Source organism: Limanda limanda, chromosome 17 (genome assembly GCF_963576545.1).
Source record: "Limanda limanda chromosome 17, fLimLim1.1, whole genome shotgun sequence".
NCBI lineage: Eukaryota > Metazoa > Chordata > Actinopteri > Pleuronectiformes > Pleuronectidae > Limanda > Limanda limanda.
The window spans coordinates 4,092,929-4,237,107 of NC_083652.1; the positions used below are offsets into that span (position 1 = coordinate 4,092,929).

The following is a 144,179-nucleotide window of genomic DNA, read 5'->3' on the forward strand; positions in this document are numbered from 1 at the left end:
CAACAGGTTAATCCTGTTGTGGGACGACCACAGATCAACCAACGAATATGTCAATAGTGATATGAACCCCAGAGTGTCAAAACTCAACTTAGTAAATAGCTGCATCTGGACTTGTGGTGTGTTTTTTTAATACATGAAAACCCGCAGCATTGGGTAAATGAGGAAGAGAAGACACAGCACAACGAACTGAACAGACAGGCAGAGAGGCGGACAATGAGTCGGCAGCTTGCCAAACAGTGAAGCAGAGTTTTCCTTGGTGTCAGCATCCATGTTTCAGTGAAGTTGTGACAGCAGTGCCAAAAGCAGAGAGACCCTAGAATATATCTGTTGGAAATATAAGGAGACGGGTACATGGGAAGAATCACTCTGCTTGAAATCCCAAACAGGCAACGAAGCCTCGACACTTATGTTGGTGAGCTTCTGGAGAGCCGGGATTGGACTCATTAAACTGAGCCTGTTTTGCCGCCAGACAGTGATCATGTCTGTAGCCAACCAGTGAAAAATGAACATGCCTATGTTACATGAAATGTAAACATGAAAATAAGCCCAATAAATAAAAACAGTGAATTAAAGGGGCGAAATGTGTGTGTCCCACAATGTGTCTTCTAACCTGTCAGAGAAAAGAAGAAGGGAAGGCAAGCACCTTTGCGTTTTTTTGTTCTTCCATGAAGGAGGGGAGAGGCTTCCCTCCACATGGCCATTCGCAATTGAAGTTAAAGTCATTTTAAAGTTTCCCACACATGCATTTAGAATTCATCTTGAAAAAATAGGATAGAAAAACACAAGAACAAGGGATGCAAAAAAAGCTTCTTCCTCAAAGTAAGTGGAGGAGGACATGGAAAAGATAGAGAGAGAGAGAGAGAGAGAGAGAGAGAGAGAGAGAGAGAGAGAGAGAGGAGGATGGGATAGAGGGGGAATGCAGACTGGAGATTAAGAGCCCAATTTACAAACCAATGAAAACATTATCGAGACTGAGCATGACAGAAGTCACCTTGACAAAGAGAACTGCTGCTCTCCATAGGACTAGAGACTTTTGACCACACCCAAATCGGTGATGTCACACCTCGTATTTAACTGTTTCGGGGAAAGCATCCACTGTGACATCACTGAGTGGTGTGAGTGTGTCTTAACCCAGTGAGAACTGCCCAGCAACTGTGTCTGCCCACGTGCCGTTCGTGTAGACCTTACAAACTCCACTCAGCTTTACAGAATGGCGGGGGTGGTTGACAATTGAGGGTTGGGGTGGTGGGGTTGACGTGACAGTGGGCGGAGCCGCTCATCTGCATATTGTCCTGATATGTTTGCTCGTCAGTTGGGTTTCAAGTAAAGTTGCACTATTGGTTAGTTCAGGTCTTCTTTTTATTCACAAGGGGGCGGGGGGGGGGCGGCTTAGCTTGGACTGTACAACATGCTTCCTCGCTTACAGTGTAATTTATACAGACAAACACACACACACACAGTCCCTTACACACCCTTACACACGTGTAACCAAAACCAGAGACCCTAAAAAAGATCTTATTTCATTATTGCTCTATCCCAGCTACGCTGCAGTAGAATAATCAAGATTTCTATGTTTTTCTACAACTGTGCAACAATAACTTCTTCTTCTCCTACTGTCTGACATGTCTCTATTACATCTTAATCAAGCTTGTTAATGGAGCAACTTAACTTGATGAATGACTGTAGCCACTGCCCATGAACTCGACCTTTGCTCTGACATCTTAGTGTTCCCAAATGAGGATGTTACTAAATGCATTTCTGCAGGACACGAGGGGATTGAAGCCGTTCGATGTCAATAATCAGGTTCAGTAATTTTTTTACCTGGGTGCTTATATGTTTTGAAGCAATACGAATAACAAACACCAACAAGTTGACGTATGGTTATTGCAGGAACAGGCATTTTTGTTACTTGGCATGTGCTAGCAGCTATGAGACAGGTTATCTGAATATGCTACTACAATTCAAATCACTTTGAAAAAAAAAAAAAACAGTTTCACACAAGTCTCCCAACATTATGAATGACCAATTATCTACTACTGTAATTCAGTGGAGCTTTGTTAGCCATATTGGTAATATTGATGATATGATCACCACCCGTTAAATCATATTGTCACTGCTATAATAAATAAATAGACTTTTGTAGGTACCCCTCTGTATGCACTGACTCTGCAGTGACCAATGTATATCCAGGTTAAGTTTAACATAAAGCCCAACTGAGACACAGAACAAAGTTTTTACCAACAGTGACATTAAGCCTGTAGCCCAACTGGTGCATGCTCTTTATGTTAACTGCATGCTTGTATACAAAAGCATTTACAGATGCAATTTTAGAGTATTCATGATCATAGTTCATCACACTTGCTTGAGTTAAGAAATATAAACTTCATATGCAAAATAAAAGTTATGTTCACCTTGACATTGGTACATTACTATTTTTGACATTTTAAAAGAAAAATGACAAAAACTAAAATAAATAGAATACCTGATGCAGTGTGGAAGGGCATCTGGACACAGTTTTGGCCAAAAGGTCAGAAAAGATCTACTTCCAGGTTAAAAGCAGCATTTTCACAAAAATGCTTCTTTTGAAAGACTGATTTGAAGCTGACATTTTTCTTCTAATTACACACTGCAGCATCTTAAAAATCTTGATGCTCTACCTCTCAGATTTTTGATTCCGTGTATTCCTGAGATGGGCCCTATTTTCTGTTTGATTTGTTGGCTCTTTATGATTCCCCCAGCACAATACAGAATATTTGAAACAAATCACAGTTAAAAAAAAAAAAAAAAAAAAGGAAAACACAGAAGACATAGCATTTCTTTTTTGTGACAATACAATAATTTGGAACAGAATACCAGTAGCAATTAGAAACCTTGTTGGTCCCTGCAATGTGCAAAGTGAATTTCACATGGGCTGAGGGAGGATCTATTATTTCTTTCAGCCATTGTTCTCTTAAGTTTCAGTTAGCATTAAGTGTACTGCATGGCCATATACACAATAAATTAACGAATTAATACTTAACGGACTGAGACTTGGAAGCACGAAGAAGGTGAGCTTGTCTCCCTCTCTAGATACAGAGGAGTTTTCTGGTGAGCTACCACACTTAAGCTAAATCCAAATTTGCAAAAGTGCATCAAGCCATTGTCTATTAGCTCCGTTGGTACACTTGCAAACCAAACGGGATTGCACTCAAAAAGTCAGTAAGTGCCTCACACTGTCCAAACCTGCAATTCATCAAGTGCACAGTTGACCTCAAGGGCATTTTCTGGATTAGAGTGCTCAATAATTATGCAAAGACAAATCAAAGTGAAAGTTTTGACGTGTTTATCAATACAAATCAATATCAATAAAACTATTTGAAGCAGCATGATGTGACGGGTTCAAGAATTTGGTGTGACAAATTGTTGAAAATGTCAAAGCTCATATAGGGCCATATTTTTGGGGTTGGAGTTCACAGATCTGGAGATTCGACATTTGGACTTAGACATTTTGAGCAAGCAAGTCTGTCTATCTATCACTGCGGGAGAACAGATCTGGCTGCATGGTAACATTTTGCCAGTAGCAACTCTATTAGCTTTTATAGCCCTTTTTGGAAAAGTGTGCAATGCAGAAAAGTACAGCTGAGACACCCAGAATGAAACAGACATAACACAATTATGCAGATGTGGCTTTTTCTTCTCTCTGTGGTTATGTTTTGTTCTCTTTGTAGTTATTTTGTTTCTTTTTGCAGTTGTTTTAAGTCTTGTTTTTGTCATTTTTAGCCTTTTTAATTGTTAATTCTCCCACAAGAAGTGTTCACATCCATTTCAAACACTGGCCTCACTCCCCCTGGTGCCTCTGCCCAGCAGGCCTGTACACTCATCCATCCATGCTTTCACAGTTTCCAACTATTTTGCCCAGGTCATGGGCCCACATGGTCTCACAAACCAATTAAAAATGAATAGAGAACAATTAAAATACGATTAAATACACATGAGAAAACGTTTCAAACACAGTGAGGTGTATAAAGAAGACATGAGAGGATCAGAAATGAGAAGAACCAGCACATTCCAAATCCAGGTATTCAAACAGTTTTTGGTAATAACTCATCTGTCCAGTAATAGTCAGCTTTCACTGAAAATTTTAAAGGCATTTCCACCTGTCTGCGTATTTAACTCTGTTTCTCTAGTTTATTAAAATCTGTGCACAGATGTGAGTGAAAATGGTTTTCCCACAGCCGAGCAGAGTGTCCTTCCCTCTGCTTTTCCTATAACCGTAGGGGTACTTGGCCAACCCTGTTTAAAAACATAGAACCAAGATGGCTGCCTCTCACCGGGAGAACCACCACGAGGAGCTACTGTCCATCTATTAATGCTGGTCTGACTGACACTGCACAACTATCCTCTTCTCTTGTCTCACCATGGGAAATGCTACTCTGTTCCTGTGTTATATGAGCCAATGACTGACCAAACCTAATAGCTGCACAGTTACTTCATGTTGTAAGTAGTTATACAATTTTTTTGTGTGTTCACAAGTTAGGCTGCAAAAAATATCAGTTTTCGTGCTACCATGACTATACATGTGCTGAGTTTGTTATGTAGAAAAAAGAAGTTGGTTAGTTTGGTGTTATGCTACTCGGCCAGGCCTTCAGTTACAGCAACCATTAGAGGCAGTTTGCAGGACACTAATACATCCAGTAACATCAGCCAACAAGCTTGTAAAAGCTGCTTTCAGACAAGCTCTATCCCAGAAAGTCTGGACCCAATTGTGCAGACATTCTCTAGAGTTCATGTCAACAAATTGTTTAATATTGTGATGCTCTGATTCAAAAGCCTTGCTCAGAAAATAAATACTCTTTCAATGAAGCTACACTTTTACGCAACAAAAGGAAGATGGTGAAGAAAGCGACTGTTTTCCTGAGCCATTTTGAAAAGAAAAGCATGAAAACTAACCAACAGCTGCTGTGGCTACATTACAGCTAACTCAAATAGGGTTAATTAATTATCACTCCTCTTCACCACATAAATAACAAGATGAAATCTGACAGGGACTGTTAGTCATTATGGAATTCTTTGGCAAAGCTACACTGAAAAAGCTAGTTGACCAAACATTTGCAGATGACATCATACTGTTTCTGTCTGAGTCTGCTGAACCATATACAGAGTTATGTCAGGGACATACCTATATTGAGCTGTGGATCAGGAGGCAAGCGAATAGACAAGCGCTATACGAACGTGTTACTTTACATTAAGCTATAATATAAGGAGTCTACATTCAGGGTTGAGGTTGTCAACATTGCTTGCGATATTTTCTGACTAAACTTGACTGTTTTTAAGCATAAAAAACTACAAATTCAGGGATTCTGTGTTAAATACACTTGAAAAAATAACATAATTTTTGGGGGATAACATTTAATGTTAACCGAAAAGGTAAATGAAGAAATAAAATCTCAGGATTCTTCAGTAGGTGAGGTTGAGCTTGGTGAATTTTGACTTTGGTATTTGTGAAAATTTGTCTTTGGCCTTCCTTCAATTGAGTCCAAACTGCTCCCATACAACATGAAATAATGTTAGTCTGAACCTTGACTCTTGAAAATGCTAATAAAATTATTTGATTAAATATGTTTTATAGAGGTGTTGATTCAACTGTATGATCGTTTTGGATGATGTAGTTTGTGATGCTGTAGAACTGTATTATACACAGAAGAGTCTCTGTCATTAAATACATCTTCACTGATAAAAATGGGATGTTTAAAATAATAGAAACATGTCAGTTCAGTTATCAGTTCAACAGCATCACAAACTGCAGCCTCCAAAATGACTGTAAAGTTCAATCAACACGTTAAAAACACTTTATAACATTATAACCCTCATGAAGGAAGATTTATTACAGGATTGTTGTATTTGGTTATTAACTTTAGATAGTGTACCTAATAAACTGACAGCTGTTTATTAATCTAAAATAGTGGCGTGACAACCCTGGATGATGAGACAGCCATCTTGTGTCTTTTCACCTGAGGAAGTAAAAAGGCCTGCCTGGATGTGGGGGTGCAAAAAATAGTTTAGTACCTTTTCCTGTCATATTCTGGACCCCAGACTTCCGATGACCTGTTTAACCTTGAAGATGTGGCGATGCCTTAGATGTCAGGGTCAAGCAACAAGTTCCAGGGGAAAGGGACAAGAGACATTTTCAGTTCAAATTCACGTGATCAGTGACACCTTGGAGGGCACAGCAAAGTTCAGTTCAACATCAGTGTGATAGTCCTGGGTCCAGATGGTGGCACAGAAACACGCATGCAGCTGCCATTTGAGAGAGTCACATATAGCAGTTCTGGTAAAAGGCTACAAGAAGAAGAGGAAGAAAGAGAAGAGGAAGAGGAGGAGGAAGAAGAAGCTGGGTCGCAGTCAAGTGAGAGGTTGAAGAAATAGCAGTAGTAGACGAACTTGTAGTAGCATAATAAACACTTGCAGAAGTTGGGAGGAGTCTTCTTGGATTTTTGGGAGCTGGGTTGGGAGTCCCCTAATATTTCTCAAGGAAAACAAAACAGGGGTGATGTTGCAACTTCCCCTTTCCCCCTTAATTGTACATGTTTTATCATTAAAAAATAAGAGAAAATCTTTTTTAAACATTATCCTAGAATTCTTTTTTAACTCTTTTGCATATAACATAACTCTGTTCAATTTTCACATTTAAATGATCAATTTCTAGCCCTGTTAATCTTCGGGGGGAGGGGGGGGGTCGGAATGGCTTGCAGAGGTCATGCAGAATATTCATGCTGGTAAACAATGTCATAAAAATGCATTTCTAATTTGCAATCGTCACCATCTTTTTTTTCTTTTTTTTGGTCCATAGAATAGTTTCTCAAAGATGTTCTCCCGCTGCTGCTGAATATCTGCTTTTCTTTAAAAAGCCTGTATCTCCTCGCCCCATTCCCAGAGGTATTGAGTGTATGGTCTGCAGAATCTCCTCCCCCACTCCCTGTTTCTCTCAGAGGAGGAGGCAGCTCCTCCTCATCCATCATGCCGTCAGAGAGCGGTTTGCTGCAGGAGATGCTGTTTTGCCCACATTTTAGCATCCCGATTTGGGGTTTAATAGTATTTCATGGTGATGATAACGATAATGACGTTGCATTGGCATTGCTAGGTTGGGGGAAAAAAAGAAATCGACAGTCTCGCTCCCTTTTTTCTCACTGACCCCTGCTCCACTTATATAATCCATCCATTGTGTCTTTGACTGTCTTTCTTCTGGTTTTAATTGGTTTCATTCATGCCATGCAGATTTGCTAAAGAAGGGCAGCAGCAGCAGCGATGTAGGAGGAGGAGGTCAAGATACCTTAAAGTCTTGAGAGGGAAAGAGAGAGTGAGAAAGAGGCTCAATCACATCACATCTTCATTTCCAGTGACACCTGCTTCTTTAAAAGCAGATGTTATGGCCAGTTTCATGTCTTTGAGGGTTGCTGTTCACACCAATAGTTTGTCCATCCACGTGTCTGTCTTTGGGTTAAATTCCATCTCAAGGTGGACTAAAAGTGATTCCTCGAGGGTCTACGGAGATCCCAGTGAACTTGTTTTAGTCCGAAGCTGCCAACAGTCTCTCAGATGATTCAGATGCTGTCAAATAGATAGGATTCACGTCAAATATACATATGATATGGCTGATGTTTTCTGATATGTATGAGCAGATTCCCACCGGCTGGTAGAGGTCCTGTGGTTCAGCAGAGATTAGCAGGGCAGCCCGACCTCTGCAGCCGAGCGGCAACACTGGATCAGACTCTGCTTGAGCCGTTCGACATCATGATGGACCGCCCCTCACCTTGCATAGTGCTTTGAGCGCCAAAATTAAGGAGCATTCGCTGGAAATCAATAGCTGTGCATGCAGCTTCTCGAAATAAAGGGGAGTCAGTCAAAGGAATAACACAACTGTGGAAATGGACGGTGTCCTTGTCACATGGTTTCCAAATCCTCTTGCTGCTGAGCTGGGAGCATCCAGACCATGGTTCGCCATGATTACCAGTCACTTCCATTTTAAAATGTCTCCAGGTTGCATATGAATGTGTCACACGGATGAAAAAAGTTCAGTCAGCGACTAGGATGATTTCAACCTCTCGTGTTCTTTTTTTTTTTTTTCTCTTTCTCTCTGTCTCTCTCCCATTTTCAACAGTGAGTTCCATCAGGGGAGATGGAGGAGCAGTGGCATTAAACTCATTGTTTTCCTCTTCTCATGTGGAGGGGAGGAGGGAGTGTTAGAAACTCAGCACTGAAAGGAAAAAGAAAAAGAGAATTTTATTGAGGATTTAAAGTGGACAAGCAACGATCATGACTTGTTCACTTCTGATTGATCATGCCCTGATGAAGGGGGATCGAGAAGTGTTCAAGTCATAAACAGTTAATAAATTCCTTTAGGTGCTAACACTTCGTATGAGCTGATAAAGACTGTAGGTATTTCAGATGCAGCATTAGGTTACAGTTTGTTTTGACTACAGGCCAATGTGTTATTTTCTTTCAGACTTGATGTGAACTCAAGTAGCAGATCTGCTGTACATTTATACTGTCATTTAGCGCAGCGATGCTGGTGGATAAAATAACTTCTTCTTTGCTTTTAAAAGAATGTCTGCACTGATACAAAGCAGGGTTTATTTTTATGAATAAAATAAAACAGGTAGCATTTTACAAGCTAGTTCTTACTCAGAGATTAGTTAGTAGTAAGCAATTTCACTCAGTAGCCTAATTTTCGTGTAGCAACTGAAACAACGGACACAAATAAAGTCAGGGTTAAGAGTTAAAAAGGGAAGACGTGGAAATGTCTGAACATACACTTATATAATAATAATAATAATAATGTAAATCTTGACGATTTTAAGAATAATACTGGTTGTTTTTCTCTGGGACGGGAGTCATGTGAGAGATCACTGACGAATCAGCGAAGGCTTTTTGCTGGATTCTGATTTTACGTTGTGACCTATAAACCACATCAGTATGCAGTCAAGAGCGTCTACGTTATCATTTCCAAACGTCTCCGTGTCTGCCCGTCCAGACAACAGAAAAGTCCTGGAGTCTTCAAACTAAAGCTGGGCTAGCAACTTCTCTTTTTTAGCAGGTCTAAAACTCTGGAGTAGTGTGGACACCAGGCCTATCAGTAGCAGAGTTGACCTGTTTTTGAATGAAAATAGTGTGGGTGTAACCAAAGCTTTTACCCGAATAGTTAATACAAATGTTGACTAATGATGCAACCTGATTTTAGTTGGCAAATACTTATCAAGGATGGAATGACTCAAATCTGGAGTTGGATTAATGGAATCCAAAAAATCCATAATCCCCCAAAAAATTATTTGGGCACAATAAACTGAAAATAATGTGTGACAATTATTTTACCCACCAGCATAAAAAATTTACTTGTATTTCCTCTGCTTAAAAAGTATTGGTATCTTTCTGAGGTGGATCATGGAGCCACATTAAACACATTATGGGCCTGTTTCCCAAAAGCATCAAGATGGGGTCAGATTATGTTTGACAGAAATACATAATCTTCTTCACTATGTTTTTTGTGACCCAAACGTTTCCGGATCCTATTTGTTATCTCGCTCCATCTTAGTCTCTGTTGTTTGAAGAAGCCTGAATACACAACTCACATCTTTTTTTCAGGTTCCAATTTTTTTATTTTTTTATTCACAGATAATTTTGTGAATAAGAGGTCAAACAATATGGATAACAAATATTTATCAAAACGTGCAGTTCTTAAAAGGAAATTTCAGGTGATTCCTTTTTTTCCCTTTTTGAGTATAATAAACTATTAATACACAGAAGGTTTAGCACTGGTTTGTCTATTACTATGACAATGGCCCATTTAAAATCAAAGATGCTGTTGGCAAACAGGTTGTGAGATTCCTTGGATATACGGTAAATCAGATGTGTCGCATTAGCCATTATAGAAAGCCTTCTTTCTTTAATAATTCAAAGTCATCTGAGGCTGGAGGTATTAAAAGACTTTCACAATGGCATACTGAGTGTTACAGATCTAATTTGTAGTTTCCAGTGTTGTGGAAACTGCAGCAACAACATACTGTACACCAAGGCAAGGGAATGGTAAACCAACTACACCACTAAAAGAAAGGAAAAAGACATCACTAAAAGGCTCTCCCAGCTCAGTCAACATGCAAACACACCAAGAAGACACAGAGCCTGAATGTGACACACACTAACTCATTTCTCTCTGTCGACACAATCACACACTCACAGACAGCAGAAGTCCTCGGGGGGCTGCTCAGTCCTCTGATATGATTAATGGTTTTGAATGGTTTTGGATGGTAATTGAAAAGCTGATGAGACCAAGAGACATCGAGGTCAAAGGCAGGGAAATCGAAGAGATGTCGGAGGTCAAAGTTCAAACCAGAGGACTGAAGCCAACCAGAACTGGGCTCAAATCCAGACCAAGAGCTGAGACTTAGATATCTCAGTTGGTGTGTCCTGCTAATGTACAGACCAGACCTTGGCCAAATAACAACCATTTTTAGCTCTTTGTTTCATCCCACTTTGACCGTCAGACAGGCAAGGTTTGCTGTGTAAGGCCAGCTGTTTTTCTACTTAATTTCATTCTGGTGCAGTGTGACAAACTTCAGTTGCCCTGCACCTGTGTGGGATAAAACAAGCCCGAGAAAGTGTTTGTGGAGGCTGTTTGACCCAGGTGTGGTATACACAAAGGCTACATGAAAGAAAAAAAAGGTAAGGAAATATAGTGCAGCACACGACACGAAAAACACAAAACATAAAACAAAATGTCACGAGAACACAGGAACCACACACAGGTGAGGGAAGACAACACAAGAAGCAAACACAGGTGCACAGGAACAACAGTGAGGTACACATTCTTACATGGAGAAGTGATTTTTGCTTCTTTCTTTCTTCCTCCTCCTCATCATCATCATCACCATCACCAAACTTTTCTGTCTTCCCCAAACTTTTCCTCCTCCATCTCCTCCCTCTGACGCTGCTTGGCTGACAGTCCACTCAGAACACATCACGTTTATAGCACATTCTTTTTTCCCCTCCTCCCAATCTACAACAATCTTTTAAAGTCCATTCCTATCTCTCTTCCTGGTGAAATCCAGTTATGCCAGTATATTTTTTTAATCAGGGGCAAAGGTGTTTCAATTCCTCTCTGTGTGTTGGAGGGATACAGTTTCACAGAAAGAGGGACACAGATATTGAGAAAAGGTGAAAAGACGACTGGATGACACAAGGGGGAGACAGGAAGCACATTTGGACAAGGAAAGCAATTTACAGTAGTATAGTTGAAGGGGAGTGGGCACAAAACAGAGCACATGGTAGGCACAGAGAAGAGAGGGAAGATCTACGTACAGTACAACTCTGAGGAAACGTGGCTGAACATGAACACTGGGGCACAGAGGGAGAGATTGAGAAAGCGATACCTGAGTTGTGAATGGATGGAAGGGAGACAAACTTTGGCAACAAGGGGCAACATGTGAGAACCAGCAGTATTTTGAATTTTAAAAGAAAATCCCCAGAATTTCACTTGTGTAGGGTACCTCTGCAGTGTGGAACTTTGGGAATTCAGTGCAACCTCATCAAAGGCCTTGTGTTGGCAATCCATTTCGTGCATCCTATATTTTTGAAGTGTCTAACTGGTCTGAGACATTTTGGGAGGTGAGAGATTTAAATCCTGACCCTCTGAACTTTGTACAAAGCTTGCTGTGGAATAGTGTACGTTCTCAACCATTTTAAAGAGAGAAGTCATCATGGCTAAACTGGGGTCATATTGATGCATACTGTATTCCCAGCATAGCTGGACCATCAGCTCTCCTCATGAAGGTTGGATCACCAGCCTCACAAAAATGGTGCAGCCACCTAATTTTAATATCATCTAATACAAGTAGACATAGCCCAGAAAACCTGATCAATCAGGCCTTCAGAAAGCTTTATGCCTTTTTTAACAACCAATTAAATGAATGTGTCTTTCAATATAAAATTTCCATTGGTATGCTCACTTTTTATTCATACCTCATCTTTTTCATTATAGGAAGACATTTAAAAAATGGAAACCATTGGGAGTCATTGTTTACTAGAACAACACGTTTACATAGCCACAACATCTGATGTTGTTTTTTGTATGGAGCGTACTGGTGTAACATGTGTTCCCAGTGTTGCACTATAGGTGGTTGTAGTCTAATTGGGAGGGCCAGGTCAATCTTAGTGTCATTATGGGGATGAGATCTGAGAATATACGTGACTGATAGAGAAGCCTGAAGCAAAATGTTTTCATGGAGGGGTTCCATGCTTAGTACAGAAAAGTATTCAGCGGTAAGGACTCTCTCTTCCTGTGACTCACTTTAACATGGGGAGACATTCCAAACAGGATTATAATGACAAAAAAGTGTTGGGTATCTTCAAAAAGTTGTTTACAGGGAAAATATTACACAACCAAGTTTTCCGATTTTCAAAGTAATAGGGTTTTGTGCTCCCGTGGGAGTACTACTAGGGTCAGGTTAAACTGGGTTTGACTCTCATCCCTCGGGGGAGGTTGCATTGAATTGTTGGATTCTCGTACAGCAGAGATATCCTTTTAAGCTCCTTGCAGTTCATTTGACAGGACCGATGGAAATGTGTCATGGGCAGAGAATGAAGTGGAAGGTGAATGAAAGTAATGGAGGGGGATCTCTTGGGTGGAGAAGAGTCTTTCTTCTCAAAGAAAAAAAGGAAGAAGAAGAAGAATAAGAAGGAGAAGGAGAAGTAGAGGAGTTGAGACAGTGATGGAAGAAGCTGGATTTGTTTTGTTTTTTTCATCTGTTAGCATTAGTTCACAGTTACTGTTTCTTTTTGCATATATCTGACAAGCGCAGGGCTTTCAGAACAGTTCTCTGTGAATAGAGAAGCAAAAAAAGAAAATAAATTAAATCAAAAGCTACGATTGTTAATATGTTTCTCTATAAGTCTCTCAAGATCGATAAGAAAGCAGCTATACAAGACCTATCAGAAATATAACCCCTTCCCATCCTGCAAAAATAAACTTTCCCACCCCACCCGGCCTTGTTACAGTACCTAACTTGGTCTGCTCCGACCAATAGCATCATAGCATTTTGGCATGCATAATGTCGGCCCATCCCACCTCTTCTTGCATCCAAAGAGATGATTTTTTTGTCCTGCATGCTTTGTTAGTGCATATGTATGCTTCAAAACACATACATCCACACACACCCTTAGTAATCTAAATGTTATATACACATTCATTAAACTTGAGACTTAAGTTCTATCAAACCTCCTCACATTACTAGCCATATCAGTATCCTTATTGCTTGCGTTGGAAACCCATGCATATTCATCTACAACGCAAACTTTACATATGAACATCATCATCACAAAAGCAACCAATCAGCAAGGAAAGTGACTCACAACAAGACCACATTGGGAAGGAAAGGGGGATACAGAGAGGGTGAGATGGTGAGAAATGATTTAGATCAAAAGGCTGGGGGGTGGTGGGGGGTGTTTTTAGCTATGTATGAATGCGTGCAAGTGTTTGTGTCTGTGTGTGCCTGGTGTGCATGTCTAATATGATGAGGGGTTAAAATTATTTATTTTTACGAAGAAACTGATGTGGAACTTCCAGTATATTTAAACCTCAAAATCACTCATTGCACTTTGCACTTCTGAAGCAAAATGGAAAGTGATGCCCTGCTCGAGCACAAGGCTAAACAGTAAACAGGAAGCCCTGCATGGCCCCAAATCAGGGACTCTTGCGGTTCACAGTATAGCCTGGGAAAACTCTCTCTCACTGACAGTGAGAGTAGGAATCGGAAGAATTAAGAGCTATAGCCAGGTGGTGATCAATTAAATTAGGTTAGCATTAAACTCAAAGCAGTATTTTCAAAGGGGTCACCTAACGTAAGCCCAAGATGAAGCATCTATATTCCAACACTGCTGACAATGTATCTTAATAATCTGTACACTAATAAAAACTGTCCAACCGACTCGTGGTTGAACAGCAACAGGTGCTGTGACTCCCCCGTGTCAGTTTAGTAGTTTTGCTTTGGGACAAAGCCAGGTAGCTATTTCCCCTGCTTTGAGTCCTAAATTTAAGCTAGGCTAATCACTTTCAGGCTACAGCTCCAAATTTCTCGTGACATAAAACTGATATTGACTTTTTTCCCACCCACTCTTGGCAAGAAACTAAATAAATGTACTTCTGAAAATGCCAAACTTAATCTTCAAATATACAATTATCTCCACATTTGTTGCTCTCACCTTCCGGCATTCCCAGCTTTGAGAGTAAAAAAGAAACAGCAAGAATATTAATAAGAGCACAAAAACATTCCTCTGAAAAGGAATCCATAGCTAAATTTCAAAACTTATTTTTTTTGGGGGTCGGATCCAAGAGACAAACTTTCTCTGCAACTTGAAGTGGTTCCTCTCCAAGGATATTCTCATGCAAATCACTTCCAAGATGCTCTGCCGGCTGAAGGCCCTCTGTTAGTTTTACGTGGGAGAGAAAGAAGGTGAGAGCGACAAGGGATTTAAACAAACATGAAACTTAACCAGCAGACATGAAATCACTGTCTACACAACAATGACAAAGTTTGACATTGTTCTGAAGTCATATACATTTCAGTAACATCAGAAAACTCTAGTTTGAAACAAAATGGTCCACATTCAAAATCAGATCAACAAAAACTAATTGGCAGAACTGTTCATAATCAATATCAAAACTAAACTGAAACAATGATTTCTTTTTGGAGAAGCAAAGAAAAGGATGCATTTTTTCGAGTTGACATTTGTGCATCTTAGTACAGAGGTAGATGGAGGTCTGGGCACACAGACACACACACACATAACACAAATATCCGTTTCACACTCTTCACATATGCCACAGATACATTATATCCGAGCACAGAACCGACCGCTGCTGTCCAACTTATCTACATTGCATATTTCTATGTTTGAATGCTGTGTCTGATGTCATGTTCTCGCTCTTCTTCCCATGTGGCGTTTGTCATCCGCTCCTCTTTTACCACGGGCTGTCGCTCCAGTAGCCGTTCACGGTGCCTCCTACTGACCACCGAAAACAAAGAAGAGATGGACGGACAGAGGAGGGAGGGGGAGGGGGGCGGAGGATTCAGGACGGGGCAAAAAGAGGGAAAGAAAGAGAAGCCAAAAAGGGATAAAACTAAAAATATTGCCACTGGCTGCTGAGTCACACTGGTGTCATTGCAAATAGTAACGCTGTTGGTGGCGGCGGTGGTGGTGATGGTGGCGGGATGAACTCAGACCTGAGGAAAACCTCGCTCCTCACACTCAGGCTGAGCTGCAATGTCTGGAACCTTTCCACATAATCACTTGCCACGCCACCTGAATTGAATAGCTTTTATGCTAACATGCTGTCTTTCTAAGAATGGTGTGAAAAGATGAACATTGACCTTGTTTCTGTCTGTCAAGTACAGAGCTGGATTCAGGCTGTGATTAGCCAAGCTTACAATTGAGACTGGTAGCAGGGAGAAACAGCAAACCAGGTCCCTGTAATTTAAGTTTTGTTTGATCTATACACAAAAAGAAAAAAAAAAGACACTTTGTGGTTTAAAGTGAGTTACACAGTTACATCTTGACCTATTTTTGCTCAAGGGTGCGATGGTACCTTCAGTCCAGGAAGTGCACACACTTTAGCTACTACATCCCCCTTAAGTCTCAAAAAGTAATTTTTCTTTAGAGAAACATCATATACCCAATGATAATTAGCCAGCTTCAGGTATTTTGGACAGATATCTGTTTCCTCCTTTTTCCAGGTTCATCGTTAAGTGAGCAAAACCACATCCTGAGACCAGCTCCTAGTTTAACACAGAGCTGTGAGAGTTTGCTTAATCTTCCCCGCTGACTCTCAGAAGGAGAGCAGGTACGCCGTCTTTGTATAGTTCCTTTGAACATGTAGCTCAAGACGAAACGAAAACACCGCTAAGGAAACGAGAAGTGGTCGTCCCTTTCCTCGAGCTTTGCAGCTCAGCCTTTAGCTGAGAGCTCAGGCGAGAGTGTGTAGACAGAAGGTGCGTAGTGACGTGGTGGATCAGATCAGATCAGGTCCTACAGCTCCAGTTTCCATGACAACAACTAAACTGGAGGTCTTGGTGAGGCTAAAGGTCAAAGTTCAATATGTGTATTCACCTTAAGTTTTTTTACATGTTCCTACAGCTACTTTTGGCTTCCTTTTTCATAGCATAAACTTCACATGCACACTCTGCTGTGTTAGTGATTCCCAACCTTTTTTTGGCTAGTGGACCCTTAAAGTTTTATCGATTAATCACATCGCAGCAATGGATGGAAACACGATGCATCCAGTCACATTTTCCATAGCAGATTTTCTGCAAATAATGTAATATTTACTAAAAATGTAAGCATGTATGTTACGAGGTGGTCTGACATATGAGCTACCAGCTACATTGATAATAGCCTGATTCACATGCCACTGCCATCTTCCCTTCCCCAAAGAGGAACTTTTACCTCTCAGATTTATTTTCTGAAGTTAAGAAGGAGATTTTTCAATGAATCTGAAAATAAAAAGCAAAGATAAAAAATGATTCAAAAAAACATATAAGCGATATGTTTGACCTAATTTTGATAATGTGACACTTGCATTATGTTTACTCGAGGGACCAGATTGGGAATCACTTTTACATGACCTGCATCCCACCCTGATAACCCCCCCACCCATCTTAACATTCGTTCCCCTGCTGTCCATTCTATAAAAGTCTTCAAACAGTACATCCTGTGAGTGTTGTGACGGTGTGTGAATAGTGGGAAGCCTGAGGAGGAAGGAGGAGAAGGAGGAGGAGGCGGAGGGGACATCCCTAATTTCATAAGCTGGTTGTGGAGGTGATGTTAAAATGTCACAGAGGTCCCTCTCCCCTCTTTTCTTGTACCGAGGAGACAGTCTGATAATAAAGTATGCATCTGTGTGCGCTGATGTAGGTATGTGTAGGAGAGTTGTATTTCATCTATAGGTAGCACAGAAAACTGAACATATTTAGCCTACATGGATTTTTTTCAAAGGTGCACAGGTGCTACAGTTTGGGGTATACCCTTGTCATGGGTATGCTTTAGATTTTTAAGAGTACAAAAATTGTTCAATTCCATAATTTTCTAGGCGTAGTGATTTTCTTATTCTGGAGCCTCTCATGAGTTAAAACGTGCATGCTTTGTCTTATTCATAGCTACTCCTAAGTATCAGTGTTAAAGCATTTAAGTGCGAGTGCAGTCGAGATACAGGCAAGAAATAGCACAGGGAAAGCCAGAGATAAACTAACTCAACTATCACATTAGTCTAAACAAACCTAGACTCTATCCCTGTTAGTAAGGCAGGTGTGTTAGTGTGTGTGTGTGTATTTTATATTACATCTGCTTAAGCATCTATCTCAGCTTTTAGCTTTTTTAGTGTTTAGCTTTTTTGTGATTTTAGAATAGGACCATCTGACTAATAAAGTCTAATTCAGTGTTCTATCAAGAGGTAAAGATGAGTAATGGAAATGAATGAACAGCTGGGATGAATCAAATGTCCATGAGACATTTCTTCCATGTTGATTTTGTTTCTTTCATGTTACGCAGAAAAAAAAGTACTGTTGCTGTTGTTGTTGTTGTTGACATTTTGCTGATTGTGTTTCTCTGTTGGTTCTGCTACAAGATGGAGGGTATGGGGGAATGGCATCGCCTGAGGCCAGGCTGCTCGAAGGGCTCAAAGGTGGAGTTGGTAATTGGGGTGAGGCGCAGTGGGGCGCCCGTCATCCCAGATATGTTATTGAGGCTGCGTGACTTCTCATAACCCGTAGCTACATGGAGAGGACATGCACATGTCAAAGGGCAAAGGTCAGAGCGGGGTTATGAAAGGTCATTCACAGCATTAAAGAGCAAAGAAAAAGTTTTCATGATTTGGTAAGAAGTTGTGTGTCATGGGATGGCAATACAAATGTTCATGACAGATAATAGAGTCATGACATATTAGTATATGTTATATTATGACAGCATTGCACATCATAAATAGCAATTATAAACCATTTGTTACAGTTACAAGCATTTGTAAATGAAACAAAGTTGAAAAAAGTTAAATCATTCAAAAGAAAACCAGCCCAAACCAAGTAAAATGTATCAGACCGAAGGAGGAAGTTGGAAAAAGACAGACAGGTAGATGGAAAGAGGGACAAACAGATGGACAGACAGACAGAGACAGGACAAAACAGGAATATGGGTTACAAAAAAATCAGCTATCAGTTGCCACAATATCCCATAGACATCTAGATGTGGTGCTCTGGAGCACCAACATGAACTGTGTAAGGGAGGGAGGGTGACCTCGTCCAGTGTATGTACACAAACTCCTTCATCTGAAGACATCCCATTAAATGTTTTTAAATGTACATCCACTGGACTACCTGCTCTGGGATTCCCAAAATTACATTAGCTGTGCCAGAATTTGATCAGGAACGACAGACACAGACAGACTTGATATTTCTATGAATTTTTGGGAAACTCAGAGTAACTCAGGTGGGTAAATCAACTGGAGCTGAGCAGTAGAAAATTAACACAATCCTACATGTTAACACCCAAATCTTAAAAAATGTCAATGTTTAGTTCTCAGAGCCCAGGGGCTAGTTTCACCAACTGGTCTTCACTAAGACTGACTGTACTTAACTGCTAAGTCAGTCTTTGTTAACACCAGTCTTCAGAACTTAGCATTGGTTGTACCAAAACAAAAAGGCTAGTCTCAACTATGCCTGGTCTGAGTGATGTGTGTTCATGTGAACACTGTTTTTAGCTGACAGATAAGGATCCATGTGACTGACAATAGTAGAGTAATGGCTGACAGTCCGATGTCATGAGAACGTCTTTCTTCATTTTAAAACAGCTGCTTCTGTTATTTTTTGTGAAAGTAGCTCATTAATCAATATTAGATTTATTTTGCCCCGCCTTATATGCAAATTTGCGTATAGCCGACACTTATACATCCACATATACACAAACACACAAATACGCATCCACACACTCACACACACAAACTCTGACTGCACTGTATGTTGTGTGTACATGTCCACAAATACAGAAACGAGAGCAAAGGAGATGTAGTATAGACAGAAGATATAGAAGTCGGTTTCTTAGCCTGCTAGCTTTAGAAATTATAATAAAGCTTTTTGGCTGAAAAAGGGAAAGTCAAGAAGTGAGGGGGGGGGGGGTGTTGCTGAAAGCCATAAACAGCTGTTTGCAGAGGATTTTCGTACTTCACAACTTTGTCTATGTATATGGCCCTAACTTTTGACTTAATGCCTGTACCTGACCAGACGTAATGTCTATGTTTTTATAAGAAGAAGGTTTAAGTTTGATGGTGCAACTGGTGTAACTATGAGGTTGGACTTGCACGAGTAAGACCAGTTGGTGAAACCAGCCCCAGGTGTTTTAGCCAATCTTCCAATAGGAACAGTTGGCTGCTGTTCCCAAGAAAACAGGCAGTTAGACAGGCAGTTAGACAGGCAGACAGATAGACAGACAGACTGAACCCTCTCCGAGGTCTGGGTCAAGTATGTGTTTGTCTTCATGTAGGTCAAACTTAAGTTTCAAGGTCGACAGCCATTCCAGCTGCTGCTGTATTTAGCCACACCTAAGCTTAGCATGCTAATAAATGTAAAGCGAGAATGCTAGCATGCAGAGTATAATTTGTATGAATTTAGATGTATAAATGGGGTAGAGTTTTATTTTGATAAAATTATTGCTCTTCATTATTACATAATTTGGTGTAACAGTGCTTGGAATAAATATTCCATTTTGGTCCGTAAAAGAAATTACTCTTCTGCTTTCTGTAATGAAACCAAATAATGTAAGCATTTTATTTCTGAGGGCAGCCATGTGCATCCCCAGAGCCTCTTCTCTAGCTCACTGGAGGATTCAAAATGGAAGAGCTAATCATCCCTTGGACAATCAGTGACAAAAACACATTTTAAAGTGGATTTAAGTTATGTAATCATTCTTTTCAGTGGGCTACAAAACTTCCAGGCGAATTTCCATTACTGACATTTCTTCCCAGAGCCCCTGATCCAAGCGAAGTATGGATGTAAAAAAATACAACTTACCCTAAGAAAACCATTAATCATTCTTTACAACAGGAATATTTTCAGGGAAATTTTTAGCACTTGCCAGTACCTCATTCAAGTGAATGGTAACATGGTCTGAGACTTTTGACACCACTGTGTGTATATGTTGTGCTGGTCTGTGGTGCTAGATTAAGCTGACTCGGCCATTAAGAATAGGCCAATGAGACGCTGCTTAAACCTCAAGACGCATTCTGGGTATTGGATACCACAGTGACAGATCTGGGTCACAATGTTCTCAGGACCTATTGAAAACACTAAGTGTGTGTGTGTGTGTGTGTGTGTGTGTGTGTGTGTGTGTGTGTGTGAGAGTGTGTGTGTGTGTGTGTGTGTGTGTGTGTGGCTTGTATTACTATTTTCATGGGGGTCTGAAAACCAGGGACTATGATGTCAATGGTTGGTCCCCATCAATGCAGTAATACAAGGATCTGTGTATATATGTGTGTGTGTGTGTGTGTGTGTGTGTGTGTGTGTGTGTGTGTGTGTGTGTGTGTGTGTGTGTGTGTGTCCCTGTCCCAATCAGCTAAGAGCCGCAGTGCTGCTGATTTATTCTTGTGGTTACAGGACTTGACATTGCAAACACAGCTACTTAAACAGAGCAGAATATGTGCTGGTACACAGTAAACACAGACACATACACACACAAACATACAAAGACACAAACACACACACTCACACACATATGAAGCTGTAGTTTACAGAAAGACACTGGCCATTAATTTTAGAGTGACATAATCATAGCACATGCAAATACACGCTTGCACAAACGCACGCTTGCACAAACGCACGCACGCACGCACACACACACACACACACACACACACACACACACACACACACACACACACACACACACACACACACACACACACACACACACACACACAGTAGTGGTAGATGATGGATTAGAATCAATAACATACAGTGTCTAACATACAGCAGCACTTTATAGCGACGGGTAATCCCTGGACAGGAATGCTATAATCAGAGATCTTGTGAATATGATTCTATTTATGAGCCTCAGGAACATAAACAAAAAGATCCTTTAAGTACGTGTCTCAGTTCTTTGAAGATTTAAATGCTGTGACTTCTACTGGTGCGGCTCTCACAATACAAAGTCGAGCTGAAAGGTGCGCAGCATCCATAATGAGTGGCTCTCTGCAGTTTGCTCTGCGGCAGGTGCAGCATGAGGCAGCTTCCACTAGGATCTGCTACTTTACGTGCCTGTTGCCATGCTCACAGCCTCTGAAGCCATTTCATGTTGTACTGTAGTGTGTTGCTTCAACTGATGAAATCTCCTCATTAACCAGTGGCCTCAAACATTTTCTGTGCTAGGCATTAACACACTCTCCCGAGAAATGTATTAGCTGGTGCCACCCAATCCAGACCCTTTATTTTTGTAAAGGTTGTCAGCTATGTAGCTACAATAAAGTAGCATACAATGAAAGATCAAGTAAAGTGCATTTTCCTCATTAGTGACTTTGGTAAAATGTTTCAAAACTGCTGAATGGATGGTTATAGATACACATGTTGCTAAATTGTACCACAAAACTATTTTGTTACAGACACAATCAGTTTGTTTGCTGTTCCAACAGGAATTGGACTTGCAAGGGTAATAGAAATCTCTTGAGGATGTGTTTGCTTGGCACGGGGGAGGAATACACCTGCCAGGAGCTGCTGGTAAACCTTCATGCAGGAATTACCTGGGATTTCTTCAGTGCAATCAAACCGTAATCCCACTTAGCTAGGTTTAGAGAGCTGTTTGACACATTTTCAAACTAGGCCTGCAAGCTGTAGCTATTAAGGTAAGCTAAATTGATAGCTCATGGCTGCCATGGGCCTTAACGACTGTCATACAGTCATAGCTCACTTCTACTCTGCCTATTCTAGTTTAACTCAAACAATCAGATTATTTCAAGGCCAAGAAAAGTTAAATATTTTAAAAGTTAAAAGACTGATTTCTGATTTTCTAATTTCAGATTTTTTAAGCCAAAGCGAGAAGCTTAGCGGGTGCTCACAGTGTAGCAGCATGGGGCTTTGATTGTCACTTGATGTACATACCTCCAGTCAGTCAGACTTTAGTAACACAACGTAGGGGGAGAGACTGAGGAGGATACCCTGAGGATGGGATGGATACACCAGTGTTAGAATGGGATGCAGAGACATTAAGGCAGGGGTAAAGGGAAAGGTGAGAGGAACAAGGGAAGAAGAAAATGAGAAAAGCAAGAAGAAACAAAGCAGTAGGGGACTAATTAAAATGAAATGATGTAATTGTGTGCCACAACACAAGCACGTCTGCACAGGGAGGAAGTATATTACTGTGTATAATACTAGCTAAATTGGTATGGGCCTTTTATGTACAAAATTACTAGAATAAGTTTGTTTGCTGTATGGCAGAGGTTGATAATAGGTGGGCCTCTGACCAAGTCTGGAACCAGATACTATCCTATCCTATATTGTCACATTTTTACAGAGGATTCCTATTTTAACCGGTGCAAGTTTCTAGCCTTTACGGCATCGGTTTTGCGGCCCAGGAAACTGGCCAATAGCATATGTTATAAATCATCTCATGTGATGCCAAAAGACAAAAGCTTTCTGTTATGTAAATATTTTTTACTTGATATGAGGAAGCAGCATTTTATTCTGACATTAAATATTATGAATTCTTTGATTTGACTCTCAGTTGTTGATGACACACAGATGTTGATACAACTGATATTTATAATGAGTTATTGTTAGAGTTTTATTCATAATTAAACTGAGATCATTATCATGTCTGCAGGGAAAGGGGGAAGAGAGAAATATAAATAATAACAGGGCAGATGTGGAACGAGGAGTAAAGGGAGGCAGAGGTAGGAGTTGGGAAAAGGGAGGTTCGTGGGGAGAGAGGGCAAGGGTCTGGGGGTGAGGAGAAAACACAAAGGCAACAAAAGGGGCAAATATCATCCAAACAACAATCTGCATGCGAACACTATAACAACATGTGTTTCTGTTCATAGCAAGCCAGTTTTCAGCTATGTGAAAAGCTTTTTATAAACACAAGCCTGTCTCATTATATTTTTGAAACCACATGTGGATTTGAGATTGTGAAGTAGTAATATTTACATACAATGTAAACATATAGAAATGGAATATGACTGTATGGCATTATCAACACATTAAACTGCTGGTTAAAAAGTACATACAACATTTATTTAACATGTATGTATGTTTTAATATGGCACAGCTCATTCCGAGCTGAGCTACCCTGACAGAAATACAGAAAAGACACACATGCACACAGGAGTAGGATGTAGAAAAGAAAAGGAAAATATTATCACAGATATGTTACATGAGCACAGACATATTTTAAAGTTTTAACACCACAGATGAATACAAACAAAATGAGACACTCTAAGGTCCTGCAGAGAAAGATGCTCATGCAGAACATCTAGAATGATGGCTGAGGCTGTAACTGAGACATATATGAAGTGTAGGGGGGGACAACAAGTGAAAGAGAAGAAGTGATGTGAAACAGATTAAAGTATAAAATGACATCATTCAATTTTATATACTGGCGTGTGCTCTGTCATTGGCCACATATTTCACGAATTTGAATATATACACTTGTGGTCCTTTCTCTGTCACAAGGCCTTATTGAAGATAGGATTGCTTTACACTCAACTCTTTGACCATTTGGAATGCACCATCCAGGAATTGAGACAATTGCAATTGTTAGCATGTCCGGCTTTTTACCCACATTTTGAATCAAGTGATTCTTCGAAGAACTAGATTGAGCAAAATATTATCCAACTCCATGAGTAACTTAAAACAAGTTACAGCTTCCACACTTTGGTAAATATCCTTTGTATGGAAGCTGATTTGGAAGACTGTATGCTAACAGCGTGACAAACTGAGCACTGTTCCTTTTACATGGATCAGCTGGTGAGGATGCTGATGTTTTGCCTTGGAAAAGTCAGCTGGAGACCACGATTTAGCTCCACAACATGGTGTCAGTGTAAGTTTCATTGAACTGTTAGGCACAGATGATAAAAGTGGCAGTAATCATTTCGGTTAACAAAACTCATACATATGTCAAGAGCAATAGAAGGATTTGTTTGTTAATCATTAAAACAAGTGCAGCGGCCTTTCTAATCCTGCATGTTTGGAATGGGCTGTTTTCTTTTTAATGCTCTGGAGCTACTTCAGAACGATTCTTTGTCCTCCTCAAACAGTTCTACAATATATTGTTACTTATTATTGCTTGTGTGCTGGACGTTGTGTGCAGAGCATTTTAAAAACGGTCTATGGTGCAGAGTGAAGTTTAAAAAAACTGTGTCATCCTACCAGGTTTATCTGGCATGAAGACATTTTGCATATGATCATCCGGATTCTGTTTTTAATTTTTAATATTTTACAGTCAATATTCCTTAAAATAAAACCCAATTAGCTTTATGACTGTTTACATAAGTGAGTTAAATATAAGTTTAAATGATTTACCCACTCAAATTAAAAGTTCTAGAATTCAGCTTGATGTAAAGCATTGCAGCAACATAACAAATGCAGTGCTATTAGACAAATTGCAAGAGGAAATAAATCTATGAACGTGTCTGCCATGAGTCCGCAACGCCCATGAATGTTCAGCTAGGTTGTAGACTAAACACAAATTCCCCTGTTTATTTAAATATTATTAATGTTGAACATGTCCAAATCACACCAAATTCGAAACAGCACTTCCTGAGGCCCATAACTTTACACACAAGTCACTCCAAGTGTTGTGTGGATGAATGGTTATCGAGATATGTAGGCTATTCCACATACAGATCTACAGAGTAGTAAGTAAATAGACGGTGTTTGTTCGGTACTGCAAAATTAATAACTGATCATTTTGTTTAAGTGCTCTCTTTTGGTGAAGATACAGATTGCAACAGTGTACCCCTCCCCTCACCCACCCTTGTTCTGGTGAACATAAAAACATATAAAATCCTTTCTAGAGGCAGTATTTGTTTTGTTTGCTCTGAGTTACTGTAGAAACATGGTTGACTCTGTTGCAGAGCAGATTCTCCCTATGTAGATAAGTGCTCATTCTAATTAACAAAAACACAATGATTTGTAGTTTAAGGGGATTATATACAAATTAAAACTCCATCATATAGATTACAATGAGATTGTTGATAATTCTCCAGTATAACTGATGACTGGTTGACCACCAGAGCATGTTTATATAATATATATATATAAAATATATAAACTATCATCGTGGTTTCTTGTCCAGCAGTATATGTTTGCTTGTTTGTTTGTGTTTTTTTATTTGCAGTATTTTTCAGTTTGAAATAATATATTACTCCCCATGTGTGTGTTTTATTAAGCTACAGAGGGCTGAGCTCTATTGGTCACAATACTAATGACTGCAGCCAAGGAGTTTATGTCTGTTTGTTTGTCTGTCCATCTAACTGTTAGCAGGATTATGCAAACACTACTGAACAGATTAACGTTATACTAGATGGACCGGACCCATTGAATTTTTTACTTTAACATTTTTCCACGTTCTATAACATTGCGAGGTGTAAGGGCGTTTTTTCTTTGATAATTCTGAGAATTATGTGTAAATCTCAATCAAAAAAACTGAAATATTTAGGAGGTTGGTATTACTAGTTTTTATAATTTGGTGGACCTGTGGAGGATTTTTTTCGAACCAAATAAAGATTCTTTACCTAGTGGATTCAAATTATGATTTATTTTTTCTTTATCAATGTCCCCCTAATGTGAAGAAAATGTGAGAAACATAATGTGTCCTCATGTGACAAATTGTGTGGAGTATCCTGCATTACTGATGTGTTGGCATCATATATAATACTAATGCATAGTTTGTGAGCCTTTACAAAACCTTATAGTAATTTACCCTGAACATTAACATTGTGTATTTGATGCAAGAATTTCAAATATGATATTCTTGTTTACATTCTTCAGTTACCCTTGTCATTGGTAGATTCTTACTGACTTCCATGGTTTGAAAATAATAGTTTCAGCTCCACGACCATAATCCACATAATTGATCGGTTTGCACTTTCCTTGGTTAACATGATTCTCCTCCTGATACCATTGTGGCTCAACTATTGTAGTGGCACTCAGGAAATAAAGTAATGTGAGTGCAATTCAATAGGCCTCAAGGGATTCTTACCACCAATAGTGATTAAACACAAGCGTAAAGGCCATCGATCATTGACTGGAGTAAATCAAAATTAGGTGAAGGAAAAACAGACAGTGTGCATGGGAGAGAAAGAGAATGTCATCTAGTGAAGAGAGAGTATACTCAACATGAAACTGCATGCTCGTGGTAGAAATCAAGGGACAGGGAGTGAAAGAGAGAGAAAGAGAGAGAAAGAGAGAGCATATTTGCTCCCATCAATGAGCCTGTAAGTACTGACTCAGGAGTCAGCTCAGGCCAATGGAATCTGTCTGTCAATGAGGACAATCAATACTATTCCTACCGAGAACAAGTAGGAGGAGGACAGAGGGGAAAAGACAGGGAGAATGAGAATTATGGGAGGAAAAAAACAAGGGGAGACTGGACAGCAGTCAGAGACGGCATGAACTACAAAGCCAGGGAGTGATTAATGCAACATTTCATTCCCTTATTCAGCCTCCACCCACTCACTGATTAGGTTCCCCAATGAAAAGGGAGACGGACGTGTACAGTATCATAATGCAGAGTGTCTGCTGCCTTTGAAACTGAAGCAGTCAGGACAAAGGTGTAATGTGCAGTCTTGGCCTTTGGAGGCACTAGCGGCACTGCACCAACACTGCTGTTACTTTTCTGCAGGTTTTTCTTTTCTTTTTTTTTGAAGGAGAGAAGGCAGCGTTTTCCCCTCTTCATTTTAGCAGGGAGGACAATGTTGTGAAGGGGTTCTTCAGCAGGACGGTACTGTGATTAAATGCCTCAGTCTGACCATGTGTAAAGACAAAAGGGCTCATACCTGTTCTAGGCTGAACTGAAGGGCCAGCCCTACTCGGTTAGGGAAATATTGTATCTAAAACTAGTGTTGATTACAATATCTTATACATATTTAGTTGCAGCTTATCTCGGTGGTTGCAGGTGTTGTTCTCTATTGCAAAGAAAAGTGTGTGCTTCCTTGTTCTCACACATTGTGACCATGTAACTCAGCTTTGCACCAGTATGACGGACTCTCCTCAATAAATCCAATGATTAGCATTTCCAAACGATGGCTGTTTGAATAGAACTGCACTCTGTCAGTTGTTCTGCATTGCTGCAGCTACCTGTGCTCTCCACTGCAGAGCAGGGAATGATTCAGGAGGCAGCCTAACTCACTGGTTCACTGAGCCACACTTCACTGTCTGAAAGGAGAAGCTTAAATGTCATCTAATCTTATTACAGTTTTATTTCTTTAGCAATAAGAGGAATTAATTCCTTGTGAGCAACACGACAGAGAACCACCTGAGAGTAATGTTAACGTGACATTCCCATTCTCAGCTCTTGGTAACGTTAATTCTATTGGGCTAGTTTGTCTCAGACTTTGTTGCTGTTTATTGTCAAATTTGAAGTGATGCAATTCACATTACTGAAATAAAAAACCGTCTGGTTTTCTTAATTAAAAAAGGGTATTCAATTTTCTGTGCTGCTGCAAAAGCTACACTGAACATAACCCATGAATAGCAAAAAAGAATTGCCATATTGACTGTATATTTGGGTAAAAGCTTGCTGCCAGAGCCTACCCCCAGCTGTCTTCCATTTATTCCCTAAACTTTGACTTGATCAATCTTAAAACCTATTGGTTAATCTCTCCTGGGAAGTTTTGGTGTTGTGCACACAAATTGAAGGAACTAGTTTTGTGTAGAGTGAACTCCAGCTGATCTCATACCTCTGGGCACAGAATTGATTGTCCAAGAAATGTCAGGCCTGTCACCTCTCTTACACAGCTCAGTGTTTAAAAACTACCAACAATCAATATTGCTGCTTTTATTTACTCAAGCTTATTTTTTCCTTAATAATTTTAGTTGCCTTAAATTAACCAATGATGGATCAGAAAATGCTGCTCATTTTAAAAAGCAAGGACCTGGTTTGTTGTTTCTGTAGGATGATGACAGGAGTCCCTCTTAAATAACCAGTGATTGTGATTGAGGAGGGTCTTTTGGCAGAAATGGAATATAGGATTGTGTCTGATCATTGGAAACTAAGAGTCATTGTGTTTTCGTTACCTTGGAATCAGCATTGTGCCCTCCTCCACAGAGTCCACCATGTTACATGCTTCTATAGTGGCCCAGAATGGACAAATCAAACTATGTCTCTACAGCCTTGTGGTTCGTGTTTTTATGTTACCTGAAGGCCATCATAGATTCTCCTACATTAAGGGATAGAGCCGGGATAGGGGTATTCAGTTTCTTCTAAAATACAACATCTCTGCTAGATGCCCCAAAACCAGACTGGTCCTTTAAATATTTAGTGAGAAAGTTACTTGATATTTGTGCTACATTGGCTTATTTAAATTCACTATGTCCAATTAAGGGGGCAAATACAATTTGCTGCTCCTTATTAATGATTTCATATTGATATGAATGAATATGAGAATCAGCCCAGATTGCTGGTTTACTGATTTTGTAGACAAGTGGTTTATCTACAGCTGTTATGGTTTGTTTTGGCTTTCCAAGAGTCAGTATTCACATCTTTGTCCTTATCGCCACTGACTGTTGGTTGGTACTGTCTTGTGTGTTCTGGAGTGGATTATGACCCTGAACTTCGCACATTGGCATAATTTACATCACAAAAGGTTTAATTTGTATCACTGTTTGTTTCCCCTTGGCTTCACTGGATGGTTGGTGAAATGCAGCCCACTGTATCGATATGAATCAATAATGCAATCAAACACCCAGCCTTGACCCAAAATGCTTTGCTGCACCAAGTCCCAGAATTCCCCTGTCCACTGTTTCCGTAGCAACAGCAGAGATAAGGAGAAAATGAGGAGAGCAAGAGCGAAAAGAGAGAGAGAGAGAGAGAGAGAGAGAGAGAGAGAGAGAGAGAGAGAGAGAGAGAGAGAGAGGAGAGAGAGAGAGGAGGGATGGTGGGGAAATGATCAAAGGATGAGAACGTAAGACAGAATGATTAGGACTGATAAAATAGGCATAAAGAATCTAAAATAACACACTAAACCAAAAGAATAACAATTCCAACGATGAACAACTATTTAAAAGATGAGCACATTTTGAACACAAGGATGGTAAGAAGACAGATATATAGATGGATAGATGGATGGATGGATGGATAGATGGATAGAAGATAGATAGATAGATAGATAGATAGATAGATAGATAGATAGATAGATAGATAGATAGATAGATAGATAGATAGATAGATAGATAGATAGATAGATAGATAGATAGATAGATAGATAGATAGATAGATAGATAGATAGATAGATAGATAGATAGATAGATAGATAGATAGATAGATAGATAGATAGATAGATAGATAGATAGATAGATAGATAGATAGATAGATAGATAGATAGATAGATAGATAGATAGATAGATAGATAGATAGATAGATAGATAGATAGATTTGACCTCCTGTGACTTGGGCCCTCGAGCTATCGGGTCAAAATAGGGTCACTAATGTTTTGATTATGTAGTGTATAGTTAAATATAGTTGCTGATGTCAGCTAAAATCTGTAGCTAAAGCTGATTGGACATGGCAATCCATCACAAAGCAGAGTCCAATCAGAAGGCTCCAATCAGGTTCTTTTGACTGAAAGGTGCAGTACATCAAGGTGGATTGTGTTTAATTATTTGTGTCTAATTATTTTTGATCACTTTACAAGCTCAAAATGTTTTGACCCCAATTTGAGCCCATATTGAGCCGGGATCATCAAAAGGTCAAACAATACATTTTCGAAAATAAAATCATAACCAGGCTACAACAATCCCTCTGGCAGGGGCGAAGAAGTAAAGACAGTTTCTATGACATCCCTGTCAAATTTTTCTCTGTCTTAATTCAGGCTCTACGAACCAGAAGAAGCAGTTTGCGCCCATGCCCTATTGCCCGCTCATCAACTAGGCAGGAGAAGAGTCAGAAAGTTACACAGCAGGGAAAAGGAGTGTTCCAGTTCCATTTCAAAATGCCTCCAAAATGCTCAAGTCTTCCGTTCTTCCCGCCCTTCACAGCCACAGAGCTGAAAGTGTTGCATTGTAATGACAGCAGTGACATTATGATCTGTTACTCATCCCATATGAGTAGAGAGAGTTCTGTAATAATGTCAGCAAGCGAGGGGCAGGGAGGAAGGAAAGAGGGGTTCCACAGATGGATTGAAAGAAAGTACCAGCGGCAGTTTTAAAGCAAAAGCCCAGCGACTATTTGTGACTGCATTTTTGAGGTGTGCATTATTTATCTCGCTAAGAGACTTAACAACTGCAAATATAAGAACATTACTAGCATAAGATAAATAAAGCACAGATTTTTTTTTACCTCAAAAAAGTTATCAGCTAATTGTTTTGTTTTTTACTGTTTTTAAAGTTGCAGAGTACAGAAAGATAGAAAGCTACGAGGCCATCACAGCACAGCCAACACTGCCACCACTACACTCGTCACCATAGCCCTTCGAAGTTGTTCTTACACTTACCTGAGGTTGTGTGCGTGTATGAGTGTGTGTCTTTTTGGGGTGAGAGTTTAGTCTGTCTTTGCCTGCCTGCTATCAGCTGGTCTGTCAAAGAAACCAGTTTTTTGCGGGTCTCTTTGTATTTGAAATAAAGCCGTTGGGTGTCTCTATAGCTAACGTAGCTCTTCGAAGCCCTTCTACAGCCGTCAGTGTTCCAGCCCAGCCTGACAGAGAGGCCCACACAGCTCAGCTCATTTCAAAGTACAATGGGAACTTTTTCTTTAAAACTTTTTGCGAAATTATAGTTGAACATAAAGCTGTTTCTTTCCAATCGTCTTGAGCCCATTATGTAATCCATGGAGCCGAGTCTGTTGTGAGACAAAACAGTGCTCTCTGCGTGCTGCGCTGTAAGAACTGACCTGAGCTCAGCTCCAGAGGAGAAGACAAAGGTAAAGTGACCAACCAACCAACCAGCTCTCACTCTCCTGGTGCGGCAAAGAGCCAACCAGTGTGTAGCAGTCACTTTCACTCTGGCACCCATCCCGAAACAAAAACATTGAAATACATCCCCTTTTATTCTTTGCCTCTTATTCCCTATCCTTAATGTTCCAGTGCATATACTGTTTGGTTTTTTTGGATCTCAATAGTTCCATGAGAACTGACTAGACTTTAGATCTGCAAATCTGCAAAACAGGAACCAGCACCATCATGTTGAAAGCAGAAGGGAATTAGCCCTCGCTGGCCCATTTGGACCAAAACTGCTTTCAAAGAGGTAAATGTGACAGTGAAGGTTTGGCAAACCTCCACCCCCCCTCCTCCTTGCCCTGACCCCCCAAACCCCTATCTGTAAGTACCAGAGTGAGAGGAGACCGGGTGAGAGGAGGAGAAGGAGGAGGAAGAGGAGGAGCAAGAGGAGGGGAAGACAGCTACACACAAAATACAGACACACACGGAGAGCGACAGACGAACAGACAAGAAAAAAACACAGAAAGAAGAAAATAATGGAGAAAACAAACAGACAGACAGATGGACAGTGTACCACAGACCAACAGAGCCAACGTACAAACGCATGACCTGACATAACCTGGGGAAGGAGACACAACAACAAAACAACAATAACAACAACAACAGCACGCATCAGACATGGATCCACACTGTGAACTTTAACCTTCAGACCAACTCTGTTCTCCCTGCTGGATACAACATATTGTAGGTGTGAAAGAGGCATATCTCTGTCACATGTGAATAGGCTAATGAACAGTACACAGGCATGCATTGAGTCACACAACCAAGCTCGCAGTCACACATTGTGTTGAGTTATGTGTGAGTCTGTGTCTGTGTGTGTGTGTGATTCCTTTTGCAGGAAGTGGCTTTGTCGTTTAGATTTGGTCCACTAGCAATGTTTTGACCGTGTGTTACTCTATTTTTGTAGATTATTATTTCATTATATAATATAACATTTAAACATTATTTTTTCTACAAGCACACAAGTAATTGAATTGGATCAAACCAAACCTCTAAAGAGCTAATTGAAGCTAAGGTATGTATGTCTGGAAGAGCTATTAAGAGCAGGGCACACTTTGCAATGTATATGCAACCCATACATCTCCCTCCCTCCCGTCAGCCCTCTTGTTAAAGCTACACCCCAAAAACACATGGACACACACTGCCTGACAACTGCTCTGAGTTTTCTGTGACTCGTTCACTAACCTCGTACTCTGCTTCATCTGTGTATGTCTCCCCACCTGAATACTCTGGTCTTGAGCAGTGAGAGCTCAGGCAGACAAATAGGAAATAAAGTATGTGCTTGTACTCAGCGTGCACATCTGGGAAGTATTTTAATGTGCCGCAATTTTACAGGTAAGTCAGCTATAGGTGATGAGCAGTTTTGTGTCCAGTTGCTGGTATGGAGAGAACTACAAAGTGGCGCAGAGAGATGCATCTGTGTGAAATCAGTGTGTTTGTGTGTGTGTGCAAAACTGTACTATAAAGAGTTTTGAGTGGTCAACAAGACTAGAATATTGCCATAAATACTCCAAAATACAGACTATTTAAAATGTACTTACATAGACAATACAGAGTGAGGACATTTTGGGAAAGTGAAGACATTTTGACCAGTCCTCACTTTTTCAATGGACTGTTAGAGTGTTAATACTAAGGTTTTAGGGTAGGTTAGAATAAGGTTTAGGTTTAAGTTAGGTTTAGGCATTTAGTTTTGTTGGTTAGGGTTAGGGTAATGGGCAAGGGAATGCCTTATGGCAATGAGTGTCTTCAATAAAATATAAGTACAAGAATATATGTGTGTGTGTGTGTGTGTGTGTGTGTGTAATATTTGTTTACAATATTATTTGTACAAGAGAGATTGTAGGATATAGGGAAGAAAGTGTTACTGAGCTTTATTCTACGTACAGATGAGCAGTGATGAGATGACGCAGTGTAGCAAGTAGGCTAATGACGTTTATTAGTAACTAATCAACGCAATACAAAATATTGTATATATAGTATAGTATAGTTTATATAATATAAGGATTTTGTACTGTATGGGGAAAACACACACACACACACCATGCATAAGCTACTCCCACTTCCACGCACAACTGCTATTCACAGTATGATGCTGAACCACACTTAAAATTACTACAACAAGCAACCTGGATGTACCTTTACACATTTTACCACACGCCTGTGTGTGTTTGTGTAAGATGCAACAATGTATAGATGTGTGTGTGTGTGGTTGTGAGTTATGAGGCATTGTGATGTATTTCCTGATCTTCATGTTATTACAGGGGGTGGAGCGTTTGTCAGCTTCATGGTGTTTTTTTTCCTATGGTGTAGAAAAACTATACATGTATCTATCTACTCTAATAAACTGATTTCCTCCTGTCAGATTCAACTTTCTTGTCTTCTGTTTCCTAGTTTTTTCTCATCTGATAATTGGAACGTATTGAATGAATCCAACTGATTCTAAGAGTAAAGCAACAATGCAATAATCAAATGTAATCTAGTCTAATCTAGTCTGATGTACTCTGGTTAAATCTACTCCAAATACTGTTAATCTAGTTAAGTCTAATCTAGTCAAGCTTTGTCTAACTGAATCTAACTGTAGTCCAATGGAATCTTCTCTAATTCACTCTTATCAAATAAAGTCTGAATTATTCTAATCTGATAAAAAGTTTTGTGAAGTCTAGTCCAGTTTCCTCTAATAATTTGTGTTTGTTCTTGTTCTTGAAAGTGTTACCTCTGGGTTTCTATGGTTTGATCCATGAGGCGGTGGGATGCTATAGCAGAGGCCCCTCCGGCTTGAACCACTCCTCTCCCAGGAAGGATGTCACACTGCTGGACTCTGAGACGTCAGTGTGTGTATGGGTGTGTGCTTTGGAGTGTGTTTGTGTGTGTAGATCAGGGAAAATATAGTAGCATAGAGGAGTGTTACAGGTGAAAGGCCGGGGGTCATGAACGAAAACGAAGATAATTATTTTGGTATCAGCATTTGGGGATGGCAGGAGACAATATGGAAAATAAATAATGGGAAATTTAGAGGAAAAAATACGGCGAGCACAGAGGCGCGGATGAAGCAGGAGGGACAGAGATTCAGGAGAAAGGAAAAATGTAAGGAGCAAGAGGACGAGGTGTGTACAGTAAACATGGGGGCAGAGATTAGAGTGTAGTGCAGGGAGGAGAGAGAGAGAGAAACAGAAGAAACTGTTAAAGAATCATGTCAGAAGAATTAGCTGCAGCGAAATAAACAGAGTGACAGAGTGAGGAAGAGACAGCAGACAATGGCGATGAAGAAGCCTGAGGTGATGCCTGAGAACACAGAGACATTCATCTGATCCATCTGTTCTACCAGACTATATTCAAACAACTCGAGATTTACACATGAAGGGTTTCATTCCAGAAACGGATTGAAATATTTATGTGTATAATGTGTTATTAAATATTGCATGATGAATGCATGATGTAAGCATTTTAAACAAAGAGGCTGGAGACATTTTCTTATTTTTCTTACTGTCAACTAATCAAATCCCATTAAAAGAGCATAATTATTATTGTTATTAAAAAGATATAAAGATCAACTTTTGGAGCAGGTTGGTCAGGGTGGGGGCCGTCGGGATGCCACACACAAACAGTACCTTCTCTTTACTATTTCACTAATGTATGTTAAAAAGTACAGTGTCCCACAATAGATGAGAAAAGAAGACAACTTCACTAACATGTTTTCCGAGGTCAACTTGTTTTCACCTCTAGATTTAAGGATGAATAGAAAAAGAAGAGACTTCATTGACTCCATGCTGGTCACCTGTTTATTCAAACTTTATTGATATTGAACATATCACAGGTCCAAACCGCATCAGATTTCACACTGCACTTCCTTTGGCCCATAAAAAAATACAGCGGGCTCTCGAGATATGCGTTCCATGTTTATCATAAAATAAAACAGTTCTACAATAAACTATCACTTTCTTATTGTTTGTGCGCTGGACGTTGTGTGCAGAGCTTTTTATAAACAGTCTTGTGGTGCAGAGCGAGGTAAAAAAAAACGTCATGTTTATCCTACTTGTTTTTTTTGCAATAAAGTCGTACTGTGTCAACATAAACTGGATTCTATTTTGTGCACCATTTCTAATCTAAATTTGCTTTATTACCGTTTACATATGTGACCTCTATATAATTTGAATGATTTACATAGGTGGTATTAATATTTCATATATTGCATGTTGGCTATTTCATGGTCTGTGAAGTCATAAAGACAATCTTCAGATATTTGTTCCACATTCAGACACACGGACCAGCTACCAAAAAGGATCTTTGAGGCTGATGCATGTCTTCTTTTGTCTTTTTTGGGGGGGATTTGTAGACAGTTAAAAAATTGAAAAACTCCTGATGCCTCTCTGTGTGTAAAAATACAGGTAACATAATAATCCCATTAAAGGGCAGAGTTTTGAAATGAAACCGATTCAGCTGTATGAGGTTTAACACAAAGAACTGTATCAGCTGTGGTGAACACAGAATACAGCGTACACGGGAGACCGGTGTTATCTTGCATGTGACTGTTGATTCACCTCAGTGCAAAATCCCAATACTACTTGATTTGACGACCGTTCACAAAATCAAAGAGAGACATCTGTCATTAATACGTTTGTGTTGCACTACAGCGAATCCAGTCACTTGCATATCAGTGCGGATGGTAGTGCTGCAGCAACCTCTGCAGTACCTCTGCAGTACCGATGCAGGATAAATACATGAAGGGGAATTATTCTACTACAGCTGTAGATGGAAGGTATGACTGAGCCTTAAATATCAATGTCACTCTGTGCACTTTGACATGGTGTTAGTGTGACAGCAGAGAGCTACTGGGGGAATGTGATTATTTTGTCATTACTGCTTTTTGAGTACTTTATTTTGAAATACATTTATACGTTATATATTTTACGTAGTCTGTATGGTACAGTATGTGTGTTTGTGCTTTTGCATCAGCTTTTTTTCTGCATCAGTTTGTGTGTGTGTGTGTGACAGATAGGTGCTGAGGGGTAGTGACATCGTTGACTCCAGAGAAATGCATTTTTTATATTGTGGGGCTTCAGTTATTATTGTCCAGCCTTTGTATTTGTGCATGTATGTAATTGCATATTTATGTTTGGTCATATGTTTGTACAATATGTATATAATTTTACTCGCTACACAAACTATGAATTTAAATCAATCAAGACCACGCATCGAGAGACAGCACACTGCTGTCACTAAAGTACTGCCCTCCCTCCACCCCTCCTCCTCCTCTCCCTTCTCTTCCTCTTCCTCCTCCTGCTCCTTCTCCATCTCCTCCTCCTCCTCCTCCACCCTCAATCCTTCGCCTCCCCCCATCCGCCCTCCTACCTTTCCGAACGTTCCCATCCGTTGTGCGCTGGAATTCCCCCGCGCTCAGCAGGAAGCAGGCCCGGTCATGTGGGTAACGCTCACGACTAGTGGTGGAGCCAAGGCCCCCGGTGGCTGGGCTGCGGTCATCTCCAAGCACCTGGTCAATGGTGGGGCAGTCCTCATTGGCCAAAGCTGCTGTGTTGGCCGCTGTCTCGCCATTTTGCTTGGAATCTGTGTGAAAAACAGAAATGAAAAGAGAAATATCAAGGTTGAGGACTGCAGGCAGAATAGGAGATGTATAAATGAGAGGAGGAAACAACAGTTTGAGAGAATTGCCAATTGGAAGGAAGTTGAGAGAGAATGTGGTGGAGGGGGAGTTGAAGAAAGAGAAGATTAATGGTCAGGAGAGAGAGTGGGGAGGAGGGTATTGAGAGAAGAGGGGAAGGTAAGGTTGAGAGCATAAAAGCAATAAAAATGGAAAAGGGAGATAAGACCAGAGGTGGTGAGGAGCGACTCGGAGGAGGACAAGTAGAAGGGATTAGGAGATGAGAAACAGAAGCTGGAAAAAGGGAGGAAAAAGAGGAGTGGGAGAAAAAAAACAGATTCAAAGGCAAAAAGAAAATTAAATTGGGAGAAGAGAGAGAGGAGAAATGATAGACAGGAGAAGAAGGAGGAGGGGCGTTTGAATGAAGGTTAGTGCCTTGTGATAGTTATCCTGATCACATGACCAGCACACTGCAGCAGAGCAGGCTGCATACTCACACACACACACACACATACACACACACACACGGACAAGAGGAAAGGGCTACAGGGGAAACTGTACTTGTAGCTTTCAACACAGCTGTCAAATCTAATCTGATATGACTTACTGTTCAACAGAGCACTGGACACACACACACACACACACACACACACTCAAAGACAACACAAACATGCACACATTATACCGGACGAGGGTCAGATTATGTTGGAAACCACCTAGTTTATCAATAACGATTAAATATAGAACAACAGCAATTGGTTTCTGACGCTATTCCAGCACCTGACTTGCTTTTTGGGATGGATTATACCGGCAGCTTTAGGGACTATAGGGTTTATTATCTATCAGAACCACTTTGACCTTGTACTCACAAAGACAATAAGAGTGTCACGCTCAGTTGGTTACATTAAAAGTATTACAAAGAGAGCCAGGGAGAGAAGTACAATCATTCTTTGTTTTCTCACAGCTTGCAAGTCAAGGAATGAGGAGAGTCACAGAAATGTTAGAAACAGACTCCCTGCAATGACGTAGGAAAGGTGTGTGTGCACATGATAATCGAAGCCCTTTGATAATCTGAGGAGCAGTTTGAACGGAGCCTGCTTCATAGTCTTCATTCATGTAAACACTCATGGATTATGCTTAGCAGGTGTTATATTCACCACTGTCACCGCCTCAATATGTCCACTGAACAGGCGACTTTATGCTCACACTTTACAGGTTGACTGCCCGACCGAAACATGGTGGTCGCACTGACGCCTGGGCCGCACTGGGTGTGTTTGCTACGCGTCAGAACTGCGTCACTGATCTGCTGCGTCTCAAGCAGCTGTTGTTCACACAGGGAGCATGTCTGCTGCGTGCCAGCTGCAGAACTGGTATTTTTTCGAATAAAAATATGCTAAGCAAGCACCGCTCATGCATCCAATGCAACTACATTTGTTTTGTCCAATGACAATTCAAATAATCCTTACAATTTCAATAGGGTCTCCCACCGCTTCGGTGCTCGGGCCCTAATGAAGGTTATTTAGACAAAATGGCTGCATTGTCAGCAATATTGTCAAAACGACGGAAAGCTAATTTTCCTTTGGGCAATTCCTCAAAAAATATAGAGCTGCCTCAAGACTAGTACCTGCAGCTTTAACCACAATACTGCAGGTACATTGTAGTTTGTAAAATAAAAACTTGACATAAAATAGAAATATGAAATTTGGATTTGCATAACTTGCATTGCATATTTATTTTTAAGTCAAGTATTTCAGCTCAACAGATTCAGTTGTATTTAAATTCAAACACTCAGCATTCACTTTTTAAAATGTTCACTCAGCTTCTGAAGTGCTGAGAATTATCTTACCAATGATGTGTAGCAATTGTAGCTTTGTTTTTTTCTTGTGAAAAAAAACATGCTGCCGTTGATGCTGTGGTTTATTCTGCTTCTGATCTCAACTCATATCCTGATACCCTGACCCAACTCTTCATGGGAGCGTTTGCATTTTACGGATGTACAGGCTTAACATCAAAAAGTGCTAAACCAGAATGAACACATTGCACACACACACCGACACACACAGACACACACACAGACACACACAGAGCGAGAGCAAGCAAGAGAGAGAGAGAGAGAGAGAGAGAGAGAGAGAGAGAGAGAGAGAGAGAGAGAGAGAGAGAGAGAGAGAGAGAGAGACAGAGAGAGAGAGACAGAGAGAGAGAAAGAGAGAGAAGGGATGATGGACATGTCTATTAAAACAGCAGAGCAGAGATTGGACGAGATGGCCTGGATCAATGTTTCAGCAGTCAGAATATAATGTAAGGCGCTATAGACCCCATCCAGGATTATCAGAACATGTCAGCCTTGGTGGTACTGCATCAGGCCGGGACAAGGAAGAGATGGATTTGTCAAGAGAAAGTAATATTTTGTCCTCAGCTTTCTCGCTCCATCGTAAATTAAAATCTATTTCAGTGTACTCCACTCTAGGAAGAACGAGGACATAAGTCGTTATTTACAGCTTCAAACCCTCTTAGATACACAAGTCTCACATCATCACAGTGCTTAAAATCTGAACTCTGGTTGGCGCAAGGGTCAGAAACTTGGACAGTTTTATATAATGATCTTGCTAAGGCCACTCCAACGATTAACTTTAGAACTTGGAATTCTGTAAGTATTAGAGTAAAGAAGAAGAGAAGTCTGATCGGAAGAACAAATCCATTTTTTAACCATTCCAAACCACGTGTTAAACAATGTCTGAGCCGTTCAAGGCACATGACCTCTACTGCTCAATGACAACAACACTCTAACTCTCCAACTGAAATTCATGCCATTTTATAATGACTTACAATTGTTTTATTAGAATGTTTACCTTTAATGATTGGTATTTTATTATAGTTAATGACACTTATTACAGTAAATGAGCGATTATCAGTAAATTATTGAATAACAGATAAACAGAAACATCCACCACAAATTTTGACTCTGAATTTTGAATTTAGGTTGAATGATTTTTTTTGCCTCTAACAAGCAAATCCATTGCTGTCAACAAGTCATATGATATTTCAGCATTGCTGTGTGAGGCATGTGAGGATGACCTTGAATTAAAACTCCTTGAAAGGCTGTTGTTCAGTTACACCATCATTAACACAACATTCCCATCCACACATGTTCAATCACTCACCTGCCCTGTTGATCTCAATGATCTCCTCCTGTGCCAATGGGCAGTCTCCAGTACCCATCATGCTGCCAGATCCTACCATGCCCGGCCCGAGCACATTGCCCATCAGCCTGTGAGGAGAGGCGGTTGCCATGGCTAGGGCGTCTGGCTTGCAGTAGTTAGGGCTGCCTGGCTGTGGCGCTCGGGGGATGTGCTTGTTCCTCTTCTTGGGGAGCTTCTGCTTGGCCATGGCCAGGGAGTAATACATGCCGAAGTTGTTGACAATAACGGGCACAGGCATGGCAATGGTCAGCACACCCGCCAAGGCGCAGAGGGCACCCACCAGCATTCCCGACCATGTCTCAGGGTACATATCTCCATAGCCCAGTGTGGTCATGGTCACCACAGCCCACCAGAAGCCAATGGGGATGTTCTTGAAGGCGGTGTGGGCCGCAGCCGTTGGATCATCTGGGTCGGCACCAATGCGTTCAGCATAGTAGATCATGGTGGCAAAGATGAGGACGCCCAGCGCCAAGAAGATGATGAGCAGCAGGAACTCGTTGGTGCTCGCCCGCAGAGTGTGGCCCAGGACCCGTAAACCAACAAAGTGGCGGGTCAGCTTGAATATACGCAGGATACGGACAAAACGCACCACACGCAGGAAGCTCAGCACGTCTTTGGCTGTTTTTGAGGAGAGGCCACTCAATGCCACCTCCAGGTAAAAGGGCACAATGGCCACAAAGTCTATGATGTTCAGGGCGCTGTGGAAGAACTCTGCCTTGTCAGGGCAGAAGATGACGCGCATCATCACCTCAATGGTGAACCAGATAACACAGACGCCCTCCACATATGTCAGCCAGCCATCTGTGACCACCTCATACACTATCTGCAGGGTGAAACAAAAAAATAAAGGATTAATTCAGGCCCTTACTCATTTCTTTGTTCATTCAGGACAGGCTTTATGCCTGGGGGCACAATACAATGTTCCACAGGTAACAGTTTTTTGCATTCATGCTTTATAGTCCCAGTTTGTCACAAATTCAGTGTAACTCTGCACTAAAAATACATAATTCATTTTAGGTCAATCCTAAATTCCACTTAAACCCCTACATCAATTCTGCATCTGTGACAATACATCTTATCCATTCATATGAGGTTAATGCTTATCGGGCAAGGTCCCTGCAGAATGAATGTAATAAACTATTCTAAATGTCACTTTATTATTTATGAAAAGTCCATCTCAGCCTGTGAAAACAATTGTATAATGATGACTTATGAGGATCTTGAGGAGCTTTGTCAAGTGTGATATAAAGAAATGTGGTTTTGCAATAAGGGTTATCTCTCCTTAGGTGATGTATGAGATGACCTTGCAAGGAGGTCCTAGCAAAATGACGCTAATAATTGCATTATGGGATATGTAGTATAGAGTATTTCTCAAGGTTGATCCACCAGGTTTTAAAAAATGTATGGCTATTTTAGCCTCTGCAGCTCCTTCATACATTTTTAATCTGTACCACACAAATCACTCTATCTTTATCAGAGAGCCGTTCCAAATTGCTGGAGTGTCACATTCACATTGTTTAGACTAACGGACCAATAGGCAGAAACGTCACCGTACCTCCTCATGTGTCACGTTGCCGATGGTGACATTCTCCGTTTTGTTGTAGATGGTGTTGAAGACTTCGTGGGTCTCCAGGCAGAAGGTGGAGATGGAGAGGAGGATGAAGAAGAGTGAGCCAAATGCCACATACTGCAGAGAGAGAGAAACAGACAGGGAAATGTTAAGATTTTGCACATGAAACACATAACCTTGTTTTACTCAAAAGAGCAGGGAGCTGTCACACCTGCACGAGAACACTGCAGGGGTCACACTGTTCTTGTGGACAGTATAAGCCTTTGTCTTTAGTATATTGCTGTACACGGGATTGCTGATGGAGGAGGGGTTTGGGCCATTGCAGTATGTGGAAAGCAGTGGTTATGCCAACACGCTGCAGATAGGGGGCGGCAATGACACACTGAGGACAAATGCTGTTAACTCAGCGCAAATGTCTTGACTGCTGCAATCCCACTGATAACGGCCCAGTCTGAGAGATAGAGGGAGGGAGAGAGGATGATGGATGGAGTGTGTAAAGGAAATGAGGTACAATGTGAGTGTGTGTGTGTGTGTGTGTGTGTGTGTGTGTGTGTGTGTGTGTGTGTGCGTACGTGCGTGCGTGCGTATATGTGTTATAAATTGTTAGTGTAATAAGGTCAGTTATCGTCTTACAGTCTTTTACACACATAGCCACTCTATCAGCCTTGCAACAGTAAGTGTTCAAATATGTTGCAGTGTATTATCACACATGTTCTGTATGTTGCTGTACGTGTGCATTATGAGATTTCCTTGGCTCTGCAGCATCCCAATGACACCCAACTGTCCCTAACCCTTCCAATCTTTTTGTCCCTGCATTTTCATAACCCTAATATTCCTTCTCAGCACTGTCCTGCCTCATGATAATGCAGATACTGAGCCATCTCAATTTTTCACAGTCACATCATTTTCACACTTGGCATCGTGTGCTCACAAGCAACCAACTTTAACATTAGAGTGAAGGTTGATCAGACACTGCATGCTGAGAAGAAGATGATCAAAGAGAATTAGTGAGACAACGGCTGGGAAAAAGCATGGTTACATCTTTATGAAAACTAAAACAGGCAGAATTCAGGTTTGGTTCGGACAGCAGAACAAGCTGCAGGCCCACATCAGTGAAAAAAGCAGATACTCTAAGCACATCCGGTGATAACACAGCATTATAATTCATTTGAAGTCCTGTTTTTGTCCATTTGATGAAGTCCTATATTCACTCTCACACTCTCTACGACTCCTCAGAAATATTGTTTGACTCTTAAGCAGCTAATTGTTCGATTGTGTTTGACAGCTAGTCTCTTACTGTGTCTGTCTGTTGCTGGACAGGCTGGTTTGACAGAGCCTTGTGACTGAAGGCAGGTTGAGCCCTATCAGAAAAAACTATCTGAGCCTTTTAAACATCTTAAACAGTTGGATGCTAAATACATCCGTGTGTCAAGACATACCTATAGAATGTCACAGTATTTTATTGTGTGCTTTGGTCCAGTGGGAGAATGTACAGTCAAATTAAACCTTATTAATTGTGTGTGTGTAAACAGACTCCCTGTAATGACATACGAAAGGTGTGTGAGTGTGGGTGTGGGTGTTTGGTGTGTGCACACATATGTCCACATGAAACAGTGCAACTGCATGCTAGGTCAGTGATGAAGGTCGACTTCCTGCTCTGTGTGCGTGAGTAGCGTGTGTCTACTGACATGTTATGGACAGACAGCATGTTTAATTGCAGTGCTTGTGTGTTTAGTTCCATGTATATATATGTGTGTACTTACAATTAACCACTGTATATGTTTGTTTAAGTATTTACACATGTTAGAATGCTCTCTCTCTCTTTTTCTCTCTCTCCCTCTGTGTGTGTGTGTGTGTATACGTACATGCTCGTCAGCTAAGTGATGAAGATAGACAAATGAAGTCTTCCTCTAAACCTCAGGGAGCAGAGAAAGTCCCACAGCTTATTATCATGGTCTAATTTAACACTGCTATCTAGAGCTGCCCTGGATACAGAAAACACACACACACACACACACACACACACACACACACACACACACACACACACACACACACACACACACACACACACACAGACACACACACACACACACACGTTCATGAACATTTCAGGGTTGTCAGAGAGTTATTAAAAGCAGAAACAAAAACATCCTCTCATTTAACTTTTCAACTTGCTCTTTCTCGAACCGGATGCTGCTCCTTCTTTAAAAAATATCAATCCATTTTCTCATCCCTCTGAGTTATTTTATTATGGAAGTTTTGAAAAACTGATGTAGGAAAATGTCCTCTGTTGCCCTTTATCTGACAGATATGTGAGTAACAAAAATCTGTCGTATCAGTCTGAAAGGAAGAATGTTGAATACAATGAAACGGACTTGAGGTCATTGTCATGTTGATTGAATCATTTCGGGACTAATGGAGAGCACTGTTTTTACATTGCACCAAATTAAATGACTATTCAACCCTTCTCTAGTCCTAATTCCCTCAAATATAAGGACTCAACTCAGTGTAGCTTGAGGGTGCATCCACAACTACCTTGTTTGGTCCAGACCTTCTGACTTTTCTGACTTTCTGACTGTTAATGCTGAGCCAAAAAGGAATGGGCCTAGGACGGCAGGACAGACCAACGGACCAAAATTGAGTCCAATCAAAAGAGGGGGAATCAAACTGAACCATGATTGAATTACTCTGCAGTGTGAGAATACATGCGAAACAGTTCCTTTTAAACCAATTACAGGAAGTTGAGACAGCATAGAACAATAGAAGAAGAAAAATAAGTGGCTGGTAGGATTGCTTGTAGTCTTTGCCACTGATTTGAATGACGAGGACATTAATTAGAGAGTAGTATAAATATCATAATGATATTAGAGTGGCAACAAAATCAACAATGTGAACCAGATAATTCACATCCTCGATGTGAATGGAAAGACTACCTTTTACCAATGCACTTGATTTAAAAATCTTAGCGAATAAAATTGCCTAATTGACAAGACGTAAATATTACACGCAGGCCTTTTCCAAATGATGTACATATGTCAAACAAAGGTCCTTTAAAATATTTGACAAAGACAAGAAGCTTGATTAGGACCATGGTCCAGACTTTCAGGTATGAAAACAAATTGAGACACAAGGGTAAAGATGTTTATAATAAGAACTGGCAGGCTTTACAAATGCTCACAGTTCAGTGTTTTCTAAGACAGCACATGTGACACATACAGAAAGCGGCAAGAATCCTTTTCACTAAGGTTAAGCTATTGAATTATAAAAAGTACTTACATTTTTATTTTAGATTTATAGATTTTTATATCAGACTACAAGATGTTGTCTAGTCAAAACAGTTCACTGTTATTGCAACAACTGAAATGTGTCAGTGTGCAGTTTCAGTGGACCAACCACAGCTAAGCTCTTTATATTCCCAGTCCTTCTTTTGTTGCATGTTTTTGTTTTATGTCCATATGGGTGCAAATTATATGTGGCTGTTTCCTGCTGCTGCAGTTGTGTCTGCCAACCGCTTGTGGTTGTGTGCTATATAAATACAGACCGTTTACACAAATGTGTTTGAGGCTTAAAAGGAAAAAATTCCATTCACTTTCAATGTGGTGACTCGACACGTTGCTGAACTGCGTCGTGGCTCCCTTGTTTTGCTTTGCTTCAGAAACGCTAAACTTTTCAAGCATGAAAGGCACTCGGCAATGAAATCACGTTCATGCTAACACAGGTACATCCCAGTGTCCCAAGCTGGAAACTGTAAGTGTAAGTGATGTTTTACAGCAAGTTGAGGGCTTTATTGTCACTTGGACATCAACTCAGTTCCAGACCAGTAACTTGCTGATGCTCTCAAAGACAGTCACTTCCTGCACATCATTCACAGTATTCCACTGATCTACAGTTGACAGGGAAACAACAGACACGGCAAGCAAGAGGCATTAAAAAAAATCACTGCTGGCAAATGAACAAAGAGGAAAACCATACAGGGTTTAAAATATTCTCCTATTTCCATTGAAAAATATTGTTTCTAAGGTGTGAAAGAATTCAACATGTCTCTTGGGCCCCATGGGTACACACTATGTGTTTGATGAGTAACACTGAATGTAAGCAGCTACTCTGTTGACCAACCAGGCTAAAAGTAGTAGCTACCTTGCTACCATTCTTAAATTTGTGCATGTGGCAGTTAAACAGAAAGTAAGCCTGAGGTGTTTAGTCATAAACCAAACGTATTTTGCTCTGTGACATGTATTTTCTGCAACTGTTCATTTTCTCTTTAAGCATTGTGTGTCTAACAATACAGCTGAGATTTGGGTTGTGTTGTCACATCACAGCTCACACTGTGAACTCTTTCAGTAGGAAACACATTCTACCTGCCAAATGCTTCCCAAACGTCTGGCTGAGTGTCTGCTCTGTCAGAAGCTGCCTGTGGCAGATAACCATCCACCATTAGGCATCATAGTTCGCTGGTAGAATTATCTGATTGTCAGACTGGCTGATATGAGGGCTTTAGCCTCAAATGTGGCCAGTTAAATGCACATTATAAACTGACTGTGTTATTTTGACTCTTACAAAACCCTCATGCAGACTGACACAATTTTCCAAGATAAAACAATGCACCATTAATATTCGACACAATCAGTGAAATACACCAGTGCATATCGTGAGCACAAATTTGTAGAGAAGAGCGCTATGTTAATCTATTTTTTAGGGCTAACCTACTCAAGAGAGCATCAGATCAAAACCTGGCATCAGGACTACTGACCATTCAGATCACAGGGAAAGTTGAGTACAGCTTTAGGAGGAAAAATGTACTGAGTTTACAACAGGAACAAGAGATTAAGATCGGAAAAATATTTTGATTTGATTTGATTTGACTCGCACTGTGTGCAGCAGGAAATCAGATCACAATCAAGACATAATCAATGAAAACCACATGCTTTGTTTGGCTAAACTGTAAACAAATACAGCAGCTGTTTCTCTGTTGCATTTATGACAAAGAAGCTGCTCAGCGAAAGTCTTTGGTGCTAACAGCAGTTACCACGTCAACAATTGTTAAGAGTTTCATCTTTACTTATTAGTTATTTATAATGTTCACTATTAGACTTCAAGTCATACATTTCATAAGTTGTATACACGATCAGCAACATTAAAACCTGTTTGGCTGATCAAGTTTATCTGCTGCATCTTTATTAAGAGTTCAGTGTGAACCATGTTTTATGCGTCTCAAAACGTCTTGAATACTTCCGATTTTTTTTCATGGCTTGACTTAATCAAAAACACAGTTGTTGTTGTGGTTTGTATATTTTCTGTTACCTATGAAAATAATTCATTTAGAATGGATAATACAAGTACTCATATTGTATGATACCTTTTTTATTGACATGTATATACATATATAAGTGCACTTTAAATTAAGTTAATGTTGCTGATAGGTTTGGTTTTACTAGAGTGCCTGTATTGGCGGGACCTCCACAGCACCGCTTCTCTCTACTCACTGTGCAGACTCTGGCTCCAAATGGCGTCACCAGGGCAAGATGGCAGCTCCTGTAAATGGGATATTTTGGCTACATTTTGAGATGCATCATCCACCTTTACATACAGTCTGTGGGTTAAGCAGGGGTTCATCTTACCCCTTCTCCTCTTTTGTCTTTGTGAAAACCTTCCTTCATCTTCACCATCATATTCCCTTGCTTCTGTCAGTCATACAGAGTGACCTAAATCTCTTCCCTTACCTCCCCTGAACAATTTCCTCTCACTCTTTGGCTCTCCTTCTTTATCTTCTTCATCACTGACTATGCCTTCTCCCTCCCGTCTTGGCTTTTTACTCTTCTATTTTTGTGACTCTTTTTATACCTTTCTCCTTCATTTGTGTTCTTCCAGTTTTTGTCATCTCTTGGTGCCTTTAGATCTCTCTGCGCTAAGTCATTTTCTTTCTTTCTTTCTTTCTTTCTTTCTTTCTTTCTTTCTTTCTTTCTTTCTTTCTTTCTTTCTTTCTTTCTTTCTTTCTTTCTTTCTTTCTTTCTTTCTTTCTTTCTTTCTTTCTTTCTTTCTTTCTTTCTTTCTTCTTTCTTTCTTTATTTCTTTGATAGCTCATCTCATAAGTTTTGCTCTGAGCAGGAACCATGTCCAATAACCCTGTTTTCAGGTTCAAAATGTGTCTATTTTCAGCAAAATAATATGCCTTGCACCACCCAGGGAGCCAGCAAATGTTAGCAGTTAGCTAGTGGACATAGTAGAGCATTTGGTAAAACATAGTCAGCTATTTTTCATCAGGAGTTCAAGAGAGACTAACTGGTGAAGAAGTGAATGGTGAGCAGCTAAAGAGCCAGTTGCTGCTTTTAATGTGTTTGTTGAGACTTTATTGAGAAAGTGAATATTGGATTCGAGAAAGGCAGATAGTGATGCCGTGAATGTTGGATGTTTCAACAGGCACTTACTCAATCAATACAGGTATAATATTATAGTTTTGTAGTTTCTCCTTTGCTTTAGCCCAAATCTTGAATGGGCTTCTTCTCCCCGAAACAATATGTTCAAATCTCTGAACATTATGTTTGTTTTTTACAATAGATTATAATTTATTCAAGCAAATTGCACTTGTTTTGACCAAAGTGCACAATTACCACACACAGTTCCAGGGTTGACTGACATGGTCAATTTCTAAACATTTCACTTTTCATGTGAAGACTTTTCACTGTGGTGTCATTGGCTAATTCACGGTCATAAAATCTAGAATTTTTGTTTGAAATGTTTTGTGCGGGTTACCTTTTGCTGACAGGCAATAGAAGTGTCCCAGGAAACAGTTGTAGATAATTGTTCCCACAGTTTAGAGAATGTCAGGACTGTTTCATCTAGTGAGCCAAAGCAATTGAGAAAAACCGTCAAATATTTTTGCTGACATGTAACCACTCAGCTCTTAGCTAAAGTAGTCTACGAGTCAGAGAAAATACTAACCAAAAAATAAAAGCATTAAAAGCATTTAAGTGGTCTCACTTAGATTTGCTTATGTTGGCGCATTAGAAGGATTACCTCTAAAACATCGTCCGGTGGCACAGAAGATACTCATTACCTAAGTACTTAGCTAATAATGTCAATACTGAGAGGTGGAGGGATGAGGTTGGGATGGGGGAGTCAGCAAGGGAGATGGATGTTAAGAAAGTGAGGAATGATAGAGAGAGAAGAAAGGAACTTTTTCTTCCAGAATCCCTAGAAGAAGGTAGATAATTGCAAGAAGGGGATGAAGCAAGCAAAAGATGCTCTCAGCTTGGGACATAGGATCAAAAGCTTCTAATTAGAGTAATTTAACCTGGTCAGACCTGAGATATGCGCCCAAACCCTCCACAAAAAAGATAACTACAAAAATGGAAGCTGAGGGACACTCAATGTAAGCCGTGACCTTCGGCTCGTGGATATAATAGGAGGCCAAGAAATTCACTGGGAGCTAGCTCAAGTGAATACTGGTTACACAATGGAGAGGACCGAGGCTCACATCCTGAGTCCTGCAAGTGGGAAGGTTCAGGTAACAAAATAACTTTGGTTAAGGTTTGGGAAGGACTGCTTCAAAAGTGTAACTATTATCTGGCCAATATTGTAAAAAAAACAAATAATATTGTCAGAGAGCATTTTGTACATATGTGTGGTTTCCCCTTTAAGATTTTTTTCAAATAATGTAACTAAATCCCAACCTTCTGTTAATCAGATGTTTCAATCATCATCTCCCTGCCCAATGCATTGCTTAAATCTGACAGCATATCAAGGTGGTGGTGAGTATTCCTCCACAACAGATAGAAAACTGTGTGTGTTAAGCGGTTACAGCATGTATAAAATCTGGTGAGGAGTTCTATGACATTTCCTTCTATGGCTTAATGCTTTCACTGGAAACACGTAAATATGTTGAACTCCAGTAGCGCTCTGACATCATCTTCATGGAGACTTTAAGCTTCATTGTTGTTCACGGATTAGTACGTTTTTCAACAATAAGGACATTCAGTTGTCTTCAAGTTCAGGCCACATTCGCACAAAGTGTGTGTAGGAAGTAATGATACTGAGGAGGCTGCGGCGCTCCCAGGCAAACCAAGGCATGACAAAATCCATCAGTTAGTTTTACTCAGACTTTTACTCTTTATATTCTTTCAAATACTTCATATGGTGTGCAGTACTTGTGGCAGAGAAGCGTTTTCAGTTTGACATTTTCTATCATGCGCAAATAAATTGAGGCCTCAAGCCCTTTATCCATTTGGTAAAGAAACCCCCAACATCTGGGTTTTGTCTTCAATGGAAATGGTTTCAATCTGTATTCACTCCCGGGTCAATTGACTGTGCAGTTGACACAGGACACACATTCATATGAAAAGATTTGGTCGTAACTGGTGTGTAAAAATGATTTAGCAATATTCTTCTATTTTTATTTATTATTGTTAATAAATAAGGTAAGAACACAATTTGCAACTGGTTCAGACCTGTCGTAGGAGTCATTTGACATTTGTCTGCTGTTTTTCAGATCAAGTTTTAAATAAATTGATTGTATATTTCATTCATTTTAAGCAACTATGAATACATATCTGAAGTGCAATGCACAGTTAAATTGACAATATTCTATTTAACTCTGCAATTTGAATTATAATATAACTCTTAATGTATTCAGGTGTCATTCCACAATGGCCAGGGGAGCAGACAATTTCTTTATTTTAGAAAATAGTGCAGTTGGTATGCATGTTGATGTTATGCTAAAGCTCAGTGGCTCATGACTTCTCTTTTCAAACATCAGTCAAGACAGGAGCGTCTATACAGCGAGTGTCATATTCACACTTGAGCTGTGGTAGAGCCGCAGTTAGAGACGTAAAGTCAGATTGGATGTACGTTGAGCTGCTCTACACGCCAGAGACTTAGATTTTCAGGATCTCTGAAACCAGGACTTCAGTGTTGATATTAAGTTCTTCTTTATACTCTTTGATGCCATTTTCATGAATAAACTCTTGTGCCATGGGGCAGGAAGCATAGCCTTATAGAGTATTACTGGGGCATTACCATGCACGTTGATTCAAATATACACAGGTGACATTCATCATGTCTACACTGGTCAGGTTAGCATTTGGTGAAATTTTAAATAAGTATAATCGAATGCTCTTACATTTGGCTAATTACCCTTTTCTTCAGGCCCCGAACGATTGTGAGAGGACTGGTTTCTGTAGACCAGTGTGGCACATAGCTGGTGACTAACCTCAGAGGTCCGGCCCCGCTCTGCTGATGAAGGTCAATACTGACATGTTGTGGAGGCAGTCGTTGCTCTGCAGCTGCCTCAGCAACCTGAGCTCATTTGGACCCTTTTTGGTGCAAGTTTAAAAAAGGTCAAAATGATTCCGTTTTAAAAAGTGGTGGGGACATGACAAGAAGATCAGTGTTCTTGAAATCAAAAATTGAGCGAAGGCTGGTACTGTATGAATGACATCATGTTTTCTCTCCTTTTGCAGTGACGCAGCAGTTAGGATGTCCTCTCTCACACTGCAGAAAAGACCCCCCTACACACACACACACACTCACAAACACACACGTACACAAAGTGTCCCTTGTAAAGGTGACTTCACTTCAAAAAGTGTGGCCGAACATTAACATTATGCACAGGATGAGGGTACAGCAGAAGTTACACGCACACACGCTCACACAGACACACACCTTTTAAATGTGACTTGTGCTGCGTCAGTGAGACTCTAGGTGTGTGTATGTGAGGCAGTAACAGGCGGAGAAGGTTTAGGTGTGAGACAGCCTACATGTGTTCGCCTGCTTTGTAGCTGGGAATTGTTTCAGACAGAAGGAAGTGGTGCAGAGCATTGCAACCGTAACTGGGTGGATTTTGCTTCTCCTCCACTTCTGTGCCACTTCATTTTCCCACTTTACACTCATTCATCCCTTACTCTATAACTAGCTGTCTGTCTGGCTGCCTTCATCCTCACTGCTGTCTGTGTTTCTCTGCATCTCTCCGTCTGGCCTGTGTGCTGTCTCTTTTCTCTGTCTCTTCCTCTCTCCCTGTTGTTCACAGATGGTGACATGCAGTGTAGGTGACAAAGATCAGCACTAGCACAAACAACAACATAGCCCTGACTATGTTATGAGCCTAATGGATAAGGTATGAAAAAGGAGCTTAACAATCATGGCCTTTTTTATCCAACAATTGTATTCTTCTATTTATTCTTTACACACTTAAATATGCATATGTACAACTGAGAGGCAGGTCTCCAGAACACAAATACATTAAAGTGTCAGCGAGAGAGAACAGGGTGCCAGGTGGATGCAGTCAGGAGGATGTGACTGCAGTCTTTTCACTCCGACTTTGAGTGTGGCATAGTTTTGCTTTATGATGCAGCTGGACCACAAGTCCTGCAAACAGCGCTGTTTGCAACATTTTGAGAAGGGTAGTGCCATTATTTTTCTATTTCAATCAATAAATAATTATATAAAAATAAATGCCCATCCATCCATTTTTATCCTTTTTCTCCAAGGTTGGGTCACTGTGGTAGCAGTGTAAGTAGGGTGTTCCAGACATCAGTCTCCCCAGCAACGGTGTCCAGCTACTCCTGGGAGATCCTGAGGCATTCCCAGCCCAGATGGGATATATAATGCCTTTAGCCACTTCTGCATCAACCCCTGGTCTCCTCCCAGTGCAGCATGCCCAGAAAACTTCAAATGGAATGTTCTTTTGAAGAAAATAATACACCAACCAACTAAATTGGTTCCTTTCAACATTAAGCAGCAACCCGAGCTTCCAGCAGGATGTCTGCACTCCTTGTCCTATCCCTGAACCTGAGCCCAGCCACCCTATGGAAATTTGGTCCCTTGTATCCGCAATGTCATTCCTTTGTAATGAACCACAGCTCAGTGTCATAACATCGATTGAATGGTAAATTGAAAGCTCCCTCTTAACCACAGTGGTCTATGCCCTGAGATCTCCATGATCTGCCATGGGTCCCATGGGCAGGCAGCAGGCAGCAGGCCAGGCCAGGAGCATGCGGGTGCTGTTCTCTGGCATCGCAGACTGGACTGCACCATTTGAGAAGCTGGAACTCTATCATATTTTTCAATGTTGCAAAATAAAATGGACTTCGATACAAACATTAATTGATAATCAAATTTGTACAAATTTATTTAAATCAAGTAACTGTTTAATCTGTCATAGTCAATCCTCAGGGGGTTCATATTCATTTTGTGTCAGTTGTTTCCTGAGGATTTAAATACATTTATATTCTTCACTAAATTTGTGTATTACTAACTCCAAGCACCACCACAAGCAAGGACCCTTGAAATATATAACATGACCACAATATTAATATAACTGGAATGATCAGAAAGCACAAAAGGCACCAACAGACAACCACACACCCAGAACACACTGCTAATCAGTTCACCACAGTTTAATATACACGGATGTCCTCAAGTCCAACCCACAGTTGTAGAAAGAACTAGAGTCAAATTCTCAGTATAAATCAACTTTGGGATCCCAGCGACCAGATCTCACTTCAGACTCAAGTGAAGCTGGTGAGTGGCTGCAGAGAAGTCCACAGCCCTGTTCTGTTGTGACTATCCAGAGGAGTAAAAAACGAGGATGCACAAATTTGTTTGACATGTCACCAGCGACTGGTGAGCTGAGTAGTGCTGGGACCAAACTCAGTGGGCTAATCTTGTGGACTTGAATTTCAGTGAGTATGATATGAAACAAGTTGAAATCATACAAGTTGTATGTCCTGCCTCCAATAAATGATTCCTGCTGAGTTTGGAGACCTGCTGCTGTGGTTTGGTTGAATTGATTATATTTTAGTGGCTGTTTATTATTAACAGGTTATCTCCAGGATACTTCTTATTTGCAAAAGAAAATAACCTCTCTCTCCCTCTCCCTCTCTCTCTCTCTCTCTCTTTTTCTCTCTGTGTTTGTCTAATTTAAAAAAAACAGTAATGTACTTAAAAATGATACCAAAGTACATAGACCAAAGTTTGCTGGTGCTGCCATGGAGCCAGTCTAAAACCAGCTCCTTTTTAGAATTGGCCCACATTTCGAAAAGTTTGAGAACCAACCGCAGATGGTCCACACAATACCAGAGTGGATTAATCAAATGATTTTTGAAGAATGTTTCATTGAGGAAGTCAGGGTAATTTCCACTGGAATTACTTCTTGGCTAATGAATTACTTGCTTTTTATAAATGTTCATTTAAAGTCATTATATCTCTCACCTACATCTCGCTGCTGCTTCTGCATTCATTCATGCTATGTGAAAATGGCAGCACCACTTTAAGCTACTGCACTAGCCCAAGACATTTGTGTTGAAATATGACCAGGCAGGATGAATGTAAACTTAACTGTGTACTGTTTTAAATAGGTCTGATTCATCTATATTTTAAACCAATTTCTAAGCTCTACATAAGCAGATCTGACTTCAAAACATATATTGCAGTTGTAATATACATTACATACTGTACATCAAAGAAATGGCCCAAGACAGGTTTCTGGCCTAAAAACAACCTTACCTCTGCAATAATTCCTTTAATGCCTTCCCTCTTCTTCCCTCCCTTCTTTAACACTCTCTGCCTTCGTCCCTCCTCAGCGAGGTTTGACAGAGCAACCAACTGGCCAGCCAATCTCAGCTGTGCATAAAACTCCCTAAGTACTCTCATAGTAATTGCTGTCCAGCCTTCACCAGACGTATGCGTAAGCAAAGCTGTATCACACTGAATCAGCAAGCAGGGAGGTGGTGTTGGTGGAGGCAAGAGGATCGATGGGGTTCTTTTGGATGAAAAACAAAAGAGCTTTGATGTCTTTTCATTATAAATCGATGGATTAAATCTCATCAATCACAACGCATCTCCATAAGTCTTAAACAAAGCCAGAGTGCAGATCTTGTTTTGCCATATGCCCAGGTGTTGTGCACTTGGAGAGGAACTAGCTTGCATGGGAGCTCATTTGGGTAAATGGCTGGTGCAATCTGCCAAACACAGCAGTTTGTGCTTGAAATTGTTGGGCAGGAGGAGTGGGGTGCAGGGCAGGTGGGGGGAGAGCATACAAGTTACAAGCAAATGTGATGCCTAAACTGCCTACTGCGCTATAATGACACGGACCAATGGATAACCAAGGTAGAACAATGAGACAGGAAGGCTGCAGCAGCAGGAGGAGGAGGAGAGGTGCAGTCACAAAGCGACGAGGCCTGAGAAATCCACCCATCCGTACACTGGCTACAGCACTAAAACAGCCTCAAGTCACACTGTAAAACCTGCTGCGTCTAAGTGTGTGTGTGCCTCTCCACTGAGTCAACTCGGTGGGTTTGACAAGCCAAAAGGGCTTTTTAAAGTAGATTTTTAGCGTGCGTTTTGTAAGGTGGACAAAAAAAGCACATTTTGAAAACAGGGGTCAGAAGAGGAAGAACACTAACAAAGCTACAACTCAAGCCAGCAGGAAACCTCAGAGAAAGACGTGAAAAATGAAAGCTATGTTTTCCTCCGCCTTTCTGCCCGGGCCCTGCAGTAGTGCCACTGCAGGCCACAGATTGTTGCGGTGCCTCGTGCAGTGCAGAGGTACTGTAGCTCCAACACGCTAAGAAGGAATCACAGAGCTCAGCCAATTAGTGCACCAGGCTGCCAAAGGACAGAGCCAGGTCCAACAGAAGCTGTTGCCAGGAATCGGTCAGCGCACGTACATGGTTGACAGTACCAGCCAATGGGGGGCGCTGTGAGACACTTCCTGTTTACTTGCTGGCAATAACACAGACCCCACCTCTCCAACTACCGCCTGTACGACTTCACTACATATCTCAAGGATATTGTACCTAAATTCATATACATTCATACGGTTTTCCCCTTTTATGATCAAGCACAGCATTATTTCTGGATTTTTCTGCTGCTCTACATTTATGGGAAAATGCTTCACACGCGACATATTTATTGAGAAACTCTATGTAGCCATTTTCATGGTACGTTATAGACCCCTTCAAGGGAGAAGTACCATAGTAACACAGTTGACAGCTGCAAGAAAGGAGACAGGACATGATAAAGCCTCCGACTGTCCACTACAATGATTGACAACCTGGCCCCGCCTGCCTGCCCTGGATTGATGTTCTAAATGGCCAGTTAGATGAGGTCACCAACTGAGGAGGGCACTTTGCTCAGGTCATATATTGATCTGTGTTTGTTGTTATATCCGTGTGGGCCATGGTTGTGAACAGCGGAAGCAGTTGAATTACCAGTGTGCACATTTCAGCACAAATTTGTTGTAATTCTCCCTTTGAGTGTGTGTGGGAGTGAAGGTGAAATATGATTATATTACTGATATTCGATGATGATATACTATTTTGTCCTTAATACATTTTAAGTCACATTCTTAGTGGCCATTATAAATTGAATTAAAGATACTTGCCAATCTAAACGTACAATATTTAACTTCAGCCGCTATAGGTGTCAATCAAAACAATAAAAAAAGCCTAGTTGATGTTGCAAAGCAGCATGGGATCATGGGAGTTGACTTTACCACCAATGCCGATTAAAATCTACCTGACACTATTTACACTTAAGTTCAATCAGGAGAGTCTTTGATTCAACGTTTTAACAAACATTTATTGACATGCGCACAGAGAAAGTAATGTGAATGTTAAAAATCGTTTGGCCTTTTAGACCCCACGTGCTGTCATCAGGATTAGAAGGGGGTTGTGCCGAGACACTGTTGGTTGTTGAGGATCCAGATATGGTGATGATGATTCTGCTGAAGACTGGAGGAGATTGGGGTGGAGGTGGGTTACGCGCGTAACTGAATGATTGCGGTAGAGAGGAAAAGGGATTTAAAGTTTGACAGCAGCCGCATGATTGGCTGAAAGAGACTGCAGCGGAATCTGATAGGCCATTTAGAAACGCCCACAATGAGCTGATAAATAGGCATATAGAGAGAGTGAGAGAATTGAGATTGATTTAAAGGGGGTTAAGTCCAACTGATTGAACTAAGGCTGAGCAAACGTGAACAACATTGTTAGTTACATTCCTGCTTGTAATTGATTTTGCAATTAGTTATCGGCCACTGTTTTCTTTCTTTGAGGAAAAATCAAAGTGTTGTTTTTTACCCTTTATACAGGATCAGGTTGAATCTTCAAAACTATACTATTTGATCTGGCAGATATCTACTGTCTGCATGGAATAAAATCTTTGTCCAAAGTCAAACCTGCATCGATGCTACCTGGTGGCTGGCTGTAGTATAGCCTCATATACCCTGCCTCTTCTCTCATGTTAGTGGATAGGCATATGTATCGGTGGGACCTCAAGATGGCAAAGCTCGTTTTCAGGATATTATGGCTTAATTTCTAGATAGTGGGAGCAAATGGAGATGCATTCTCCATCTTTACATACAGTCTATGTCTTAACTCCTTCAGATGGCAGGACAGTGTAACAAGGTGACTAAAATGTTTTCTCTTTTTTGGGATATTCCTTGATTATAAGGTCTGTAAGCAAAAAATGGAGAGAGAGAATGGGGAAGACACAGCTGCAGGAGGGCGCATGCGAGCCTCCACGTGTGGGAGCACCCTGGAGGTGAGGTGATCTAGCAGGTAAAAGGTTTTTTTCTGCACAGCACCTGTAATATGACAATTACTTCTGTTACCATCAGCTTCCCCTAGACACAACAGGGAAATGGTGTGTTTGTGTGAACTCATATCTTCCCCTGGTCTCCATCACTCCATCTGTTCCTGTGTCTCGTATCTAGACTTTTGCCACGACACTGATCTCAGTTAGTCGATCCTTGCCTTTTAATCCAGACAGTGAAATTTGAGACAGATATTTACTGTTCCCAGATGACGGATCCTATACTGATTTTGTCGATCCCTTGGTAAAAGGATTGATGGCCACACTAAATGTCTGCAGCCCCACTCTAATTTTGATTCTCGTGCCATTGAGTGCTTGCTTTCAGTGTGAATTAACTGGTTGTAGCAGTGTGAGATTTGTGTTTTAACCACTGAGCAACTTGCAGCACCCCAATCCTCTCCCCAGTAGGAAACAATTGAAAGTAAAACTTTTTGGGTTCTCTCAAACAGAGAGATCTACTCATTCTTCTCACAGCTCTTTGGTAATTTTTCAAAAAGCTTGATTTCAGATGCTTCCATTTCTAGAAGCACACACAAAAGCAAATTCACATGATACATACGTTCCATTGGAAGGGTCGTGGTCTGATTTAGCTCCATACACAGGAAGGATGCTCTACAAATGGAGGAAGATGTCAGTTGTCAGCCAAAGCATCAAAAAGCATCTGCTCCGAGGTTTCCAGAGGACACCAGTGATTTACATTAGTGAGAGAAGAGAAAGTCAACTGCTTGGCATTTTTCAATTCACAATGTTTCTGCTTCACTTAGCCTTTGTGACGCAGTACTTTCACAAGTGCTCCGTACGCTGATGTAAAGAAATGCCTGGAGGTACATTAACTAGCTGGCTTCCTGTCGTTGACTTGATATGGCTACGTCCTTCTTTCTTTTTTTCTCTTTCTTAAAAAATACTTCTCTCAAAAATAGGGTATAGTGTTAGGAGATATGTACGCTCATGTACTTCTGAGCCTGTGTGCGTGTGTGTGTGTCTTCATGCACAGCTATAAGTCCCTTGAGTGATTTAAGAACAGCACAAGACCTTAGGGACGACAAGAATGAGAGCAGGATAATGGAATATGAAGCAGAGGGAAAGCAAGAAAGAAAGAAAGAAAGAAAGAAAGAAAGAAAGAAAGAAAGAAAGAAAGAAAGAAAGAAAGAAAGAAAGAAAGAAAGAAAGAAAGAAAGAAAGAAAAAAAGAAAGACAGACAGAAGGAAAGAAAGAAAGAAACCGTTAAGCTCGCCAAGACCAGGCAGGCAAACTGACGGCAGTGCACTTTTACTGCTTAATTCTCCTTTTCTCCCTGATATCTGCAGTGCTCAACAATGCTGTTCACATTTGTCCTTGCAAAATGTTCTTCACTTTTGATGTCCCCTCTTCTCCTCTCCTCTCCTCTGGAATCAAAGTGCAATCACAACTTTGAGTAATCAGCGAGGACCACGGACCTGCTAATGACCAAAAGACTGACGAAGAGAGTTCACATTCCAGTGAGCTGAAGACATTTGACCTTAAAACAAACCAGAGAGGACTATGGTACAGTCTCTCACAGTTGGATTTACTAATATTCCCATGTTTGAAACCTTGTCTGCACCTTTTTGAACGGCTATCCTGCTGCAGCGTCCTTGATAAAATGGGAACAAGTTCTACTCTGTTCACCCAGTATTAGGTTTGGGTAACAACATCCGGTGCCTGATTCCTAATCAACCAGTACTTACGAATTTCGGTGTCTCATTTCGGTGCCTCATTTCGGTGCCTGAGCTTTCTTCTGAAAAAATCGTACCGCTTAAATGCAACACAAACATCACCGCACACGCCTTAACTCTGGTGGCAACACACTCTCTACATGGCTCTGGTAGCAAGTAACTTTAGTCAACACGACAACAAAATGCCCGGCGCTAGACAGTCAAAGTGTGACCGTATTTCACCGAAAGGATTCCGACACCAGGAAGAGCAGCAAATGTGCGAGAAATAGCTGAGAAGGGGGAGACGAGAGCAACAGCTTGTAGAATTGGTGGCAAGATGCACGTTGTTGTGTGTGATCCACCAGTTAACCGAAGGAAGAAGAAGAAGAAGAAGATGGAAGTGACAACTATGAGGCACATGGCAACACACAGCATTTTTTTGAAAGCAGAGGGATGCTCCTAGTTTGACTGCTTGTGTGACACAGTGTCAAGAACATCCACTGGCAGTGTGGACGTCTCTGGCCCCAGTGGCGGGTAGACAGTTGATGATGAGTTTGAAGGGGAGAATATTTTACTGTATTATACACTGAAACTCTTATTAAGTGTTAAATAATTGTCTTTGATGTAGGTTTAATTTATCTTGTGATGTTTTTATGTACATTTGTTAAGGGGTTTGAAATCCGTTTGTGGCACTGTTTAGGCACCGGAACCATTTTAACTGTATCAAATTAGTACCAATATAAAAAAAAACAGCCAAACGAGACCTAGCCCTTTAAAAAAAACCTGTAACTAAACCCTGTTAAACCTGTTACTCTCTTTTACGACTAAAAAAACTGATGACATGCCTATCAGCCTCAGCTACTTTTTCTTCAGTGCTAATTGGCGACCTGAACATGCCCTGCTAAACATAATCAGGTTAGCGCTGTCAGTGCAAGAATGTGGATGTTAGCGTTCAGCTCAAGGCGCTGCTGTGTCTGAAGGGAAGTCTCACTGAGCAGCTAGCATGGCTCAAGACTTGTGTGTTGTTTTATTGCATTGCATTGCAACAACTTTAAACTTTTCTTGACATAAATCTTTAAGGCCTCTTTCGCACACTCACACACACACACTATACATTTGCAGAAGAGAAGAGTGCAGTCTGATTATGCAAGTGTTTGTAAAGCAGTGGTCAACAGCCTATTTCACCTCCATCATCAAATCGCATACACACACCCTGTAAACATACTCACTGCCTCCACACAGACACACACACACACACACACAAGCTCATATACCAGCCTGCATAGATTTCTCAGCATATTATTACTGGAGTAGAAACATAAGAGCAGGTGCATTTATAAAAACATAAGATGATATCAGGGGAGAAAGAAAAAGGTAAGAGAGGAATAAACATGGAGAGTGGAAACTGTGAAAATGGAAACACACATAAAAAGAGGATGGATTGCTTCATCTGCTTTCCCCTATAGAATTTCCATCTGGTGCTTATCCCTCGTTCTCATGGATGAATCTTCCCTTTTACCTACCTGTCTCATTTCCTTCTCCTCTCCACATTCACCTCCTCCCTGTCTCTGTCCCATTCTGAATGGCGTGCTGCAGCATCATCCTGTTGTCACTTGGAGATTCTCCTTTTGTTCACTCACATTTCATCCCGCAGGAAACACACAAACACCAAACACACACACACACACACACACACACTCTCCCTGCATTGATAACATGATGATTTCTGCAAAGCCTCCCCTTATGTTTGCTTTGTTTAAGATTGATTGGTGTGTGCGTGCGTGCGTGCGTGCATGCATGTGCGTGTGTGTGTGTGTGTGTGTGTGTGTGTGTCTGTGTGTTTGTGTGCAGGAGAAAAAACAGCAGACTCTGCTGTTAAATGTTAAAAGACAGGAGGTAAAATGAACTAAAATGGATTGTTCTCTCTCACACGCCTTTCCTCACACCCCCTTTCTTGTGTCTTCCTTCCTTTTTTTACGGGAGATCAATTTTTATGTAATGGCCAAATGATCAGGGAAAATATTCTGCTGATAATTTCAGTTCCTGAACTCCTCAATGATCTCTCTTGGTTTTATCTACACTGTTTTCAGAGATGGACAATACTGCACTATCATGTCAATGTAATAAGACACTGTAAAATGTGTTTATTGCAGCTTTGTTTTTCTCAGTGAGTTATTATTCATACTTGCTTCTTTCTAAGTTGTGTTCTTGTTCCACTGCACATGTGCAAGCTTCTAAGGAATAGTTCAACTTTGTGGGAAATATGTTTCTTAGCAGTCTTGCCAAGTGTTAAACGAGAAATGAGAATTGAATCCACTGTTATGACTGATGATTCATCTGAAGGTATAGCCAGAAGCAGGTTAATTTAGTGCAGCATAGCCGAGCATAGGATAGCTGTATTCAACAACATCCTACCAGTATATCTAAAGCTCCAAGACCCAAAGTGTAAAAACAACATATCCCCAGGAAGTTACAATAAACAGTTTGAGCCATTTTGCATAAACGTCGGTACGTCTGTGGGTTAATGATATGAACAAACCGATCTCTGTACAAAGGTTACATTATCGGTGTGAAGATCACCATCCAAACACTCATTATATCTCTGGGACCAAATTGATCATGTGCCAGTGGATTTCCCAACAGGCTCAGTCAAGATTCCCCGTAGGCTAATTTTTCCTGCTTATGCTTTAACCAGCAACCATGCAAGCAACTTTGAGTGGCTGTGCAAGTAACATGTGCCTACATAGACGGAGGCACATTATGAGCTCACTCAAGTGCTTGATATGCTTGCTACACACACAGATGGTGATGATTATCTTACTACATGGTGCTCATAATCTACCAAAGAGCAAACAATCCTGACTTTTGAATGGGAGATGGCACTCTGATTGTTTTATTGCATGTAATGCCAAAATAATCCACCCATGTTCAATTAAAGCTTGTGTTGGTGAGTTGGTTAAAAACAGGCTTATATTGTGAAAAAATTCAACCCATACATAACACAGGTGCTAGAAGTCGACTATTCCGTGACTCGCTCATTAACTTCCGACTATCGTGTGTGTATGTCACTTGGAGATTCTGTGTACGTCTCTCGGGCTTGTGAAGGCTCCGGTCATGTGCAGTGAGAGCACTGTCAAAGTGCACTGGCAGGCACGCAGGTTGGTTACTCACAGGCAGGTACGCCAACCAATCATTTCATTCAGTCTTGCGAGGTCCAAAGACACCTGCTTTTTTCCAGGCGACTTTATTTATTGATGGCCATCAGGATATAAACAACTTACGAACTCTACTCCTTAGAATAGATCTTTTTGAACCATGGACCTGGATACGGCATTTCTAACTCACTCTCTACAACCAAACATTTTCTCCTGAGTGAGGGTTGTGATTTTAAAAGCTTCTTTATGGGCAGCGAAAGACAAACACTTGAATAACATTTTACACTTCTAAGGTCGATCAATGTGTTATACCTCCTCACTGTGCCTGCACAATGCATAAGCAATAAATTGATATATATTTAACCTTTGTTATATTGCTATTGATGATTTCTACATGGTGATTATTATTGATCTTGTTTTATTGCCTAGCCCTATGAAATGATTGCAGTAGGTAAATAAGTTTCTATCATCTAAAAGCAATGCAGTTGTCCTTGAAGTGGGCTGAATATTCAGAGGCCTCCTGTTTGCCTGCTGTTGGCTGCAGCGCCCCCCACAGAGCGCAGCACTGAACACTGCCTCAAGGTGCTCCTCCTCATGGAAAGAGCCAAGGTGGTATGTGTGACTTTGTGTGTGTGTGTGTGTGAGACTGCACCATTGCCTGGTCTCTATGAACACGCTTCGAAGGCACGGCAAGGCTTCCAGTCCATCAGAGGGACGAGGTAAATGTGTGTGTGTTTGTGTCAGTGTGTGTGTGTGTGAGTGTATGTTTGCGTTTTAAAATAACAAAGTGAAAGGAGTCTAAATTTAGAGAGAATCGAGGAGCGGGGGAAAGGGAACCTCTAATGGGTTTTGGGCTACTTGAGGACGAAGCTGCAGAGAGAATGTATACGTCTCTGTTTGGTGCATTCACTGCTCTACATTCACGTAGCCAGCTGTAAAAGCTAGAGTTTTTAGTCTGCTCCCAAGCTTTTCTCAGTCCCCCTTAGGAGGAATTGTTTGGAAAAGCTTAAGATTGCTCCAATTAAGTTCAGCTTACATTGCTTGTCACGGCCCACAATAAGAATATTTTTTCAAAAGAATGGCTTCTTTCAAAAGTAAGTTTCCCGTCTTCCCAGAAGTCTGTGCCAACTGTGTCGATACATAATTCAACATTAACAAAGTGACTATAATATTTAACGGCACCCAGAGAGAGAGTGTGGGCTGGAGGGGGAGGTGACTTCTGTAATGTGGCCAGTGGCATTGTACTGAGTTTTAAATGAATACTGTTGGTCAAATGACTATGAAATGTTTCTTCGGGTCAATACCTTCCCTGACAAGCTCCTCAAATGTCATGTTTGTCATGAATAAATAAGGTCACACTAACCGCAGTGTTCATGTGTGTGTGCATGTGTGTGAGTCGATACATAAGTCAGCTTTGCCTGTTATGTGAAATATAGGATGACACCTTTTTGGCCGTCACAGCTGTGGCCGGGGGTTGGCAGAGGTTTACCACACCGCAAGTCGCTCACAGCTCAGCACGAGACATCTACTCTAGTTCTAATTAGTTAAAGAGGACCACGTTGAGGAAAGCAGTATATTTGAGTCCTCTCCTCTCAGTGCACTGATCAGTCTCAACATGCCTCCAAGCAACAAAAAGCCATATTGATAATATTGGTTTGGTTGGTTGAATGATTTTGCTCAATGTGAGCCTTGCGTTTTTTTCTCTTTGCATTTACATCCTAATCTAATATATTATTTTTCCATGTGAATACTAAAAACATGATCATTTCATATAAAGAACAGTGATGGAGCAAGCACTGCAGTAAAATTTGCAATACTGTTCTGTTACGGACCTGCTTTCGAAATGAGCCATAAGTGCAAGTGTTAACAGCAACATCTATTTAAAGCATATTAGAGAAATGTAGTGGAGCAAAAATGTAATATTTACCCCAGAAATGCAGCAGATACACCTATACCTATACCATAATACGGAAAAAAAAAATGTATATATTGAGGTCTTGCTACCTTTATAGTGATATAAAAAACAATATGAAATCTTTTTAGGTTTGACACATTAAAGCTGCCCGGTAACTTATTATGAGTGGGCTGCACATATGTATATCCTTAGAGCATCGTCCAGAGAATTATGTTTGTGGAATATTTAGGTTTATGCCCAACTTAAATAATAAGTAGAACTTGAATTGGCCCCCAAGAATAATGGAGAGCCACCTTATGGCTCTCACAGTAAAACTTGGGTCTGGAGGTTTGGGTTCTTCCAGCCTAGAATGAAGCTAGCTCCACCTCATCTCAGTGATATAGCTCGAGTCGGTCAGACTGGACGATGACAGTGCTGAAACCTTTCATCCAGCTACTTCCAACAAACTGATTTCATTTCCAAAAGGATTTCAAGCCTGAAGTGAAATTGCCGCCTGTACACTATTTCAGCACTTAAGCACCACTATCAGAAAGTGCCAACAAACACTTGCCAGCAAAACGAGCGCCCCCCAACCCCAAATTAAAATTGCGTCCTGAGGTTGATTCAGCACTTCTTCACCTCCAGCTACGCTTCTATTTCAGTGTCACTACTTAGTGCCAGTAACCCACATTAGCTAGTTCAGCACTGGAGAGCCCCACAGGGGAACAAACAGCACATGTAAAGTATTTCATTTTTCATACGACAGCTCTGTTAGCGGAAATGTACACCGCACATCACCTCACTCAGCAGGGGACAGCTGAGGGGCTCAGTGTTGTGACACTGTGAGCACGCCACACACCAGGACGTCAACCAGGATCCTCCAGCACCTGAAGGGGATCGAACAGCAATACTCACAATGAACCATCCAGTGGATACTTTGCAAGATTTTTAAGACGGATTTTTATTGTGATATTTGAGAAATTTAAAACATAATACTTTTATACTCTCTTACTCTATAAGTGCAAATTTTAAATCTTCTTTTTGAGGCTTCCGCACTTGTTTGTTAAGCTTTTTCTGCTACGCCCTAATCGTAACCTGACCAGACCCTATAACAATTTGAAACAGCAACCTCCTCCACATTCTTGTTTAATTCAATTCCATTTTATTTTATTAGCACCAAATCATTATATACATGATCTTTGCACGTAGGTCTAGACCTTAAACCCATCTAACCCATAAGGACCTAAGGCAATAAATATAATCTCACTCTAAAACCCAAGGGTTTTCAAAAGAACTGATAGACACACGAAATAAGAAAAACATTTAATAGCTTTAATATTTGCCCTTCATGAACATTTGTTAAAAACACAATAAATACGGCAAAATCGCAGAGACCCCTCCCTCCCTTCTACCTCCTTAAACACGTCTCTTGATAATATCTCCTGGTGAAAAATTGGTGTCATACACGTAGAAGACACAGACAAAGATGTCCTGAGAGTCTGTGGTGATAAGAGGCGACAACGGGTCTGTAAACATGATCACGTGATCTCGGCATCGGCGTAAATACGTCATTTCCTGTCTGCCCACTGCACCCGGCTGCTCCACCTCTCGCCAGAATAATGCCAAGGATTTGATGCTGTTGTGAACGCGTCTGTGCAGAGAACCTCCCACTGTGTTGTGCATGTGTGAAAGGCAAACTAGCCAGACCTTAGCCAATTCTTATCACTTCTTACAATTGTGTGAAATTACCTTTTGCAGAGACAAAAGTATAACGTTTTTTTGCAGACACTAGCATGCGGACAGATTTCCGTGCGGATAACCTCTTGCCAACTGTCCAAGAAATTGGCCAAAGAGGATCTGTTGATTTCTGATGTTTAAGCTTGGTAATATACTGAATCTATAAATCCAATGTGAAAAGCAACAGCAGCAGTGAATGTATCCGACTAAGAACATCTGTGTGTGTATTAAAGCCTGCTGTGTGTTGTTCCTCTGTGCCATTGAGCACCATTGTTGTCCAAAAACTATTAAAAACACATTAGTGAGTCACAATGTTACACTGAGTGATGTTACTTCATCGCCATGAACACACACTGTGTAGCGTATTTTCCCTCAGTCCCTGTAACACCATCCTGCTAACCCAAATACTCACTAGAACACCAAAGGTAGAATAGTTTGCTGGGTCATTAACACATGCAATGTTTCCTCCTGTTTGAGTAGGTTTGACTTAAAACTACAGTGACCCACAGTTTAACAATGTTACTGAGCTAATAGATGAAACTATACATCAAGCATGTTTTAATAAATGTGAATCATGTGCAAAGGACAGTAAGGACAGAGAATTCAGAATAGCTGGTTTTGGACGTCTCTTCATTTTTCACAAATATTAAAAGATGAGGAATGATGACTTTGAATTGTCCTTAAACAAGAACTCTTTTTACACATGTGGAGCTGTTTGAAGACAATGCTAACATTGTGGAAATTGTTTCAGGAAGCGTTCTTGTTGCAATCTGAGCAGGCTCTAAAACAGCAAGGAGGATGGTGTGTTATGCTGCCGCTGGGGTAGAGGGAGATCCACTGCATTTCTCACCTCCCTCACACACACACACACTTACACACATACACACGGCACAGCACGTCACAGCAGATCCTTCTGCAGTAATCTGCTGCATATGTGAGCGTACTGTATAAATCAAGGCTAGGGGCTTTCTGTTCATGATGTTTTCTATGCTCAATTAGCTGTTTTTGCGCAAGTGTGTGTGTGTGTGTGTGTGTGTGGGGGGGGGGTATGTGTTCAAAGACTGTTATTGACCCCCTGCGAGACACGAGGACAGCAGAGATCAGTCAGAGGTTAAATGCTTTATTTCTTGACATGTCATCAAATATAGTACGGTGTCCCTCTTTCTCTCTTTGTACTCTCTCCTCTTACATTTACCCTTCTCCCTCTCTCTTTCTCACTCTCTTCCCATCCTCTCTCTCTCTCACACACACACACTCTCCCGATCCTCTCTTTCTCTCTCCCTCTCCTGCAATCGGTGACACATAGAGAAAGAAAGCTCTGTCGCAGCATTATCCACAGAGGGGGAAGGGGGACACTGGTGGATATAATGCCTATAGCGCAACAAAACTACCAGAGTGGGAGGGGGAGAGAGAGAGAGAGAGAGAGAGAGAGAGAGAGAGAGAGAGAGAGAGAGAGAGAGAGAGAGAGAGAGAGAGAGAGAGAGAGAGAGAGAGAGAGAGAGAGAAAGAGAGAGCAGTCCTGAAGATTTCGAAAATGGGAGAGAATGACATAGGAAGAGAGATTTTTCAAAAATGTGTGCATGTGTGTGCGTGTGTACATGCGTGTGTGTGTGTGTGGATGTGTGTGTGTGATTACATCTGGTCGTCATGTTCTGCTGCAGGAGTATTGCGCTCCTGCAGTGACGTTGCAGTCTAGCACCATGCTCCACGCTAAAGGTTGAAAGCAATGTACCTGCTCTATAAATAACGCTGGCTAAGTCATTGCTTTTGGGTGATTCGGTCAAGAAATGGGGCCAGCTTCCACCCACAGACCACCTGCCTCACCTAGCCCTTAAAGGAATAGTTCTGCATTTTTGGTCAAAGGTGTTTTTTTTGCTTTTTTGTTTCAAGATTAACGCCATAATATGAATATTAATCTCAAATCTGTGCGTTGACCACATGGTTGGAGGGAAGAAAGGGTTACCTTTGCTTTACATCAACACCTGAAGGAGGATTACACTGAATGCATCCTTTTATATTTTTATATTTTTCAATTCAAATCATTAGTTCGATTTGGTCACGTTTATAATTTTCCAAAAAAACAACAATTGAAAGAGTTCGATAATTCAATAATACATTTATCAATTTTGGAGTATGCAACAAAAGTGAGGACACATTTGTCAATATAAAGACAAAACGTATCACACTAATTCTTGTAATTGCTAATATGTCTGGTAAGTTTGGTTTAAATTTGTTAAAAATGGGTTGAGATGTCATAATTGCTCGCTGTTGGTCCAGCAGGTGTATGGGTGGGACCTTGGTACTTAGTAATGATATGCATTTTGTTCGATTGGTACTCTCTTCAGCTTACTCAAATGTATCCAGCTTTGTGGAATTCTTCTTAAATATTTTTGCATTGGTATATATTAACAAATATTTTATTAATCCCTGTGTCAATGCATCAGCCGTTAGGGGCTGTGATGTGACCTGCAGAGCCTCAATTGTTATATTCCAAATATCTCTCATGTGCAACCAAGCTTTTATGATGAGATTGAAATGTCTTCAAGAGTTCCACAATGGACAGTGTGTGGCAATAAAGTAAATGTGTGGAAGTATAGAGTCTACATATGCACATACATTTACATGCCTGTGTGTGTGTGTGTGTGTGTGTGTGTGTGTGTGTGTGTGTGTGTGTGTGTGTGTGTGTGTATACGTATGTATGTCTGTGTGACGGTATTTGTTTCCCTTCTTGATGGACTGGGAATTACCATTACACCCCACTGTGTGAAGGAAAGGAGGCGGTGAGAGAGGTAGAATGTTAGGAGGAATATGTGTGTGCGTGTGTGTGTTTGTGAGAGAGAGGGGGGGGGGGCGGGGGGGCGGTTTTGCTTACAAAGGAACACCATTGAGCTGAGACGTCCTCCTGAATGAGGTGAGCGGAGACGTACGACCGGATCGATAAACGGATACGAGTAGCCCAGCCTGCCGAGCTCAGCAGAAAAAAAAAAAAAGAGCGGCAATGGGAACAAAAAACGATGGGGTGCAAAAGTGCCCACCCCCCCATCCTATTCACCTTCCTTCCTTTCCCTCTTCCTCTTTGTCTTTTTATTCCTCTTCTCCTTTTCCTTCTGCTTCTTCATCTTAATTTGTTCCTCAACACTACCCCCTCTACCAACACCGCCTCCCATCCAGTCACCCCCCTCCCCTCTCTCTCTGTCTCTATCCCTCCTTCTCTGCAGCAGACTAGAGCGCAGTCAGCTACTACGGGGACTGCAGTGTTACGCTATAGCACAAGCAGAGAGTTGGGGAGGGGGGTGCAGGGCGGAGGGGGCTGGGGGGACTGAATAGCGATAATAAGCAATCCAGCACTCGGCTCTGAAATCGTGGTAATAAAGCAGAACGAGCTGTCAGCGGTGACGACAGGGAGAAAAGGAACGGGGGAGGGGTGGGGAACGACTGTACACACTGTAGAGAGGACATGAGAAAACAGAAAGATGAAAAGAAATGGCAAACTTGCTATCCGTGCAAATACTTGTGAACTGAATGCACGAATCGAACGCCTGAGCCAGTCCTTTATTCTCCAGTGCTTTCTTCAATCATCCATTTTTTTTCCCTCGTCTTCGGCTGAGACATTTGGCAGCTGTGATCTCCACCAAGCCAAAACTGAGCTGGTCACCCGACCACGTCCTACCTGACAACCGCTGCTGCTGCTGCACCGGCCGCCCCTCGCCACCCCTTCCCACCTATCTTTATGTCCCCGCGTTGGCACTGAAACTATTGACTGCAACATTTTCAAAGTCACCTCAGCTGTCACACTGATACTGTCCCAACACCACCCCGGTGCTCGATTTGTCTTTTTTTTCTGTCACCCCCTTTGGTTCTTCGATCGCTTGTTTGGCAGACATTTAATTTTCTGAGCCATCAAGTTTTCTGCATGAAAAAGCTGCACAAGGCAAGACCAGATTTCTTTGGTCAAACGCAGCTGCAGCAAAGACCAGAACCCTGCAGATTTATCCCTTTTGTCTCTTGTTTATTTAATAATAATATAAACTGGAAGCTTTCTTTTAAATACATCACCGCTTGTGAAGAGCTGACATACCTCACACACCATCTGGAAAATAGGAAGTGAATATTTGTGACTCCGCCTCTATATGACAAGTTACATTCAAGTCATATAGCTTGCGACCAACACCTGCAAGCCAGTGATGGTTCTTCACTTTTGCAGCAGTGAGAGATAGGGTTGGGTACCGAACTATATTCTTTAAAGGTACCAACCAAATGATATTGGTACTACCAAGTACAGATTCACAGTTTGAGTGCATCTCTGAATGTGATGGAGAGAAAAAAAAAAGAGTATGTCGAACAAATCCACACTGCAGATGGGGAAGCAGGATGGTGGAATTGCACCAAAATCTGTGTGCCAACCATCAATAGGACAAGAAAAAGAAGAAGACACTCACATGGATGCACGTAAATCGGGGCCATGGTGAGCCCAAACTGTGTGCAAGTGGTTTCACTTTTCAAAACGCCAACACAGACGATGCTTACTGCAATATCTGAGATGTTAAATGCTGGCAAGAGCAAGACGCCCAACCTGAGAAAACACCCATAAAACATATCTAAAAACTGATCAGTGTACCATGAAAAAACCTGCTGCCGGTGTGGCCAAGGTGTAAGGTTGGTGACAGGATCATCTAAAGGGCTGCAGTGTCAGTGTTAGCTTGGTTAACGCTGACAATAACTGGAAATGCTGCAAATGTGCATGGGGGTTTATTTTTTATTTCTATGTATATTAGTCTTCATCTCCATTGAGGACTTTCCTGCAGTCAGCAGTTGAATCGACAATTTCCTTTGCTTGAACTGTATGTCCGCAAAACACATCTCGTGGTCTTTTCAAGGGGGTTTGAGGGTTAAGACTTGATTTAAGGTTAGAATTAGGTTTACATTAGGATTAAGGTTTGGCATTTAGCTGAGATGTTTAGGTTATGGAAAGGGGCTAGGTAATGTATTATGCCAATGAGTGTAGTCACGAGGTAAAATAATGTGTGTGTGTGTGTGTGTGTGTGTGTGTGTGTGTGTGTGTGTGTGTGTGTGTGTGTGTGTGTGTGTGTGTGTGTGTGTGTGTGTGTGTGTGTGTGTGTGTGTGTGTGTGTCCATCCTAAGTCACACAGGAAGGAGTCAATATGCTGTCTCCGTGCGTATAGCAGAGTCCACAAAAAATACACCTGAACACACAATGATCCAGGTCAGCACTGGCCTCTTGCTTTGCAAATGGCCATAGATTATTTTACAGAGAATTAAGCAGGGGAAGGCTGAGGAAGACATGGGTGAGAAAGAGAAAGGTGGGAGAGCAGAGGGATACTGAATACTTTTTTATTTACAACCAACTGCACATATGGTGTTGTAAAAAGAACATTAGGCTTCATGCAATAACATTTGTGTTCAAATTTCTCTATTAAAAAAATATCTGTACAGGGTGTTGATATAAACATGGCACGTCAGATTCAGATTCTAACTTAAGAAATGTGTGTAAATGACCCACGTAGACAACTTGTTGTATGAGCGCTCCTTTCTTGTCTGCATATGTATTATGATCCAGGGAGTTTAAAACTGAATTTATAATTATGTATTTTTCAAATTATATAATAATTTGAATTGCAGATATAAACAGAAAAACGTTCACATAATAAGAAGGTGTAGTTTATTTATTTATTTACAATTGCTTCAAACTAATGAAATATACATATGAATAATAGCAGACTAGTTTCATGTGACTCCTTCAAAAGGTTTGGACCACTTCTAAATTGTGTTCATACCTGTACCTGAAAGAAAATTCAAAGTACGAGAAAATTGGTCAATGGGACAAGTTCTCCTAAATGCCTCATACACAAGAGTTCTTGCATGAGGCCCATTGACAGAGGCAGGAAGTAACGTATTAATTCCGCTGAGGGGGATCAAATGTTTTTGTTTGCAGCACATCGTCACCAGCATCTGCCCGTATCACCAAATTCTCTCTTGACATCTGCATCAGTGTTTTCTAACTGTGGGGCACCGCTTTTTCCTCAAGAGATATTTGTAGTCCTATCGTTTTTTTATCTTTTTATTTTGCGTCCATCAGGTGTTAGAAACTTCATCAACACGATCCCTCGCTAACAGTGAATCCTGCAAAGGATCTCCTGCTGTGTTCTTACATCGACTCCTTTGCATATTCTACAGACTTTTTACATGGGGACAGGCCGGAGAAATTCTACAAAAAGACCCGAGATGTCAGAAGGATTTTCCAGGGTTCAGTCCATGTCTGAAAGCCGCTATATAGTGTGAAAATGATATTGGCTGCAAAAAAGCTTGTCAGCATTTTATTGAAGTGGACAGGTGGATTGTCAAATATGATGGCAGGTTCCCCACCAATTATAAAAAGCACAACAATGGCTGATGTGCTTTTTTCCAAAGGGAATCTACAGACAGGCAGGGTAGCTAATACCAAAATATGTTTAATAGTGAAACATTTTAAATCAGTGACTAATGACTCCGACAGCACTGTCACTATGTCACCGTTACTCTGTCTCTCGAACCTCCTGTGGGGGGTTAGGGTTGCTCATCTGTGCACACCTCACCCATACACACTGAATGTTTTGAATATCCTGGTTAAGAGAAGCAAGGTAGAAATGGAGGCGAACAGTTAATTTACCAGGAGACACCATTAACCTCTCCAACTCAGGTGGTAGAGAAGGGTCGTCCACTAACCACAGGGTTTGTGGTTTGGTCCCAATTCCAAACTGTCTTTAGGCATTGTCCACTGTCATTGACCTTGGGCAAGATAATGCAACCCAAAATCGCTGCTGTAGGCATTGTCAACAGTGTATGAATTGTGTGAGATAGAAAAAGCACTGTATAAAGACGCACTGTGTGTGAATGGGTGAATTTGACCTGTACTGTAAAAAAAATTGGTATATAAATGGGCCTAAAGTCTATTTACCATCTATCTTTATACTTTGCTAAAGAGGAAATCATACAGATCTTGCATTTGTATGACATTTGTGATTTGCAGTGTAGTTTGATACAACTACTGAAAGATGAGACTTGTCCACTGAGCGTTTTATCTTCATTGGATCTGGACATTCCTCATGTCGACCTCTGCGATGCTAGAACAGTGACGTCTGCAGTAAATAATCTTATGTTACTGGCTGTAAAGCAGCGCAGAATATTCAAAGTCATATTCGGAGCAGCAATATGTTTGTCTAAGGCTAATCATGGTTTTTTGATTCATCAGTTTTGTGCTCTGATCTAATCTAGATGGACATGTATTCATCAGCAGATTAAGACAATCACTCAGGACCAGCCACTTCTTATCGACTTCTATGTAAGCTGGAGGAAGAAAATTGTTTAATAGCACAATAATGTTTGCTCCATTGCCACACACACACACACAGCGTCTCTTAGCTACATGGACATAAGCCTTCACCTGCCGGAATACATAAATGCCACACACATGAGTAAACACAAATGCATCCAAGGCTCTTTATGTACCTGTGCACTTTGAGATACACACACACACACACACACTCACAGCCACATACTGCATAAAGTGTGAGGTTGTAGCTGCGTACAGGACGTCATTTTATTTCCATATTGAAGAGAGAGAAAGTGGATGAATGGATGCGGGATCACCTTCATCCGCTTGGATTTTCACCTTCACTGACTTGGCTGATCACTGGAATGTGGCACCATTCTCAGTGAACGTGAACTGATCGATGGGAGACCTGGATCCCACATTACGGAGATGTGAATACTGCGCTTTTTGAGTGAGAAGCAGAAAGGAAAAAAGCGAGGGGTGAAATGAGGCACGCTGGCTGGTGATCTCACTGGGAGAGATTAAAGGGGGGGGAAATAGAGGAGGGGAACTCAGAGAAACTCTGCAGTGAACTCGTCAACCAGAACAGCTTAGGCAATTACTTTATGCGCAACAATGCGCAATGGCCAAAACGGTGCCAAACGCGGATGGGCCAGCCGAAAGGGAAGAAAGAAAGACGGGAGGGAAGAAGGGAAGATGCTTGGTCACTCACCCGGGCATATTTGGAGGAGTAGGGGTCCTCGAACAGCGCCCACATAAAGGGCCGCCACACCTCCCACCGCGATGCCCTGCGGCTGTCCTCCTGCATGCACAGCCGCTTCAGGTCCCCGTCCGCCCCGCCGGTCAGCGCAGGATCATTGTCGGGCTCATCCGGCTCGGGCTGCTCGAAGCTGTCCAGGGCTTCCTCCGCATCGCGATGCTGCCGGTAGTTCATCCAGCAGCACGCCTCGACGTCCGTCTCATCGATGCCCCAGAAGGCGAGTTCATCCTCGAAGAGCGGCCCGCACACATCGTTGGGGCAGTGCAGCTTCCCGGTGCGGTAGTAGTTGAGGATGAAGGAGAAGGTGGCCGGGTGGCGGTCGAAGAAGAACTCGTCGGACTTGGGGTCGTAGTCGAAGTTGCTATAGGCGTCGGGCTCGGTCAGCCAGGACAAGCGCGTTCCCGGCAGCGTCTTCAGGGTGCTCCGGTAGGTCTCGTGTCGGATCCCGCCGCAGTTGATCACGATCTTCTCGCTATCTGACGCCGAGCAAGTCATGGCTGCACTGGAGCATGCTTCGGTCGGTGCGCCCGACTGCTGCTGCTGCTGCTGCTGCTGCTTCTACTGCGCCTCCCCATCCACACCTGTCCCCGCTCTGCAGGCTTCTGTTATAGCGTGTCCACCAGGAGTCACAGGACAGACTGAGAGGAGGAGAGAGGAGCGGGGGAAGGAGGAGCGTGTGTGCGTGTGTGTGTGTGTATGTGAAGGAGAGAGAGAGTGAGAGGGAGAGAGAGAAAGATGGAGAGAGAGAGTAAGATGGAGAGAGGGAGAGAGAGAGAGTCTGCAAGTGTGACGGAGAGAGAGAATCAGTGGGATGCGGATTTTATGAATCAATAGATTTGCCCGCTGAATTACTGACTGTCTGAATGACTGACTGGAATCATTGTACTGGATTATTTGACGCCATTAAGGTCAGAAACTACCATTTCTGTTGAACAGATCCATTCAGATTCGCCGTGATGGTATGAGATTTTGCTGCATCCTTATCTATGAAGAAATGTAATTAACCAGAGAGAAAGAGAAAGTGGGCAGGTCTGGTTTTTACTGCAAATCCTCATGGCCAAAAGCAAAGACACCTGCAACGCACCATGTGATTGCTGAGCCAGAGCCATCCATGAGCATCAGTGTAGCAGGCTGCAGGGAATAGAGGGTTCCTGCACTGATTTTAGAGGTTTGGTTTGCAAAGGATGCTCCACTTCATCCCAAAGGTGTTGGATGGGATCGAGGTCAGGACAGACAAGCTCCAACTTTGTGCACAGGTGCATTTTATTTTATGTCAAAACAGCAAAGTGACACAAATTATAGACAAACAGCTACAAAAACATCACTGTGAAAAGACCAGTTTGGCCAGGATAAGTATTACAGGGGCAGGGGGATGGGACCAGGGAGTTCAGAGACAAAACGTGAGCAAATGCAGGGTGCTGGTGAGAAATGATCCACATGCTCTGTAAAGAATTACATTCACCAGTTCATGTTATGTAAAAAGTCATGATGACTGTAGAATAAATATTTCATCGGAAACATGTGACCAAGAAACACAGACTTAAAATACACAAAAGTATATGGACATCCAATGGCAAGATACTGGTAAAGGTTTCCAGGTAATGTAATGCTCACACCGCCTCATTTGAGCCGAGCTGGTCTTGTGTCAGAAGCTAGAGATTCATCTGCAAGATGACACAATAAACTTACAAGTCTTCCCCGATGATGCAAACTCATTTAAACTATTGGGCAAAAGTATAGCAGGGAATTCAACCCACGATGGACATGGGCAGCAAACAACACAACATTGGAAGTGAATAGGGCCAATCTTTGCAAGCACCCTTGAAGAGAAACAAAGTTCACTGTCAGAAAAACTCAGTATTTACATGGTTGGCATTGGATAAGGACCACTCCCAAGTGCAGGCAAGCCAGAGCCATAGTATATACGTTCCTGCTGAAAGTTGGACACGGGGCTGCCTTTGGTGACTCACATCATCTCACAATTAGTCACTAAAGCCATTTTCAGACAGACCTCAGGAAGACATCTGTGTGATTTGGTTTCGAAGATTCCTCGTCGCAGAGGATTCTCCAGTCAGATGTGTTTATGACAACAGGGAATCCTCAAATCTCGTTGTCTTTTCAAATTGACGTCGTTGGCAGTGTCTTATATGTATATGGAACCGCTTTTTAATCCTGAGATACTCGTTTTACATTTTTGTCTTATTTTGCATCCAGCGTGTTTTTGAAACGTCATCAACTATCAACAATCATGACTTGAGTTGCCCTGACAAAAAATAAAACATTAGCAGCCGGACTTTACATACAGGTAATGTATCTGAGTTCAAACATATTCACCTAAAAATTTATAAAAGCGTTCCATTGCGACAGTTCAATTTTTGATGTGATTCTACATAGTTTAAAATATTGCAGCTGATAACCAACCATCACATACTTGTAGATGATTAGACATACATGCAAAATATCTCTTAAAAAAGCTTAAATACTAGTGCCAGTGTCTCAACACTGTAAAATTTGGTCTGGTGCTGTGAATAAAAATGAGTCTTCTTAACTAAACTCTCATCTACCCTCTCTCTCTCTCTCTCTCTTGCCCCCCCCCCTCCCCCCTCTCTCCGCAGCATCACTCCCTTTAACCACACGATCTTTCAATCTACTAAAACACTTGGCTCAATTAGAGCAGGGAAGAAGGGATATGATAGAGTGTTTCACGCCCACTGCCCATTCTCTCTCTCTCTCTCTCTCTCTCTCTCTCTCTCTCTCTCTCTCTCTCTCTCTCTCTCTCTCTCTCTCTCTCTCTCTCTCTCTCTCTCTCTCTGTCTGTTTCCAAGATAGTCCCTCCATCAGCACGAGAGAGAGCGGGAGAGAGAGAGGGAGGGAGGGAGGCCAGGAGCAGAATGAGGATTGCTGAGCTCCACAAAATGGGGAGAAAAGACTGCAGACCATCAGATCATTAGTGCTCTGCCATTTCCTCTCTCTCTCTCTCTCTCTCTCTCTCTCTCTCTCTCTCTCTCTCTCTCTCTCTCTCTCTCTCTCTTCTTCTCTCACAGTGTATTCTCTCCATTTATTTCTCCACTGCCCTCCCTCTCTCCAGTGTAGAGCTAATGTGCTGTGTTGGTCTATTGAGAGCAGTCTGCAGCACTGTGCTCTGCTGTAAAGCCTCTACGTCATACATACGATGTAGGATGCCATGGCCTCAGCTAGTGGAATACCCTAAACCACCCATGGGTATACAAACTCACATAGTCTAGCATGGAATAAGGACCTCCTCACCAGCCTGACCTGTTCCATAGAATCACTTAGTACAAAATGCAGTAAGAAAAGTCCAAAGCCTCATTCCGATTGGATTTACAAGGGTATGGGTAGTCATCCCTGTGCTGGTTGGTAATTTTAATGATGGTGGAATGACAATATGGGGTCCGTAGCTGAGGTGGACACTCAGTATGAGAGACACAGGTGACAGACACAGGGGTGGGTGCGGATGGGTGCAGGACTGCTGAAAAGGATTTAAAGATACTGCATGCAGTGAATTTGTGTTAAAACCATAGTCTGAGGAGCAGACAGACATGAATCACTCATTGATAATCATCTAGTTTAGTAAAAAGATAGGAGAAACAGATTGTTTTCAGTATCAAACACAGTGATAACTGTCAGTACATCTGTGGGTATATAGTAAATAGGAAATGCTAACAAGTAGTTCTGTTTAGCTGAAATGGCATTAATCGACCAAAATGTAAACAAATATCAATCAAAAAAACATGGCTCTAAAAATAATTGCATAAACTCAGCTTTAATGGGGTCTTGCTCTGATCATATTGGTTCCCAAATATTCTCTTAGTACCATTTTTCCTTTTATCAGATTAGCAAAAACATTTTAGACATCTTCCATTTGAGAAAAGTGAAAAAAGCAGTTATTATCATTATTCTTATTTCTGCAGGTTTTTGGTCAAAATAAATGAAATCTATAATTCTCCCTTCACAGTTTTGCATTCATGCACAGAGCTCTGTACTTTGTATTTGACCTATGGTTGTGGCCACATTCCAGGGGTTGTGTTGAATCGACCTAATTAGAGCAGAAAATATTACACAGTGATTTGCTGCAAGGACTGCAGATACAGTGGATGGTTAGGGCTTCCTGGCAACCAAATAGAGAGTGATTACAGAAAATAATAATAAAGAAAATAAGAAAAAGAAGTAATGATTTGTTACAATTTGATAGAGCAAACAGCAGGCCAAAAAACAAACACGCGGTACCATGTGCTTGGCAACAGACATACCTCCTTTATTAAGTCAAGTGAAAATGTGTAATGGTGTGAGTAGTTTAGTAGTCATTATCATGAACTTTCTCCAACATCCAAGTTTGATATATGAATACACTTAAATTAGTATAGTAAGTGTGACGCTAAAGCCAGCAGCTGGTTAGCTTAAAGCGATATTTCACCAAAAAATGAAAAATTCACTCATTATCTACTCACCACTATGCCAATGGAGGGTTTGGTGAAGTGATTGAGTCCACAGGGGGAAAGAGCGTTGCAGCCAAATCCATTACAATGGAAATAGCTGGTGACCGATTCTTCAATTGTAAAAAAAACAACCGAAAAACTATATAATTTGACTCCATACTGATCGTGTGGTGTCATCAAAGTGTTGAGAACCTCACTAAACCCGCACCCTTGGCCACAAGCTAATGTTCAATGTGTGCATGTGCAGGTGTACGCGGCTCCAGAAGAGGATATCACAGGATGAAAACGACACTCTTTGCTTTTTTTAATTTAAATTTGTTTAAAACCAAGACATAACAAGTCTACCACTAAATAGACATACTTGTTGGTGGATTTGATTTACTCTTGGACCTAGCCAGGCTAGCTGTGTCCCTTGTTTTCCTTTTTTGTGTTAAATTTAGCTAACCAGCTACTGGTTGTAGCTGTATATTGAGAGAAAAACATGCGTTATCAATTAGACAGCAAACAGGCGTCATGGAAGGTGGAGTGCTGAGTTTGGTGCAATGTGGACACACGAAATGTTCAATATTGATAACAAAAATTAATAATGAAGCAAGCAGCACTCTAGCAGTCAGTGTGTTTGTGAGTGGGAGGGGGAAGGGCAAAGCATGATTTAACAGTTAGTGCATGGACCGACTTGAACATTTCTTCTTCTACTACTTCAGATAAACAACACTGGCGATCGGCAGCTGGGTGAAACCGCAGATCAAAATTGCAGCAAGGACATTCTGATAATATGACACAGACAGGGGTGCAGTGGGTACTGCCTTTCATCATGGCAACAACAGTCATAGAACACCTTTCTGTGTGGCTATTTGTTTTCAAAGTAAAAGCACAACATTTGTTTATGTTGTTGCAATGCTTTACATCCAGCTGAATTATTGAGTTTTTATTATGAAAAGCTGTGAACTTGGGTCTGAAGATTAACACACCTGGGAAATAGCTGACATGTTGTGTATGAAAAAATAACAGTCGATACATAAATTATTCAAACTTATAAATAGGCCACATACATGAACAATGGTAAAGAAAATAATGTTTCATTTTATGAAAAACATTAACATAAAATCTTCATTTGAGATAAACTGTAAACCAGGGGTGTCAACTTGAGTTGCTTGACTTGGAGTTGGATTTTGATGAAAATGACTTGCTTCTCGACTGGGCTTTAACCCCAATGACTGGAGACTTTACTCGGAATTGACCTAATTCACTTGTAATGACTTGAAGTATTTCATAGGGAGAATTATGAATTATTTCAGGGTTTCAGCTATGTTTATTTTACAGCTGTGGCCCGTGCTGTATAACCCTGTTGTATGTAGGGCTATGAAGAATGAGAACATTGTTACATACTGTAAAAGCTACTCACTCATTCATTAACTCACCCCCACCTTGCACCTCACTCACCCACCCACTCAAATTAACTTGCTCTAGTAGCTATAGGATACAGTACTGAAGTAATTATTAAGTAGTGTTCAGAAGCAGTATTCAGTATCTACTCTCATTTGTCTTGTCTGTATGTGAATACAGTTAGGTCCATAATCCATCATCCATCATCATTTTGGCTCTGTACAACGCCACAATGGATATGAAATGGAACAATCAAGACGTGCGTTAAGTGCAGACTTTCAGCTTTAATTTGAGGGTATTTACATCCAAATCAGGTGAACGGTGTAGGAATTACAACACATTTTAAATGTGGCACCCACCTTTTTAAGGGACCAAAAGTAATTGGACAAACTAACATAATCATAAATGTAATTGTCACTTTTAATACTTGGTTACAAATCCTTTGCAGTCAATGACAGCCTGAAGTCTGGAACCCATAGACATCACCAGACGTTGGGTTTCGTCCCTGGTAATGCTCTGACAGGCCTCTACTGCAACTGTCTTCATTCCTGCTTGTTCTTGGGGCATTTTCCCTTCAGTTTTGTCTTCAGCAAGTGAAATGCATGCTCAATTGGATTCAGGTCAGGTGATGACTTGGCCATTGCAGAACATTCCACTTCTCTGCTTAAAAAAACTCTTTGGTTGCTTTCGCAGTATGCTTCGGGTCATTGTCCATCTTGTGAAGCGCCGTCCAATGAGTTCTGAAGCATTTGGCTGAATATGAGCAGGTAATATTGCCTGAAACACTTCAGAATTCATCCTACTGCTTTTGTCAGCAGTCACATCATCAATAAATACAAGGGAACCAGTTCCATTGGCAGCCATACATGCCCACGCCAGAACACTACCTCCACCATGCTTCACTGATGAGGTGGTATGCTTTGGATCATGAGCAGTTCCTTCCCTTCTCCATACTCTTCTCTTCCCATCATTCTGGTACAAGTGGATATTTGTCTCATCTGTCCATAGGATGTTTTTCCAGAACTGTACAGGCTCTTTTAAATGTTTTTTGACAAACTCTAATCTGGTCGTCCTGTTTTTGAGGCTCACCAATGGTTTACATTTTGTGGTGAAACCTCTGTATGTACTCTGGTGAAGTCTTCTCTTGATTGTTGACTTTGACACAGATACGCCTACCTCATGGAGAGTGTTCTTGATCTGGCCAACTGTTGTGAAGGGGTTTTTCTTCACCAGGGAAATAATTCATCTGTCATCCACCACAGTTGTTTTCCGAGGTCTTCCGGGTCTTTTGGTGTTGCTTAGCTCACCAGTGAGTTCTTTCTTTTTAAGAATGTACCAAACAGTTGATTTGGCCACACCTAATGTTTTTGCTATCTCTCTGATAGGTTTGTTTTTATTTTTCAGCCTAATGATGGCTTGCTTCACTGATAGTGATAGTGACTATCCCAGGGACTCCAACCCAACTTTAAACTAGATTCAGCACCTGTTGTGGGACAAATAGAGGCTGGGGTGACTCAGCAACGTCCCTTAGATGCAACTTTTGAAACCAGAGCTCAACTACAAGTTAATCTAGAACATCAAAGATCTGAAAGGTATCTTTCCGAACTTCCTGACAGGTTAGTTGGTACAAAGAGTACAGCCCAGGTGACCATTAAAGGTGAACAGTTTAACTGCCTGACTGACACAGGCTCACAAGTGACCACGATTCCCCAATCGTTTTATGAACAACATTTGTCAGAACAAGACATAAAGCCCCTCTATGACCTTCTAGAGGTTGAGGGTGCGAATGGACAAGCTGTGCCTTATTTGGGTTACTTAGAGACCAGCATCAACTACCCAAAAGAGTTTCTGGGTATGTGCATTGAAGTATCCACTTTGGCTCTAGTAGTTCCTGATGTTAGGACCACTTCAGAGTCTTACTTACTGATAGGAACAAATACTCTTGATGTGGTGTATGAAATTTACCATGAAGCTAGTCTAACACGTCACCAGCCAATTCCTCATGGCTACAGAACAGTAATCAAAGTACTACAGCTAAGGCGCCAACAGTCCAACATCAATCACCATTGTGTTGTGAAATTGCATGGCAATAATTCGCAGTCTATACCAGCTAGGACCACTGTAGTGCTAGAGGGAATTGTTGTAGCTAATGACCTTAAGAATGAGAGGGCTGTGAAGAACACCCCTCCCTGTCTTCCTTGCCTGGTGGCCTGCTTATAAAAAGTTGCTTGGTAGATTTCCCAAAGCAGTGGCCTTTTAAGCTGCCAGTTGTAGTCAGAAATCAATCAAACCATGACATTGTCATTCCAGCGAAGTGTCAGATTGCCGAAATCAGTGCTTATCAAGTTGTTTTGTCACAGGAGCATAGTGTGGTCAGTTCGAAGGAGACTGAATCGACCCAAAGGTCAAGCGTGAGTTTCAACTTTGGGGAGTCCCCAGTTCCACCAGAGTGGAAAGATCGCATCGCTCAGCTCCTTAACGACTTCCCCGAGGTGTTCGCACACCACAAAATAGATTTTGGCAGAACAGACAAGGTGACCCACCGCATAAAGCTTTCGGATGAAACCCCTTTCAAACAGCGTGCACGACCGATACACCCACAAGACAGAGAAGCCGTCCGAAAGCACATTCAAGAGCTTCTTCAAGCAGTGGTCATCAGAGAGTCGGAGTCTTCGTTCTCGTCACCAATCGTGGTCGTACGTAAGAAAAATGGTCAGGTTCGATTGTGCATTGACTATAGGAGACTAAATCTAAAGACCATAAAAGACGCGTATGCACTTCCAAAGCTAGAGGACACCTTTATGGCCCTCACCGGGTCACAGTTGTTTTCTATCCTTGATTTAAAGGGGACATATTATGCCCATTTTACCACAGTTGATATGGTTCCTTGGGGTCTTAATGAAATGTCTGTAACATTTTTTGGTCAAAATACCACAAGGATCATTTAAAACAGCACCCTTTTACCCTGTCTAAAACAGCCCTCCTCAGATTTACCTGTTTTGAGTGCCCCCTCTCACTGCCCGCCCCCCGTCACTCACACACACACACATCCAGTTTCACGTCTTAAATCTCCCCTTAGCATATTTAAGGTTGTTAAAATCATTTTAAGTAACTGTCCTACACATATATTTCTGTATCCGTTTGTTGTGTTTCTTCATTGAAGCTACAATTTTCAAACTACTACACCTTCTGATAAAGATGTACATGTATTTAAATACATGCATTAGATATGTGTGTATACAGTATATAATTGTATGTGTATATTTATTCATACAAGGCATATATTCTGAGCGCGCACAGACACACACACACACAGACACACACACAGACAAAGGGATCGTGGGGGGCTACAGCTTTGGAGGCTAACACTGCTGCAACTTTTGCGGCGAAATGCACTTAAAACCCTGTGTATAAGTCTATTTTAAAGCAAGCGACAGAGGCGGCAAGGAGCTGCTGGTGACCGTCACCGTTTCGTGCAGCTCGGGGTGCGTGGAGCAAATCTGTACGGGCCACAAAAGTTATAAGGCGCAGCTCTCTCCCCCCCTCCTCCTCCTCCGCTTCGCCGCCCGGGAATCACAGGAGAGGCTGTCCGCTGAGTGAGCGCCCAAGCACGGGTACAATGCGGCTCCCGGGGCTCCCTGCAGACCTGCAACACGTCTTAATCCTGCTGCAGATGTAGAACAGTTCTCAGAAGTGGACGAAGATGGAACGTGTTGGTTCAGTGAATCCCCCAGTGCCGAAATCCCCAGGTTCTCCGCAGTCCATAATGTTCCAGTGCAATCAGGTCCGGTTATGTCTGAGGTACAAGAAACACCCCTTGCTGAGCCTTCAGAGTACTGTTTTCCTGTTGAGACTCCTGTGACTTCCCAAGATACTGAGCCCATTTCAGAGACTGCCCATTTGAATGACTTACCTGGTGTCGTTCCAAGCCCAGAGACCCTTGCATCGTCTAACGATAATGACAATGAACACTTAGTCCTTGACAGAACCTCACCAGTAGAACTATTGACTGAAAGGGTGGTGTCTCTGAGTGACTGCCATGACTTAAGTAATGAGAGTCTTCCAGTTATTACTAACTTGTCTGATACTATTGGGGGGAAGGGCCAGGCTGAGACTGACTTAGTAGATAAGCCTTGCATCCTTGAGACTTGTGATCAAGAGTCAGAAAACCAGTTGCAGCCTTGCAGTGACAATCAGCCTAGTTCAGCCCGGCGTTCAGTTAGGAATAGGCAGCAGCCTAGTAGACTCCAGTATGCGAAACCTGGAATCCCATTGATAGCCGTTGTGCAGTCTCTGTTCCAGGGTCTAACTACAGCATTTACTGATGTTTTAAGTGAGACTGAGCACCTTCCTTTCCACTCTGAGCAGTCCCATCAGGCAGTAACTGCCCAACCGCTGCCATGCAACGGGACGTGCATGAGTTTAGGGGGGGAAGATGTAGCCCACATTAGAAAACCAGAGAGCATATATTGAGAGAAAGGATGAATGTCACTTTCTCATGCTGTTACGTTTTCTAGCCAGTAGGGGGAGGTACCAGCCATCTAACTCACCTACTCTGTGTCGAGTCTTTTACCTGTCTACATCCTGTCGGCCATTTTGTCACTCAAGCTAGAAACGTGTTCTCTGCTTTGCTCAGATTGTAATCCGTGTAGTGTGTAAAGTAACCCTGCTGACCTGTTGAAAGGTGCAGGGATTCTTACGATTCAACGGTGAGTAATACGACATCCTTAGCTGCTGATAAAGTTGAGATATATAGTAGATCATGGAGGGAAAAAAGTCTGCTAGCCGCTAAGCTAACGGCCACATGTAAAACTCCACTTTCTTTCGCTAACAGCGTTAGCATGTAAGATCTGGGAAATAGTTGTGAGATAACCGCAATTCTGTCGCCTCAGATCTGTTTATGTTAATTGCGTATTGTTATATGTGATTACTAAAAGCTACCTTGCTAGCTATGTTTACTATAGAGATTATTAGGGCAGATTTGAAGCGTGTTCATTTACTCTTGTTCAATAGCTGTGGAGTTTTTACTCATTGAGCTTCAGTATTAGCATGTAGTCATTATGTGCCTTACATAGGACTGATAATATATGTATGAATGAATGTCTTGAGTCAATGTAATTCTGTTTTCATATTAATACTTGAACCTTATAGTATTCTAATTTAATTTAGCATTGAGTTTGATCTAAGAGAATTGAAGTTGTATTAATACAATCGATATACGTACCTGTTTATAGGTCAGGTTTTTGATTTTCCTGAAGAAAAGAATCTCCGGTGTCAGAGAGAACATCAGGTTTTTGATTTTGCTGAAGAATTCTCCGGTGTCAGAGAGGACATCGAGGAACCAAGATTCCAGTTAACTGGTGGCGAGCCAACCTATGATCTTTCAGAAGAAATTTGACTTTCACGTTCTTCACACCACAGTGTGGTAGGACAGACCCTGTACAAAGACGGATTGGACCCAACAACAATCTACAAACTGACATTAAAGACTGGACTTAAAGACTTTGAATTGACTTTTATGTGCACACTTTTCTTATTTTATTTATTTATGTTTATTATTTTGGGGGAAATTTATACTGTATTCTATTGTCAAACAAAGTTGAACTGCTGTTGTGTTTAAATATAAGTTCATTGAAAGAAATTGTGTTGTGTATTTCTCATTATTGATTCTCAAGTCCAGGGCTCCTACTTACCTAGAATATCCTATCCTTGTCCAGATTAACACTCATTCTAGTTTGACCAAGGGTAACAAGTAATTCGTTTTTTTGTGTTAATTTAGTACGCAAATATTACCCTGTAGACAGGATTGCAAGAGCAATTAATTAGTTGAAGAGTGCACAATGACTTTAGGACTAATAGATTCAAGATTCAAGACTCAAGAGTTTATTGTCCTATGCACAACAATTACATTAAGCAGTCACTGGTAATGAAATGCTTGGGTCACAGGCTCTCTTGTAGCAATGCTCAGAGTATTACAAGTGAAAAAATATCGAATAAAATAATATAAAATAGAATATCAAAAATTTGAAATAGAAAATTAATTATAGATATCTAAAATATAGATATACCAAAAGAAAAAACAATAGTGCAAATATATGCAATAGTGCAAAAATGCTAAGGTGCAGAGTTAGTGAAATTATGACAGAAAAATAAGGTGAAGCACTTGGACTTGACATGGATGTAGTAACCCTTCCCTTGGGACTTCTCTGTCTTAACTTGGTACCTGACTCAGGACTTCATCTTTCGGACTCGAGACTTACTTGTTACTTGAAAACAATGACCTGGTCCCACCTCTGTTGTACACCAGGTATGATAAACGTAAAGTTTTCTAACTGCTTTTACAAAAAGTGACATTATATTGTAGAGCTGTTTGAGGTGTACTCACTAATGACAAGGAGAAATTCTGAAATATCCCCAGAGCATTAACACAAGACAAACAAACAGGAAGCTTTAACTGTCTCTGCAATAGTTCCCTAAATGTCAAAATTTAGTTTTTTTTACTACAAAACTGCAGTGCGGTCATTAGGTCTTGATTTGTAGTACTTTAATTTATAGCTGTACAACTGATGACCTTCACGTTAGCCGCACTTGGACTTTTTGTGGAAATCAAACATGTTTAACTAGTAACAAAAGCCTGTTCAATTTGTCATTGTGAGGACATTAGCATTTAGCTAAAGCTGTGGAATATAGTGCATCAGTGCCATTGGCTCTTCTCACCTTCCGTCTGTTTTTCCTAACAAATGGCAGTTATAAGGATAAGTTATAAACAATCCAATTCTTACAAGACGTTGAGGTTTTTAGTGTAATTCCATACTCTTATAGTGGATCATACACAGAGAGGCAAGTTAAAAAGCATATTTAATACAACGTCCAAACCACTGACGATTATAACAATGATGTAGACTCCGGGTCGGTAAAGTGAAGCCAATATAATACCGTAGTGTCCTGGCTAGTAGTGGACATGCTACTCATGTGAACAACAAACAATGAACATGTAGCTGGTCTGCAGCGCAACCGCCAGTGAGTCTAGGGAATAAAGGGGATTGACAGTGAAGACTGTCGATATCATCCAGACGATCGCAAGCGATGGGTTCGCGACCACTGGTCGAAGATGATCTGGCAGAGAAGTGATGTATGAGCCGGTTCTTTTATAAATAATAATAATAATAATAATAATAATAATAATAATAATGGCTTGAATTTAGAAAGTGCCTTTCACAGGACCCAAGGACGCTTATACAGCAGCAATTGATTGATGAATGAAACGTAGGTGATTGAATGAGTTGGCAGTAGATGGGCGAAAATAGACCCTTACAAACACACACACACACACACACGTACAGACAGAGCATCCAAAAGCAATCCAAACAATGTTCATAGATCCATAGATAAATAATCCATGACACTTAAAGCTCTGAACGCAGCCCTTGAACAACATTTTTTTTAACTATATGTCCTATCGATGAAATAAGAACACCATGACAATCACAAGTCTTTTTATAAAATAAAATAAATGATACTGTAGGAGCAAGTTAAAAAAGTGTAACTTCAAGGCTCCTTCCAGAAATGTCCTCGCTGATTTAACATTAGAGTGAATGGAGAGCTCCTTGGTTCTCCCTCCGTTTTAGAGCTGATAAAGCCAAAAGTTTAGGTCTGATAGATTAAACAGAACAATTGAGTACAGCTGCAAAAAATTCTCAAATATTTATTTTGTACTTTTTTCCCTCTATGTGACATAAAAGCACGGGACACCTTTCTTCTTTGCAACAAAGCACAGCAGAGGCTGCTGTCGCTGTCCGTGGTGCTGAAAAAGATTGAGAAGCTACAGAGGTCTCATCTTGAGCCCAACCGATTTAGCAATCGGCCAATGAAAAGCTTTCTTTCATAGACTTATTTACCAACATGCATCAATATAGAAAATTTCACAGAATAAACAACTGAGAGAGATTTATATATATTACACTTAAAAAATATATATGTTTAGTTTTTTTTATTCAAGTTGTTTGTATTTGGTTGTATTCAAATTAGATTTTATTTATAGATATTTACAATAAAGTTAATGTTTGAACTGTACAATATGAATCCTTGATTAAATTTCCTTGTCATATTATATATATTATAATTGATTGATTGTGATTGATAATACTTTGACACCATATGGTATAAAAACATAAAAAACATACCACTTCCTGTGGGTATGCATGGCTCCTCCACTGCTTTTCATTATAATACTGTCAGAGGGCGTCAGCTGAGTAGTAGGTCCTTCAATGTCATTCCAGACGCAGTCACTTTCCCACTGCTAAAAGAATCTTGCCACATGTGAACCAGACCACCTCTCGAATGCAGTTAGATCTAAAATGCGTTTTGGGTGTGTTCACACTTGAAATAAGAGCTGTTGACTTGTGATCGAATCACTCAGAGAATGTTAATACGATGTTTGAACAGGACCTCTGTGCTCTCATGTGGCTTGTGTCTGTTTAGCTTTGTACTGCAGTAATACAGTGATGACAGTTGATACATTTCTGATACATTTCTGAGTGATGACCTGAACTTTTAACACAAATTACATCAAAACAGAACACAGATAGAACATTTTAATTCCAAGGTCAAAAAAATCTCACCAGTTATTTTCCGTTCTGACAAATGTTGTAACAGTATCTCTGTCGTCTTTAAAGTCTTTAGAGCATTTTAGAATGTGTCTCAGTTTTATCAAATGTCTCTCTACTCTTTTGAACCAACTGACTATTTATTGTTATGTAATCAGTTCCATCTGTAACCCTGCCAATGACAAACATCTCCTGCTTTCTCCTCTGATGCTTCTTTTTTCTGTGACATGGAAATGACAAATGGGTCGGTCATGGTTGTCTGTTCTCTTAAGCAGCCACACACTCACACACAGTACCTGAACACACACTCTCCTTCACATACACCTCTCTGTCTCTCTGTCTCTCTGTCTCTCTGTCTCTCTCTCTCTCTCTCTCTCTCTCTCTCTCTCTCTCTCTCTCTCTCTCTCTCTCTCTCTCTCTCTCTCTCTCTCTCTCTCTCTCTCTCTCTCTCTCTCTCTCTCTCTGTCTCTCTCTCTCTCTCTCTCTCTCTCTCTCTCTCTCTCTTTCTCTCTCTCTCTCTCACACACACACACTCTCTCCCTCTCTTCAGCAAACACAGACGCATGCACAAATCCTCACAGAGATGGACAATGCATTAGCACATGTAAACACACCCACCCATACACACACTCAGTTAATTAAGTTAACATGCTGACTAAGGAGCTAGGGAGCTCTTTGCAGTATGAGAGTGATAGACGAGGGGACATGTGCACACACAGTAGCCTACACACATGCAAAGTCAACCAGGAGACACCTCTGTTTGTTTTGACATTGCACCAATACAGGGGTGTGTATATGTATGTGTTTGTGTGTGTATGTGCGTACATATATGCTGTTCACATTGTGGGGACTTAACTTTCCTTCTATTATCAAGTACTCATAATAATGCAAAATCATTCATGTTTAATTTAAGACTTGATCTTAGGTTTTGGTCAGTATGGGGTAACACACCCCATACTGGACTGAACCCCACCTCCATCCATGATAAGATAGTTGAATGGGTCAACAGTTTCATATATCTCAGACTGATTGCCTACATTAAACAAAGTATTGATTAACTGAGATCAATAATCAATCCAAGTGCAGGCGCCACATCATACATTAAACAGACTTTCTTTATCCTTTGATTTCACATCCCACGTTTTCAATAGTATCTGCCTCAACACCCCTAACCTCTCATATATATATATTATTATTATAATCTCGTTATTTAAAGTTCAGATTCTGTAATTCAAACATCCTGTGCCTCACTTTCAGGCCTTCTCCTTAGACTCTGCTTTTGTGCACTCGCCAAAATTCAGCTGTCAGATTTTAGGATTTTAGAGTTTTTGTGTATTTCATTATTCCCCAACCAACATTATGTTGTGTCATCCATCTTGCATTTAGACATGCATATAGTTATGTATATGGGTTGGAGGCAGGATCATGAATACTGGGTGTGTTCAGATAAAGAAAACTGTCCCCTTGGGACAAAAAAGGATTATCTATCTGAGGTGAGGTTAAGGTGAAGATGACAGCATGGTGAGGTTAGACAATGCACATTGGGTATACACAGGGGAATATCCTGACCTCTAGGGCAGAACATTAATGGCGGCCATAATGCCACAAAAATCATTGTATATCTTATGGCCACCGTGGCCTTTGTGCCACTGCTAGTGAAGAGCTGTGTGCAGCCCTCTTCGCTCCACTGTCACTCTCGCTCTCTCTTTTTCTCCCTCACTACGTTGATAGCCTGTCTAAACATCATTTATACCGTCCTCTGCAGGCAGGAAGGGTATGCATTTCATTTACATGATTACGTTGAGTCAGCTCTCTAAAACTTATATTACTCTACTATGTATGAATACTCACCATGACTTAAGTGTCACTACAACACTTAACTGCTGGAAGGAAACCATTGTGTAATGCTTTCAGTTCCACTTGTGCGTTAACTGGGAAACTAGAGTGGTGGAATATTTTTTGTGTTACCAATAACTTGCCTTTATTTATATACATTTTAAACTGTGTTTAGTCCGCTTTGATAACACTGTACTTAACTATGCTCACGCAAATATGGCCAATTCCAATATGGGAGAGAAATAGATCAAGAAGAGAGAGGAAAGATAAAGGGGAGAAAAAGGCAGTGATGAATTGGTTGTTTTTTGTGCTTAGCACAATAAAAAAACAGGAAAACCGTTTGTGTGTGTGTTCTGGGTAGACGATAGGAACAGTGCAGTAAGCAAATTACAGCGAGAATGAGAGAGTGAGCTGAGCAGGAAAGAGACAGGCAGATAGGCCGTTACTTACATCAGAGGAGTGGTTAACATTTCAGCAAATACTCATTTAACCTGAATGTAGCATAAAAATGACATCCCCCTATTTTCTTACTCCGAACCATGGCTAAGGCAAATATTATTCCAACAGAATTGATTTGAAATCAATGAGGGTAAAAAGGGTCAGGGTGAGCATTACAGAAACAAATAACTAAATTAACTAAATCAGAGTTTTCTAACTGACCTAAATCCAAGAAAAAAAAGAAACTGATTTCAATAAAAAGGCTTCTAACCCATACAATTACCAGGACTGCTTTTAGAAGATATTTTTAAAACTTACAATGAATATCAATCTGATCAAACACTCTAAGTTAATCACAGCCACTGGTCCAGTCAGCACAGGCACTAGATACTAGAAGAATAAAACAAAGCAGGTGAATAGTACCAGCCTATGGCAAGAGTGTTAACCAACAAAAACAAAACAAGACCACACTATAATAGAAATGTTGATGCAGGTCCATCACACGTTTGAGTCAAATTTGAATATCAGGCTCGCGGGAACTTGGATGAAACCACACGAGTAGTATAGAGGCATGTTGTGTTTTTCCTGTTTTTTTATTTCGTCGGAAGTGTAGGTCACCACTGACTTCAACTGTATTGGGTTTGGCTGCAACAAAGTTTACCCCTGAAACTCCTAAAATGTTTTATGGACTCAAACACCTGACCCACTCCTCCATCTGCATAGTGGTGAGTAGATAATGAGTGAATTTTCATATTTTGGTAACTATCCCTTTAAAGCTCCTACAAGGAACTTTTCATTTTCGTTGATTTTGGCGCATCTGTGGACAAAAGTGGTAGTGTTTCCACTGTTCCAGCCTCGGTCCAGATAGCATGCAAATTTTTTTTGGAGGGTGTGAAAAAAGACACACAGCAGTTCTCTCTGGATTGCTTTTACTGCACGTATATCACATAAAAATAAAGATACATAAAATAATATGAAGCCATTTGTCAGTAAAGACAGTATTCTACCAATATTAGAACAGATTTAGCATAGCCATTGAGTTTTAAATACATTTATACAGAAAAATCCATTCTTCCCCCTCCTCTTATTGTGGGCAAATGGAACATCCCACCTGAGACAATACCAATTCACTCAATGTGTGGGGGTTTAAAGTTGGCTGAAATATTATGAAACACACCATTACACACAGCTGTTTGCAGGATATCGATGATGTAATGTGTCATATTTCTCATTCTAATCTCATCAATCTTGTTTGTATGAGATGTGGAGTTGGTAAGGTGCTGACGAGAGAGTGCTTGTCTGTAATGGTTAGCCTTTAGCTTAGTATTTAGCCTAGCCTTTAGCCTAGCGTGTAGCCCAGCTCGCTTCCCCTGCTTTTATTTCCTCTCCCTCCACCTAATTAAAGTGTTTTACAGCCTGACTGATGTAAATTGTTTCTCTGACCTTGTGGCTAATCTGTCCCGACCACAGACATTGAGAATAGTGAATAGAAAAATAAAATGTTCTCCCTGATTGTCTCGTTTGCTGAGGCAGCAATATTAAAGAAAAATAATTAAATGCCATTTTATACCCAGTTTAGTGTGTCTCTCTTATCAGCACTCTAATATTTCCACCTCGGCCAAGTGTAAAAAAAGGGTTTTTGATATTAAGGCTTTATTCATCTTTTTCTCTTTCCTTCTTTTGAACAGGTTTTTATAAATGGAAATGCACTTAAACTTAAAGTCTATATGTGCTGTGTGACAGAGCTGGACAGTGCGGCAGCAGAGGAGCATGTCAGTTATAGTGCCACTGTAACTGAAATTGTTGAACTATTCCTTTAAAACTCATGAGCAAGAAAGCAGTGATTGGGTAAGGGCTTAAACCTGCATTGTAGCGCCCGCCCCCCACACACACACACACACTCTCGTTCCTACACACACACACACACATATACACTCTCTGTGCAGTGCAGGTTCTGCAGCTTGCACTGTACTGCAGTGTGGTGCACGGGGACATCTAAGGGCCAAAAGAGAGAAGTACAGGGAAAACACTGCAGTCTCCCCTCCCTTCCCTTCTTTTGTCTCCTCCTCCTCTCCTCTCCTCTCCTCTCCAGCCCCTAGCAGCCTTTATATAATCCGGGTATAACCGCTAAAAAAAAGGCAATTGACTCCTTATATACCATTGCCAGTAGATGAGATTGTCGTTCTTTTCCCCGGTGTGTCATGTTTGATGTGTTTTACTTTTTCTAGTATATTATATTTAGTATAATATAGTATATTAAATTTTTGATTCTGACAACAAAAATCTGGCTCTGTTATAAGATTTTCAGTTTAAAAAACAAATGTCTGAATGTATAGGGACCCGTTCGCAGGTGCACTGGGATTTATGATGGGAGCCTTTATAAAACAGTATGCATGCACATTGTTTTATAAATCGGATTACTGCTGATGATATCTGATGATATAGATATACATTTTGGCATATGCTATTTCATGCTTTTTAGTATGATTCCCACTTTTTGTTTTATGAGTTATGACTCCCCAGATATGGGTAAAAGTGAACAAAGTCTTCCAACATCATGATATTATCACTTATAGACAGTACTAGATCACACAAATCAAATCATTGCTATAAAACATAAACTTGTATTGCCATGGCCTGAGCTGTTTCTGCACCTGATATTGGTGAATGTGCATCCCTTGTGCGTCGTCTAAGGAATACAAATTTAATACACACCTCTTCATCAAGGATCTCAACCACACTTCTATGCTTTTTATTGCATTCTTCACAGATGCCACCTTGTAGAAACAGTCCAAGCTGCCGGTCGTCGTTCATGTTTCATGCAGCAGGTGGCGCAGGGGGACGTCTAACTCCAGAACTCGAGGGGCTATACTATTGAGTCTTCTGCTTGTTTTCCTTGCCTTTAGTTTGTTCTAAGCACTACAATTAAATGGAAACTTCCTGGTTTTCAAGGACCAAAAATCGATTACTTTCAACAATCCTCATGTGTGGTTAGCCCAGTCTTTGGAAATTTTGGATGTTCTTCAAATTAATCACAAATTTATCCAATTAAGGAGACAGCAATGACTTGTCTTTTCATTTCTTCTCACCCTTTTTTATTTGTCTTGAATTTATAGGACTTGATACCTTTGTAAATGATAGCCCAGTTAAACAAATGTTTACAAATTTGTAAGATGTTTAGTGGCCCAGGCAAAAGGCCTTTTTTCTCAGGTTATATCCACACCAACATGTTTTAGTTTTCAAATGCATCAATTGTACATTTTACCGTGAACGCTACTTAAAATGAACTGAGATGAGACCAAACCAAACTATGTAAAGTATAAATAAATGCATGAGACGTTGACATATTAAGTGATACACACTGCAGAGCAAGGGAGATCTATGATGAGCTGACCATCTGGAGCTGAGCCTGGGAGTTGTCCAGTAGAAGCCGGAATGTATAGAGGCCACAGGGTTGATCTAAACAGTCATTTGTAAAGCTTGAGGGGGAACAGATGTGTTTGTGTGTGTGTGTGTGTGTGTGTGTGTGTGTGTGTGTGTGTGTGTGTGTGTGTGTGTGTGTGTGTGTGTGCGTGTGTGTTGTTGTGGGAAAGAATGCATTTTTGAATGTGCATTAATGGGAGCTGTTATAGATCCTGAGGTCTGTGGTTTAGTACTTAAACTGTGCAATTGTCTATCCTGAAGTCTATTCAACATTAAACCATACAGAATGTGTGTGTGCTGTGTGTGTGTGTGTGTGTGTGTGTGTGTGTGTGTGTGTGTGTGTGTGTGTGTGTGTGTGTGTGTGTGTGTGTGTGTGTGTGTGTGTGTGTGTGTGTGTGTGTGTGTGTGTGTGTGTGTGTGTGTGTGTAAGTTGTGAGAACTAGCAGTCCTCCTGTCCACATTCTCTATTACAACAACAAACTGGGGAAAGTTGTTCTCAGGTCAGCTAGCGTTTTGGGCCAATCACACACACACAATCTTTGGGCACTGTGGGAAAAGATGTTGCATGAAATTGCCGATTTCTGGAAGAAGTGGGCAATTATCAAACAAAATAAAATTCTATTCATTATGTGCAACTCCATGCTCATTATCTGCTCAACACTATGGTGATGGAGGGGTGGGTGAAGTGTTGACAATAGGCTAAAAACAGGTTGTAAATGATGCCTTTTCTAGTCGAGAATTTGAATGTCTGGGCTTATGGACACTTGTTTGACGTCACAGGAGCAGTATGCATTTTTTTTATGTTGTTTTATTATGCTGATGAAGTAGTCACCAGTTTACCCCTGAAACTCCAAAAGTGTTTTTTGGACTCAAACACTTTACCCACCCATAACGGCGAATTGATGAACTTTGACGCCACACCACTAATATGGTGTTTGACGAAAAGTCCCAGTAATCTTATGCCATTATCAATGTCTTGAGACACTTTTGACACAGTTTGACATGGTTGCAGTCAGTGATGAGGAGGAATACTTCCAAGTGTAATATGTTCCAAAAACAAAACATTTCCTGTTGTCACCAGGGGGCGCTGTGATTTTAATTCATAATTTGTGAAGATGTCATCAGGCCGGGACCCTTGTCTTACATGTCTAGTTTGGAGTCGATTGCACCATCTCTGTCTGAGATACAGAACATCATGTTTTGATTGCGTGTAATCAAACTTTTACGCCACGCCACGGTCTGACACTGACTCATGAAAACTCGAAATTAGAGGTAGTTTGTATCTCCATCTTGTTATGATGACACTCATGTCTATATGAAGTTGATCTGATGAAAACCCTGGGACAAGTACGTCAAAGAAAACATTTAGAAAACGGCCAAAATGGCCACTAAATCCAGAATGGCGGGCTTCCTGTCAGGTTTTTCCCATTGCACCTCCAGAATTTTTTTTTTGTCTAGACATGATACACCTGGGCTACAATTTTTGTGAAGATCGGTGAAAGCTAACTGAGGGGCTTTTCCTTAGATGGCGCATTTAAGCCATTTTGCCACACCCATATCAAATTACTCCAGAATACAATAACTTTTTAGGGTTTTGAATTTCCTGCAAAGTCTGGTAAAAATTTGAGAATGTCTAGGCCCTGAAAAAGCCCAAAAGGGAAATACAAATCCTTCGAAATACTATAGGGCCTCCCACCGTAGATGCTCGGGCCCTAACTAAGTAAAAAAGCTTAATGTATAAAATAAATACGATACTATAAGACAATATGCAATGGAGGATGCAAGTGTTAAACCAAAGTGAGTGAGCAAAACAGGCATGTAACCAGATATGCAGAGGCTTGTTGGACATCAATTGAACTGTGATTTCTTAAGTTGGGTGGTGTGTGCAGCCCTGCTCCTGTACTGTCTGCCAGATGGTAATAGAGAGGGTAGTCTGTGTGCTGGATGGCTGTAGTCCTTGATGATGCTACGTGCCTTCTGCCGACACCACTGGTGGTAGATTTCCCGGAAGGGCGGGAATCTGTTTCCTGTGATGTGTTGTACCGCCTCTATTGTAGTTATTTGTGGCTGTGAGCAGAACAGCTCACGTACCAGACTGGGATGCAGCCCATCAGTAGGCTCTCGATGGGGCACCGGGAGAATTTTGTGAGGATTCTGGCGTTCATACCCAAAATCCTCAGTTTCCTGGGGAAAGAGAGATGCTGACTGGCTTTCCTGACCATGGTGTCTGTGTATAATAACCAGGAGAGGTCCTCAGTGCACTCAGAGGAATCAGAAGCTGCTCACCCTCTCTATATCAGCATATTCAATGAGGCTGGAGGGATGTCTACTTACTACCCTACTATAATACTACAACTACTAATGCTTATACTTTATTATTATATTTAAATGAAAAGACAGAGAAGGAGATTGAATTGTAATATGATCACTTTTGTGCACACCATGTATGTTTGTGTGTTACAAGTGGAATACCACAATCCTGCCTATGGACCTGTATCACTATCTTAGGGTCCAACTCAGGTTTTCTGGTGACAAAGGAGTCTCACTTTTCATCTGCTCAGGAGATAATCTTTCCTGCAGCAATAAACAGAGCATCACACACACACACACACACACACACACACACACACACACAAACACACACACACACACACACACACACACACACACACACACACACACACAAACACACACACACACACACACACACACACACACACACACACACACACACACGTCTTATATCTGAACGCAAACCATCCCAGATCTTTATGTAGTGTTTTAAAATAGTTTACAGATGACAGTTAAATGTAAATTTGGTTCACCACATCTATCCAGAATAACCAGGACGGGAGGCTGAGATTTCAGAAATAAACAATTTATTCAATAGGTGCAAATTATTTAAGGGACAGTTACATGTGCAAAGGTTGAAGGGCTGGCCTGGACTTGATATAAATAACAGATTAAAAGGAGAGAAATTAAAGGCTCCAGACCCAATCATATAAAACGCTAAAACATCATGCATTAAAACAAACACAGCAAACTTTAAAACACACTGCAAGCGATATAATCAAACAAGGACAAAAGAGGGTCTCTAGTTGATGGAGCCAATAACTCACTATTATTTAAGTCATTACAACCGGAGTGCACAGTCCCAGTCAACCATATATATTGCACTTTGCCATAAAACAAAATAAAACAAAATAAAACAAAGAAACCATTAATCAAACCAAATAATAAATAAGAAACTAAAATTAAACAAGGCCAAATAATCTAAATGAAATCTAAAGTTGGTAAAAAACAGTGACCCTAACTATTCTGCTGAGGCAGCCCTATTAAACAAACATGTTGTAGTTAGGTCACACAATTTAAATAAGTTTATCAAACTGTTTAAAGGGACTCTCACCTTTGTTGCATTTTTACACTTTTTTTGGATAAGGTTAAATTGGTATTAATAAGATAATGACACTCTAAAATGCAAGACAGACCCACCAGGAGTAAAAACAAACAATTATTTCACTCTCATAATATTTAGTGAAAACTTCAACCAATAAAATTCTTCGGACCGAAGGACCTTATTGGCCGACAGACCTGTCTGTTTGCTGCATGGACATGCAGGTTTTCCGTCTGCTTCTTGTGGCGCATTCGGGCCCGCGTCATCAAGGCGCAATTAACCATTGAACTGAAAAATATATATGTGAATGTAAATGTATATAACTTACCGGTGCTTCTGAATCCGAATCCATTGCTTTGGTAAACAAAAACTCACGTGCGTGCGCGGAGGCAGTAGGTTGTAAGTCTGCTTGTAAATAAAGTTTCTTCAAAAAAATAAAAACACCGGGATGGTTGTAAGTCTGCTTGTGTAAATAAAGTTTCTTAAATAAAACACCGCGGATGGGAACGAGGGGGTGGGGCATTGGAGGAAGGCGGGATGATTTGAATGTGCTGTCCCTTTAAAAACAGTCACAAACATAAAACACATCATTATATCGTACCTTTAATTCATTAAAATAAAGCAGGGACCACGTGTATCCACGTCGTCGCCGACACCGTCACACACACCCGCACACAGACGCTGCACGCTGAGCTCGCCACAAACAATTTGCGTCCGCACCTGCTGAGCTCACGCTGCAGTTACTCACACACACACACTCAGGACCGGCAGTGGGGAGAGAGAGAGAGAGGGAGCGCTACGGCGTCCCTAAATAGACTCCGCCTTCCCGTCAGGTAAATTAACACGTCATCAAGAATTGACCCCGTTACATTTACATACAACATAACTGACCCAGTGATCTACCTGCTAGTGCAGATGATTAGTGCAGATGACACTGTGTCATTCGGATGAGCAGCCTCTTCTCACCCATTCATGATAACGAGTTGTCTGGTGAGACATCTTGGTCATATTATTCAAAGAACCAGGGTTATATGCACATAGCCTTAAGTCCTTTTTCATTATATTACATTAAATGTCTCACTATGGGATGTGGTAGCTCCTGTAGTGCAGACAAGATCATCTTACCACCAACCTGAAGAAGAGACACTGTTTCAATCAAGACTCCAAGGCTGCGTGCTCCACACACAGGGAAGAGATGTCCAACATCTACAACCTTACAAGAGTGAGGGGCGAGGACCAACTTGCTGCTGCACATATTACCCAAACAGAAACTCCCTTAAATATGGCCCAGGTCAAGGCCAGACCACAAGTCAAGCCCTAGAGTCAGCTGCTATACTCTAGATATATCAACATCATAATCTTTCTCAAACGCTTGGGAACAGTCATCAACGTCCATCGACACAAGCATCGAAAAATTAAAACATCTTACATCTTGCATCTTTATTTGAACAGAATGTAATTTATCAAACCACATGAGAACTCTACCTCTTCTGTGTTCTTATTTAGTACGTGCTCCAATGATCATCAATCAAATATCATACTAAACTGAGAGAAAGCTGCTTTCAGACATTTACTTAACTCTGGAGAACCCCAAGATATTCTCTTGAGGGGCGGTGTGTGAGAAGCAAACGTCCAAGGGAAAGCCCCTGGACTTTCCACGTTTCTCTGTGACAGCTTGCAGTAAAAACTCAATAAAACAAAATTACCATGCACATAGAAGACATAGACAAAGATGTCAGGAGAGATTTTGGTTATAAGAACCTATACTGTGGTGCAAACAAAAACATGTGATCTCTGCACAAAATTTATTTTAAATCTCTTAAAGGAGCTGCTCCTTAATACTTAACAGACAAACTGTAAGGTTGTGGCTGAGGGGTAGAGCAGTCTTCCTCCGACCAGAAGGTCGGCAGTTTGATTCCAGTCTTTCCCATCTGCATTCCGAAATGTCCTCTGGCAAGATGCTGAACTCAACTGCCTCTCTGGGAAAACCAAAAAAAGGGCTGTTAATAGATGCAATGGATGAATGTGTGTGTGAATGGCAAACTCTGCTGTTATGCACTTTGAGGGGTCACCAAGAATAGAGAAGCACTATATAAAGAAAAAACATTTATCATTTACAAGTGCAATAAAACCCTACAAGACCTCTGAGATCCCTGGGGGAGTGGCCTGCTGGTGGTGCAAAGTCTAAAAAAGGAGAAGCAGCTTTTAGTCACTTTACTCCTTCAATTCATTTTCTAATTTTTATACAGATTTTATCCAATTCATCTCTTTTAATCTCTTTCCCATTTTGGGGGGGTTTATTTTATCTCTGTGTTATTTTTAATGTTCCTGTGAGAGTGGGAGAGCAATTCCTTCATCCTGAAAAAGGATGGTTAGGTTATTACAACCCATAGGGAGGGGCTCTGTCTAAACCTGGATGAAAACCTTCCCCTGCTATAGAATTCCAATTGTAGTAGTGCAGTTATAAATTCAGAATTAAACACATGTCAGTGGCTTTTGTTTCCTTCAATTTCTTTGCAACAAAGTTGCTCAAATCAAAGAAGAAGACTCTGTGCTGTTCACATGGTCATGGTGGGAATATGTTCCATGATATGGTTGATGACACAATATCAACACATGTACTTCTGTTCATGTGATTCAACATAAAATATGAATGAGTCAAAGTTTGCATGTATGTGAGAAGCAGCCTATACGCAACTGGCAGTCCCCATTTTGTGTGTACGCAACAGTTTTAAATCTGGTCCCTGTTGTTACTTACTTGAATTGAAACCTCTGAGCTCCAGGTTTACTTCTTTTACATTTCACATAAACTTGGTTAATAAGTCATTGTTTAATATTATGTCATTTAGACTCGTTCCTTTGTTTTAAAGAATGAAACTCCATAAAGGAAGTGGTAAATGGATTTGTATTTATATAGTGCTTTTCTAGTCTGATGAAGACCACTCAAAGCGCTTTACAGTACAGTTTCACATTCACCCATTCATACACACATTCATACAGTGCATCTACTTGCAGCACTTTGTTATTCTATGGTGGGCCGTTCAGGGTTCAGCATCTTGCCCAAGGACACTTCGGCATGCAGATGGTTCAGACTGGGAATCGAACCGCTGAACTACAGGTTGGAGGACGACCACTCTACCCCTCAGCCACAGCCGCCCTAGTATGTGTATGTGTGGAATTACATATATTTGTGTTTTACAGCGACTATAGTAAAAATAATGAACATGGTGCTATGTGAGTATGAAAGTATTCAATTAATTCTGCAGTGAGGTGTTAGCAACATTTTCTGTAAGTTCATGTCACCTGTTGTTTACAGGGATATACCTGGGACCTGCATCACTAACCCCAGTGACAGATGGACAATAGATCTGAAGTACTGCCTTGGAAGTGGCTTACACATCGCTACGACTCTGTTCTGTGCATACGAAACAGGAACAAATAAAGCCCAAGAACATGAAAATAAATGTAAATGAAAACTAGACAGAGCCCGTAAAAGAGATATTTTGGCTTCATCCTGTGTCAACCATATACGCCTTAAGTCCATCATTACATCGTTGCACTGTATCATGGAAAAGGGTGATGATATGTAATTCAAGTAACCCTAGCCTTATCAAAACAAATTATTGCTCATTGCAGGTTAAAGTTTCCTCACATCGCAACACTGTCTTTATCCGAACATGCCATAGTCCATGTGAAGCCTGCGGCTGTTGTCTTGAATTCAAATGTTGTAGAAACGCTTGACAACTATGTGGCTGTCAAAAACACATGCAAAGGGTCAGCTTTCAAACACAGGAGAGAATGATGGCTGCGTGCCTAATCTGGGAAAAACAATTCCCACTAGGCTGGCAGGAAGCACGGCAAGAGCCGGCGATTAGCCCTGACATCCTTTTCTGAGTGACCTGATGGGACCTGGAAGAAACAACAACAGGGGACCTAGTCATTGTTGGTCCTGTAGTCTTTACATCCAGCTTCAGTGGTAGCACATGTAGGGAAGGAAGGGACAGATATGTAGCCAAAAATGTACAGCTGATTACAGTATCTGCTATGAGGTGGATAAATATATATATTCCTATGTCACAGTTGAAGTTAGGCTATAAGCCCTTAGTAAAGTTAGTAGTAATTACTCTGGATAAAAATGTGGTGTCAGTGCAGCCAAATATGCTCTTTTCCTTCAAATTTAGCATCTAGGATTATATAAGGACTTGACCAGGTCACTGGAATTAATCAATTGTTAACCCTATACTACTTTAAGTTGGGCATTACTCAACCGTATTTGAGTCCTACACCATCAAAACAAAGGTAAAATCAATGGAAGAGAAATAAAAACATATTCTCAAGACAAGAAATGTGAAAAAAGGGTCTACCAGTTTAACTTAAGTTCTTCAAGTATGTCCAGCTTAGGATATTTACATCTGTTGATTTATTCCAAATCTCCACAACTCAAAGTTGTTACAGTAAATGTAATGTTGTTAATTTACTCCAAGTCAGACAGAATGTGTCTGAGGTGCAGATCTGTCATTGTGTGCATGTTTAAGAAGACCATGTAGCTATTTTCACATGGGGAAAAAGTTGAATTTCCAGGGGATTTGCAATGCAGGTTGGTATGTGAATATAACCCTGATTCTAGATAACTAAATTTGACAGGATGAGTAAAGAGACATTTAGAAATTTTGTCAACTGATAATTTCAAGCCACAATCATTTTTTTGAAATTTTGTTGAAGCAAAGGACTGAAATGAATTTTTGACTCAATTTCCATTTTCACAATGCTGATGATTTCAGTTTCCATAGCAACTTCTAAATATTTGTTTTTTTTAACAATATTGACACAGGGGGCATGTTCTGTGTAATATTAAAGGGAGTGAAGATAAAGAGGAGTATGAACTTACTCATAACAACGACTGTTGGGATTTTTAAAGTCTGACACTGCTTTCAAATTCAAATTACAATTAACATCCTGAAACATTCAGGCACAAAACTGTTATAAATAAAAGATTTGGAAGTGTCCACCTGACTGACATGAATGACATACACTCAAAACAAATGTGTATGCTGTGAGAGCAGGGGGGTAAGAATCTGATAATAGCCTTTGCCGTGGTAACTGTTGTTTTCACAACAAGACAAGAAACAACGTAACATGCACTAAAGATACACAGCAAGTTTCCATCCAGAATATTTTATTCAAAATACACATCAGTGTGAAATAGTGCATGCTGGGAAATCTGCCACTGAAGCAGGTTCTTATGGACTGAGGGGTTGGAAGTCCTGAAACAAACTTTCAGGCATTATATGGAAATGACATTGAATCAATTTGCATCTTGTCGTTTTTAGTATTCTTGTTTTTGTATCCTCTTTGTGAAGCACTCAACGGCTGTTCTGAAAGGTGCTGTATAACTAAAGTTATTATTTTTATTTATTAGTAAGACTGTCTAAGGCTAAAGAGTTTATTATTTTTATGAACTAACCAAAGTTTGGTCAGAATAAACTTTATCAGCATAACACTAAGAAAACATGATTCACAATATATTGCACTTTTTTGCAAACTTTGTTCCCATCACCTGTTTTGAGTGATTTGGAAACTTCAACTCTCAATTCAAGTAGAAACATGAAAAAGGAGACGGCTCTTGCTGGTGGGTTTGGTTAGATGGTTACGTGTACCTCGAAGCGCATGAAGCATTTTTTCATGTGTGATCATATTCATATTTATAGAGTTTATTTTCTGTTTCCATCACATTGTCGCTATCATTATCAAACGATTAAGTAGCGTGCTCTCTAAAACAAAATTACCTGTCATGCAGGGGTGGGCGAGCTGAGGTTGGATGAAACAGCAGTCATGTAACTGTTCGCTCCAAGGAAGAGTGAGGGTCAGGGATTGTGGAATCCAAGGAAGAGTGAGGGTCAGGGATTGTGGAATCCGTGCTGGGGGGGGGGGGGTGTTGAGGGTCGCGCCTCTCTTCTGTAAACCCTGTGCGCTCTGTCTCCCTGCGCCCTTGCGTAAACTTAGGGTGGAAAATGAACTCTTTAGTGAAATGTGCGCTCGTCTTCTTTGTGCTCGTCTCCATCGTCCTTAACATCGTTCTGATTGGCATTCCCTTCAGCAGGGCACCCAAATGTGCTGCTCAGCGCGTCCACCCGCTGCTGGGCAAGCACGACGACCACAGCCTTGTGTTCGCGGACCTCACCAAGGAGGAGTACACGCAGGTCCAGCAGTACATGCTGCGTCAGAAAGACTTGGACATATCCACCAACCTACTCACCAAACCATCTGGAAATTATTTGTTCTTAATAGACCTCTCTTTGCCAAAGAAAGCTGACGCGCTGGCTTACTTAAACGACAAAGGTCCCAAGCCAGTGAAGGAGGCGACGGTGGTCGTGTTCCACGGGGCCCAGGGCTACATCAAGGAGAACCTTGTATGGCCTCTTCCTAACCCGACCCACCACAGAGATGTCACCACAGACAGGTATAAGGAGGGGCTGCCCATCAATGCGCGCACAGTCACTGTCGGTGAATACGCTTTACTTTTCCGGTTTTTGGATGTTGAAGTTTTTTCCCACCTAAAGAAGCTCCTGAAAGAGAGTTTCAACTATGACGACAAGAGGCTGAACGCGTTTGAGCAGATGCCCCGCGGAGTCCGGTCCGGGGACAGACAGACCTGGATCGCCTTCCACAGATATGCGAGCAGCATGTACATCCAGCCGGTGGGCTTCGAGGTGCTGGTCGACCACAAGAGCGTCAACGCGTCCGACTGGGAGGTCAAGCGGCTGCTTTATAACGGTGCGTACTTTCACACTGTGGCAGATCTTCAAAAGAAATATGACAGTGGATCCGTCAAGAAGATAGTATATAAGGAGTCCCCTGATTATGGCTCTCTGAAACCCAGGACCAAGCCTCTGCAAGTGGCCCCGCAGCAGTTCTACATGGAGGGGAAGCGCTTCAGTGTGAACCACAACCAGGTCCTGTACCTGGACTGGAGCTTCGCCTTCGGGTTGAGCTCTCTCACGGGCATGAGGGTGTTTGATGTCCGATTCAAGGGTGAGAGGATAGCCTACGAGCTGAGCGTACAAGAGGCCATGTCGGTGTACGGCTCCGTGACACCAGGGATGATGCTCACCAAGTTTTTTGATTCAAGCATCGGTATAGGGCGCTTCGCACACGAACTGGTCCGTGGCGTGGATTGTCCCTACGCCGCCACCTACGTTGACACATATCGCTACATCGATGTCCCAGTCCCCGTCAGATTCAGGAATTCGATCTGCATCTTTGAGCACAACATGGGTCAGCCCCTGCGGAGGCACTTCGCGGACTTTTTCCACAACAGTTATGGAGGGATGGTGAACAGCGCCTTGGTGTTCAGAACCATCACAGCTATAGGAAGCTACGACTACATGTGGGATTTCATCTTCTACCAGACCGGAGCAGTGGAGGCCAAGGTGCACGCCACTGGCTACATCTCCTCCTCTTACCTGGTGAACGGCAGTATGACACACGGGCACCAGGTGGCGGAAAATGTCCTGGGCAACATCCACACCCACTTCATCAACTTCAAAGTGGACTTGAAGTCACCCAACCGCATAGAGACTGTCTCTGTCTACCGTCCGATTAAATTATTTAAATTAAACAATAACAGAGCGAGAACTCCACACAATAATCTTATACTTATTAACACAACCTCTGGAACAACACAGGAAACAAAGATTTTCAAATGTGGTATTTTAAACATTAGATCACTGTCCTCAAAGGCTATTTTAGTTAATGAACTAGTCTCAGACTACAATATAGATTTATTGTCCCTTACTGAGACGTGGCTGCATCCTGATGAATATGTCAGTTTGAATGAATCTACTCCCCCCAGTCATATAAATTCACACGTCCCCAGGGAACTCGGGCGAGGAGGTGCTGCTATTTTTAATTCCAGTCTATCAATTAATCCTAAACCTAAACTTAGCTACAACTCATTTGAATGTCTTGTTCTTAGTCTTCCACGTCAATCCAGGAAACACCAACAGCCAATCATATTTGCTGTAGTTTATCGTGCTCCTGGGGCTTATACTGAATTTCTAACAGAATTCCCTGAGTTTTTATCAAACCTAGTCCTAAAGACCGATAAAATTATTATTGTTGGTGACTTTAATATTCATGTTGACAATAATAAAGATAGCCTGAGCGTAGCATTTATTTCAATACTAGACTCAATTGGTTTCAGTCAGTGTGTACATCAACCTACTCATTGTTGTAACCACACACTTGACCTTGTGTTATCATACGGTGTCAAAATTGAACATTTAACAGTTCTTCCGCGCAATCCAGTACTATCAGACCATAATTGAATAACCTTCGATTTTTCACTATCTGAATATAGGCCCCTAATAAAAAACTCATTTTCTAGATGTCTACCTGATAGTGCTGTAGCTAAATTTAAGGAAATAATTCCGATTACATTTAAACCCGTATTATCCGTCGACATAAACAACAAATCCTTTAAAAACCCGAGCTCTATTGAGATTGACCACCTCGTAGATAGCTCTGCAGACTCGTTACGATTAACATTAGACTCAATAGCGCCTCTAAAAAAGAAATGTGTAAAACATAGTCAATTAGCTCTGTGGTATAATTCCAAGACACATGAGTTGAAACAAATATCAAGAAAACTAGAAAGGAAGTGGCGCTCCAGCAACAGTGTTGAAAATCTCCTAGACTGGAAGAGTAGTGTTAAAGAATATAAAAAGGCTCTCCACAAAGCAAGAGCTGCCTATTATTCAAAACTAATAGAAGAGAATAAAAACAACCCAAGGTTTCTCTTCAGCACTGTAGCCAGGCTGACAGAGAGTCACACCTCCACCGAACCCAGTATTCCTCGATCCCTAATTAGCAATATCTTTATGACCTTTTTTAATGATAAAATTCTAACTATTAGAAATGAAATCAATCATCTCCTGCCCTCAATTGGCACTAATACCCTCCCAACAATAGAGATCTCAGAAACGGCTGAGAATCCTTCCCATTACTTAGACAGCTTCTCTTCTCTGCTTCTCCAATTTTATTCTCATTATATATGCTTCCACTAGGAAAAATTATCAGGACACACTCGGTAAATTTCCACTGCTATGCGGATGACACCCAGTTATATTTGTCAATAAAACCTGATCAAAGTAATCAATTAACTAAACTTCGAGCATGTCTCAAGGACATAAAAACCTGGATGACCCGCAATTTTCTCTTATTAAACTCAGATAAAACAGAGGTTATAATACTCGGCCCTAAACACCTTAGAGATACATTATCTAATGATATAGCTGCGCTAGATGACATTGCCCTTGCTTCCAATGACACAGTCAGGAACTTGGGAGTGATCTTCGATCCTGATTTGTCCTTTAATAGTCACTTAAAAGTAATTTCTAGGACTGCGTTTTTCCACTTGCGTAATATCTCAAAAATCAGACATGTCCTTTCGCAAAAAGATGCAGAAAAACTAGTCCACGCCTTTGTTACATCGAGACTGGACTACTGTAATTCACTATTATCAGGCTCCAGCAGCAAGTCGTTAAAGACTCTGCAGCTGGTCCAAAATGCCGCAGCACGTGTCCTGACGAGAACTAAGAAAAGAGAGCACATTTCTCCAGTATTAGCATCACTACACTGGCTTCCTGTTAAATCTAGAATAGAATTTAAAATTCTCCTCCTCACCTTCAAGGCCCTTAATGATATGGCACCTCTTTACCTTAAAGAGATGTTAGTTCCATATCAACCTACTAGAGCACTCCGATCCCAGAACTCAGGTTTACTTGTTGTCCCTAAAGTCTCTAAAAGTAGAGTAGGAGCCAGAGCTTTTAGCCTTCAAGCCCCACTCCTGTGGAATAATCTCTCACTTTCAGTTAGGGAAGCAGACACGCTCTGTTCGTTTAAAAGTAGACTCAAAACCTTCCTTTTTGATAAAGCTTATAGTTAGAGCTAATTAGTGCGATGTTCCAAAATTGATTAAATGGCAAAAAACCCTGATGATGCTAAGACGCACAGGGAATTTATGACACAAGACACACGGAGCTTCTCTTTCCTGCTTCTCCTTCCTTTTCTCCATATTGATCACATCAAGATAATTCTTATCTGATCAGTACATGTTACTAACCTGACCCCTTTCCCGGAGTTTCTGTGCCTTAGCGCCCGCGGATGCAGGGCCACAGCTGTGGCCGCACCATGGATTATGATTGTGGATCGCGCGTCAGAGGTCGCAATGGTGGATCCAGTTCGGTGGATTCTGTATCGTGCCAGCTGATCGTCGTTGTAATGGAGGATCCTTTGTCGCGTTGGCATCGGATGATGAGGGACCCCGACCGAGGCGGCAGCTGATAATGGATTCTAACTGGCGGCGGTGGACAATGACTGTGGATTATAGTGGATCCCATCCTGATGCTGGATCGTGGTCTTGCTGGCTGCTGGCCAGAGACTGTGATTGCAGCAGGACTGCCTGACACATAGTATTGAAAAATGTTTACCCTCATCGATGCTGCTAAAAATCCTGATGATGTTTTCTTACACCTGACATCTATTGCACTTCTGTCCGTCCTGAGAGAGGGATCCCTCACATGTGGCTCTCTCTGAGGTTTCTACATATTTTTACCTGTGAAAAGGGTTTTTAGTAGTTTTTCCTTACTCTTGTTGAGGGTTAAGGACAGAGGATGTCACACAATGTTAAAGCCCTATGAGACGAATTGTTATTTGTGAATGTGGGCTATACAAATAAAACTTGATTGATTGATTGACTTGGACATTTTGGGTGAGTGCAGTATCCAGGGCCGTCCTTAGCCTTTATGGGGCCCTTAGTATAATTGGATTTGAGGGACCCTACACCTAGGTGCTGCCAATCTATTATCAGTGATCATTTTCACATAATATTGTGTTTTGCATGATAACAATTGACATAATATATGAAATGAATTAACTCCAGCCTTCTTCTTGGACATTTAAAATGCTCATAATTGCTCATGCTTAGGGCCATCTTATGAAGCACCACATTAAAACCTGCTTATCGGTACAGGGGGGTATAACAAGTATAAAGCTGGTCAAAGAGAAAAGGCTGATATGATTTCACCATGACGTTTGGATTAGAAAAATGAAAAGATTGATATGTCCATCGTGGCCACGTGATGCCTTGACCAGGGTTCGGCCGTAGCCAGGATTATAGAATCACTGAATTTAAGGCGGCTTACCAAGGGGCCTTTTTATGTAATGGTGATATAGTGGGGTCCTTGTATGTATCAGCTTCTTTTTTTGACAGCCACTCACCTAAAAGCTCTCCTGCTCCTATAGACTAAAAACTAGGTGCCCACGTTGTCTGTTATCAGAAGCTGATGTTATAACCTATGCGCTGAATAGATTTGATAAAGGGCAAGCAATGCGTTTGATTTCCAACCTGGGATTAACCATTATAAATCCCAGAAATTGGCTCTGTGTCCATTGTCTTTTGAGGTGAAACTGATGCAGGAACAGATTTGATCAATGTATCATATGCAAAGCCTAAAACAAAGTGACTTTGAAATGCTCCATAGAGCTGGGGACGAGGAGAACGTCTGAGATAGCAATAATTATTTTTGGGTGGATCAATATACATAGTCATTCAGTACTTGTAGACAGAAAAATATTGATCAGTACAGCTTTGGATTCATTTAAAAAGGGAACCGAATTTTAAAGGAATTAACCTGTCACAAACCAAACAACTGAATGCAATATTATTACAAACATGTTTTCATTGTTCCTCTGCAGGAGTACAGAATGTATTCCATACCAAAGACATGAAGTTTGTTAACGTGTCTCTGCCATGGATGCCTGATCACTATGCTATGGTCCCTCAGCTGGTGGAGAATCAACTCAAAACAGAGCAGGTTTGCTTTTATCTTTATTCACTTCCTTTGTTTTTAACTTGAGTTTTAAAGAGCAGGAGTCAGGAGTAACACTCTGTAACAAAGGTCTAATAAGAAATTCATCCCTGGACTAGGGGGAGGGGGCTTCTTGGGTTGGGTGAGTCAGGCCCAGCGGAATTTGTCCCAGTGGGCCTCTCTGACCTCATAACCAATACACCACTGGTGTTGAGACAGCATGAGGCCCCAAGATGTCTCAGTGTTGTTTTGTGATAAAGGATGCACATGTGTGGGAAACATTATTGAATTGTGATTGATTTCTTCCCTTATTCTTCAGTGCCATTTCCTACTAAACTGTGTTATTTGACCTTTAAAAACAAACATAATAATCCCTGACTGTATTTTTTATTAGCCAGGGTACTAAACTCAAGATATTCTCCTGAAATGCTCAGAGTAAGGGGCTCCAGAGTTTCTCTAGAGTTTCTCCTGCCAGCCCCCTAGTAAAAGCTCCAGAGAAAGTTTGAATGAGCCCATGTAACAATAAAACAGGACGTCCTCTGCAGGATTCACTGCAGGTGTGTTGATGATGTTTCTGACACAAGACAGATGTAAAAAAAAAAAAAAAGATTAGAAAAAGAAAAGGTGGTGCCACATACACTGACACTTACATTATACAAATATGAGCTGGTGGAAGCAAACAAATGTGTGTAATACTGGACTCAGTTCAGCACAAAGACCCATGATCACAGATCTATAGAATCTATATCAGCAGAATGGTCATCATCATGGGATAGGAAATCCTTGTGATCACTTAACACATGTTTCTTCCTAATCCTTCCATTCACGCACTCCTCTCTCAGTGTTATCACTTATTACTTTATTGCTTTTATTACTTTGTTATGCACTATTTTTGTGGCAGCAAACAAAGCAACTCTTAAATGGTGACCATGGGAATAATGTCCACTGTGACCCTTCCACAGGAGGCAGCCCTGCGATACAACACCAAGACTCCTCGCTACCTCCATATCGCCAGTGACAAGTTGAACCGCTGGGGTCACAAGCGTTCCTACAGGCTGCAGGTGTACAGCTTTGCAGGTGACCACCTTCCAGAGAGCCAGGCTGAGGAGAAGGCCATGTCCTGGGCCAGGTGAGACTAGACACCTGCAGAGTAACCCTCTCATCCCTAAATGTTCATGACTGAAAACATGTCATTGTCCCATGATTAAAAGTTAAGTCAGACACAAGAAACCCATGGGGCTATGACATATGAACCCCAGCAGACTCAATTTGGTTTGCATTGGTTTTAATTTGCTATATTAACTATGCTATTGAAAGATCATAGTCAGTACTTGGTCTGGGAAGTAACAATTATAGGATGAGGCCCCCTGTGGAGAGGGGAAGCTTGGAGACACAGGATGTGCCTGTGATTCAATGTGGAAATTGTTTCAAAGCCCGAAGCACTGATATTCACGAGGATTGGATATAAGAACTGTATGTTAGAAACTTCTTCTGTTTATTCTGCTCCAGGCGTGACTGTTACTCTTCTCTTATGCTACAGATAAAAACTAACAACAATCTCTTGACAGTAACTTAAGCAGCAATACCAGTAAAATCCACCAAATTTCTAAAATAACTTTTTTGGATTCAGATTTGGGCTTATGTTTGTGATTAAACAGATTGACATTTTAAAGACAACATTATTAATCAGGGTCAACAGGTAAATATTCTACTCTGGGCTGTCATTGAATACGTATGCTATAGTTTTATCACAAAAGCAGTAAAAAAGCAGTAAACACACCAAACGTCACCAGTAAACATGTTCGTGTTTTATGCTTTAGCTCCATCCCATGCATTCTCAGTAAGGTCAGATAATGCTGACGCCATTAGTGCAATGTAAGGTAATTCAGTTTGCTGTGGTCCTGTAGTGACCACTCTATCTGCACCTCCTCTGTCTGTCTCCAGGTATAAGGTTGCCATTACAAAGCATAGGGACTCTGAGCAGACCAGCAGCAGTCTGTACAATCAAAACAACTTCTGGTCTCCAGCTGTTGACTTCAGCAAGTACATTGCAGACAACGAAAGCATTGAAAATGAGGTGTATTTCTATGGCATCTATAAGTAAAACTAATAACATAATGCAAAAAATTGTAAACCTTAAATCAGACAACATAGCTAAAGGAATTTCTGTAATGTGTATGTGTCCGCAGGACCTGGTTGCCTGGGTGACCGCCGGTTTCCTCCATATACCACATTCAGAGGACATCCCCAATACTTTAACTGTGGGTAATGGGGGTGGGGTCGTGCTGCGGCCCCACAACTACTTTGATGAGGATCCATCCATAAACTCTCCTGATGGAGTGTACTTTGTCCCCGGCAGCGAGACTAGCTGTGGGACCAACAGGATGGCCTGCCTTGCTAAAGGGCCCTGCAGCCCCGTGCTAGAGCCCTTCACTTACCATGCATAAAGACGTTTGTGCCAGATTGAACATGATTATAGAGGCAAATTGGGAGGGTTCATTATCAGTGCTGCATGTGTTTTAAAGCTGCACTGTAAACAAGTAATTGAGTAAAGGAATTTTTTCATTATTTTTGAGAATATATTAATGAGCTTTTTTCTGGTTGTGAGAATATTGATACCACACTTATACCTGTCTGTCAGACCTAGAATCGGGATGTGGTTGGCCTAGCTTAGCATAGAGACTGGAAGCAGGAGGAAACAGCAAGCCTGGCTCTGTCCAAACTTAATAAATATGCCCATAAAAGGATGGGGATAAAGAATAAAACTTCAGAAAATTGAATAAACCACAAATATTTTTTGGTGCTTTAATAACCAGCCAACAATGCATTGCAATACCAGTGTTTTGTTTTCCCATTAATAATGTTCACTTCCACTGGAGGCACAACGTAACAACAACACTTTAATTTCAAACATTACATTTAATTTAATTTAGCTGACGCTTTTATACAAAGCGACTTACAATAAGTGCATTCAACCATTAGGGTACAAGAATCAAGAAAGTACAACAAGAATCAAGAAAGCCAAACTACAAAGTGCAATATGTAAATGCCATATAAGAGCTACTGTTTTAAGGGGTTTGTTTTCTTGTTGAATGTTGGTGCTTTGGTTTATCTTTTTTTCTTCATCACGGGAGATACACTGGCTCTTGCACATTTATAAGGAGGCTATGACACTCTGATGTACACAGTTAGTATTAATGAATAGGGTAGTTAAGTTTGTTAGCTTTAATGTGAATGGGCTAAATGGACCAGTTAATAGGAAGAGAGTTTTGACACAACTTAAAAAACTGCAAACGGATATCGCTTTTTTACAAGAGACCCATCTTACCACACAGGAGCATAAAAAGCTGATAAGAGAATGGGTGGGACACGTGTTATCATCCTCATTTAACTCTAAAGCCAGGGGGGTTGCTATTTTAATAAATAAAAACATTCCAGTTACAATTGGAGAAACTATAATTGATCTAGCAGGCCGCTATGTCCTAGTTGATTGCCAAATCTACTCGGAACCCTGGACACTGTTAAACTTATACCCACCCAACTATGATGATGAATCCTTTATTCAAGATATTTTTATGAAAGTATCGGGGGGACAACAAAACATACTTGTAGGAGGCGACTTAAATTTTTGCTTAGATCCTATATTAGATAAGTCAGCTACAACAACATCCAAAACAAAAGCAGCCAAGACTACCTTATCATTTATGAAAGATCTAAACCTGACTGATGTGTGGCGACAGATGCACCCTCAAACTAGAGACTATTCCTTTTACTCCTGCCCACACAACTCTCACACCAGGATCAACATTTTTTATTGTCAACACAGTTAATTCATAGAACACTAGAATCTGAATATTTATCTAGGATGCTGTCTGATCAATCACCTTTGACCCTATCTATTTTGATGCCAGAAAAACCAGCAAACCAATATAGATGGCGTCTGAACCCTACTCTCCTTCATAGACCAGACTTTTGCCAGTTTATAAGGGACCAGATACAAATTTTCTGTGAGATAAACTGCCCCTACTCCCCCAGTGTGTTCATATTATGGGACACGCTGAAACATCATCTAAGAGGGCAAATATTATCTTATACAAAGTGTATCAAAAAGAAATATATGGCAGAGATAAATGAGCTAGAACCAGATATTCTGAAATTGGAAAAGGAGTTTCAACAATCTGGGAATAAAGAACTTTACCAACGGCTGGTTAAAAAAAAACTAAAATACAATACTTTACATACCTATGAGGTTGAAAAAATCATTTTAAGAACCAAACAAAAATATTATGAATTGGGAGAGAAAGTTCACAAAATCTTGTCCTGGCAATTGAGAACAGAGGAAAGCTCAACGACAATTAATGCAATTCAAACTGAAACTGGTGCAATCTCACACAACCCAAAAGAAAACAACGACGCCTTCAAACAGTTTTATACAAATCTATATACATCAGAATCGCAGAGGATCTATCTAAGATTGATACATTTCTGTCCACTATTGAATTGCCGAAACGCGGCCATGAAGACCAAAAGAATCTTGATTTGCCCTTCACTCAGAAAGAAATCTAAAAGGCCTTATGCTCACTACAACCCAATAAATCATCGGGAGAGGATGGCTTCCCCCCTGAATTCTACACATAATTTAAGGACTTACTAACCCCCCTTATAATGGATGTAATTAATTTGGCATCTAAAACTCAAACCCTTCCTGAATCATTCTCCACTGCCATAATCACTGTGATTCACAAAAAAATAGAGATCCAGTAGTTAAAGTGTTCATCTTTTCGACCAATTTCATTATTGAATTCAGATTATAAATTGATTTCCAAAGCCCTGGCAAACAGGCTTGGCCAACATTTGCCAAAATTAATAAACCCAGACCAGAGTGGCTTTATTTTGAAACGCTCATCAGCCAATAACCTGTGCAGACTCTTTAATATTATCCATCTAATGAAATCTAAAACTGAACCTCGTGTAGCTGTAGCATTAGATGCTGAAAAGGCCTTTGATAGGCTAGAGTGGCTGTATTTATTTGGACGGTATTTATTTGGACGGCCCCTCTAGTCACTTAAGTTTTGGACAAGTTTGGATTTGTCCATTTGTTTATCAATTGGGTGAAAACACTTTACCATAAACCCAGAGCCAAAATGACCACAAATGGACAGACTTTGACAGCATTTCCCTTGAGTAGATCGAGTCGACAGGGCTATCCTCTGTCTCCAGGACTCTTTGTCCTGGCTATTGAACCACTTGCTGAAGCAATTAGACGGGATCCAGATATAAAGGGGCTCAGAGTGGACCAAATCAATCATAAAATGAATCTCCTGGCAGATGATGTAATTCTGTATCTAAAAGACCCGGTTAACTCTCTCACAAAATAACAGACGCTGCTAAACACCTATGGTGCTATTTCAGGATACAAGGTCAATTTGGAAAAAAGTGAAATTATTCCACTCACGAACTTTGATCACACCGAACACCAACAAACAATCCCATTTAAGTGGCTCCAGAATATTAAATATCTAGGAATAATTATAGACAATGATCTTAAAAATTTGTACAAACTGAATTACCTCCCATTGCCGAGTAAAATCGAGGAAGACCTCAACAGATGGAGGAATCTACCCATTACTCTAATTGGTCGAATAAACTATGGGAAAATGAATATTCTCCCGAGGTTGCAGTATCTTTTCCAGTCCTTACCCGTTCCATTACTTGAAACCTTTTTTAAAACACTCAACAAACACGTTAGACAGTTTTTATGGAACGGTAAAATCCCAAGGGTGTCAATGGAAAAACTAACATGGGATTATAACCTAGGAGGTTTTCGATTGCCCAATTTAAAAAAATATTATTTAGCGGCCCAGATGTGATATATTTCGTCACTTTTTGAAGGTGATGATGCCCCCTCTTGGATACAAATTGGACATCATCCTCTGAAAGAAGGAGCTTCTAATGATTGTATTTATAAATGGAACTCCAAAACCATATCCAACAGGACCGATAATCCTATTTTGAAACATTTTATTAAAATATGGTATGAAGTTCAAAAAAATCTTGGACTGAATTTGAGATTGTCACCAAAAACAACTCTAAGACAAAATTAACTTGTACCCATGACTCTAAATAATAAGATTCTGGAGACTTGGCATGACAGGGGAATCCAGCATCTGGAAGATTGCTTTGATAAAGGACGTCTCATGATTCTACCTGTGTTAACTAACATGGAAAAAATGCTTCATGAGGGAAATGTGTGCAAATTTATTTCTAAAATGTACTCCATGTTGCTGAATGAGTGCCCAAAACCAGGATTACACAGAACCAGGGTGAGATCGGAATCAGACTTGAATATAGCAATGATGCTCAACTCAGGTCAGATTTGTGCCAGAACATTCTGTCAGCAACGGTTAATGCCCGGTACAGACGTGTGCATTATAATTTTCTTCATCAACTGTACCTCACCCCACAGAAGCAACATAAATCCAAACCTGAATTGTCAGAAATGTGTTTTAGATGTGGTATAGAGGTTGGCTCCTTCCTACACTGTACCTGGCTTTGCACAAAGGTGAGATCCTTTTGGTATGACTTTTGTAATGCCTTAACTAAGATCACAGAAGTAACCTTTCCATTGGATCCTGAGCTATGTTTACTGGGAAACTTCACAACTTTCAACGGGTCTTTAACAAAGCTCCAAAGTACATTTGCAGAAATTGCTTTTTGTGTGGCCAGGAAATGTATAGCAATGACTTTGAAGTCTGATTCCCCGACTCTCATACACAGATGGTCTGTGGAAATGAACAGTTGTATTCCTCTTGAAAAGATTACGTATAGTCTCAGAAAGAAATATAAGTTATTTTTGAAAATCTGGCAGCCTTATTTGGAGTACATGGATACACCACCAACGGTACCATAGGACTGTAACTATTTGGACCTCTGAATTACATTATTTACTGTGTCATTGCGGTATTTCTCTGTGATGTGTCATCCTATGCACCCAAACTTTTTGTTTTCTCTTTGGGTGGGGGGAATTATTTACTTTATTTATTTAATTAGTTTTATTTCATCTATGTGTGTATTTTTTTTATTTTGTTATGTAATTTTCTGTAATGTATAATGTAGAGTGTTCTGTATGCTCTGCATGTTCTCTTTCATTGTGAAAATATTTGGAAAAATAAAATATTCTAAAAAAGAAAGAGCTACTGTTTTTTTTATTTTGTTATTTTAAATTTTCTTATTCAAGGTATAGTCAGAAGAGATTTGTTTTTAGTCTGTGGCAGAAGAGGTGTAAACTTTCTGTCCTGATGTCATTGGGGAGCTCGTTTCACCATTTAGGAGCCAGGAAAGCAAACAGTCATGATTGTGTTGAGTGTCTAGCTGTCCCTCACAGTGAGGGAGCAACAAACCGATTGGCAGATGCAGAACGGAGTCGACGGGCTGGGGTGTAAGGTTTGACGATATCCTGGATGTAGACTAGACCCGATCCGTTCTCAGCCTGGTACGCAAGCACTAGTGTTTTGAAACGGATGCAGGCACCCACTGGTAACCAGTGAAGTGAGCGGAGGAGCAAAGTAGTGTGAGTGAATTTAGGTTGGTTAAAGACCAGTCGAGCTGTTGCATCCTGGATAAGGCGCAAAGGTCGAATGGCACTAGCAGGTAGACCTGCCAGGAGGGAGTTGCAATAATAATACATAAGAAGTATCATGTTTCCAAACTTTTCTTTGCATTTTACTGCTTTAAGTGTGACATTCATTATGGCTGGCTTGCTTAAGTAATGGTTAAAGTATAGCATTTTTCAGACCTGGACTGTGCTCTGGACAATATCCAGAAATGATCCAAAGATGCTGTATATGAGAATGCAATGAGAAGGCTCAAGATATTTTCCAGTTCTCTAGCAATTGGTGATAAGCTGGTGTCATGAAAATCTCCTGTTGTATTTTTCATATGTGAAGGGAAAACCACACAGTCTGCACATTGTTTATAGTCCGTGTATGTTACGGACCTATAAGAAATGGCTCGTGAGGCCCGGAACACATCAAATAAACGAATCAGAAACAACTGTTGCCACTAAATAATAACAAATGTTTATTGGTTGAAACAAACAAATATTTAGAAAGGCAACAAACCAAAAGGGTTGGAGGTTCCTGGCCAAAACAAACAATAGAGAGGGGAACACTGAGCCAGCCATCGGCCGTCGAAGTCAGTGTTCACCCCCGAACTAAGTCTGCCTAAATAACCCACTACCTAAATGAAAGAAAAAGGTTATCCGAAAACAGGACTACCGGGAACCCCCGAACCAACTACCAACATAACAAAAGCTCAAAAGGACTTCTGGTATGGGGGAAACCGGAGCCTCGGTCTCCTCACCCGTTCACCTGCATGGAAGAATAGAGAGAGAAAGAAAGAAATTCACAGCCTCCTTAAGTCAGCTCCAGCTGACGAGGTGATGAGTCTCACCTGAGGACTGGCTGCGTGGAGAGAGAGAGAAAGGTGGAGAGAGGCACAAACACACACACACACATTCTCACACAGAGCCCCACCTCCTGGCCACACGTAACAGTGTATAAAAATGCTTATGCTTGTGCAGAATAAATGATTAGGCAGAAATATTGTTAAAGGTGACAATGACACTGCTGGCAAAACCAAAAGTAGGATTTAAAGTTTACAACTGAAAGAAAGAAAAATCTTGTTTAAGCTCTGAGAAAGTTGACAGCTTGTAAAGTTGTGGGCTACTGAATTCAAGGAGAGAGGCTGGAAGACAACCCTGATCCTGGAGGGCTGGTAAAGGCCACCACAAAATATTTTAAGTAGAAGGGCACTAGTTTGGAAAAAGAATGTGACTGTCTGGTTACAATCAGGATGAACAAAACATGCATGTATTACTTACATGTCATGGCTGACAAGAATCATGGCGACTGCAAAGAAAAAAATGGTGCTAGGTCGTACGTTCTTCATGAGAGATGGACAAAAGGTCTTTTTTTTAGCTTAACTAAAAGTCAAGTTGTATAAAAGAATTACAGTGCTGGTAAGAACGAAAAGGATTTATGCTTCACTGACCCAGTATAGCATTTCCCAGTATCCCTGATAGCCTGCATATCAATCAGGGTACTGGAGAAATCACTCTCTGTAGGTTTTCATGTAAGAAGTAAGGTGGGGGCAGCTGAGAAAAAAATATGTATACCCTTTAGCTTTCATGATGAATTGCATCTGGGTCATTAGAACTTCAGAATGCAGGATTTGGTGATATGTTGTGGCGATATTGCATTTTGCAACCAAATAAAAAAAAACTCTCCTCACCCTGCCAGACATGCTGGTGAACCTACATTGGCCTTACATAAAACCTTGAAAGGCCCTGTAGAGCCAGTGTTTGAAGTGTCCCCCCTGGGTTACTGTAGAAACATGGTGGACTCTGTGGAAGAGGACTTGCTTTCAATGTAGATATAAAGGGCTCATTTTAAAGTAAACACAATGATTCTTAGTTTGAGGTTATAATCCATTACATTTTCTGCATCTACATCCTCCATACACCTACACACTGGGCCATTCATTGATTGTTATTTTTCAAATAGATGTAGTCCTACAGCCCATAGCTTCTGCTGTTAGTGTTACACACTTGAATTGACAGACATTTGTAGTGGTAAACTACAGTGTATACATTCTAAACTGACACTGTGCACTTAAATGGCTCCAGGCTGTGACTACTGAACAACTGACTGATGTTTTATTCACTTGGTCTGTTTTTCTACTGTTTTCTGGGTTATTGTAGTGTTGTTGTACATTCTCTAAATAAAGGACTATTTGTACTTTTTTTATTTTATTTTCTCTTTTAATGTTCAGTGGTTGAATCCAGTGTTGCATTGAAAGAATTTTAGGCAACAAAATTACTTTCAAGATGTGAAAATACGAACACATACGCACACAAAGACACACACACACTTCCTCATGGTTTTGAAACCAGTTGAAAATTGAAACCAGACCAGTGAAATTCCTCTCTCTCTCTCTCTCTCTCTCTCTCTCTCTCTCTCTCTCTCTCTCTCTCTCTCTCTCTCTCTCTCTCTCTCTCTCTCTCTCTCTCTCTCTCTAGATATATCAACATCATAATCTTTCTCAAACGCTTGGGAACAGGCATCGAAAAATGAAAACATCTTACATCTTGCATCTTTATTTGAACAGAATATAATTTATCAAACCACATGAGAAGAACTCTACCTCTTCTGTGTTCTTATTTAGTACGTGCTCCAATGATCATCAATCAAATATCATACTAAACTGAGAAAAAGCTGCTTTCAGACATTTACTTAACTCTGGAGAACCCCAAGATATTCTCTTGAGGGGCTGTGTGTGAGAAGCAAACGTCCAAGGGAAAGCCCCTGGACTTTCCACGTTTCTCTGTGACAGCTTGCAGTAAAAACTCAATAAAACTAAATTACCATGCACGTAGAAGACATAGACAAAGATGTCAAGAGAGTTTTTGGTTATAAGAACCTATGCTGTGGTGCAAACAAAAACATGTGATCTCTGCAGCTGAATTTTATATTATATCCTGCCTCTGCTAGCTTTAATAGCCCTTACCTGAACACTCCAGAGATTAATCTGTCATCCACTGGAGTTCATATCTGAAAACAACTCTACTACATCATTTTTGGAGTATTCATATTATGTTTATTCATCACACATTTCATGACTACAGGCCTTCCTAAAAAGAAACTTAAAACTCATCCAACTCAGTTGCAACAGTTTTGACTTGATCTCAAAAGACAGCCAACATCCTCCCTGTTCTTGAATGTCTACACTGGCTGCCAATAAGCCACAAAATTGATTTTAAATCTCTTAAAGGAATGGTAAATGGATTTGTATTTATATAGCGCTTTTCTAGTCTGATGAAGACCACTCAAAGCGCTTTACAGTACAGTTTCACATTCACCCATTCACACACACATTCATACAGTGCATCTACTCGCAGCACTTTGTTATTCTATGGGGGGCTATTGAGGGTTCAGCATCTTGCCCAAGGACGCTTCGGCATGCAGATGGTTCAGACTGGGGATCGAACCGCCGACCTTCAGGTTGGAGGACGACCACTCTACCCCTCAGCCACAGCCGCCCTCAATTAAAGGAGCTACCCCTAAATCCTTAACAGACAAACTGTAAGGTTGTGGCTGAGGGGTAGAGCAGTCTTCCTCCGACCAGAAGGTCGGCAGTTTGATTCCAGTCTTTCCCATCTGCATTCTGAAATGTCCTCTGGCAAGATGCTGAACTCAACTGCCTCTCTGGGAAAACCAAAAAAAGGGCTGCTAATAGATGCAATGGATGAATGTGTGTGTGAATGGCAAACTCTGCTGTTATGCACTTTGAGGGGTCACCAAGAATAGAGAAGCACTATGTAAAGAAAAACCATTTATCATTTACAAGTGCAATACAACCCTACGAGACCTCTGAGATCTCTGGGGAGTGGCCTGGCTGGTGGTGCAAAGTCTAAAAAAGGAGAAGCAGCTTTTAGTGACTTTACTCCTTCAATTAATTTTCTAATTTTTATACAGATGTTATCCAATTCATCTCTTTTAATCTCTTTACCATACATAAAATATGAATGAGTCAAAGTTTGCATGTATGTGGGAAGCAGCCTATACGCATCTGGCAGTCCCCATTTTGTGTGTACGCAACAGTTTTAAATGAGGTCCCTGTTCTAACTTGAATTGAAACCTCTGAGCTCCAGGTTTACTTATTTTACATTTCACATAAACTTGGTTAATAAGTCATTGTTTAATATTATGTCATTCAGACTTGTTCTTTCGTTTTAAAGCATGAAACTCCGTAAAGGAAGAATGTGTGGAATTACATATATTTGTGTTTTACAGCGATTATGGTAAAAATAATTAACATGGTGCTATGTGAGTATGAAAGTATTCAATTAATTCTGCAGTGAGGTGTTAGCAACATTTTCTGTAAGTTCATGTCACCTGTTGTTTACAGGGATAAACCTGGGACCTGCATCACTAACCCCAGTGACAGATGGACAATAGATCTGAAGTACTGCCTTGGAAGTGGCTTACACATCGCTCCGACTCTGTTCTGTGCATACGAAACAGGTACAAATAAAGCCCAAGAACATGAAAATAAATGTAAATGAAAACTAGACAGAGCCCGTCAAAGAGATTTTTTGGCCTCATCTTGTGTCATCCATATACGCCTTAAGTCCATCATTGCATCGTTGCACTGTATCATGGAAAAGGGGGATGATATGTAATTCAAGTAACCCAACCCTTAAAAACAAATTATTGCTCATTGCAGGTTAAAGTTTCCTCACATCGCAACACTGTCTTTATCTGAACATGCCATAGTCCATGTGAAGCCCGCGGCTGTTGTCTTGAATTCAAATGTTGTAGAAACGCTTGACAAATATGTGGCTGTCAAAAACACATGCAAAGGGTCAGCTTTCAAACACAGGAGAGCAGTGGTGGGAAGTAACAAAGTAGAAATACTTTTGCGGAGGTTGGCGCAACGTGCACCTTTACACACGGCGCACCTCTCTCTCGCTCTCTCGCTCCTGCAGGAGCTCGGTTCAGTCTTCATTATTAGGGCCCGCGCACTGACAGGCACTGACCGACGTGAGGCCCTATTGAAATTGTAAGGATTATTATTCAGGCAAATGAATTGGCTTTTTGAGGCTTTTTTTATTAAGTGACTTTACATAATTTTTTGAAGGTATTCCTTTTTCGATTCACATTCGTTTTCCCTTTCCTGCTTCGTTTCAACATCTGCACATAAATACACAGCTCGAAGCAGCAAGTGGTTAACTTTTCTTAAAGAAAATATTGGAAGTAGTTGGTTTAAACAAAAACTGTTGGCAAATAGACTATCATTGGTTGGCCGTGTCTACTTAGTCTTACACGTCCACGAAAACAAAACAAACAGATTTAAAACAAGTCGAGATGGAAAAACAAACAACCTAACCAATTATATAAGCAAACGCAAACACAACTTTCAGCCAACACAACCAAAAACAAACACTGTGTCGTGGACTACTGCATATTCACGCACACAATTCAGGTTTTTTAATGGACCTCGCCAAATGGAACCCTGGGTAATCAGGCCCAGTTTTCCACTCGCTATAATGCCAATGTAATTTTTGCAAAGATATAATATATATCTATATATTGACAATTCCAATCCTTAGTCGTCCTTTGTGCTGACTCAACACAACTTAGAAGCTGTTGAGTCTTTATATATGTATTGTGCAAACTGGCTAATGTGTACAACTTCAAGCAGGGTTGTGTCTTCACTTTGTCATCCCTACAGGCAAGATACCCTACAGGTGTATTGTCACCCTGCTGGAAACAAATGCAAACACAACCGCAGGCCCATTCAGTGGAGATAGTCTAATGATAAATAAACAGGCTTACTTGTAGATGCGTGGACAAGCTGGCGGGCAGGTATACAGGCAGGTAAACATCCAGGCAGTTACAAAACAAAACTAATAGACACAAACGGTTCATTTGGTTTATTAGTGGCAGGTCTATTAGTGTTCTTAGGTAGAATCAAGAGGCACTTGTTTATTCTGTTGTGTTGATTCTTTGTTGTCTCTAGAAGTTCAGATGCACTTATCCAATACTATTTTAACCTCAGCATCTCGATTCAAAATTTGTAAAATTATACATTATATATATAGTGTTGTTATAATTTTTCAGTCAGTTGAAATAAATCCTGAACTGAACAATTTTGGGTTGTTTTGTGTCTGTATAGACCTACTATAAAAAGCACTTAGCATTTTTAATTTTGGTACTTATACTTTTACTTTTGATACTTAAGTACATTTCAACACCAGATACTTTTGATACTTGAGTACATTTAATATGAGCAACTCTAAGACTTTTACTCAAGTAATTTTCTGACGGGTGACTTTTACTTTAACCGGAGTCACTTTCAAGTAAGATATCTGTACTTTTACTCAAGTATGGCTTTCAAGTACTTTATACACCACTGCAGGAGAGAATGATGGCTGCGTGCCTAATCTGGGAAAAACAATTCCCACTAGGCTGGCAGGAAGCACGGCAAGAGCCGGCGATTAGCCCGGACATCCTTTTCTGAGTGACCTGATGGGACCTGGAAGAAACAACAACAGGGGACCTATTCATTGTTGGTCCTGTAGTCTTTACATCCAGCTTCAGTGGTAGCACATGTAGGGAAGGAAGGGACAGGTATGCAGCTAAAAATGTACAGCTGATTACAGTATCTTGCTATGAGGTGGATAAATATATATTCCTATGTCACAGTTGAAGTTAGGCTATAAGTCCTTAGTACAGTTAGTAGTAATTACTCTGGATAAAAATGTGGTGTCAGTGCAGCCAAATTTGCTCTTTTCCTTCAAATTTAGGATCTAGGATTATATAAAGACGTGACCAGGTCACTGGAATTAATCAGTTGTTAATCCTATACTACTTTAAGTTGGGCATTACTAGCACAACACACCTGACGGTACAACTTAACCGTCATTGGTGAAGTTGCACTGAGGGTGGTGTTGGTTTGTGACAAGTTGTTCAGCATAAAGATAATAATTAACATTTTGTTATTATTATTTTTCCTCATGGTGGCATTAAACATGTGTATCAATTAGTAAGTATCAATTATAAATACATGTTAGCTGAGCCGTGAATTACAAAAGATCTGGTAAATTTGAAAGACAATGAATGTTAAAATGTATTAACTTTAAAGGGCAGAGTCTAGAAAGGGGGGTCCGAAGCTCACCTGCATGAGAGAGAGAGAGCAAGAGAGAGAGAGCATGAGGCAAGCTTTAGTTTGGTTTGATTTGATTCTTAATGTTTGGTGAGGGACTAAGACTTGGAGTTGGTTGCTGGACAAGCAACAAGATCAGTCACCTGCATGTTTTCAACTAAAATACACCATTAGAGGAGCCAATCGCTGTTTACCCTATCCTATAATGCCTTAAGCTAATCTATTTAATGGGCCATTGTTGGAATATATATATATATATATATGTACATTCTCATAACTCCACCCCAGCCTTCCAAGTGCTGTCTGCCCCACCCTGTTCAATCTTGGGAGTTTGTTCATTAAATTCATAATATGATTTTTTTGTCATTGTGCAACTAACCCTGCAATGCAGGTTGGTATGTGAATATAACCCTGATTCTAGATAACTACATTTGACAGGGTGAGTAAAAAGACATTTAGAAATTTTGTCAACTGATAATTTCATGACACAAACTTTCAGTCATTATATGAAAATGACATTGTATCAATTTGCATCTTGTCTTTTTTAGTGTTCTTGTTTTTTGTATCCTCTTTGTGAAGCACTCAACGGCTGTTCTGAAAGGTGCTGTATAACTAAAGTTATTATTTGTATTTATTAGTAAGACTGTCTAAGGCTAAAGAGTTCATTCTTTTAATGAACTAATCAAAGTTTGGTCAGAAGAAACTTTATCACACTAAGAAAACATGATTCACAATATATTGCACTTTTTTTGCAAACTTTGTTCCCATCACCTGTTTTGAGTGATTTGGAAACTTCAACTTTCAATTCAAGTAGAAATATGAAAAAGGAGACGGCTCTTGCTTGTGGGTTTGGTTAGATGGCATTTTTTCATGTGTGATCATGTTCATATTTATAGAGTTTCTTTTCTGTTTCCGTCACATTGTCGCTATCATTATACAAACGATTAAGTAGCTTGCGTAAAACAGTCCTGTTTGCTGGGTGGGCGAGCTGAGGTTGGATGAAACAGCAGTCATGTAACTGTTCGCTCCAAGGAAGAGGGAGGGTCAGAGATTGTGGAATCCGTGCTGGGGGGAGGAAGAAGTTGAGGGTCGCGCCTCTCTTCTGTAAACCCTTCGGACTGCTCGCCGTTACCAAGAACACACACTTCTCTGCGCGCGCTCTGTCTCCCTGCGCCCTTGCGTAAACTTAGGGTGGAAAATGAACTCTTTGGTGAAATGTGCGCTCGTCTTCTTTGTGCTCGTCTCCATCGTCCTTAACATCGTTCTGATTGGCATTCCCTTCAGCAGGGCACCCAAATGTGCCGCTCAGCGCGTCCACCCGCTGCTGGGCAAGCACGACGACCACAGCCTTGTGTTCGCGGACCTCACCAAGGAGGAGTACACGCAGGTCCAGCAGTACATGCTGCGTCAGAAAGACTTGGACATATCTACCAACCAACTCACCAAACCATCTGGAAATTATTTGTTCTTAATAGACCTCTCTTTGCCAAAGAAAGCTGACGCGCTGGATTACTTAAACGGCAAACGTCCCAAGCCAGTGAAGGAGGCGACGGTGGTCGTGTTCCACGGGGCCCAGGGCTACATCAAGGAGTACCTTGTGTGGCCTCTTCCTAACCCGACCGACCACAGAGATGTCACCACAGACAGGTTTAAAGAGGGGCTGCCCATCAATGCGCGCACGGTCACTCTCGGTGAATACGCTTTGCTTTTCGGGTTTTTGGAGGTGGAAGTTTTTTCCCACCTGAAGAAGCTCCTGAAAGAGAGTTTCAACAGTGACGGCAAGACGCTGAACGCGTTTGAGCAGATGCCCCGTGGAGTCCGGTCCGGGGACAGACAGACCTGGATCGCCTTCCACAGGGATGTGAGCAGCATGTACATCCAGCCGGTGGGCTTCGAGGTGCTGGTCGACCACAAGAGCGTCAACGCATCTGACTGGGAGGTAAAGCGGCTGCTTTATAACGGTGCGTACTTTGACACTGTGGCAGATCTTCAAAAGAAATATGACAGTGGATCCGTCAAGAAGATAGTATACAAGAAGATCCCTGATTATGGCTCTCTGAAACCCAGGACCAAGCCTCTGCAAGTGGCCCCGCAGCAGTTCTACATGGAGGGGAAGCGCTTCAGTGTGAACCACAACCAGGTCCTGTACCTGGACTGGAGCTTCGCCTTCGGGTTGAGTTCTCTCACGGGCATGAGGGTGTTTGATGTCCGATTCAAGGGTGAGAGGATTGCCTACGAGTTGAGCGTACAAGAGGCCATGTCGGTGTACGGCTCCGTGACACCAGGGATGATGCTCACCAAGTTTTTTGATTCAAGCATCGGTATAGGGCGCTTCGCACACGAACTGGTCCGTGGCGTGGATTGTCCCTACGCCGCCACCTACGTTGACACATATCGCTACATCGATGTCCCAGTCCCCGTCAGATTCAGGAATTCGATCTGCATCTTTGAGCACAACATGGGTCAGCCCCTGCGGAGGCACTTCGCGGACTTTTTCCACAACAGTTATGGAGGGATGGTGAACAGCGCCTTGGTGTTCAGAACCATCACAGCTATAGGAAACTACGACTACATGTGGGATTTCATCTTCTACCAGACCGGAGCAGTGGAGGCCAAGGTGCACGCCACTGGCTACATCTCCTCCTCTTACCTGGTGAACGGCAGTATGACACACGGGCACCAGGTGGCGGAAAATGTCCTGGGCAACATCCACACCCACTTCATCAACTTCAAAGTGGACTTGGATATTTTGGGTGAGGGCAGTATCCAGGGCCGGCCCTAGCCTTTATGGGGCCCTTAGTATAATTGGATTTGAGGGACCCCTACACCTAGGTGCTGCCAATCTATTATCAGTGATAATTTTCACATAATATTGCGTTTTGCATGATAACAATTGACATAATATATGAAATGAATTAACTCCAGCCTTCTTCTTGGACATTTAAAACGCTATAGTTTGGTCATGCTTAGAGCTATCTTATGCAGCACCACATTAAAACCTGCTTATCGGTACAAGGGGGTATAAAAAGTATAAAGCTGGTCAGAGAGAAAAGGCAGATATTATTTGACCATGACGTTTGGTTTAGAAAAAGGAAAAGATTGACATGTCCATCGTGGCCAAGCGATGCCTTTACCAGGGTTCGGCTGTAACCAGAATGATAGAATCACTGAGTTTAAGGCGGCTTACCAAGGGGCCTTTTTATGTAATGGTGATATAGTGGGGTCCTTGTATGTATCAGCTTCTCTTTTTGACAGCCACTTACCTAAAAGCTGTCTTGCTCCTATAGAGTAAAAACTAGATACCCCGTTGTCTGTTATCAGAAGCTGATGTTATAACCTATGCGCTATATAGATTTGATGAAGGGCAAGCAATGCGTTTGATTTCCAACCTGGGATTAACCATTATAAATCCCAGAGATTGGCTCCGTGTTCATTGTCTTTTGAGGTGAAACTGATGCAGGAACAGATTTGATCAATGTATCAAATGCAGACTGCAAAGCCTAAAACAATGTGACTTTGAAATGCTCCATAGAGCTGGGGACGAGGAGAACGTCCGAGATAGCAATAATTATTTTTGGGTGGCTCAATATACATAGTCATTCAGTACTTGTAGACAGAAAAATATTGATAAGTACAGCTTTGGATTCATTTAAAAAGGGAACCGAATTTAAAAGTAATTAACCCGTCACAAACCAAACAACTGAATGCAATATTATTACAAACATGTTTTCATTGTTCCTCTGCAGGAGTACAGAATGTATTCCAGACCAAAGACATGAAGTTTGTTAACGTGTCTCTGCCATGGATGCCTGATCACTATGCTATGATCCCTCAGCTGGTGGAGAATCAACTCAAAACAGAGCAGGTTTGCTTTTATCTTTATTCACTTCCTTTGTTTTTACCTTGAGTTTTAAAGAGCAAGAGTCAGGAATAACACTCTGTAGCAAAGGTCTAATAAGAAATTCATTCCTGGACTAGGGGGCGGGGGCGGGGGGTTCTTGGGTTGGGTGAGTCAGGCCCACTGGAATTTGTCCCAGTGGGCCTCTCTGACCTCATAACCAATACACCACTGGTGTTGAGACAGCATGAGGCCCCAAGATGTCTCAGTGTTGTTTTGTGATAAAGGATGCACATGTGTGGGAAACCTTATTATATTGTGATTGATTTCTTCCCTTATTCTTCAGTGCCATTTCCTACTAAACTGTGTTATTTGACCTTTAAAAACAAACATAACAATCCCTGACTGTATGCTTTATTATCCAGGGATTGAAAAAGTCAGCTGAAGCTATATAAGTATATCATGCATCAGTTGTACACATTATAATTTAATTTTCTCAAAACGCAACACAAATTTTACATCATGACCTTTATGAAGGAGAATTGCTGTATTAGACTGCATTAATTTCAGCGAGGTGTTCATAGCTATTCATATTAAACTACAGACTCAGTGTACGTATGGTTACATAGACGTGCCTTCTGTCAATATTTCAATGTTTGCCACATTAAAATGGCTAAAGCTGCTTTCAGACATGCACTGAAATCAAGATATTCTCCTGAAATGCTCAGAGTAAGAGGCTCCAAAGTTTCTCGAGAGTTTCTCCTGCCAGCCTCCTAGTAAAAGCTCTAGAAAAAGTCTTAATGAGCCCATGTAAGAATAAAACAGGAAGTCCTCTGCAGGATTCACTGCAGGTTTGTTGATGATGTTTCTAACACAAGACAAAGGAGAAGTGGGGGCCACATACACTAACACTATTTTTGTTGCAGCAAACAAAGCAACTCTTAAATTGTGACCATGGGAATAATGTCCACTGTGACCCTTTCACAGGAGGCAGCCCTGCGTTACAACACCAAGACTCCTCGCTACCTCCATATCGCCAGTGACAAGTTGAACCGCTGGGGTCACAAGCGTTCCTACAGGCTGCAGGTGTACAGCTTTGCAGGTGACCACCTTCCAGAGAGCCAGGCTGAGGAGAAGGCCATGTCCTGGGCCAGGTGAGACTAGACAGCTGCAGAGTAACCCTCTCATCCCTAAATGTTCATGACTGAAAACATGTCATTGTCCCATGATTAAAAGTTAAGTCAGACACAAGATACCCATGGGGCTATGACATATGAACCCCAGCAGACTCAATTTGGTTTGCATTGGTTTAAATTGGTTATATTAACCATGCTATTGAAAGATCACAGTCAGTACTTGGTCTGGGAAGTGACAATTATAGGATGAGCTCCCCTGTGGAGAGGGAAAGCTTGGAGACACAGGGTGTGCCTGTGTTTCAATGTGGAAATTATTTCAAAGCACGAAGCACTGATATTCCTGAGGATTGGATATAAGAACTGCATGTTAGAAACTTCTTCTGTTTATTCTGCTTCTAGCTTTGCTCCAGGCGTGTCCGTTAAAACACAGACTCCCGGATTACTCTTCTCTTATGCTACAGATATAAACTAACAACAATCTCTTAACAGAAACTAAAGCAGCAATACCAGTAAAATCCACCCAAATTTCTAAAAAAACTTTTTTGAATTCAGATGGGGCCTTATGTTTGTGATTAAACAGATTGACATTTTAGAGACAACATTATTAATCAGGGTCAACAGGTGAATATTCTACTCTGGGCTGTCATTGAATACGTATGCAATAGTTTTGTCACAAAAGCAGTAAAAAAGCAGTAAACACACCAAACGTCACCAGTAAACATGTTCATGTTTTATGCTTTAGCTCCATCCCATGCATTCTCAGTAAGGTCAGATAATGCTGACGCCATTAGTGCAATGTAAGGTAATTCAGGTTGCTGTGGTCCTGTAGTGACCACTCTATCTGCACCTCCTCTGTCTGTCTCCAGGTATAAGGTTGCCATTACAAAGCATAAGGACTCTGAGCAGACCAGCAGCAGTCTGTACAATCAAAACAACGTCTGGTCTCCAGCTGTTGACTTCAGCAAGTACATTGCAGACAACGAAAGCATTGAAAATGAGGTGTATTTCTATGGCATCTATAAGTAAAACTAATAACATAATGCAAAAAATTGTAAACCTTAAATCAGACAACATAGCTAAAGGAATTTGTGTGATGTGTATGTGTCCGCAGGACCTGGTTGCCTGGGTGACCGCCGGTTTCCTCCATATACCACATTCAGAGGACATCCCCAATACGGTAACTGTGGGTAATGGGGGTGGGGTCCTGCTGCGGCCCCACAACTACTTTGATGAGGATCCATCCATAAACTCTCCTGATGGAGTGTACTTTGTCCCCGGCAGCGAGACTAGCTGTGGGACCAACAGGATGGCCTGCCTTGCTAAAGAGCCTTGCAGCCCCGTGCTAGAGCCCTTCACTTACCATGGATTTGAAGGAGTCATGAAATTTGAGGACTGGAAATAGCTTCCCAGACTTCGGGATTTCAGAGATTGGCTGATTTAGTAATCTATGCATAAAGACGTATGTGCCAGTTTGAACATGTTTATAGAGGCAAATTGGAAGGGTTCATTATCAGTGCTGCACTGTAGACAAGTAATTGAGTAAAGGAATGTTTTTGTTATTTTTGAGAATATGTTAATGAGCTTTTTCTGGGTGTGAGAATATTGATACCACACTCATACCTGCCTGTCAGACCTACAATCGGGATGTGGTTGACCTAGCTTAGCATGAAGACGGGAAGTAGGAGGAAACAGCAGGCCTGGCTCTGTCCAAACTTAATAAATATGCCCATAAAAGGATGGGGATAAACATAAAACTTTAGAAAATTGAATAAACCAGAAATATTTTTTTGTACTTTAATAACCAACCAACAATGCACTGCACTACCAGTGTTTTGTTTTCCCATTATTAATGTTCACTTCTACTGAACAACACTTTAATTTCAAACATTACATTTTATTTAATTTAGCTGACGCTTTTATACAAAGCGACTTACAATAAGTGCATTCAACCATTAGGGTACAATAATCAAGAAAGTACAACATTCTTCAAGAAAGCCAAACTACAAAGTGCAAAATGTTAGTGCCATATAAGTGCTACTGTTTTTGTTATTTTTAAATGTTTTATTCAAGGTATAGTTAGAAGAGATTTGTTTTTAGTCTGCGGCGGAAGACGTGTAGACTTTCTGCTGTCCTGGTGTCATTGGGGAGCGCGTTTCACCATTTAGGAGCGAGGAAAGCAAACAGTCATGATTTTTTGAGTGTCGAGCTGTCCCTCACAGTTAGGGAGCAACAAACCGAGCTACAAGCAGATGCAGAACGAAGTGTACGGGCTGGGGTGTAAGTTTTGACGATATCCTGGATGTAAACCGGACCCGATCCGTTCTCAGCACGGTACGCAAGTATAAGTGTTTTGAAACAGATGCGGGCATCCACTGATAGCCATTGAAGGGAGCGGAGGAGCAAAGTAGTGTGAGTGAATTTAGGTTGGTTAAAGACCAGTCGAGCTGTTGCATCCTGGATAAGGCGAAAAGGTTGGATGTTACTAGCAGGTAGACCTGCCAGGAGGGAGTTGCAATAATAATACATAAGAAGTATCATGTTTCCAAACTTTCCTTTGCATTTTAATGCTTTAAGTGTGACATTCATTATGGCTGGCTTGCTTAAGTAATGGTTAAAGTATAGCATTTTTCAGACCTGGACTGTGCTCTGGACAATATCCAGACGTGATCCAAAGAGACTGTATGTGAGAATGCAATGAGAAGGCTCCAGATATTCTCCAGTTCTCTAGCAATTGGTGATAAGCTGGTGTCATAAAAATCTCCTGTTGTATTTTTCATATGTGAAGGGAAAACCACACAGTCTGCACATTGTTTATAGTCCGTGTATAAAAATGCTGTATGTTTGTTTATATCTGACCATTGCTCAGTGAGCTTTAGATGTGCTGTCGGTGTATTTGAAGTTTGAACAGAAGCAGACTCCCCTGCCTCCTTTCTTTATTCTGAGCTAGGCTAACCAGGTTCTGACTCCAGCACTGTACTCAAATACCTGAGGTCTATATAGATCTTTTCCTCTTACTGTTGCAACTTAAATAAGTGCCTTTCAATAACATGGGTAGGTGATTGATAAATTCATGGCCCAAAGTCCGAGAAGAGTTAGGGTTATGACACTGCTGGCAAACCAAAAGTAGGATTTAAAGTTTACAACTGAAAGAAAGAAAAATCTTGTTTAAGCATTGTCTGAGAAAGTTGACAGCTTGTGAAGTTGTGGGCTACTGAATTCAAACAGAGAGGCTGGAAGACAACCCTGATCCTGGAGGGCTGGTAACGGCAGTATGCCTGATAGCCTGCACATCAATCAGGGTACACTCCCTGTAGGTTTTCATGTAAGAAGTAAGGTGGAGGCAGCTGAGAAAAAAATATATGTATACAAAAAAACCTCTCCTCACCCTGCCAGACGTGCTGGTGAACCTACAGTGGCCTTCAGGTTACATGAAACCTTGAAAGGCCCTGTACAGCCAGTGTTTGAATTGTCCGCTCCGGGTTACTGTAGCAACATGGAGAACTCTGTGGAAGAGGACTTGCTTTCGATGTAGTTGTAAAGGGCTCATTTTAAAGTAAACACAATGATTCTTAGTTTGAGGTTATATCCACTACAGAAAACATAATTATGCATAACATATTACATTTTCTGCAACTGCATCCTCCATAAACCTACACACTGGACCATTCATTGATTGTTATTTTTCAAATAGATGTAGTCCTACAGCCCATAGCTTCTGCTGTTAGTGTTACACACTTGAATTGACAGACATTTGTAGTGGTAAACTACAGTGTATACATTCTAAACTGACACTGTGCACTTAAATGGCTCCAGGCTGGGACTACTGAACAACTGACTGATGTTTTATTCACTTGGTCTGTTTTTCTACTGTTTTCTGGGTTATTGTAGTGTTGTTGTATATTCTCTAAATAAAGGACTATTTGTACTTTTTTTATTTTATTTTCTCTTTTAATGTTCAGTGGTTGAATCCAGTGTTCCATTGAAAGAAAGTAAGGCCACAAAATGACTTTCAATTTGTGAAAATACGAACACATACGCACACAGAGACACACATACACACTTCCTCATGGTTTTGAAACCAGTTGAAAATTGAAACCAGACCAGTGAAATTCCTCTCCTCTCTCTCTCTCTCTCTCTCTCTCTCTCTCTCTCTCTCTCTCTCTCTCTCTATCTCTCTCTCTCTCTCTCTCTCTCTCTCTCTCTCTCTCTCCCTCTCTCTCTCTCACACAGACACACACCCTCTCACACACACACACACACACACACACACACACACACACACACACACACACACACACACACACACAGAGTAAGAAATACCTTGACCTCTTTTCTCAGTCCATGGACTTCATGGGAACAGAATCAGCGGATGTGATATGAGTGCATGTGAGGTTCAGTGATTCTTTGTTTGTCTGTGTGTGTGTGTGTGAGTGTGGGTGTTTCTGTTAAAGCTTTCAGTTTCCTCTGTGGCTAATCTAATAGCAATGACAGGATATGAACCACAACTGTGCCTCAAAGATAAAGTGAGGCCAAAATGACATGGTCTTATACTGAGAAACAAAACTTAGATTCAGTGCAACTTAAAGATACACTATTAGAGACGGAATTACTACGTCTGCTGGAAAAATTTGGGAGTTGGTCTGTAGGTGTAACTCTGCTGCCAGGAGGGCTAAGCTGGAAGAGGGGAGAGCTAAAGTAGCTGGGGTTTCATTTTTTTAGAACATGACATTGTAAAGAAGAACTGGGAGGGCGTGGTGGAGAAGGTGGAGGGGAGGTTGGCCAAGTGGAAGTGGCTGTTACCTAAAATGTCGTACAGAGGAAGAGTGAGGGGGGGGGCAGGGGTGGTGCACCTGGGGAGCAGAGCCATTTGAAACGCATGGAGTAAAAGACTGAGCATAGAGAAACTAGAAATGCTACAGGATTATTGTGCAGGAGCAGAGGCCCCTTGATTAAGGTGATCTATTCCCCCCGGAATCGACTAGACAGGACTCTACCAGGACCTTTGCTGGTGTGTAAAGCTGCTGAAGTTACAGCTCTGCACATGATAAATGAAAAAAACTCTGTACAAACATTATGTTTAAGCTATACACAAGAAGTGGTTGAGTGGGAGAAAGGACATGTTGTGGAGAGAGCTGAGTGTGCAGGATAACTGTAAATCAGTATGGACAGGCTATTTTATAAACCACTTTTAAATAAGAGGTGGGGTGATCTGCAGTGGAGAATCCTGCAGGGGGCGCTGGCTGTCAACTGTCTTCTTTCAAAAATCAATCCCACCATTTCCAGTGAATGTTCTTTCTGCCAAGAACCAGAAACAATTTTTCACCTTTTGCTAGACTGTGAAAGAATTGAGTCTCTTTTTAAACCTTTTAACTGTGTTTATAAACTGTAATGAGAGTCGGTCTGAAACTGCTTTTGTCTTTGGTGCTGGTTATAAAAAAAAAATGCAAAGAAGTGGCAGCAGTTGAACATGTAGTGGGACAAAAAAAATTACAAAAGCAGGAAAACACAGGTAGAAAATGTTTCCAGTGAGGAGCTGCTCACAATGTTTGTTTCTTTGGTGAAAGCCAGAGTCAGAAAAGATTTTAGATTTTATTCTTTGATGAAAAATTAAGAGTTTCTGTCTCTGGGGTGTTTCACCAAAGCTGTTTGCACTGACAGCTGGTTTTTAACTTTGAATTCCTGTGAGACTTTTTAAAACCTTTTATCTCTGTATGATTTTGAAATTATATTCATGTTTGAGATTGTCGTTATTTATAAGAAAATAAATCCATTTTTAAAAATCCAATCTCTCTCTCTCTATCTAAAATGCTCTTCTGATGTTTTCTAATCACTAACACAGGTCAGAGGGTGAGTGAGGAGGGAACAGACTCCGACAGAGACTCTGACGCAGGCAGAAGCTTGCATTGATGCAGAGTTGTCCACGAAAATCCCACACCTCTACATGTTTGATAACTCTCAATACTGCAAAACAATTTTTAACTGCCGCAGCAACTTGGTTATACATCACATATAATTGAAAAGAAAACGGCAGTCCCTGAAATGTGCGGCAGATCACGACTGATGTGGCTCAAAATGCCTTTGGCAGAAGTGTAACATTATTTAAACCTAAGGCCTCCCAATGAGTAAAATGTATTAATTTTCTGGAACTTTTGACTTTCCTAAAAATTAAATTCTACTTAGTGATTCAGAGCTGATTTTATTCTAACACAAAATTATTCAAAATGCAATTAATAAAAACATCTAGTTTGTTGAATTCAGCTCACTTTGATTAAAAACTGCACAAAGTATTTTTTTTATTATATAAAGGTTACCATTATTTTTTTATTAAATATTAATTAACCCCAGTCCCACTTTTTAGAGTTTGGGACAAGAACTGGGAGGTTCTACCTGTCTGACGTCACTGGGCTCACTGTTTGCTCACCACTGTGCAGGAGAATTGATTAAGTACGCTCCACATTTTACAAACAGCCTTCCGTAGTAAGAAAATCACCTAAAACAGCAACAACTGCAAAAATTAACATTTAGTTTAAAAATAAATTATCTCTGTTCGTACTCGATGTGTGCGGCTTTTACAGAAAGTTGGTAAAATCATCAGTTTCGACTCATTGTCTGTTAATCTCCTGTGCCATTTATGCACACAGTACAGTGGAAAGAAAATTATTTTGATTTATGCATTAATCTGTCTTAAAATATTGCCGCTTCTTCATCTACAGTACACTTATGAAAAACACAATCTATTTTATACAAATCCTTCTGTTGTTCTTGTCCATTTTAAAAACACTATTCAAACATTGTCTGTGTAGGTTGGAAAAAGTATGTTAAGTCCTTGTTTAATAACTTCAACATAAACTAACTGGAGTCAGAGGTTATAAAACCTGGATTGTGTCTGGAACCAGGGTGGAAGTGTTTGTAAGAGCTACTTTAATGCATAAAAAAACACTCAAACATTCTGAGGCTGCTGTTTACAATATGCAAGCCAACATGAGAACCAGGCCTCGCAGGAGCGAGGAGCGAGATGCGAGAAGATTAACGATTTGCATAGCTGGAACATCCTGGAAGGATTACAAAGTCATCTCATAGACTTTAAGACATTCATCAGTCCTCGGTTCCACAAAATGTCTATACATGGAAACGGTTTACTACTCTGGCTACTAAGTGGGCGCCAGACTGGGGATGAGACACAGAATACAAAACAAGTGCAGAGCAACAGCTGAAGGCTTATAGAAATCAGTTATAACGATTTTGGAGTAGAAAAAGCCCTTGAATGCACCAGTTAAATTAACATTGTACAACATTTGAATACAGAAACAGAACTTGCACTGAACAGAGAACATGATGGCACCATTCATTTTTTTGTTGTCTCCATTCAAAGGTATAATGGATGTTTTTTAAATGGGTCTTGACAGGGCGACTTCAACAGAGTAACCAAAACAAATAAAAGCACTACACAAGTCTTTAACTGCCTGTCAGGGGTTTGGGTCAAACTCAGAAATGTGCTGATTGTGAAAGATGGATCTCAGCCCAGCAGATGATTCTAAATAAGGAGGTCTGTCAAGGATCCACTACAGCTGCTTCTTTTGATGACCAAACACTTGGACTACACAGAAGGCTACATTAAGTTTTGCAACTAGCCCAGATTTAACAGATGTAAACCTATAAAAAAAAGGCTAAAAGGTTAGAATGTGTGTCAGTGTGTATGAATCATACTAGAAATTACTTACAACTCCTACTGCAATGGTTACGGTGAAAGTGCAGTCAGATGCAGTTCACTTGTTGGTCAGCCAGTTCTCAGTTTACTTCTGTCTTTCTTCAGCTCAGCAGTGTGAGATGAGAAAAACAGATAACAAGTGGCCGTGCAACAGCGGTGAAATTCTTCCCTTCATGCTACTGCTAACCAATTGACGATCTTGTGACCATCTCAACCAGTGTATTACTCTGACATGTCCTTGTGCGGGAAATAGCTAGATGCATGACTGTGGAATAGCTGGGTTCACCTGACTGATGGGGTACAATTACAAGTTCCTGTAAAACAATTGAATATGTTCTACACTAGTAGAATGTAACAACAGATATCTGCCCTTTTGCATTGTCAGAGACAGACACATAGACAGACACACAGATACAGAAGTGTGAATACAGTTAAGAAGAAGACCTACCACAGACCAGTCATCACTCTGTTATCTGTTGGAAAGAATATGCTGTCCCCTAGTGTTAACCATATAAACTGCAAAGAAACGTAATCTAATACCAGCTGAATGTAAATCGTACAGTGAGCATCCTGCTGTAATGTGATCCTCTGAAAAAAATGATGTGTGAAAGTGAATCAGACGTCATTACCTCTATGCCTTTTTTTGACACCAAACAAGCAGTATGGAGGAATGTTATATTTTTTCTTTCTTTCTGTCAGTAGCTAATGAGTGAATTTTCGGGAATCTATCCATTTAGTATTTTCAATAATGCACCAGGTTAGGTTTCCTTGCACACTTTACAGCTTTAGTTCTCTTAACAGTTATTTTAGATCCAAGACAAATTGTGCAGGTCTCGCTAGTGGGGCGCTAGCTATCCAGCCAGCTTAAACAATCCAATAAGTCCACGGTGGGTATTTAGCGAACTTTATTGAAACTTTGTAAAAAGAAAATGCGTTAGCCGCAGGAGGGCGATACAACTTATGAGCTTCCGTCTATAAAACAACACATAGAGGTAAATTGCGTCACTTCCGGGGGAATCACTCACTGACCCCCGGCTCAACACACATCTGAACTGCCCCAAGGGGGCGCTGTTGCTTAGCTACACATAGCAGACATTTGTGGGACAGAACACAAATTGTAATTGCACAATGAAATATCCTTAACTAAATCAATATTGTATGAAATTGAGACCTTGTCAGGTATTTGAGAAATAGGATCCGAAAATGCAGAACCAAAAGGTGAAACAAAAACTGTCCTTTAATACAGGCACAATCTACAAACCAAAAACAGCACAGGAAAACTAGAGGTAGGAATGATAAAATCCTCAAACATAAAAAAACATGGTTCTGACAGAACAAACAAAATCCAAAATGTCCAAAGGAATCCAAAAACTCAAAAAAAGGCTAAACAGAAAAAGCAAGGTAACACTAGAAGACACTAGGAACTTACAAGTGTAAGCTATTTTATTTATTTGCTTAATGTGAAAGGATGGTGCGTGTTTCCTGTTAAGAGCGGCATGTCTGTAGGGACTTTAATTGTGAAGGGTGTCTAACAGAATTGGGGCTGTTCTGCAGAAATGAAGTTGACGAGCGGAGAAAAATAAACGGGCATGTTGTCCTTCTATTAATGCCTTGCAATATATGTGAAGTAAACCCTTGGCTACATTGGTCAGCGGAGGTGACTATGAGTTTGATATTGGCAGGATTTTACCAACCCGCCTGGCCAGAGACGCTTTTCTCTTATGGGATAGCCTGCCGGCGGCCGTTCAGGCCGACTATTCTGCAGTGAAGGAGAAACTGCAAGAGGCTTTTGGAAAAAGCTTCAGAGAAAACCTCTCTGTCGTCCCCATGCCCAGTTGAGAGTTTGGAAGTTTATGCAGCAGAAAGTCTACTCCTCCACCACAAGGGGTCAGCATGGGGACAGGGAGAGTGAGCCTGATTCATTTTCCTTCATGCATTCACTTTCACAGGATGAGACTAAAATTAATCTACAGTCAAAGGATGATCGAGACATTAGTGAGGTGGTGGACTGGATTGAAGTGAGAGGGTCTCGACCACCGCAGTGGCAGATGTGAGGGAGCTCTCGGTGGCTTTGTAAACTATGGACTGAATATCCTTGTCTTTCCGTGGTGAATGGGATGCTCTGTCGGACAGTGAATTCTTCTCTGATAGGACACACTCAGTATCAAGTGGTTGTGCCCTCCTTGTTTATCCCTGATGTGCTGCAGCACCTTCATGGAGGCCCTGCATCAGCACATTTTGCAGCAGAGCGTGTATGGGAGTGAGCGAGGCAATCATGTTACTGGCCCTGTATGTTTAAGTATGTTTGGCATTGGTGTGAGCAGCGCTTCCCCTGTCATACCCGCAGGTCCTCTGTCCCTAAGCATCGGGGACCGATGGGGGTTCCCAAGCAACTCGGCTGTTCCAGAGAGTGACGACGGACATTCTTGCACGACCAGAGACTTCAACGGGTAAACAGATGTGTTGGTGGTTGAGGACTGCTTTACCATGTTGTGAATAGGTATGGTCTTCCTTATCAAACCGCCCCTTCAGTTGCGAAGTGTTTGTTTGAAGATTCTGTGCTGGTTCATGGCATTCAAATCAAACTGTCATTGATCAGCTGGCCATATCGTTGCTGGCCTGTGGAGGTGAGTGGGACGGCTATCTGAAACATTTTGCCTTTGCGTACAACACCTCAGTGCATACCAGTACATGTTACACGCCTTACTACCTGACTCATGGGCGGGAAGCCCATGTCCCGGTGGATGTGTTGGTGTCTCACTCAGGTGGTGCATTTGGGCTTGCCTTTGTCTCACACTGACTTTATAGCCTCTCTGGTAGGGAGGCTGGAGACAGCTTTCAGCCGCGCCAGGCAGTTTGGTGCCAGTGCTCATGAGAAGCAGAAACTGTATTATGATGGAACTGTTTGTCATCGGCCATATGCAGGAGATCTGGTGTGGCGCCACAATCCTGGAATCCGCTAATGATGAGGAGCCGTTCCCAGTTTTGCCCCTCTTTTGTCAGTTGCTGGGCAAATCTTCACATCATGACAGTTTGATTTTGTGTTTCACAAACAAGCCTTGACTCGGCTGACACCTTGTGGGGCGGTGTTGTTGTTCATTGGAGTAAGGAATATTGTGTTCCTGCTTTATCGGCTGTATGTTCTGTGTGTGTAAACATGCGCATTTTCCAGACAAAACAATGTCTTTCCTATTTGCCCCAGAACCTGGGGCAGCTGCTTGAATTCTTTCTAAGGCGTAGGTCACAGTTTCTTATAAGCACAGTGCATCCATGAATATGTGATGTTGAATAAAGCTAAGGGAGGTAGGCTTTAATATAAAAAGTAAGGTATTACAACAAGTTAAAGTACAGCGTATGAATGCCACAGATTACAGTCCCCAGAACAGGCAGCGGCTCTTCCCAGCCTCCTACAGACAGGTGTGAGACTGAACTGCGGAGTGACGCGCACACACACACACACACACATACTCTAACTAAAGGCCGATATATGCTTGTCCGTTTTGACTGACACGCACAGAGAAACGCCCTCTCCAAGCGCCTCGGAGAGCTTTTCGTGTACCTCTGATTTTTCTAACTACATGGCGGAGAGCCTAGGGATAGCCGTTGGCTGTGATTGGTCCGCTAACGACACCATTTCCGGACCTCAAACTTCCTGTTTCATTCCCTATATCACAATACCCAAACACAACTACGATTAATGTAACAACTGTGTTAAGCTAGCGGAGTTGTCATAACGGTGCTAGTGTGCTAGCCACCATGCTAACTGCGGTGGTAACAGCGCAAAAACCCGCTGTCACGACTTTAATTCCTCGGCTATCATGACACTGTTTCTCAAATACCGTCAGGTTAGAAGCAAGCACTGGGTAGTAGTTAGTGTCAGGAGTCCCTGCTGACTGTGTGTGGAAGCTGGGGTTGAAGTTAGCTGGGAGGGGAGCTAGCTAGCTCCGTCTAGCTTCAAGCTACACGGAGCTTAAAGCTGTGGAATTAGCAACACAGTTCCGAAACATGACCTGGGAACCGCTGCGCTAAGAAACGATTACATCAGCATTTTGACCTGCTGGGTGTCACTTTATTTTATTTAGTTGCCATCGTAGCCTACACTGTGTGCAAGTGGGGAGTAAGTAAATAAACAGAGTGGACTTCTTCTGATTACTCGTGAGGCAGGCTTCTCCAAGCTTGTATTCCGTTGCGCCACCTATTGTTCTGGCGGTGAATTGTTTTCAACACGGAGAAGTAAAAATGAAAAAGTGTTTGTCCGACCTGTCCGTTTGTCCGTCCGTAACTGATTACGGAGAAGCATAATGGAGCCTTTACACACAAATACAGAACAGCTACAAACCCCTCCCCCGCCCTGCTTTTGGGAAGTCGGATCACACTTCCATTATGCTCATTCCAACCTACAGACAGCGCCTAAAACAGGAAAAAAAGGTTTTTCTGGCAGTTCAACGCTGGAGTGCTGAATACAATAGCACTCTCCAGGACTGCTTTGAAACAACAGATTGGCAGATGTTCTGTGTTGCAACGGATGGGGACATCCTCGAATACACAGACACTGTCTCTTCATGTATCTCCAAATGCATCGATGATGTCGTCCCTAGGGTCAGTGTCAGGACTTTCCCTAACCAAAAGCCCTGGGTAAATGGTAATGTCCGTGCTAAGCTCAGAGCACGGACCTCTGCCTTTAACTCCGGTGACCCAGAGATTGTGCCTGCCAAACTCGTCCCCAAGCTCAGGAGCCTGGGTCTTAAAACCCCCCTGTGTAACTGGATCTTGCTCCAATTTTGATTTGATTAGATTTGATTTGATTTTAGTTCTCAGCAGAAGTCCACGTTGTTTATTTACCTCCTCCCGGCTTTCCTCACACACAGTGAACGACGGCAACTAAAAAAAATAAAGTGACCAGCGGGTCAAAATGCTGATGTTATCGTTTCTTAGCGCAGCGGTTCCCCGGTCTTGTTTCCGAACTGCGTTGCTAATTTCTATGGCTTGAAGCTACTAGGAGGCAGCTAGCTTCCCCTCCAGCTTCCACACACAGTCAGCAGGGACTCCCGATACTAGTAACTACTACCCAGTGTTAGCTTCTAACCTGACGGTATTTGAGAAACAGTGTCATGATAGCCGTGGAATTAATGTCGTGACAGCGGGTTTTTGCGCTGTTACCACCGCTGTTAGCACGGTGGCTAGCATGCTAGCACCGTAATGAAAGTTCATTATAACCGTATGTGACCGTACACAGAATGCCGGTAGTTCCGAAATGCTGTCGTTAGCGGACCAATCACAGCCAAGGGCTGTCCCTCGGCTCTCCGAAATGCCCACTAATAGATAGAAAAATCAGAGGTGCCAGAAAAGCTCGCCGAGCAGCTCGGAGAGGGCGTTTCTCTGTCCGTTTCAGTCCGTGTCGGCCGAAATGGAGAAACACATATCGGCCTTAACACCAGCCAGCAACGGCTAATAAAAGTCAATTGTGTGAAGGCCATATATCCAGCCCAACTGCTCCTGCCCCAACCACCGTCCAACACACTGCGTTTGTTTAGAGTTCAGTTCCATTTCCATCTCCACAGAAACACACACATTGAAATCTCAACAGTTATAATCATCACACTGACAACTGCTCTTTATTAAAACCTTATGAATCCATATTTATGTACCTCGATAAATGGGCGATCGCTTGTTCTGCAACAATGAAGTTAAAATGCCGTGCTGAGAGAATTTTAGATGTCGGATCATGACTCCGGATCATTCCAGTCACTTTAACCCTGATTACCTGACTGTGCACGTTACGTTACATCTCGTGATGTATAGCAGGTTTAAACATGTGTCTCATAAACTCCAGAGAATCAAACAAACGTAAAGTGTCCTAATAACTTGTGATCAGTGATGTTTTAAATGGTTAAAGTGTAAAGTGAGCGCAGGTCAGAAGAGGAATGTGGAGGAATGAGCGGACTTTTAATGAGTGCAAGTTAAGTTGCACTAAGTCACATGTATAAATTTGTAGTTTGGCTTTTTAAAGCAAATTCTTGCTGTTCTGTGTTCTCAGTCTCCCAGGGTGCTTCATACTGACACCCGTTGACACAACTTTCAACCACTATTGGTCACTTTGTGTCCCATGACCCATGAGGTCACCAGGCCAAAAGCCCGGTTACGCCTCTCTTCTATCTCTTTCCTACAGACCTCCCCCAGAGAAGTAGGTACCTCTCCCTACCTAGCTCTTCCAACCTCTAAGCAGATCTGCCTGAAGTAGACTGCTAAAACCATCCAAAAGGCAGCAACACGAGAGTCTGCCTTAGGACTTCAGCATGAGCTGCTCCGACACATGATGTTATGCAAACTTTCTTTGCATGCAACTAAGTTCTTTCTCTGACCTGGCACCAACACCTCACACACTCATCCCATACATGTGATCTCAGCCACATGAGCCCAACACTCCAGGGGGTATTTTGTCTGCAAAGTGGCCAGCTGCCATTTTAAAACTCACTTGCTCACTCACATACACACAAAACATACTCACATACACATCTGCACCTCTGTATCTAGTAAGTAAAACTTTAGTTTAATTTCAACTTTGTTTGTGTGTTTATACTTTTATTATTTGCATCATAAATGTTATTCTTTCTTTGATCCATAGGCCGGTGGCAACCAACATCAATGTGGTTTAGCACCAATTTACCACGAAAAGCTTTAGCCTCTTTGACCTTTGATGTTGACCACAGAGGCCAGAAGATTAAACGCATGTGATATAAAATGTCCTTTGATCTTAAACAATATATATACAGTGATAATGCACAATTAAAGAACCGGATGATGGTGTATTTGGAGATACATTAGCTCAAGATTAACCAACATTTCATCAAGACTTGTAATGGCACAGTGCTCCACTGCCCCCACGTCTATTGGGGACAAAGCTTCCAAATTAGGAATCCAATTCAAGGATCCTTCAATGGAAACCAGCAATGATAAATCTGCTAAGTATAAGACGCCTGTGAATAGGCCTCCCCGTACTGTTCGTACTGTGCAGACCATGATAACAATGTTAACAGATGGAAACGTAAAAAGAAATATAGATAGCCTGATTAGGGTTACTGAGAATGCCAAGAACAATAATGCCCTGATCGAGATGAGGAAACAGAGGCAGGCACAGTTGTTGGAGCAGGAGAAGTGTCTGGATAACAGTATGAATAATTCAGAACAGTCAGTCGAAGAGAACCGGGAAGATGTTAAGAAAAGGCGTAAACAAAATGCAGACAAGATAAAGCAAAGGAATTATAATGTCATAATGGAACGTCTGGCAAAGAAGGAACTGCAAGAAACCATGGGCCAACTAGAGAATGAAAAGCTACAAGATGAGTATGACAGAATGAAGCAGGATGATCTCATGGCCGAGGAGGAGAAGAAGAAGAAGATGCAGTGTTTGGGAGAGGAAATGAGGCAAATCATTGATGAGAAGATGAAGGACAAGGAGCGAAAGATAGAGGAGGATAGGCTCGCTGACATGAAATTAATTTCCCAAAGGAGGGACGACGCACAGCAACAAGCACAGAGGGAGGCACCTAATGCAAGGCAAGTTGAAATTGGCAAGAAACAAGATATAGTGTTTGCCACACTGGAAGTCAAAGAGAATAGGCGAAAGGATTCAAATTTAAAGCAGGAAGC

General features: G+C 41.1%; 3 protein-coding genes across 5 annotated transcripts; 2 read left to right on the forward strand and 1 right to left on the reverse strand.

Annotated features, from left to right (window-relative positions):
• Positions 1 to 12,783: 12,783 nt before the first annotated feature.
• On the reverse strand, positions 12,784 to 74,205 carry LOC133023297 (potassium voltage-gated channel subfamily C member 1-like). 3 transcript variants are annotated; one of them, XM_061090296.1, is made up of 5 exons: positions 73,663 to 74,205; positions 41,559 to 41,690; positions 39,965 to 40,826; positions 36,557 to 36,769; positions 12,784 to 12,848 (listed from the first exon to the last, which is right to left on the reverse strand). In XM_061090296.1, the coding sequence occupies exons 1-5, from the start codon at positions 74,203 to 74,205 to the stop codon at positions 12,784 to 12,786; spliced, it is 1,815 nt and encodes a 604-aa protein (XP_060946279.1). The 3 variants fall into 3 exon arrangements, with proteins under 3 accessions (XP_060946279.1, XP_060946277.1, XP_060946278.1); XM_061090294.1 differs by lacking the exon at positions 12,784 to 12,848 and adding an exon at positions 17,641 to 17,792; XM_061090295.1 differs by lacking the exon at positions 12,784 to 12,848 and adding an exon at positions 33,961 to 34,023 and having other exon boundaries at positions 36,549 to 36,769.
• A 29,050-nt stretch (positions 74,206 to 103,255) lies between these two features.
• On the forward strand, positions 103,256 to 114,919 carry LOC133022873 (primary amine oxidase, liver isozyme-like). Its single transcript, XM_061089781.1, has 7 exons — positions 103,256 to 104,808; positions 108,032 to 108,042; positions 109,011 to 109,126; positions 110,083 to 110,249; positions 111,065 to 111,197; positions 111,310 to 111,562; positions 114,873 to 114,919. The coding sequence occupies exons 1-7, from the start codon at positions 103,262 to 103,264 to the stop codon at positions 114,917 to 114,919; spliced, it is 2,274 nt and encodes a 757-aa protein (XP_060945764.1). The 5' UTR covers positions 103,256 to 103,261.
• A 10,029-nt stretch (positions 114,920 to 124,948) lies between these two features.
• On the forward strand, positions 124,949 to 132,751 carry LOC133022673 (primary amine oxidase, liver isozyme-like). Its single transcript, XM_061089532.1, has 5 exons — positions 124,949 to 126,600; positions 127,594 to 127,712; positions 128,673 to 128,839; positions 129,688 to 129,820; positions 129,933 to 132,751. Exons 1-5 carry the CDS (start codon positions 125,046 to 125,048, stop codon positions 130,221 to 130,223), a joined length of 2,265 nt encoding a protein of 754 aa, XP_060945515.1. The 5' UTR covers positions 124,949 to 125,045; the 3' UTR covers positions 130,224 to 132,751.
• The last annotated feature ends 11,428 nt before the right edge of the window (positions 132,752 to 144,179 follow it).

Bases quoted from the DNA above. Each gene is read 5' to 3' on its own strand.
- LOC133022673 (XM_061089532.1), top strand. From the start codon at position 125,046: ATGAACTCTTTGGTGAAATGTGCGCTCGTCTTCTTTGTGCTCGTCTCC. The intron at 126,601-127,593 runs GTGAGGGCAGTA...GTTCCTCTGCAG, and splicing joins AGTGGACTTGGATATTTTGG to GAGTACAGAATGTATTCCAG. The intron at 129,821-129,932 runs GTGTATTTCTAT...ATGTGTCCGCAG, and splicing joins ACGAAAGCATTGAAAATGAG to GACCTGGTTGCCTGGGTGAC.
- LOC133022873 (XM_061089781.1), top strand. From the start codon at position 103,262: ATGAACTCTTTAGTGAAATGTGCGCTCGTCTTCTTTGTGCTCGTCTCC. The intron at 110,250-111,064 runs GTGAGACTAGAC...GTCTGTCTCCAG, and splicing joins AAGGCCATGTCCTGGGCCAG to GTATAAGGTTGCCATTACAA. The intron at 111,563-114,872 runs CATAAAGACGTT...ACACGTTAGACA, and splicing joins AGAGCCCTTCACTTACCATG to GTTTTTATGGAACGGTAAAA.
- LOC133023297 (XM_061090294.1), bottom strand. From the start codon at position 74,205: ATGACTTGCTCGGCGTCAGATAGCGAGAAGATCGTGATCAACTGCGGC. The intron at 41,691-73,662 runs GTGAGTGACCAA...CTCTCTCTGCAG, and splicing joins ACTCCTCCAAATATGCCCGG to TATGTGGCATTTGGCTCACT. The intron at 17,793-36,556 runs GTAGGAGGGCGG...CTCTCCATGTAG, and splicing joins GGATGGGAACGTTCGGAAAG to CTACGGGTTATGAGAAGTCA.